The sequence below is a fragment of the Juglans regia genome, chromosome 10 (assembly GCF_001411555.2).
Source record: "Juglans regia cultivar Chandler chromosome 10, Walnut 2.0, whole genome shotgun sequence".
Taxonomy (NCBI): Eukaryota; Viridiplantae; Streptophyta; class Magnoliopsida; order Fagales; family Juglandaceae; genus Juglans; species Juglans regia.
Genome location: NC_049910.1, coordinates 8,224,571 through 8,336,171, shown reverse-complemented (window position 1 = coordinate 8,336,171; position 111,601 = coordinate 8,224,571). Strand labels below are relative to the sequence as shown.

Sequence of the window (111,601 nt, the reverse complement as noted above, 5' to 3'; positions counted from 1 at the left end):
ATTTCCATACCTCTCCACAAGGTCACGACTCATGCATTCTGCCAATATGGGTTTTGATTTGAGCTTTTTATGAAGACTCACTGCAACCATAACTTCCCCATTATGGTTTCTGATAACAATTCACATGCCAATCTTCTTACCCACCTTATCAACTGCAGCATCCCAATTAGACTTCACGAAGCCTTCACCAGGCTTTCTCCATAGATCAGGATGGTTGCTGACTGCCCCGACCTCGAGCTTTTTGTGCCTTGCTACTTTGTTGAGCTTGAGAAAATTATGTCTGTGTCACCTCAGTTGCTTGAATGAGCTGCTTAGGATTGGACAGCTTTCCCTCAAAGATGAATTCATTCCTTCTTAGCCAAAGTCTCCTCATGGTGATCGATACCCACTCCAAATCCTCCTTCTGAAGTTTATGAATGCATTGCTCTCAGACCTGCATCAAATCAACTGCACAAGTACGTAGTCAATTTCTGTACTGGACTGGCAGCATCCGCCCACACATCATTTGCTGCGGTGCACCTCCAAATCACATGAGTGATAGACTTTCTTCCATATGACAGATGGGGCAAAAAGGGTTACCAACAATTTTTCTTTTATAAAGATTTTGTCTTGTGGGAAGGATATTATTAATCTTTTGCCATATCCAATCTTTGATGCCTACGAAAATACTGATCTTTGCTCAACCCACCATTGTTGGGAGCCCGAGATACTTCTCATACCTCCCACACACAACTCCCCATGCTACTTTAACAATCCGTGTTTTCACCCTATCCTTTGTATTAGAGTTGAAAAACAGAGAGGATTTAATCATCAGCAAGCATAACAGTCACTTTGAAAGAGAAACATGGCATTTTTCATATGCATATACTCAATAAAAGAAATGAATGAAAAAATTTCAACTATATATATATGCTTATATAATGTACAGAAAATGATAAACTTACAATTAGTTTTTCACTCTACTTAAAATGAAGGGTAGTTAAATAAAAATAAAATTTTCTTTTAATAAAGTGTCACAATTATATTGATTGATTTAAAATGAATTATAAATTAGGTGTAAAGTAAATATTGCAGGCGTATCGTTATTGTTCATGATGAGAGAATAATAACCATTTATTACCACCGAGGGCTCGAATGACGTACGCGTTATAAAGCCATCGATCGCATGTATCTACAATCTGCTAATTAGGCAAACTAATTGCCTCTTACATATTATACTTTTAACAAAACACAAGAGCTTTATCATATTTCTTATAAACAATTTTTCTAGCTTGAAATAGTAGCCTAAAATTTACGAAGAACATCATGTTGAGTTCATTCTGAACAAACAGTAGTCGCACGAGGTGGGTAAGAGATGTCTTAGTGGCTTGTAGCAAAGTGGAGAGGAAAGTTTCATCTGCAGAATTTATTGAGGTTTAAGGGGTCTTCAATTATGTGCATAATGGAGAGTTTCAAAATTATTGTTAGAAACAGATTGCTTGATACTTGCTAATGCTTTGAATAATTTACCTGAGTTTCTAACAGATTTTGAATTTTTGCTTCAAGATATTCGAAGGATGATGAGAGGTTTTCAAGAAGTTCAAGTCTTGCATGTGAATCGACTGGGTAATATGGCTGCTCATCCCTTGGCAAGACATGCATGGGGTGTCAATGATATTGAGATGTGGTGGAATTTTGGTCCTTCTTTTGTAAGTCAAGCTATTTGACTTGATAAGATCAATATTTGTAAGGAATCTATTTAATTTCAAATAATGATTGTCTGTAAAATTAAAAAAAAAAAGTAGTCGCATGAGGTAGGTTAAAAGTTATTAAAAAAAAAAGATTTTTCTCTAAATTTAAGATCAATATTGATCAAATGAACGACACATAATCTAGTACATAAATTAAGCATGCAATATTAAGTGTATTTTATAGTATTTATTACTAATTTAAGTTTACGTGATTTATATGTGATCTAGTATCTCACTCACTTGATCCGAATAACAATTTGAAAATGTTAAGGGCGTGTTTCGCACTTCACTGTTTTCCGTTGCTCACCTAAGACAATAGAGCTTGATGGTCCGGAGTGTCAGAAAACACCTCTGATACTTAAGTTTTATGCTTCAGGGAAAGGAGTAGTTAGAATCATCCTTAGAATCATCCTAGAATTGTATCAATACTAAAGCTTTTATGCTTCCCTTTTTCGGTGGGGGACTATTCTTCCTATGCCTAGAGTGTCTACCTTTGTTTTGAACAACATATCGTTGCATTTAATGCGACAGCCTTTGTCAGGATGTCTCAACCCACGCCGAACCTTTGTGTTTGTGGGTCGCCATCTTGTCGTATTTAATGCAATTACATCTTATAAAATATAATAAATAATTTAATTTTTTTAAATTTTAAAATAATTTTTTTAAATTTTTATATAAAATATAATAAATAATTTAATTTTTATTATACTATTCACAAACTATCTTAAATCATCTCAATCCGTATCCAGTCATTCGATACGGTGTAGCTGGAGACGTGCCCGAGTAGGGGTTGTCTCGTCCTTTCACATGTTGGCCTGGACCCTCTCCTCGTCATTCATCGAGCCTTTTAACACTGAGCTCTTAACTTTGTTAATCGGATCGAGCCCAGCCATGCGAGAGAAGAATGTGTCCTTCCATCTTGATCCGGAAACTAGAACCAAAAACTTACCTATCACACCTAACATTGCCAGTTAGCAATATAGTCATTTCAGAGAGAATTGTGGGGGAAACTGTAATAAACAGTAATGATTACGCTTTACACGTCCAAACGACAAGTTTATCCAATTCACACCATGCATATATAAAACATAAAATTAGTCATGATCCAGATAATTAAAGATGGTATTCTTTGACCGGTCAAGGACCAATTACCCCTTACATCAGCACTAAGAAAGAAAGAGATTTGACTCCAATTAATTTCAAAAGCACAACTCGTCAAAATATGGAGTGCTTCTGAGAAATTAACCACCAATTTCATACTGCTAAAAAATGAAACCCCGTTGCTGACCCAAAAAAGAGAAGAAAAAACAAATGATCAATATTCAAACTGTGGAGCTGTTTTCTTCTTCCTATCTTATTATTATAATTAAAACAAATAAAGCATTACTAATTATGAAAGAAAGATCAGTACAAAGTAGCTAGCTAGGTCATGGGTTGCGTGTATATATATATATACATATATTATATATATATATATATGTGTGTGTGTGTGTGTTTCATGTACTGTTGCATGGTCCATACAAAGTCATGATCAGAGAGCTGTGGAGTACTGTGGAGAAAGAGAATTGCTTTTCCACTTTCAGCCAGCGATCGAGGAGGCCGCCAGCGGCCCTTTGACCTAAATTAAATTGATTATATCATATGCCATCAGCGAGTCGGCGCCTCATGGGATTTTTAGGGTTTTTTCTTCCAAAAAGGACGATAGGTTCAGACTTTGAGTGTAATTTGCTGTGGAGCGTGCAGAGCTAGGTAGTTGTTTCTTCTTCGAATGAATGATCGATACTGCAATATCTCGTAATTATCTGTCGTCCAGTGGAATCGTACAAATTAAAATATAGGAACAAAAAAGTGTGGCTATAATATAATAGGAATGGTACGTTCTACATGATCTGACACATGATGTAAGGGAATAAAATGAGGATCATGTATTCTAATTAGGCTGACATGAGAAGTAGTCATGTGGTGGTGCATGGTATGATATTAGGTATCATGGAGACATAATTAATTGCATTGATGACCAAAGTTTACAATATCCCAATTGCATGCATGATATCTCTTATGAAATTAAAACGTGTCTTCGATCATGACCCTTGTCAAAGAAGGATGATCATGATCTCTTGCCAATAATCAGTAGTAGTTTCGTAACTCGCAATATTATTAAAATTTGGATTGTGAGATAAGAAACGATAATTTTATATAAAAATTAAAAATTGAATAAAATATTATTAAAATATTAATTTTTAATATTATTATTTAAAATTTTAAAAAAATTAAATTATTTATTATATTTTATATAAAAATTTAAAAAAATTATAATAATAAAATGGGAAATACTTTTATAATTCTTCACGTCTCCAAAGATCAAAACTTTTCCAAAAGCCGACATTTTAAAGCAATTTCACAATAAAATATTACTTTTTAATGTGCAGTAGTACTGGTAATGATAGATATTTTGACATGTTGTGTAATTAATGGTAAAACAACTTTGAAAATAAAAACTTTATTTTGAAGTTTTTCATCACTTAATGCGCTGATCCCCATCCACACAAAGCATGCATGAGACTAATTCGATAGATATGAATGTTAAAATATATACATGGCCCTGTAACAAAAGTTAAACTTTTGCTAATTTGCTTTAATAACCCGTTCATTTAAGTAGAGATGTGCGTATATATATAAGATGTTCATTAAAACTTTTTAACGTGCGTACGTAGGAAATAATTTTTTTTTTTTTTGAATAAAGGAAAGAAAATTTTATACACTATACTATCATCTAATTTTTATTATATACTATATAAGATGTGTTATATATATTTATCACTATCGAATGATCTTTTGTTGAATAATTTTTTATCATCTAATGATAATAAATATGACACATGATCTTATATAATAAAATAAAAATAAAATAAGAATATGAAGTATGGCATTACTCGTATAAGAATACAACTTCCAACTTATTGCTGCTAGTCTTGCTTGAGTATATATGATACTACACCCATTTTGAAAAAAAAGGAAAAATATATATACGTAAGCATTTTTATAAGCATGAATACAAAACAGTTGTTTGCTTACGCTCTTAATTAATGACCCTCTTGAGAATTACAAAGATTGCCTCATGTCATGAGTATGGGCTCCATCTCTCTCTCTCTCTCTCTCTCTCTAAGCATGAAATCCCCACTTTGCTGGCTGAAGTCTTAGATGGTATTACATTATAGATGTTACCATGCATATTAAACTATGAAAAATCTACTGAATTGAAAGCTTAATTTGTTATAGTTAACAGGCAGTAAACTAAAATAAAGAAAAAAACAATATCCCTAAAGGAGAGGGAAATTATATCCCATTCTCTAGTTTAAGTTAAACTTGGCTGGTTACAGTGCTCACACCCTCTCATTAATTCCATAGAAAGCTTAAAATTCTAAATCCATTCCTGCGTGATGATATTAAATCATCATTCACCAAACTAATCATGTCAGGAAAAATTCTATAAAGTCTGGTCTATACTGAAGAGAAAAAAAGATCAGCTGAAGCTTATCTTATCATGATGATCAATAATATCCCACACAATGCAACAACATAAGATTATAATACGGCCTCAACTATTATTAATAAGGAAAACCTAGAAATACAGTCTCCATTTCCAGTTTTCCTAGAAAAAGCAAATCAGTAAAACCCTCTATACACAATTTCATAACTAAATTAATCAAAACTCTCCTAAGCAAATATCCAGACCATTAAGGTCTCTGTAAGATCTCACCTTCTTCCCGTATCATCATCGGTTTTGTCGCCGTGTAAATACTATCAAGAGTCCGATACCTCCTCTTCTTCGGCCGGTACACCCGGTCTTCTTTCCCGAAAATCTCTTCAATCACTGCAGAAGTTATTTCGCTTCGTCGACTCTGATCAACCTCTTCTTCATCATCATCTGCGTCCTTCTTCTTGTTGTTAGTAATAATATTGTTGCTATCTTCGTCGCTAAGCTGCATGAGCTGCTGAGCCGCGGCCATGTCCGACTCAGTTAGGAACTTCTTGGGATTTCTTTTACGTGCAGAAGATAACACTTCTGCCATTGAAAGTGCTGACGGTTTGGACGCAAGAAAGGGGAAAGAGGATTGAATCGATCAACTCTTCTCTGTTGTTTCTATCTCTTTATAAGGTTCTGGACAGCTTATATCCTTCCGGTACTCCTTCCTTCAAAGGGGGCTTTGCGTAGCTAGAGCGCGTTTTGAGGGTACGTGTTGTTGGAGTTTTGAGAGAGAGAGAGAAACTGCGACGTTGGTTCTATGAAGACGGCTGGAAGATGTATAATATGCTTTATTATTTTATCTCATTAAATCACCTATAGTTTAGGTCACAAGTCGCAAGTATTATGGTCCGTTGGATTCATTCATCTTCAAAAAACTCCAACGGCTCGAGGGTTGGGACTAGTTTTTTTAAGGAATTCATGCTATATCAGAATAATATGATCTTAGTGGTGCATGATGGATATAATTTCCGTCATAACACGCCTTAGAGAAGGGACCCACCTGGTTGACAATGATCCTTAAATCTTACAACTAGGGCCCCACAAATTCATATAATGGATTTTGAGCCGTTGGATATATGTAATCAGTAATATGCATATAATTAATGCATTGTTCTTGATCATGGGACGAATCTGTACGGTCTGCGCGATGTACAAGTTTCAAGACTGCCGTGACTTGGATTTATTAAATTCTGAAATCATGACGGATCAAATTAATTGACCAAGTTTAGGAGAACTAGGTCAACAAAATTAAGGTTGACCCAGCTCATGGAGACGGCTTTTAGAGATGATCAGAGTGTATATATATATATATATAAATGAATATTATATACAGTCGTGAAATATATAAATAATATGTAGTCGATTTGAAAAAGAATGAAATCTATTTATAAAAAATTAATTTCTTATCATGTGGGTGTCATATTTGACACTTATACAATCACGACTGCAAATATCATTTCTTATATATATATATATATATATATGTATATATATTGAAAAATTATACTCTTTTTCAACGAGTCTTGCTTGATTTGTTTTGGTCTTTGGCTGCATTCGTCGTTTTATTTTTTTTTCTTGGTTTCGTTTTCTTTCATTGCAAAGTAGGATAATAAATTTATTGGTCCCTTTATACATAACATCATGAGAAGGAAGCAAGAAATTAAGTTAATAGTGTCATATTCGATATTAATTAACCCTTTATTTTACTTAGTGGGAAAGCATGAAAATTTTTCAGACGAGCCCTTCTTTTGACATTGATATACGTATGGCATACGAAAGAAATCAGTTAAATCTTAAATAGAGACTGCAAATAAAATTTTTTAAAATAAAAATGCATGGAGAAGAAGATCAAAGAAATTATAGTCATTAATTAGTGATCATCAAATCCATGCATTTAGTATGTACAATTAATGGCAAAAACATTTTGGATATTGTCATTTAAAATATTATGCATGAGTATCTTATACGGAATATTTTGGATATTAATTAATGTCATTTAAAATATTATGCATGAGTATATATATATGATACGGGTAAAAAAAATAATTTTATTTAAAAACTTTTACATCACACTTCATCCCGTACGTGGCATAAATATTTAATTTGAAAAATAATATTTTAAAATTTAAATCTTACAAATCAATTTATGTCATGTGAATGGTATATAATGTAAAGGCCTTCAAATAGCAATACTCGGATAAAAAAAAATATAAAAAAAGTTGGAACTCAATAGTAAGAATATTTAAATACATGATGATAGATTTTTGGCCCAGACTTTTGCTCATAATTTGCTTCATATTTGTGTAGGATATATTTTAGCATTTTAATTTTATGAAAACAATCTTTTTGCGAGGGCAAATTAATAAGTTAATTTTTATAAATCTTACCTCAAATGAACATTATAAAAAATAATCTTTGTAATTTGTGTGGGCAAGACAATTAATGGATAGTTCCACACGTTACCCCAGCTATATATATTAGAATATTATTTGATTATTTGTGAGCAATAATAGATTAATGCTACGCATATTCGAAAACTTATATTTCAGTTATTTCTTATATCAATCATTTAAATGACATGTACTTCAAATGTATCGCATCACTAAATGTAATTCATGAGGATGATAAAGATTAGACAGAAGAAGATGATTATTCAAAGAATAATATATATGTCTATATATATATATACAGTAATGATACATACAGTCGTAAAGTGCGGAAGCACTGTATAATCGTTTTAAAAAAGAGTGGGATCCAACATTAAAAAATTAATTTCTTTTCATGTAGGTCCCGTATTCATTCACTTTTTTCAAAATAATTACACGACGCTTCCACATTCACGACTACAACTATCATTTATCATATATATATATATATATATATATATATTCTGTATAGATGCATTGCGTTTTCAAACCATGCATATATACCTTATGCAATTCCCACAAGCTCGAAGGACCTTATTTGTTGACCAGTCAACAGATGATTCTTCCTTTGTTCTCCTAGTCCCCCCCTCCGTGAGCAGTCGAAAAAAATAGAATTGACTTGGGATAACTCGTCAACACTTGGAGTTCAATGTATATTATGTTACAGAACCATAGGTCTTGGAAAATACAAGAATTTTTTTTTTTTTTTTTGAAGAAAAGGATTAAGGGAACCGATTAATCAAACATTAGTGTATGCATGAATTCCATTCCTAGTTTTCTCTCCATTGCTTTGAATTCTCTCCCTCCTTCTAAACAGCTAGCATCATCCTGACTCTAAACTAAGCTGGCCCTTATAATAAGCAGATGCTCAAATTCCTCATACCTGCTCCAGCCAAACACTGCCAGATATGTCACCAATCTGAGACAACATGCCAGGCTCAAGGCTGCAAGGTCATACATTAAACTTTTAAATCCCAAGTTTCATGGAATTTGTTCGATTGCCAGATGTGTCTATTATCCATTGATTTGAAAGGGGCTAGGCGTGGCTCTCCAATGAGAGGAAATTAGCAAAGTGGAAGTCTAGCTTCATATATATGAAATGAAAGACAGAAATCCACAGTACTTGAAACTCCAGCATACAATTTATGTCGTCCAGGGAGATGAGAACCAATACAGACAATTGCGAGACCTATAAGAGACATCTCCCCCACTTCAAAGGGATAAGTTATAATACAGACACTTAGCAAAACAGATGCTGAAACATATACCCTAAAGGAAGCTACGGGAATGCAATAGAAAAATTGATGAAACCCGATAAAACAAATAATAATGTGCCAGTCCCGACTCCGAGCCCTTTTGTATCTACATCGCATCCCCCAAAACCAAAACTTTCTACCAACATATTCGTGCAACAACATAACCATATCCTAAAGAACAAATCTCTCTTGTGCAACACCATAACCATCCTGGAAAATTGTAGCAACTGAGAAGCAACTAAAGCTTTTATTCACGTATCCTAATCGTCGCAATTCAACCCGCAAACTTCTAATACAGGACCATCTCTTGACACAAATGGGTTGATTCGAACCCACATGAGCGTTAGGATTGAGGAAAGGAGAATAGACCAGACCAAAACAATGGTTGGCATCCTGTCTTGTTTGCCCAGTAATCCCTTTAGGAAGGGGTAGAGGTGTACAATGACCCAGAAGGCAAAAAATAGCCTACCAAAAAGTGGACCCCAAGAATCATACCCGTTATTGATGGCATCCGAAATCCCAACCACCACCCCAACTATATTTATAATCAACAAAGTTGTGGGAGGGATAAGCAATGATGTCCACTTGAAGATGTAGAGCTCCGAAAATTCTCCATCATCTGCTGCTTTAGAGGTAACTGTGAAGTTTGTGCTGACACCAGCCAACACCTTGAGTAGACCCTGAACGAGGGCAAAAAGATGTGATGAAACACCCCCAATCACCCAGAACTGCTCATTTCTCCACCAGTCATCTATCCCAACGCCACCCCACTGCATCTCAAGGATACCGGTTGCAGCTATAGATACGAAGAGAGCCATGAATACTAGACTTGCATAATTGCTTATCTGTACAAATAAGTCAAGGGGCCTGGGTTAGCAAAAAGTAAGTAGTAAACAAGTATTTAAATCGGCAGTGTGAGACTTGATGTTCGATTGAAGTACGTGCTTACAGGGCTCAAATGACATGGCAAACAAATGTAGTCAGCAGTCAGTCACCTTATTCAAACCATTGAGGCACTTTCCAATCATGTTACTCATGTATAATGAGAAGCAGCCATGGGAACTAAATTTAAAAATCACAGCGATGCTCACAAGCAATTGTAATGACAAACTGATACACTGCAAAATTATTGCAAGCACATTGATCTTCCAGAGCCATGTGCATAGTGTGCTTATGCCTGCCAGGCAAAAGTTGATTATTATCTAAGCAGTTTAGTTTTTGCAGACAAAAATAAGATTAGAAAATTTTGAAAAGTTCACAAGTCAGTCTAAAGTGAGGATGAATTCTTAAAACACCAGATTTAAGTACCAAAATTTGACAGTTACACCACCTGGCTCAGAAAATCACGAGGCATAGATGCTACCTATAAAATAAAAAATCCATTGCTATAGGTTCATGTATGCTGCTTGAAAAACCTTAAGTTTTGTCTTCAGACTTGGGCTCCATTTGTTTCCCATCTTTTCAGGAATTTTCTCGATAGAAAATATTCTCTGAAACCAATTATTTGCTTTCTACTGTTTGGTTTGAGACCCCAAAAATGATTTCCTAGGCTTATTTGCTCCCAACAAAAAGATTCAAAAGCCAAGATACCAAAGCCCAAAAGCTGAAAATATAGCAGGTCTGGAGCCAAGGATGGAAGACTGGGGAAGAGGGGAGCAGAAAATGGTGTTAGCAATGGGGAAGATGGCGAAGACTGAGGAGAGTGAAGGGAGGATGGTGATGGTGAAGGTACAGAGAAGTGAAGGGGATGGAGGTGGTGGTGGCATTGTGGAGCCAGAAGGGGTGAAAGGAGTGGAGGTGGTGGCAGCAATAAAGAGTGAGGAAGAGAGGTGACGGTGGAGCAAAGGGGTGAGAACGGGGAGGGGAAGAGATGGTAGTACCAGTGTAGAGGAAAGAGGCAGATATCTTGTAGATAGAAGAGAGAGAGTAGAAGGCCATGTTTCAGAAAAATAACTGACGCTCGGCCACTTTGGGTGCATTTTTCAGTTAATCAATAAAAGACTTTCCATTGATCAGTATTTTTCAGTAGCACCAAACATTAGAAAAAAATGAAAAATATTTTCCAAAAAAGAAAATAAATAGAACTCTACAATGGGCTGAGCCATGATGTCACCCAAACTCCACGCCACATATTCCATATTTGCACACATTTTAAACATGCTTTCAACAGTTCGGTTAAAAAAATGGGCTGAGAAAAGTGAAGATAATAAGTTCATGCAGAGGGGTGTTACCTCAGGAACAATGAATTTTCCCGTGAGAAGACAGATTGCTGGTAGAGTACAGTAAACGATCAAGGGAACCGATGTCCAAGGATACACGACAGAGTTTATATAGGAAAATCGTTCCAACCAATTCAACCCACCGCCGTAGCCATACCAGATAGGACAATGCCTGCTCAAGAAAATTTCAACAGATCCAAGGGCCCACCGAAGAACCTGGTGTAAACGATCTGAGAGGTTAATAGGAGCTGATCCCTTGAATGCTGGCCTCTTAGGTATGCAGTACACGGACCGCCAGCCATGGCAGTGCATCTTAAATCCAGTCAATATATCCTCAGTTACAGAACCATATATCCAGCCAACCTGGTTAAATGTTCAAAAATTTAGAGGGCAATATTGTGACAAGGAAGAATCCAGAGAAGATGAGTTCTGAAAAACTTCTGGAGTTCTTCAATTTTGCTTACCTCCTTTCCCCATTCTGATTTATCCTCAAATCCACAGCTGATGACTTGGATGGCTTCTTTCAAGAGTGATGCAGGACTGACATTCTGAGGAACTCCACCATTTTCCAGATGCGTGGAGGCTATAAACACTGGAGATTGCCCGAACTTCTTCTCCAATTTCATTTGTAACATATTGGATGATTTCACGATGTTTGATTCTGAATCTGCAACAGGGTTGTCTTAATTTTCAAAGATTTTTAATATTACAAAACAAATGTCAATTAAGTTGGCAACTGGGTCAATTAATGAATCCTTACCATTCATTCCCTCTTCAATATTTTCAAGTGCATGTATCTGCTTTGATGCTTCTCTGTGCTTGGGTTTCTTCCTCTTCTCCTTCTTTGTCTTCCCATTCTTGTTTTTTCTAGAGCCAAAGCACAGGCAGCACCATTTTGGCCAACAGTTGCAGGTTTTGCTAGGTGGCTTCTTCTTGGCAGGTGCATCATATCCATAAAGTGCTTGCCTTCTGAAAACACATCCAGTTCCAACATATATGGGTCCTTGTAAACCATCTAAGCCTTTCATGTTGATCTGTTTTCAATTGGGAAATTTGGGCTTTGCAATAAGAAAATAAGTACATATAATATGTTACCAACCAGAAAGACAGACAGATAGATATAACATGGCAACAAGAAGACTACATACATCAAAGAATACGACATTTCGGTTCGAATATCTATCATGACGATCAATCCCATCAAATCTTTGAGGAAACTGCACGTAGCAAACCTTCTTCCCCAGTGTGGGGTCCATCATGAAACACATGGCTTCTCTAAGTGCCTTGCTATTGTTAATATAATGATCACAGTCAACGTTCAGAAGATAAGGAGCATTTGAGATAATTGCTGAGACCCGTACCTTCAAAAATTATTGTGCATCCACTAACATCAAAATTGTGGACCATGCATTAATTATTAAAAAGTGCATGGAGGAAAAACCAGAAGAGTGATCTAGAAGGATTATCATAGAGACAGGCTTTAGCCTTACCAGAGCATTCATGGCCCCAGCCTTCTTATGGTGTTCAAACCCTGGTCTCTTTTCACGAGAAACATAAATCAAACGAGGCAACTCGTTTCCTTCCACGTCACAAACACTACTATGGCCAAGGAAGACCTGCCAACATCAGAATTTGGTTTAAGTGGAATATATACACATCAGAACCCTGTACGACGCCTTGTCCTATCCCTTTACCCAGGCAACTTGGGAATTGCTTGAAGTCCCCCCCCCAAAAACCCCCAACTTATAATGGTGTTTTTACTTGGGATGCCCACAAGTACCATTAGACCAAGAAGTCATCGGTCCATGAAAACATTAACAAAAAAAATTTTGATTGGCACCGGGTGTCCAGGACAAAGGTCTGACTAATTTTGGGGGTGCACAAGCCCTAAGCAAGGACTGTCCCATAAGTGCTCCTCAAATAATTCAAGGGAAAATACCCCCCTGTCCGATTAAGAAACATTAACTAACAAAAATAAGAAACACTGCAATGTGGCGCAAGAGTATCTTCAATATTTGTAGACTGATTACCTGAATCATGCCAGGATGGTCCCGTACATTGTTTCCAGGCCATGGAGTCCCATCCTGCATTGTCCAGCCATCCTCGGGAACCCTTTGCGCTGTGGCTACCAACGCATTTATTTTAACTTTAAATTCTTCATATTCTCTCTGCACCAACAGGAAAAATCAAATGCCATCATTCATGACAACTGAATTGTATCTTATATTTAAACCAGAAAATTAAGACAAGCAATTTTAGAATAATTTGGTATGCTCAGCATTATTGTGAAATTACAAATACTTCCATATTCGCAACTGTAGTCAGGGAAGTTAGTACCTTCATTGCCCGTCTTTCTCTGACAATTGTTGGGTGAACTTTATTCTTCAGATAGTCAATCTTCTGTGAAAAATACCACTCTGGAGCCCTTGGCTCAATATTAAATTTTTTACAGAAAGGAACCCATTTCCTTGCAAATTCTGATGTCTCAGAAAGAGCTTCAAAAGTAAGCATGGCAGCACCGTCATCCGATACATAGCAAGCAACCTTATCTACTGGATAATCAACCGCAAGAATGGAAAGAACTGTATTTGCAGTAATTAAAGGAGGCTCTTTCATAGGATCAACTGTACTCACAAAGACGTCTACACTGGCCAGCTCAGATGGCTGCCCTTCTTTTTCATACCTAAGAGCATAAGAAGCAAATGTTAGTCAACAATTCAATATGATAAGTTGAAACCCAAAAACCATGCTAGTCCCATTTACCTCAACGATAGCCTATCAAGGTAAGTTTCTCGTTCTATTGGGTACCATTTTGGGAACTGATCCAGAATCCATGATACGGCAAACCAAATTTCGCATATGACCGATGTCAACCACAAGCCATATGCATCATTAACTGGATGGAGAAGTCTATAATGAAAAAATAAGCCAAGGATTACAAGACGGAGTATGATAATCATTCTGTATGGATTTATCTTGCTTGAAGGGATGGGCAACTTCCTGGAAAGCGGCTGCCTGCCTTCATCCATCCTATTATTTATATAAATCAAGAAATCTTGTAAGTAAACAGATATGAAGAAAGGCATACTACAGAAGTTAGGAAACATACAAGTGACACTTCCAAATTAAATTCAGACAGCCATATTTTTTATGCATGGTTTCAGGCAACCATATTGTAGCGTATTTTTTTACAAGCAAACGAAAACTTTATGAAGAGCAAAAGGATTAGCCCAAGGACACAGGAATATACAATGGAAAGACCTAATTAGGAACAAAAGAGGATACAAGAAAATCATGAAACCTCAGCCCATTAAAATATATAGCAGCTGCCGAAGGAAATAAAGTATTTAAGAAAAAGGTTTTAATATGTTTTAGTATAGAAAACTACTACAGACACAAATGGATCCCACAAGTTGACGTGCCACGTCATCAATTAAAAAAAAATTTTTACTGCTATCCCCAAACCCCAAACACCCCCACATTTGTTCCCAAAGCTAGCCCATTTGTGCACACAGCCAACTCCCCGTCGACGTCGTTGAACATCCTCAACGCCAGGTACCTCTCTCTCTCTCTCTCTCTCTCTCTCTCTCTCTCTCCACTATCAATTTTAGCCCTAAATGTTGAAATTTTTTCATCCAGCCAGCCTTTCGACAGTTGCCTAAACAAACCCCGGAAACTCTCATCATCCAATCCATCATTTAATGGGGGACATTCAAGGCATAATTCTTCCCAGGTCCCCACCCTTTATCCTTGATGTGCCTGGTATCCTGAAAAAAATCTATAAATTAATGGAATGACACGGTCATGACTCTGTAAGTGGCATAAAATGACTCCTCAACTCCATCTCCATGTTGGACATCATAATCAACATAAAGTACATGCTGCCTAGGGACAAATAAAGTGTACAGAAAAATGTATCAACATGTCAGCCCATAATCATTCAGCTATAATAACCAAACACCAATTAAGTTCAAGAATACTGAGCAAAATATCATTGACATAGCAGAAGCCAAAGGCCTCGGACTTCTTGGGGGTGGTGCCACCGTCCCAATTAACAGTGATATTGACATCGCCACGGTTGAGCTTGACGGCAGGCACCAATGGAGCCACAGGCGGAGGATTGGCAAAAGCCAAAGTGACCGTTGAAGACAAGAAGATCCTCGCCCACATCAAGGCGCTTAGTGTGGTAGGAGAAGGCATTGTTTGAGAGGTTATCAGGAAGATTGAGGCAAGGAAGCCCACATTACTCCTTGAAGTGAAAGCGGCAGATGTTAGCAGGACCAACAGGGAAAGGGTGGTTGATCTCCATGTGACGGTGGACGACGTAGCGAACAATGAGGTATGATGGCCTATGGGCCATGCAGATCCTATGGGGCTTCATTGGGTGGCCTTGACTGCAGTAGTAGTCACCGATGCAAAGCTTGTACAAGTAGCTCACTTGCCGCTTCGTGGCATCCAATGCCGCTGTGGCAAGGAGCGAGGCGCCTTCTCTGCTATCACCCATAAACCCACATATGAATGAACCCCTACAATCTCGCAATGTCGTCCACGGCTGGCCAGATGAAAAAATTCCAACGTTTAGGGCTGAAATCGATAGTGGAGAGAGAGAGGTACCTAACAGTGAGGATGTTTGGCAGTGTTGATGTCAATGGGACTTGGCAGCGAAGAGGGAGAGGGCTACGCAGATGGGGCTAGGGAGGTTTGGACAGGGGGTTGGGGGGCCTGGGCAAGGGGTTTTGGGAACAAATGGAGGGGGTCGAGGTTCTAGGGGGTTGGTTTGATTTGGTTTCACTTGATGACATATGTCAGTGCCACGTCAGTTTGTGGGATCCCTTTTGTGAGATCCCTTTGTATCTGTAGTAGCTCTTTAGAATATTAAGAGTACTAAGAATATCAAGAAATGGATTTCACTGAATACTACATATCAAGTTTTGAAGTTAATTCACATACTGATAGTTACCAAAGAAACAAGATAACACCCCAAATTGTTGTTTATATAAACCTAGGGACTTTGATATCACAAGAGTGTGGATTAAACATGATCACAACTCATATAGTTACGTACGACTCTAAGATAAATGTAATAAATACGTCTCAATCATAACCACAGGTCCAGCCTCAAAGCCAAGGAACATAGAGAACAAAAGCTTTAAGACCATACGCAACCGCACATAAGCATTGAGGTAGTCCAAAGGCCCACACCTACCTAGGCACTGAGGTAAATATATCAATGTTCAATGGTAGCAATTTTGTAAGGACAATGTAAAGAATGTACCTAGCTTTAAATACAATCGGCTGCTACTAAGGCATCCTAAATCTTGACTAGGTATGACTAAATGTAAGCAACTTAGTTCACAGAAATATTTTGTATCTCCCTTTTGTTACTTTCTCCGCTTGGCAAGGAATGAAGGGTCTCAAGAAGGTTTGAGTACACCTTAATGTTTCAAAATCGAAATCTGCAGTACATTGACCAAATTCATATCAAGGGCTTTGGTATGAAGGAAGTTTTAGCAAGATCCTTTCCACCTTATCAAGCAACATGTTTATAGGCATTTCAGATAAGAGGATGTTTCTTCTCACCAATTTTGATCAACTTTTTCCTAGAGGAAAAATGATTATTATTTAATAAAACATTTTTGGTTTTTGGTAAAGGATGGCAAAACCGGCATCAAAGGTGGAAAAATAGAGAAGAATTGCTTACATGGGTAATTCAGGATAATCATCTAGTTCATTTCCACCAGAGGTTCCCCCATCGTTGTCTCCTTGGTGCTTTACCACCTGAAGCTTATCATTCTGCCTTCTCTTCCAGTCTTCCATCCGATCCTTCCAAGCCACACTCCCATACCCATATACTGCAAGATCTTTCTTAGGAACCATTGGTCGAGGTTGCACTGTGACACAGACATTAAAAAACTCTTAAGTTCACCGTCTATGCAAAAAATAAATCTAAACAGTCACTGGACAAGAAATATGCAACTACTTAAGGAAACGAACTTACAAGGTACAGATGGATCAGAAAAAGGCACCGGACGGATTCTGTTTCCATGACTCGTAAATTGGGGTACAATAAGAGCATGATGATCAGGAGAAATCTCAGAATCCTAAAACAGCAAAGCGCCATTGTGAGGTGTTCAACACATATGCACATGCAAAGAAACGAATACACAAATACAAGATATAGGAATAAGATTAAAATCTCAAAATCATTTACCTCATTGCCATAGGTCAATAGAGGCATCTCAGAACTAAGGGCAGAGGTCTCACATTCTGAGAGAGGGGGGATTCCAGATGCACCGGAGTGGTAACCATGGCCAGTGAGGCGTTCAGAGAGCATTGCCTCTGCAACTTCTCGTGAACCTAGACCATTGAGGTTTCCATAATCAAACTCATTGTCCAGATCATCAATATCATCTTCTTCCTCGTCACCTTCAACCCTAGGGCTACCTGCAATTCACATCCCTAGTAAGAGAACTTCAAGAAGTGTTCAATAGATGTGTAAGCAAAAGAATACAGAAACAAACTCACCTTTAATGCGTTTGTATCTGGTTTTACACTGAGGGCAAGCCTGATTGCCCTCTCTTCTCTCATATTCATAGCAAGGCCTGCACACAGGGAAAGCACATTCGTTGCATGCAACAAAGAGCTCTCCGTCCACAGTAAGTTCCACCTCATCCCCACAAATCTGACATATTTGTCCACTCAATTCCTTCACAGAATTGATCTGCAAGGATCCAGCAACCATAAAATAAGTTTTGAATTCAAAGGATAGAAAGCTTTGAATGCACAGGTTCTTTCTAGCTCAGGTCCAGAAAACCAACCGATTTAACAACAGAAAGCCGTTAACACTTCAAAATAAGGACTCCCTTCGGGATGTAAACAAGAAATCAACATCATAGCCCAAGAAAGCCATCTAAACTAAATATTATTTTAAGAATTGTCTCTATCAGACACAAACATACACTAAAATAAGCATAACTAACCCGATCAAAATGTGAGCAAGAAAACCAAAAGCCACAAAAGCAATAATCAATTTCCTAGCACGTTACGCAAATCGGAAGAAAGGGTACCCAAATTGCATCAAAATACTATCGAAAGACCCAATGTTTTTTCACGTCTAGTAATCCCCCCCGTATGGAGAACTAACAAAATGTACCAGTGGGTACTCCGTAAATTAAAAAGAGAACCAAGATAAGGGATACTCTTAGAATCTTACCCTTCCACTCTCATCTGCATTGATGAGTATGAACTCATTCCTATTGTGAGACCCAGCAACGAGCCGACCTCTCGTGTCCATCAAACACAACACAAAGTCCAGCAAATCTGAGACACTTCAAACCCACAAAACCCGGCTTCTTGAACTGAAATCCTCAAACGGGAAACCGATCTGGCACCGTGTAAAAAGATCCGACTTTGCGCTCCACACCTTTCAGGTGAGCACCCATCACAACAAACCAAGGTCCCGCATGCACAGAGAGAGAGAGAGAGAGAGAGAAACGAAATTGTATATAGGTGGTTTTATAAAAAGAGTGGGGGGGAAAATGAAAACGAAGAAGTCTTTGATGTTGATTCCTTAGCAAGCCAAGTCTGCTCCGTAACCTGGCCGGCCTTAATCTTGAAACTCAATGCAGATTTTAGAGAGAGAAACAGAGTATAGTATATGTGGTGGGGAATGCGGGTGCGTAAAAGTGAAGGAGATGTAAGAGGGAGAGACAGAGTTAGAGAGAGATCACGAAAATGTGATGTAAAGGGTATATAGAAAACAAAGGAAGAGGGAGAGAGAGAGAGAGAGAGATGTGGGGGGGGTCCGGGTGGTGGCGGTGGCGGTGGCGGTGGCGGCGGCGGCTCTGAGTTGTCCCCCACCGGAGGATTTGGTGTATGGAGAAAATTGGGAAAAAACGAGAGAGGGAGAGAGAGAGAATTTAAATGAATAATTTTTCTTGTGTAGGATTTTGTTTTTTTCTTTTTGTAATCGTGATCTGTGTCTTTACGGGTTTTTCTTTGGTTTTTTTTTTTGGTTGTGCAGTGTTGGATTTGGTGTTCCTGTTGGCTAATTTCCTGTCTCTTAACTCACGGTTTTGTTGTGCAAGCAAAAAAGTGAGTTGTGCGAGTGAGAGAGACTTTAGGCAGCAGAGACAGAGGGACAGAGAAAATTTAAGAAGTGGGATCTGCTCACGCGGCGTAGTTCGTGTCTTTACTTTTGGTCTCTGCTTAGTTGCTAACGCGTTTTTCTGAACTTTTACTGTAATCTCTCTCTCTCTCTCTCTCTGCGCCTGTGGGATTGGCATTTTTCTATTTTAATTTCTCGCAAGAAAATATGATCGGAAGCGGAGCGTTTTCTTTACGTACGTTGTTGACTATTAAGAGTGCTGACCAGTAAGTATTTGGGGTAATGACTCTCGTGCCCTCCTTCCGGTTTGTAATGACAAGTAAGCCTGTGTTATCAACCGCCTCATAGTCGTAGCTATACATTTTCATTCACTGGTTGAACAAAAAAATAGTGTACGTAGCTCATGTATCAACTCCTCGTACGATTACTTCAAAAGACAACTCCTCATAAGATATGTTTTCTCGACAAATTCTCATATTTATAATAAGGGTTCCTCTATGAGAATCATTAATGGTGTACACCGACTCTGTATTTTGTGTTTTTTTTTAAATATTAAAAAAAAAACACACAAAATACACCACACTTAGCATTTCCCTCAAAATAAATGAAATACTATTAATGGGGATGAGCATGAAAACCAGATGCAATCAACCATTGATGATACATTGTGTTATATTCTAAATTGTCCTAATAATTTAAGCTATTTGATATGAGCCAAGAGGCAAAATAAAAACTCTTGAGCAATTGCTAGTTTGGACAGTGAGATGAGATGATATGAGATGTTTTAAATAGAATATTATTTTTTAATATTATTATTATTATTTTAAAATTTAAAAAAATTGTAATGATAAGATGAATTGAGATGGTTTATATATTCAAATGAGTCTTGAATGAGAATAATATATAATTACATTTACAATGTCAGTATGGAGAGTAAGAATTACATGTGTGCTGAATTGCAATCCAACATAACTAAACATTTAGATTGTTGGTTGTCGATGAACATCAAGGAATGTGTGAAAAAATTATGGATACGCGAGAAGTTGTCACGTGAGGACCATGCATGGATGCACGGCGGGTGAAGGCGTGTGGCCCCATGCCTAGCTAGCTAACAGTACTTTGGCTGCAAAATTAATGCACTATTGGTGGAGTTTGGATTGTTCTGATCACGAGTCCACAAGTCCAAAAATAAATCATAAACAAAGAACAATTAAAGATAAACAAAGGAGCATTTTCATCAACATCATCTAAAAGTCTCAACGGCCTCCATCGTTTAGCCTCGTGTCGTATGTACGTAATTGCTAATTAAAAAATATAAAATCACCAAAACTCTCCATTATAAACCCTACTCATTACCATGACCAGCATGCATGTCAGCTGATATCTAGTACTGATTTAGCATTCACGATCAATTTAACTCGATAACTAACAATTTACAATCCAAGATCCAACTTACACTGTCTGCTGACATGCCAATAGAGTGGTTCTTCTTGTGTCGAATAATTGTTAAGTTATCTCGCTTCCCAGATTCTAAGAGTACTAGGAGTTTTATGAAAAATATCTAACTATGCATAAAATATCGAATCACGACATGTTTTATATATGAATTAGTCTACTTATAATCTTTAAATGGAGAGTACTGTTCATGTAAGATCACACTCAAGACTGTAAATAGAATCTCTCTTTACATATCCTCTTCAAAAGACCGAACACTACTGCTTTGTCATCAACATTGATGAAATAATTTCTTTGGGTTTGATAAGAAAAATATTTATATTTTGTATTTTAATTATTATATTTATCAAAATATTAAGAGATTAATTATTAAAAGGGTGACGAGCGATGGTCTTTGGTGGGGATGACAAAGTTATTCACATTCGATAATCTTATATATGATCTCAAGCCCTACGAAGTCACGTGATTTTTCATTATTATAATATTTGTTTCTTTACATACTGCCAAGCTGTGCCAAGGTTATTTTATATGTATGGTCGGCCCTCTTTTGCCATCATTCTCCCTTGCTGCCGGTTGGTGGATCAAACGAGTGCTTGAATATAAAATAGAAGTTTCTTTGCCTTAACTAAATATGATCAGATAAATTAAAAAATTTATTAAAAATTACTTTAAAGTTGTAGACTTCCATGATTTCGATGAGAATGGAATACACATTGCCATAATCGGATTAATTGCTTTTTACTTTTGCACTAATTTGCAATCACTCGTGATCATCAAACTTGGATAAATATTAACGTCCGTGTCGCGGGATTTCTGAATCAATCATTCATTTATTAATATTTGTTTAGATAGTAAAATTATTTTATTTTGTTTTATTATTATAATTTTATTAAAATTTAATATAAAATATAATAAATAATTTTTTTTAATTTTAAAATAATAATAATATTAAAAATAATATTTTAATAATATTTATTTAATTTTTAATTTTTATTTAAAATCACTTGTAAATCGACCTAACACTAATTAAATCCCGCTTTATGTGAAACGTATCCTAGAAAGTAGAATCCACTTTATGCTAGACCTACTACACTTTTAAAATTAATTTAAAGTGAAAAACTGATCAGGTTTTAGACGAAAAATATTATATATATATATATATATATATTTGAGAAATTTCTAAGAGAGAATTTTTTTTTTTTTTTTAGAATTTTGTGAAATATGGTGAGATGAGATCTTTACGTGTTTGAAACGATAAGGTTTTTAAAATATATATTTATTGGAGTTTGAAAAAATAATGAAATCTATAAAAAAATATATATATATTAATTCTAGTAATTGTTTAACGACGATGATTATTACCAAAAATAGGACCTAATTATTGCTCAGAAAGGTTACCTAGTGGAAAACAGGCCACGTGGTGAATCTTGTGATGTGGGGTCCACAGACAATTGAGAGGGAATTCGAATCAGTGTGGGGCCCTTTTGAAGGTAAACCCATTGACAGAGACTTTTCGGAAACAGAGGGCACATCTGGCTTGCTTGGCTGGAAAGTGAAGTGTGGTTTTTTTAAGGCTTGTATGTTGAACCAGAGAACAAAATCTTAAGATAGGTTTGGAATGGAGTGAGATTTGAAATTTTTATCTTATTTTATTATTATATATTTTTAAATTTTTTATATAAAATATAATAAATAATTTATTTTTTTTTTAAATTTCAATTCATCTTTTTTAAATTTTAAAATAATAATATTATTAAAATATAATATTTTAAACTCTTAAACAAAATATAAAATTTTCATCTCACTCCCAAACATGTTCTTAGTATTTTAAAAGAATAATGTTGTTCATCATTTTAATTTTTATAATTTTCTTATCATTTCATAATATGATATTAGATGATTAGAAATTATTTATTATATTTTATTTATAAATCTATTATCTAATATCACATCATAAGATGATGAAAAAATGATAAAAAAAATAATGATAAATAGATTTTGGCTTCGTTTGGAACTTAAACTCATCTAAACTTATTATTATAATTTTTTCAAATCTCAACACAAAATATAATAAACAATTCAACTTTTTTAAATTCTAAAATAATAATAATAATAAATAATATTATAACAATATTTTATCATTTTAATTCAATTCAACTTAACTCAGTTCATCCAAACGCACCCTTACTCATTTTAAAAACAATAGTATTGTGATACATAGTCAAATCAATTACATGTTTTACGCGAAAAATCTCTATATTTTTTTGACAATGTTAGGATTGCAATTAAAATTACATTTGAATAGTAAGATATTTTGTAAAAAAAAAAATAATAATGAAAATATTAAATAATAATAAATAGTAATACGGTAACTTCAGTACTCAAATTAGGCCTAAATGTACCCATCAAATGTGCATATTAATACAAATTAATGAGTTTTTATTTTTATTTTTATTTTCTTTATTCATTTTTTAAACATCTATAACTATTAAAAAAGAAAAAAATATATAAATTTACAAATAGTCACTTTCTTAACTAATTGCAAATGGTTTTTGCTTTGAAGAATAATAGTGACAATATATGACACAATTCGTGAATCTAATATAAACACGATACGAAATTAAGAGATTTTAATTTGATGTTAATGGGTTCATATCAAAATGAGTTTTCCTGTTAAAACACGATTTATAAACGTGGGTCAATCTGCTTAAAACAATTAAATCAACCCGTTTTGATTTGTTTATAATTTATTTCAAAATTAAAATTTTATTATTGTTAAGTCGTAATATTAATATTTCTCAGTATATATGCTTATGTTTTTATTATTTTTATTGTTGGGATTGTAATTTTAGACCTATGCTCATATTTGTAATTGTATAGTTTGTAATATTAATTTTATTATATGTTAAAATTTGCAAAATATTGATAAATATATATTTTAAGATATTATGGTTATTAATAAATATAGATTTTAACTTTGATGTGAAATTATGTTAATCAGATCAAATAAGTTATGCGTTTTAATTCAACTCATTTACACGAAACAAATGGATTTAAATAAGTCGTGTCGTGTTAATTTATTTCTAATTCATTATTAAACGAGTCAAAATGGGTGATACGACACAACCCGTTATCTATATGGGTTGGGTTAGAGTTCGGAAGTTTGACACGTTTAGCTTAATAGGTTGGGTTCGAAATGACCTATATAGTCGAATATTATGACTTGACACGACTCAAAAACACGATTTACCACCCCTAATATTGATGAATCCCTCATTGTATGACTTGGCTAAACTTTCTCTGCTATTTTTTTTTTTTTAATTTAGTGTATATGTAGAAAAAACTTTGGTCTCAAAATATAACATGATTGATTAATTGGTGAATTGTGACAAAAATATATGATATAGACGTGTGTCTCCGATCGATTGCCTATTTTTTGAACCCATGTTTATATATATATGTCTGCTATATTTATAAAGAAATTATACAAAAATAATCCAACAAACTGATATGGATTTATCTGATCCGTTAGATCTATTTTATAATAAAAACAATTTTATAATATTACGAATCACATCAAGTCATATCAGTTTATAAAATTACTTTTGTATAATTACTTTATAGTTATAGTATTTTCGTTATAGATTATATATGCAGAAAACCTACCAAAAACCTAGAGTCCTAGACTGCAACTCTTATCAAATACAAGTAATTATTTATATCATTTCTCACAATGCCGACATCCTAGTAATTGTTTATTAAGAACGCTGATTGCACGTTATATGCATGCTTGTGCCATATTAAATTTATTTGCGTCCACTGATTTATGGAGGGGTGGCCGATTTTGTTCGAACCCGATCGACTATTAGTGAATTTGTATTTTTTTAATGGTTAATGATGTTTAAAAAATTTTTAAAAGAAAAAAATCATTTGCACTGTGTGTATATTTGAGATACACATTTGATATTTACCCTACCATTGTCCATATATATATATATATATAAAGAAATACTCTAATGATGCATAAAGTGATTATACAAAAGTAATCTTCTATAATATGATCAGCAGATTGATCTATCATTTCACTCATCATGGAAATTAATTGTTTATAATTTTTTTTTCAGTGGATGATTTATAATGCATGTCATGCTATGGTTTTGGAGTACTTTGGAGAGACTCTATCCTGTTTATAATAACGTACAGCTTTGGTACATATATATAACATATAATAGAAGGCCGCGCGCGTTACGATCAGTACTCGATCGTTTCGATCAATTGAATCCAAACTTTTCATGTGTTTCTATTGAAATACAGTAAATTTCATTGAAATACAGTAAATCTCATTTATATATATATGCTTGATGGTAATGCATGCCCATGTACGTACATGGAACCAAGGCCGAGAGACGTGATCACCATGCATGACTTGGAACGCTTGTTCAAATATAAGTAATGTTAAGCAGTCCAAAGGATGTTTTGAGCTAGAGATGTCTAATCATGTTAAGAAATAAAGGGAATAATAATTTCCGTACATTTTTCATTGATCTCATACACATATATATACATGAATAGATGATTTATACATGGAAAGAAAGATAATGTAGATTTACAAAAATTATGTAACTGTCAAATTGCTGATTTGGTGGGATTGCTGAAATTGTGGGATGTGGTATCTTGGTGCTGTAATAATTCAGTTGATCCAAACAGTCTCTGAGCAGTCTCCATGATCAATCAGTTGATCGACTTCCCAAATTCTCGCAGTTAGAGAAGCCCATGATCTTCTGCTATTAATCCTTTTGGTTTACTCAGTAAATTAAACCTCATAAATCACAATATGCAGCCGTTGGAATTTGCTTTCGAGAGTCTTCTCCTCTCTCTGATCATTTCACCTGCTCGATCTATAAGTAGAGACGCATACCCGATCATTCCCATATCCCTGCAGACCCAGATAATTAATTTCCATGGCTGGCCGAAGTGTGTTTGTGTTGCTACCCCTTGGCATTGGAATATGCCTATTGGCGATGACCCTCGTAACTGCAGCAAGGGAAGTCCCCATTAAGCCTGGACACATGCTCGCAGCGAGGCTTGAAACAAGCGAAGGCCTAATCCCTTGCTGGAAAGCGGTCACGGAGGTCAAATCCTGCTCAAACGAGATCATCATCTTCTTCCTCACTGGCAAGGCCACAATCAGTCCAGACTGTTGCCGTGCCATTTCTATCATAACCCATAATTGTTGGCCTGCCATTTTTACTTCCATCGGTTTCACAGCCGAGGAAGGCAATATTCTACGAGGCTATTGTGATGCAGCTGCAGCTGAAGCTGCAGCGCCCTCAGCTGCTGCTGCCGCCGCTCCTTCCTGATCTGGGACACAAGTAGTACTACTGCGTCGGGCCTAGTCCTCCAGCTATTTGTCCGATTTTATTTTACACTAGTTATGTCTGGTATTTCCAAGTGTGTCTTGCTTTGTGTTGGTTTGTTTTCCATGTAATCACTTGCTAGCTCGATCGGGGAAATAAGAGTGTTTGCATGTCTGGTCTACTTCCAATATGGGTGTCATGCACGGTTTTGATATCTAGTAATTGGCCGATATGTAATGATCGATGACCCTTACAATTAAAAAGTTTGTCCATGGTTTTTTTTTGTGTCAGTTGGTTGATCTACAATATCTCATGATAATTTTGATATATATTTTAGTAGTAAAATTCTATATATATCTATAAAAATATAATTTGGGAAGTAAAGTTTGATTTAAAATCGTACTTCTATATCTATATCTATAAAATCCTTAATACATGATGTGAAATAAAATCGTACTTCTCTCCCAAAAGCGAGGGTTATAATAATAAAATTTGGGAACTCACTCGTAATTAATTTCATTCATTCATTCATTTATAGGCACAGATCATGGCCTTTACATGATGATCTACTCATGTAACGGCTTAGCTATAAAATATTATAATTCCTACTGATGGGTGTCATGCACGGTTTTCCAATTCCTTTCATCTCTAAATGCAAGCAAAAATTCTTTCGACTGTGAAGCACCTACATTGATGAACATGATCTAGTTGAGGCACAAAGGCCTATCATTGATGAAGCACCTGCATTATGCAATAAGATGAACATCAATTACCCTGCATTTTGCAATAAGATGAAGTCCAAGAGAGAACGTCGTCTCTAAAAGAGAGAGAAAGAACTCCAAACTGTGTAATGTTGTTTGGAGGACATCCAAGATAATCGAGATGAGCTTTTTGATGTACCAAACTGTGTAATGTTGTTGGATAGGTTGTAATAGGTTTAGACTCTTTATCAATATTGTAATATTTAAGAACAACGCAGTTTGATTATTATGTTAATATATTGCAATGTTGTCATGTTTTCAATACTCAGAATATCAATTCCCTATTGTCATGTTGATTTGTACCCACTATTCATTGATAAGGAAATTAAATTTTCTAAATAAGAAATTTATTTCCAAGCATTCATTTCAGGTTGTTTCCCCATGCATTTGAAATTTTAAAAAAGTGAATTCTCCATGATAACCTCGTAAACAATACATCAAGTTAAATACTACAATGATATTAGAAGTCAAAATGCAGTCTTCAATGTCTCTCATCTCTTAACATCATCAAAATGCAATAGTCCATAACGCCTTCTCATCAATCCTCAAGAGGGCCATGATGTTGAAAGTCCACCTACAAGTAGTATGAAACATTGGGTAAAACTCATTAGGCTAAAAAAACAGATGAATAAGATTGGGCTATTTGCCCATCAAGTATAGGGTTTGACCGAATAGGACCGACTGGACCAGACCGGATCAGTCTTTCTGCCTATTCGGTCCGGTCCAAGGTGAGGAAACCCTGGACCGAATTGGTCCGATCCGGTCCACAAAACCTCCTTCGGACTGACCGGACCGAACCGAATTCACCCCTAATCTCGTGCATGTCGACCAGATTCTGTGCAAAACATTCTTTAAAAAATAATGTTAGAGCTCCCGCTGAGCATGTGTTTTATTATGTATTTTTTTTAGTTTTTTTTTATATAAATTTTTTTAACAATTTTAAATAATTTTAAAAATTAAAAAAATTCATAATATTATTAAATAATACTTTCTTAATCACGAAGTAAAATAAAAAATATTTTTTTATGATTTTTTATTTTACTTCGTGGTTAATGAAGTATTTTTTAATACTTTTTTTTACTTTCTAATTAAGGAGGAAGTGTTTTAATGATGTTTTTAATTTATTTTATTTTTTAAAAATTATTAAAGAAATCTATATAAAAAATAACTTAAAAAAAATATATGACAATACGTGTTAAAGCTCCAACGGGAGCCCCAGCAGGAGCCGTAGCATTGTCATTCTTTAGACCGTCTATCCATCTTATCTGCCCCTCAATTCTCACCCTGATCATGGCGGTCTACTCTTCAATGCTCGTTCTCGTAACAGTACTGATCATAGCATGGACAGTGATCACCACGACGGCGACAGCATGAGTACCAGTACTCTTGAACTTCAGCTCGATACTAGCAGCTCGCTTGCAGTTGGACAACGACGACAGCCAGTACAACTGCTGGGGCTCCCTCGGCTTCACCGAACAAGAAGGCGATATATCTCCGTGACTACTGTGATTCTTCTGGTGCCACGGCCCACAAAACACCCACACAGCTACCACCAAAATCAAACGATCAGGGTGCTATGCATGGCGGCGGCAACCATTTCTAGGAAATTAGTTCTAGTTCCACTATCTTAATTAGCTTGACACGTCGGATAAAATTAAAGAAACAAAAGCTAGATATCTCGTACTACGTACGTACAAGGTGCATTATTGTTAATTAATATGTTATGTGAATTTTTGAAGATGACGTCGATTGTAAAATTAGTTTATCTATTATATTGCATTAAGATTGTCGTCAACTGGCCTATTAGCTCAGCTGGTTAGAGCGTCGTGCTAATAACGCGAAGGTCGCAGGTTCGAGACCTGCATGGGCCAATGTTCTTTTTTATTTTTCTGCTGAATCACACTCTAAAATGGGCTGAACGGGCCCGTGTCCGAGGGCGAGGAGACATTTACATTTGCACCTATTTAGCACAGTAGTAATTAATTTAAGCATGATCTAACCAGCTATATCAGTACCTAACGGCCCCTAGCTAGCTATTTTTTTTATTTATTTTTATCTATCATTCGCTTGGTCACACTCCTTATTTCTCAAATGTAGTTTCTTGGATCATTTAAGGTCACGGAGTTTTGTCCTTTGCCATGACTAAATCTATAAATATATAGTCTTCAAATCTATATTCAATTCAATGATGAGGGGGTGGGGAGAGACCTTAATTTTAGACATATACGACATGTTGATTTTCGGCACTTACGTAAATTAAAAAGATTGATTCCCTTTGGGTACTATGAAACAAGAATCCAGCATTAATTAATAACATTTTCTTTAGAATTACTAGCTTGCATATATGTCCAAAATCAATCCCATATTGTTCCTTTTAATTGGGTGCATGCATGCACATGCAACTACCAATTAGATCCATGCATCATAATTCTATCCGTGCATATATAAAGTAGTACTCCACACAATTTAAGCAATGAGGAACCCCCGGCCCGATGCCCATAATTTGCTTCATTGATGATCTATTAAGAACCCTCACGGCCACTTGGTGATTTTGATCTTATATAGTTCATCTGTTCACGACCGACCAAAGAATATATAATAGAATCATATATATATGTGTGTGTATATATATTTATATATATATATATATAAGCAGATTAAAGATCAAGAAGAGAATGAGACAAATTAAGGGTAGGTACGTACGTACAAAACACACTACAAGAGAAAGCAATTTTTGCTGCCAAAACCTGAAGGGGCGAATAAGTTTTGGCCGCAACAGACCATGTTTTACTGTAGCCGCGTTTTTATAGTGGCGGCAATGAATTTCGCCATAATACATACTTTTTGCGGCGACATGATCTCATTTGCGGCGACTGTTTCTCTTCGCAAATAATATTACCATGTAAGTTGCAAAAACCGCAAGTTATTTCTTAATGCGGCGACATGTTTATCACCGCATTAACTTAGAAGCGTGCATAGGTTGGCTTTCTCCGCAAACATAACTACGGAAACCCATTTTACAGAAATTGATTTTCGCCGATACCGATCTCCGTCCGAAAACCCAAATTTTCTGCAGCCATCGTGAACCTCCACCACCACCAAAACAGAGCAAAACCCCTCCATCAGTCCATCCCAGCCTTCATGTTGAACAAGGTCTGAGGAAACAACATCGATTCTTCTCTCTGTGATCAGATCGCCTTCCCTGCTGCACGCCGTCGCCTCATTGCCTAGCCGCGGGTAAGTCTCCTCCGTCTCTTTGGGTACTGACTTCACCGTCCGTCTCTCTCTCTCTCTCTAACTTTCACTCAGTCCCTCTCTCTCTATAGGCTGCCCAATCGTGTCCCACTGTCGCGCACGGCTTCTCCACTCGGTCCCTATTTCAGCAAGGTATCTCATCTCCTTTCAATCTGTGTGGTATTTCTCTCCTTCATTCTGTGACTATCTCTCTGTTTCGCATACATGTATTTAGCTAGTTTTATTTTTGGGCTCATTTGCAAGAGAAGGGTAAAGCCATTTGCATAAAAATATTCAGATACTAGTTTAAATTGATTGTGAATTTATTATAAATTGCAGTGACAACTTTTGGAAACAACAGGTCCAAATATTTCTCTGTTATATTGTAGTTTTAGCATATAAGTGTAAATATATCTTTTCATTTTTTTTTCCTGAACCCCAGTTCAAAGACTACAGAAAAATCTGAAGGTTATGAATCCTTCCATCTACTTACTATCAACAAAGTACATAATATAAGAGATAAGGGTCTTTATACATGTATATTTTGCCTCAGCATTAATCTTTGCCACCTATACCAAAAAATTGGAGCTATGTTTCAACGATTTTGTATGCTGTTTCTTCTGTAAAGTAAAGAAGAAACTGATCATCTATATAATATGATACATATAAATATATGTGTATATATATATATATATATATATAATATCTCCATCGATTGGCCATGTGTAGCCATGTTAACAACAATTGTTGAGAACAATGGTAATAAATATTGAGTTACCTGAAATTACCTGAGTCATCATAGATTTTTTATGGCAATAAATGAAAGGCCTTCTTGCAATAAAAAAAAATTGTTGTAGTGGAATATTTGAGAACACATATAATGCATTTCCTGGTATGGTATGGGCTTGGAATATCTTCATCTCTGTCAAACATGTTTTCTTGTTTCTCTGATGTTTATTATGTACAGCCCAATGGGCATGTTGAATGTAAACCCATTGTAAATGGTGTGGTGGTATAATCTACTTCTTTATTCTTCTAACTGTACATGCTCTGCCAAATACCTTCAAGAAATTCCAACATGTAATATGGGGGAAGCACTGGTATATATATGGGGGAAGTATTAATGGAAATTAATGTGCAGGTTATATATATATATATATATATATAACCCACAGTTTGGTAATGGAGGCTCCCATAGTCCAACACAAATGACACTAGCTAAGTAGTCTATAGCAGAATGGGACATTTGGTGGCTTCCACCCATTGATGGATCATCTATTCTAGTATACTTTCTTCTCTCCTTCAAAGCTTTTTTTTTAGGCCATAATCCAGCAATTTCTGTGTAAAAGCTGCGATTCTCTTGTCATCATGACTGAATGCTTGGAGATGTGGTACTTGGTGAGCACAGGACCATGCATCCATCATTATTCTAAATGCTTGCAAGTTGTCCATACTGTGGGTTTCTCTCCCACATCTCCTTTAGCTCCGATATATTCATGTGAACCAAAAATATGTTGAGTCCAACTTATACGCGGGCTTTTCTACCTGTTGGAGATTTTGTGTGCATAGTGATTGGTTTGTGATAAGAAAATTAGTTGTTTATGTCAAAACATATATGATTTATACTCCATTTATTATATTTAGTTATTATTTATTTCTATTCCATTTATTTATTTGCTCACACATTGAATTTGTCTTTTTCCACAGATGTACTGAGTTTATTCTATATAAGCTAAAACTGGTCGGGAAGATTACTGAAGTCCACAGTGTTGGCGAGTTTATGGCTTAGTACAAGCTTAAATTGATAGAGAATAGTATACGATATTTCACTTGTGAATTTGTAATGGAAGACTTTGAATATCTGGATAATGATAAGTCTGTCACTTTTTTTGTGTCTGATATAATACATGCTCAATTATCTACTCTGGTCAGGTGATCATACCATGGAAACAAATGTTATTGTTTTGTATGTGTGTGAAATACTTCTTGTAAAATCAACTTTTTTGCATGGATATATACTTGATCTTGGGATTCTTGGAAATAAAATCAGCCCTAAGTCTATTATGTTTGTTGATCATTAATTTGCACTGTTTGTTGATCATTAATTACATTCAAATTTGAGGCTGGACTTACTTCTAACCTCTTGAGATGATTGATGAACAATACGAGTTGTTATGTGGTGATACCCAGGTTCATTCATCTATATATGCTAATTTAACACTTACCAGATATAATAACAACTATTCTGGATATCAGTTTTAATAGAGAATTTTTTTAAAGAGTACAAGAGAATCATCTAAAAACATAGAAATGTTCAAATCAAAATTATCAAATCCAAGAATGTAAAAAATCAGCCCACAAGCCGGGTCATTAACTACAAATCAATAAGATAAATTTTTTTTTATCCAAAAGTAGCAAAATTATAATAATCATGCCAAAATTAAATAGTAAGGGAAGAAGTAATCAGCACAAAAATCTGGCGAGTGGACATCTTAGCTTCATCTGACTAGGATACTCCTGCATCAAATGTATAGACGTTAATTCACTTTTATTATGAAAATGTATGGAAATCTATGAAAATGTATAGACAATTAGTATACAAAATTTATGGGGGCTTGGGTCAATGAATAACATATATAGTGAAATATAAAAATCATCTTGATATTTGTCCAAATGTAATTTAATATTTTGTTGTATTAAATTATAGGAATTAAACACTAGAGAATCTAGCATAGTTATATGTATTTTTTATATATATCTAATTTAATGCTCAACGTTGTATCCATGAGGTTACGTTTGAAGGCCCAGTTTCAATATAATTATGTTTTTTATATAGTCTTACAAGGGGTTCTTATTTGTTGGTTTTTGAGAAAATGGTGGATGTACCGTGTCAATGGAGGGTCCCACCGTCAGACTTATAATAGTGAAAGATCTCTTTTTGATGGGAAGTTAAGTAAAAAGCGGGATAACCAAATATCTAGTAGCTAAAATTGGAGGGAAATTAGCCAAACTTTTAAAACACTATACCAGATGCAAGTTACTGCATGACTTTCAGTCTACTACACGAAAGCAGTACACAGAAAGTTCAGAGTTGTTTACTTTAAAAAAATCTGTTTAGACAAGTTTGGGAAAGGCGCAGATGAATGTGGAGGCCATTGGAGACATTCTTCTCTTTCAGACTCACCTTTAAACACTAAGAGATCCCGGTATGTATATTCCTACCATCTCTTAATGGGTAAAAAATAAAAATCTCCACTACTTATTATAACTTTTAGTCCACTAAATGATGCAACTACTTATTCTCTTTTACCGGCATAGTCTTTCCCTCTTCAACCTTTAAAGGAATTAATATGCGAGATGGCAGAGAAATTATATCCAAATGCAGAGCATAAGAGAACTGATTGAAGTGTTTTTTTTTTTTTGTGTGGGTTTGGAGTGGGTGTGGAGGAGGTTATTTATAGGCTGATGTGCATAGGTTCCACAGAACTAACCAGTTTCTCAAAAGTTTGCTAAGGTTTGAAACTTCTAAGGCTTCATATGACGTGGGTACAACAACTCCAGGTTTTACAAGTTCTTGATTTTTGACTTGAGCAGACTCCTTCTCACCACTACTTTTAGCTCCCTCATTAGACAATACCAAGATATAGTAAGCATTATTGGTATACTCATCTCACCCACCAAGTTCCCCAAGCATATGATTTATTTTAACATGAGGATTTAATATATATATATATATATATATATATATATATATATATATATATATGAGTATGAGTGTAAAGAACAAATGCATAGAGTCCAATGCAAGAATGCTCAGTGAACGTTTTTAAAAAAATGTCAGATTTCATGCTACTCAAAGTATAGGAGCTTTGCAACTTAACCCACCAAAATTCTGCAGGTATGTATTAAGAAGCGCTATTTTGGGTCCATGGCAAAAATAGCTATTAAATCTGGTATAGTGTTTTAACTGTAGACATATTGCAATTATCATGATGATCACCCTATTTAAACTGTATTTTGACATGACAGTTCCAATTTTCGTTAGTTGCATATAGAATCGATTTCCAATCAATTGGAAGTTTGATTTGCCATGAGAGGAACAAGAAGAGGACTGTATGGACATGCCCTCATGACAGAAACTCGCATATGCGCAAGTGAAGGGAGCACATGGAGTGGTCCAACACCTCAGTCGCAACCTAGTAGGTGGACACGAAGGGTTGAGCAAAGGTCATCATCGGATGACTCAACAGAGCCCCCAGAGATGGTTTTGGGTACTGAGTTACCTAAAATTAGCAATGGTCCAAATACAAGTGTTGAGAACAATGGTAATAAATATTGTTTTGGTGGAAATGGCCAGTAATACTTAATTAATTGCTCTCAGATTTTTTTACAATATTTAGTAAGACTTACCAGGTGGTTGGACAATGAACAATGTTGGTATGCATGCTTCTTTATTATTGTTAGTTCTATTCAATATTTATTGTTATGAGGTGGTTGGACAATTTGTGTCTGTTTTGTTTCAAAGCTGAGAACATTCTGCATGAAAATTAATTGTTTGTTTAGTTAGAAATAGCTATTAAAAAAAAGTTTATTATACGTTCAATATGCTTGTTTGTTTGGTGGGATTACTTTGTTAAAGGTTATCCTCAAACTTTGTAAGTATGCTTTAAAACCTCTTCCAACTGCATATCTTGTCTGGAATGGTTAAGAGAGTTGCTCATTGTATTGTATAAGATTAGTTATGATGCTGGTGATATTAAAACCCAACAACTTGAGACACCATGTATACTAGGTACAATGAAATGTTTGATAATTTTTTCTGGCATATTGATAGGTAGAGATTTAACTATCAATATGCATGTAAAGATAAAGAGATTTAATCCCAAGTTGTCATTTAAATAACTTGCCTAGTATTGGAAGAGACAAGTTTTGCATTATATTAAGAAAACTAATTGGGTAGCACAATTTCCATATTTGGTGGTGTGGAAGAAACAAAAATGGCATGAGGATTTAGTTTCCAGGGATTTTGTGCTTAGGTGGTAATTTCCACCATTTATTCCCCTGTTTTTTGACAACCTATATACTTGCATATGATATCATATATACTTGCATATACTTGGACAGGTCATCCATTTTGTGCTTAGGTATGTGCTTGAAAATGTAGTTTTCATATCATAGAGCTGAAAATAATTGTTTGAAGCATGTGTATTTTGCAGGTAGACATAAGCTGTCAAATGTTGATATCAGCCATTAGGAATTTTTTGATGCACCAATGAGCTTGCTGGATGCTAATATGGATTCACTCCCAGGTTTAAATTAATGTATAGCCATGTTAACAACAATTCCAATCAAATGCACATATTTTGAATGTGTTTAGTGCCAATAGATGTTTTTAGGAATTTTTGCAATTGCATGACAATTAGAAACCAGTTATAATGTATGATGTGAAAGTAAATGAAATGTTCACATTCTAGCTTATTTGTATGAAACTGGATGGCAATGTACATGTTGGTTATTGGTAAAATATATGGTGTTTGATTTATATTAAATCTAAAACAAAAGTCCTCAAATACAGGTTTGGCAGAGTAAAAAAATGAGAGGAATTTCAAAGATAAGTCTAATTTGATATTGGGAAAGCTGGAGATATATTCCTTGGTCTCGTACGTACATATTGATATTTAGAGTTCTTTCTTCTTGATATTCTTTATTTTTTCCTGGGTTAGTGCAGTGTAATTCAAGCTTAATCTAATTAGATCTTCTTACCACCAAGATGTTAAGAAATTAATAAACACTGCAAAGTATTGCAAAAATTAGTTGTAAAGGTCCTTTTTGCATCTATGTTTCTATAATTCCATGATTTATACAAAGAATCATCGATATGTATGAGAACCTCATCTTATATTTCTAAATAGACTTGAAGTACTGCTATATGCTAATATATGCTATTTCCCTAGCTCTTATTATATATAATATTGCTCCAAGCTTGTAATTTATTTTTGGCAAATTCATGAGTCACATAGATCAGTACGCACTGAGCTATTGGGTTCAATTAAATTAGATGCATCTACATCTATCTAATTTTCTGATCATGATCTTTAAATTAAAGAGGAATTTTTTATGATTGGTGATCATTATAAATTCATGAAACATATACTGGGGCAAAGAATCAATATAAATAAAATATAATTTATGATTGGTGGAGAATCAATATGCATAAGACAAATGATATACAGGGGAATTGCGGTAGAGGTTGTTTCAATTTAGAGTACCTATTGAATGATTTGCAAACGTACGTACCTGGGTGAAGAAAATGAATTGAAGCCAGCCAATCCAAATAAAAACCAATAAATTGTTGCAACGTTGCTGCATCAGTTAATCCAAAAACCCAATAATTTGCTCTCAGCGTTTGGAAAACCCATCGATCTAATTCTGCGAGTGGGTTCCTCTAATTTATTCACCGCATATCCATTAACCCACACAGCTGTAAATTTTAGCAAGCCGCGATGATATTTGGCATTTCCTGCGCCATACATGCTCACCGCATGTAAAACCCATATGAGATTAATTGCGGCATGGGAATCGAATTCACCGCATGTAGAATCAAAACAATTTGCGGGGATCTCGCTCTTTCACCGTATGGATCAGCACCAGCAATTGCGGTGAGGTAATTGAATTCACCGCATGTAGAAAAAAAAACAAATTGCGGGGATCTTGTTCTTTCACCGTATGTAAAATACCAGAAATTTCGACGTCTACAAATTCACCGCAAATGAGAACAAAACTTCTTACCGCCAGCCCCAAAATCGCCGAATTTTGGATTTTACAGCCCTGCAAAATCGCCGTAAATGACCCCAAATTTGCGACGCCTCTCACCGTAATTGCCCTTCTCCCAATTTGGCAAGGTGATTTTGCTGCGAGAAATGTTGGCCGAGTTAGGTGCAGCAATTGCGGCCGCCCAAGATTTATCACCGAAACTCCACTGAGCAGACGCTTTACTTTCGACCGATTAGCGAAGAGTGATTCTCGCAGTTTCTGAAAATTTGCTGCGAGAAAACATGGGAAATGCGGGGATTTCGCTCCCCGCGAGAAGGGAAAATTCCTGTAGTGACACAGCTTGCATGCATGCGCGCAGGAAAAGCAAGAGGATAATTTTATTAATGAAGGGAATATAACAATGATCATGATCATCTTCCAAGCTAGGCCCCGTAATAATTAAACATAGTACCCTTACAAACGTACTCGATCGAGAATTATATATTATTAAAAGGATGATCAGTCAAAAATACGCATGTCATTTTTTAAGAACTTTGATTCCCTTCCAACGGGACTCCATATAGAAAGAATCATCATTCTGTGCATAGACTCCACATTTGAAGTAATGAGATTTCCCCCCACGGCCACTTGCCTCGTACTTGAGAATTCCATCTATATACACCTTTACATTCGAGGCTTCAACGTCATGGATTACGTTTAGCCGAAACCATGTGTCGTAAATCTTGGGGACGAGGACCGGAGCCCTATAGTAAGAGAGCGAATCATTATATACTCTAAGCATTAGGGTTGTGGCATGGGGAGGGCTTGATCCAAACACTTGCATGACGCAGACGCCGGATGTACCACATGGCACGTACCCATATGCTTCGAATTGCCAAACACCAGAAGAATAATCATACCCCTGAAAGATAGTCATGATTAGTGACGACAACATTCATATATATATATATATATATATATCTCGGAGGAAACTAACTATGGATGGAAGATTGAACTTCGTACTTAAATTAAGTTATGTTTGTGCATGGGCGCCTAAATTTTAACCCCAATATTGCAGAAAGATAAAAGAAAATTAATTAGATTTTATGAGGAAAATCAAACTTCATGCCGGAAATATATAAGTGACTGTGATTGAGCCAGGAGATCATGAAAGGAAGGAACAGTACTACCGAGCAATTATATATAAAGAGAGTATAAATACAAAATGTTTACGCTTATGAGGATCTCTGTACGAGGTTTGGTGGGACTGTTTTTAGAGAGAGGTTTGTCTGAGGAGTACACCCATAGTTTGTGGACTCCATCCACAAAGCTGTACCGCTCTGTTACCGGCAAGTCATATGGCTTCTGGATATGAAAGTTGGATGTGTTCAGAGGGAGCTCCACGAAACCATGGGTTGGATCCGTTGGCCTCCCGGTTGCGGCCTTATCCGTGAATATCAGAAAAGTTAAAACTACAAGGGCAATGTAATGGAAATCTACACCCATGTTTTTTGTCTCTGAGAATTAAAGAGGGAGGTGTAGTACAATCTGATGAGCGAAATGATACAGATAGACAAGGGTATTTATAATTGATTTGGATCGATGTTGTTGTGGATGCATAGCAAATAGGTAACATGCAGCTTGTTATAATTTAGTTTTGTTTTATCTTCTGGCCTGGCCTCATGTGCATGTTGAGTAAGTCCTTTTGTTATATATACAGTGATAACAATAGCAAACAAGTTATATTTAAGTAGTTTTAAAAGTTCTAGAGGAGCATGGTTCTAGCGATCGAAGCCTAATCTTGAGCTTAATTCAAGCTGCATGCAGGCTCCTAATAATTAATGACAGGAGTTACATAGAATTCTTCTCAATTACCTTTTGGATATTTTCTTTCGTTTTCAAGGAAATTAAGAACACATGATGCAGTCCTAAGATTTCAGTATATATAAAGCAACATAATTAAATAATGCTTCCAACTTAATATATAAACTATATATATATATATATATATCTATATTATATATACACTTAATTATGGTTATCGATCGATCCTTATATATTTTTCTTTCCCCACTAGGAGTGCTTACTTGTACGCGGATCTCAGTGCGGGGATTCGTTTTGCTGGCAGGAGAGTGAGGCTTGTCTGTAGAATATACCCACAGTTTGTGAACTCCATTGGTGAAACTGTATCGATGATTTTCAGGTACGTCGTAGGGTTTTTGTACGACTAAATTTGATCGATTAAGCGGGAGGGAGATGAACCCTTTTGTGAGATCAATGGGTTTCGAGGCACAAGTATGGAAACTGATCATCAACTGAAAAAGGCAGCTGAATGGCAAAAGCATTAACAGAACCATCAAGGTCATTTTGGGGCCGGAGAGAAAATGTGTGCATGGAAAAGAATGGAGGAACGTGGTTGGTCTTTATAGTATTTTGGTTGGGAAGATGATTGGAATATTAATTAATATTGGTAGCTAGCTAGCTGGAAGGTGCTTGCTGAATAAATTTTGCATCTTCTGCATGGAAACGACAAGCATAATACCTACAAAAGATCACTAGAAGTTGTTACATTTTGTGGGTAAAACCAAAAAGATCGCTGCCATGATTTGTAACCCTTTAAGGGTAAAACCTAGAAGGTCACTAGCAACATATATAATTGTATCGTTATGAAGGGAAAACCTACATTATAGATCATCATCACTTGTACTATTTGTAACCTCTTGAAGTTACCCCCATATATATATATATATATATATATATATATATAGATATATAATTGGCCTGCTATAATTAGACTAGTCATTTAATGATTATTTCATGTTAAAATGAATCTGTTTTTATTACAAATAGTCGTTATCGTCATAAATAATCCGTCACAAATACTTGATTATCTTATAATTATATATATATATATATATTTGTTTCTGTTGGCCCCCAGGAAAATGCATGTGCTTCTTGTAATCGTATCGACTTTCCAAGGCTATACATCATTAATTATATATCTGTTTATCTTTATATATATAAAAAGTCTATAAAACAGAATTTTCTTGTTTTCTTGTTTCCATTTAACTTTCCGTTAAGCCTCCGTTTGTAATAATTTGTAAAGCCATTATGATAACTTTAAATAAGCAATAAAAACAGTGCACAAGAATAAATTAGCAATGAAATACAAACCGACACAAACAACTCTCCAAAAACCAAAATCTTTTCCTTCTTTATCTCTTCATCTTCTCTTTTTCTCTTTGTCTTTGTGAATCGTATCTGCAATCCCCTGATCTGCTGAACAGGTCCATGAACCTCACAAAAAACGCAATCTTGATAATAAGATCTTATAGCATGATAAGGCATGATAGTAGCAGAAAAGGCCTCTTTTCAAGAATTAGTCCATTGGGCGACCCTTCACTCAACGTAGTGCCAGTTCTTGATCAGTGGGTGGAAGAAGGCAATAAGGTCAAGGAGCTCGAGTTCCAGCGCATCGTCCGTGATCTCCAAGCTCACAGGCGGTACAAGCAAGCTCTCGAGGTGAGTTTTTTTTTTTTTTTTACAATGCTCTACATGTTTGGTTGAGAGAAAATGTAAGAAACAGATTCTGGGTCTGTGCCATTTCCCGATGGTAAATTCTCAGGATTTTCTCTGGCCGATGAGAAATTGTTGCAAAAGGAAAGAGAATCTGCGTGTTCTATGATATGTTGGTTTGATTTCATTAAATGGTGAAATGCTATTTTAATTAAGGCAAAGACTTGCATTACTCAAAGTTGAGAAGGCTCTCTATTTGGTTGTTGAGCAAAGGTGGGAAAAGAGAGGAATAGAAAAGGAACAAATGAGTTTCATATATTATGTGGGTTGGGTTTTGGCCTTTTGGGGCAACTGGGGAACTTCCCTATTGAGCTAATCAGTGGGTCTAGGTCAGACTAATTGACAAATATTGTTTTCTATGATATTTCTTTAAGCCACTGGACTGCTTTTTGGATGATGGGTTCATGAGTTGTAGTTGGGTTTTTAACTTGATAATTCGTGTTTGGGATTTAGAGAAGCAAGTGTTCATGAACTTGTTAAAAGGCAAGGCATAAAAAAATTGTATGGTGTTGGCTTGAACATCATTGAAAAGTCATTCTTGTGATTGGCATATCAGAATATAGTTCCTTCTGAAGTCAAATTAAGGCAAGAAATAACTTTTGCCCTCTCTAAGGTCTATTAGGGAAAGCTCATTTCTCTTTTTTTATCCCCATTCATGTCTGATTAGGAAATTCACTCACGACAGTATGATTTTCTATATAAACATATTTATTTAAGCTTGATATTGGTTTGTCAGAATTTATAAATAAAAATTAAAATAATATAGTTTAAACACTCATAGTAAAAAGAACTGTAGTTGATGATATTGTACAATTTTTGTAATGAAATTAGAAAAGTAGGAAAAAAACCAACAAAATAGATGTTTTTTAAATTCCCTTAGTACCTGCATACGACAGCTCTACAGAGCTTTATGGGTCAATAACCTGTTCGACGTCACTGTGTGCAAGGCGCTGTAAGTAATGTCGCTTCAGGGGAAAAAGAGATAGTATAAAAATAAACACCAATCATCAAATAAATCAGAAAATGTTACGAGATTTAGATTAACCGCATTTAGTATAAGCTCAAGATGCAAAAGTGCTCTAGCATCATTTACCAAACATCTCTCTTGTAGTTCGAGAGTTTCTTTAAAATCACTATAATTCTCCCACAATTGCTCTATCATTGGTGTGTTTGAAAATTTAACGTTCTTTTCGTATCTTTGGATGTCCATTATCATTGGAGATTCAATTTGACATGGTTTTTTCCAATTTCAATTTTCACGGCTCGCTCTTTCAACAGTCTAAGCCAATTTAAAGTGCAGACAGTCTTTTAAAGCCTCTGTGGTGGTTGAAGGTTATAATCCCCCAGCATTTCAGCTTGGGGGAAGTCTTGAAAGTAGATGTAGGGATACTTTTTCTTGTGATCAAAGCTTCAGAAAGTGGTAACTTGTCAACGTTCAAATGGAAGGTGACTGCCTTATTTTCATTGAAAGGGATTTGAGTGGACTCAGGAGCCCATGTGCATTAATGGGAATCTTGTATATTTTTTGGAAATGGGTTGTAAATACTTGTTACCTTGATGTGCAGAAGAGAATCAATTAAACTTTAGTTATTGGAAAATTGAGGGAACTGCATTTATCACTCATTTTCATGGATTTTTGTTTTTCTTTTCTATAATGCTTTCAAATAACATTTCTAATTTGTTTAAAAGTGTGCACCCATAAATGTAGGACACTGACAACTCCGGTGGAACTTATTGAATGCCTTAAATCCATTAGAGAGCATGCATTTTCTTCATCACCATTCCCTGTCATAATACTCTTGAGGACCACCTTACAGCAGATCTTCAGGCTAAAGTAGCCCAAGTAGTTTTTAGTTCCTTCTATTAGTTAGGACCACCTTTCCTTTTTGGAGTTATAGTCTAATGGTTACATTGTTATTTTTAAGTTGATCACTCAAACATTTGAAGATATGTTGTTGTATCTCGAATCTGAATGTTTAAAAGAGCTCCCTTCACCAGAAGAATTGAAGTATCGGTTTATTATCTCAACCAAACCTCCAAAAGAGTTTCTTCAAGCTAAGAGTAGCATGGAAAATATGGAGAAGTCACTCAAGGGAAAGGATTCTGATGAACAAGATGATGATACGGTGTGCCGAGAAAGAAAATTCACCACATAAGAACTTCATTCCTATCTGGTTTCCTGCCTATTAGGCTTTTAGTTATATAAATCTTGCTCAATTCAATTGCAGAGTGATAGTGATTCAAGTTAGCACAATTAGGATGATGAGGATCATGATGACTCTGATCTTGAGTCACATCCACCAGGTCGATGTTCATACAAGTGTCTAATTGCTATTAACGTTGGAAAACCAAAGGGTGGTCTAAAGGAGGCGTTAAAAGTTGAACTCAACATGTATTGGATTAAATGATATTTTATTTTGAACTAATGTTTTTATATTCTGCATTATGCCTTAAATTACTATGTAAAATTAATCATTTTTATAAAATATATATTATTTTTTTATAAATAATCATTTCATAAAATTAGACAAACGTTTACACGTTATTCTCGCCTAGTATAATATATATATATATATATATATATCGCTAGCAATATTTATTAGCGGCGGCGGAAAGCTAGCTGTACATGATATTATATATATATATATATATATGTATATATATATATATATGTATATGCCTAAAGCTAGCATGCATGCATTGGAATCTTCGGGTTAGGTAGAGACATGCATGGAGATTAGCTAGCAAATTAAGCAGCTAATTTATAATTAAGTAGAGATCACAAGCAAGCACGCTTCATTTTCCGTTGTGATAATATATAATATTTATAACTAGCGTCATGATCCATTATAACAAATATTCTGTACTATTCATACATGTTAATGCTGTGTTGATGATCTAATTAATTAATTAATTAATTGCTTAAGCCAATTAACCGCTATAAGTAGTTCACGTCTTTGATATAATATCCCTTATAGGTTGGCACTACTAATTGCATTGTGTGTTGATCCCTAGCTATGATGAGACATTTCAAAATGAAAAATATCGACTTACATGAATTCTTTTATAAGTACTTTATTTTAAATGGAGATCATCAGTTATATATGTAAATTAAAATCCATTTTTAATGCATTAATTGGGATTAATATATATTATGCTGGTGATTGTAATTAAAATGGATTGTGAAATATTATAAAAGAGTTGTAAGTCATGTATTATATATTCTCCTTTTAAAATAGACTGATAAGAGATGATCATGACTTATATAAGAGATCAGTGTTTGGGCATGATCATCAATGATGATCGAATTGATGATCGATATATTGAAGAAAAGATCGATGTGATCCTTTTGCGGAGAACTAGCTAGTTATTTGGTGCGTACGTAGGTAGTTATACTGCAAAGAAACATTATCGAATATGCTAATTTGTGGTCCTGAAACCATGGAGCGATTAATTAATTAATTATATATATATATATACACACACATAAATATATAAATTAAGAAAAGGTTGCTTGCAATTGTTTCATTTTGTGTGTCTGTCCCGTCACACTTTCCTTCGTCTTGTTGTGCGATTGTGCGATCAAGGTTTAAGCATGTTATACCTACTTATAAATTACTTATAAGATGTTGGTATAAGCATCTTATACCCACAAAAATAACCACGTCGTTGTCATTCATTCATGTAGGTCACACCACCGTCATAAACTCAATTATACTTACCCAAAAAATTTAGTCTGCGTTTGGTCGCAAGATTCAGTTGAGTACTTCAGTCTAATTTTAAGCTGACTCTAACATCCAAACATCCAAACATCCAACTTTCAAATTACTAAATTCATCTCAAATCAAAATCTCTTCACACATGGAATATATAACCTTTTTCAATTTAATACATTTTTATACATAAGACCCACAACCATTTTCAACTTCTCATAAAAAATACAGAACTCATCTTAACATTTAAACATACTTTAAATTCAGTTTAGATGGACCATACATAACTTTCTTTACTATTCAATTCACTACTATTCATAAAAAACTGAGCTCAACTTAACTTAACTAAACATTCAAATGCAGCGTACCCTAATTACCATCTAACCATTTGGATCTCAAAGATAGCAAGCAATTAATTATAAGGACGCGGTAATTGGGTTAAAACTTAAAAGTCATGATCCGTCGTCCCAGTGTCCTGCCTCTAATAATGAGCAAAATTAACATGATATAATTAATAATTAATGTGATGTCCGAGAGAACATATATATTCTAGCTAGCATTTTTATATCAGATCATCATGAGAGCCACAAAAGAAATGATCTGCAAAGTGATTATCAACATGCATGCATGCATGCCAATTAATGTGTTCATGATCGATTGATCATCGATGATTATCACGACAAACATTTTCGTGGGCATGAAGTAAAGCATCAGTTTCATGATCTGCACGCATTGCTAGCTTTTAACAGTACTGCTAGCTCTTTAATTTTTCCATCTTCATGATCAGTATAAACGAAATCGTTCTTTCAATATATATTCTTCATGATATATAATTTATTAATCTCTTTAATTTATTCCACAATCCGTATTAAATTATTTAGAAAATTTTTATTCATCATTCCAACACACCACACGTCATATTTTTTTTTTCTCTTATTAAATGTGTTGTATATAGATAATGAGTTGAATAATTTAATAAATTTAAAAAGAATAAATTCAAAAAAAATAAAAAAAAAATATAATGTGTGATGTGTTAGAATGATGAACAATAAAGTTCAATTATTTAATCCTTTTTAAAGAGTGCTTATCATGTATTCTCAAATTTAGGTGCTTAATAATTTCCAATCCAGGACCGCTTAATTTATCGATCTCCTTTTTTATCAGCTTAACAATAATTTTCTTTTCTTTTTCATAATTTTCTTCCTTGGAATCTTCTTTTCTTATTCCTTTGCCTAGAAGCAAGCTGCCTAGCTATATGTATGGTGGAGTAATTAATCCAGATCACTACGTACGTCAGGAACCCTAAATTGCATTGCTCTCACTGCATGCCATTAATACAACCCTAAGTTCCTAACTTTCTTGAAGTTTGGAATATTATTTAATTTGTTGGAATGGGACTTAAGTTAGTATGCTTAAGTTGCGTTTAGATGTTGAGCTGAGTAGAGATAAGTTGAATTTTTATGAATAGTAGTGAGTTAAGAATGTGTAGTGAATTTTATGAAGTTTACCTACGATAAATTTATATGTGTTTGGATGTTAAGATGAATTTAGATGTATTTATATAAAGTTGAAAAAAGTTATAGATCTCGCGTATAGATAGGTCTTGAGTTAAAAAATGTTATTGGTCCCACGTGTAAAGAGATATTGGGTTGAGTGATGTTTAATGATTTGAGAATTATGTGTTTAGAGGTTGCAATTGGGTTAGACTTAAATTTAAATTTAACTCAGATGAGCTCAACTGCTTCGGTGTTGGAAACGTAGACTTATGTGCAGTTTGAATAGTGAGATAAGATGAGATAATTTTAGATAAAATTTGAATAAAATATTATTATAATATTATTTTTTAATAATATTATTATTTCGAAATTAAAAAAATTGAGTTGTTTATTATATTTTATATACAAATTTTAAAAAAATTATAATAATTAAATAAGATAAGATAAGATAAAATAAAATGAGATAAAATATTTTCATTATTCAAACTGCTCTTAATCCCATCTCAATAATAATGCAATTACATCTTTCCAAAGTACCAAACGACATCAAAATCTTTAAGGATTAAGGTTGCGCTGGGATAGTTAAGATATTTTTAAATATTTTATGAATATTAATAATAAAATATTAAATAATAAATAATATCTGCGAATATCTCATAACATAAATCATATCGCTACCATATCATGTCCATATGCCTCTTCTTCTAGGTGGCCCGCTCAACACAAATGGCGGCGCCTATAAGTTGCTGCTAGAGCTAAAATTGGTCTCCTTCCATCAAATCAAGTTGCCATCTTTTTTGGGGTTTCGTGATTTTATTGTAAATTTCCTTTTACGCTTTCTTTTTTAACAAAAATATTTATAAATAAATTAATAGAGTATATTATACAAGTTTTAATAAGATGAGAATATCTTACAATCTTTCTAAAATTAACAGATGTATCATAAAAAAAATATATATATATATATAGAGTCAAAAGTTTGGCTCTCACACATTTACTATCAGAAAAGACTGCTTGAAGTGATTTTAATATAGTCTGATAAATAGATTATAAAGCTATGGCTAAAAGCTACACTAAGGGTTGTGTACTGCATCTTGTTGGTTTTGATTGGCTGGAAGAGACTTTCACGCTCACTTTCACTTGATTATTGGTTAGGAAAAGCAAGAACATATAGTAGCAACCGAAAATATTGTTGATTTGTCGGTGAAGGGCTGTCATTGGTGGTGGTGGTGCATACAAGACACTTGATCACACTTGGAGTGGAATGGTAATTATGATTTGGAAGATCTAATGCCTCTGATCCCGACGATGCCGCGCGTGGCAGCAGGAAGCTCTCCAAGGAGCAACAGCGTGTGAATTTCATGCTCGGCATAACCCGTGCGTGAGACGTACGCGCCACACTATTGGATGGATTTCTTCTACCTTTTGGTAGATCGGCATTTGGAGAGGTTGATGGTAGGGTGCGTGTCGATCCTAGATCGCCAAAAAGCAACAAATCGACATGTTTCGGTGCTAACGAGTTAAAACTAAAAAGTAAAACGGGAATAAACAAAGCTAAATGGAAGCTGGCGAGGGGAGGAGGTGGGTGGAGCCGAAGCTCCAACCCTCGCCCCTGGTGAGCAGAGGAGGCTCCGTGGTGAAGCGATGGAAGAGCTTTCGGCTAGAGAGAGAGCTTTCGGCCGGAGAGAGACCTCCTTATGGGCCTTTTGGTTGTGTTTTCTCTTCTTTTTCGTCTTATCAATATGCAAATTCAACTTCTCTATCCAACATTTATTGCGAGGGAAAGGTGAAGAAGTATGAAGTACTGAAATTGAATAAGAAACTAGAAAAGAGTATAGAATTAAATGTATCCTAGCTTCTAATACAATTCTCACTTTATTTTACGTGATAGTTCCAAGAACATTTCTAACAACTAAGTACTCACATTTCTCCATTCAAACTGTATGGAAATAATCTCTAGGTTGGCATAGTCTTCTACATGTCAACTGAAAATGTAAGTCCGCATTTGTGCATCATGACAAAATACCAATATATGCCCTCCAAAAAATGCAGTACTTCAATGACATTAGTACAAATCACGGCTCTATATTTTATTATTGAAGTAGTAGTTCGGCTTGCAGTCGATCTCCATATATATAGAGGTGGGTCATGTTGCATGAATGATGAAGGGAGGTCCCTCCACCACTGCCCTATAGTCTATGGCTCTTCAGGACTGTTATCATTCCCTGAATCCCTTTCTCAAGGAACCCTACTCCTTCATGCACCATTCTCTATCTTTAATTTGGGTTTGAACCCTTTTTATCTGCTTAGATTTTAATGTTATTTGTTTATATAAAATTTTTAAAGATTTAATCACACGTAATAGAGATGTCAACAAAAACATGTAACACCAAAGAAAAATAAAACATATGATTGAAATTTCTCATTGCAATATGTCCTAAAATTAGGCATGGACAGTGGAGGTGCCTGCTGGCTGCTACCCAACCCATCTCATGTTGGGCTAGACTAGATGATTGGGGAAGATTAGAAGTTTTATTTGGACTGCAACAGGCAGTAACATTCTTTGCCCACTAGCTTGATAATAACTTGTCTGCCTAGACTGCATTGTTTTTCTTTTTCTCTCTTCCTCTCTCATTTCTAGTTAGTTGTGATCACTGATCTAATTTTTCACTTCTTTTCTTTATGAGTATTGCTACATGTAGTCGTAGAATGCGCAAACGTCGTGCAGTCGTTTTGAAAAATAGTGAGGTCCATTATTAAAAAATAATTTTTTTTATGTGGATCCCGTATATATTCAATTTTTTTAAAGTGATTGCATGATGCTTGCTGTAATGTAACTTATAGTAATAGAGGAAGACAAATGGAAAAGACTGTTTGTTAATGGATATTGGAATAGATGAACATTGTAGAAGATGATAGAAATGGATAGTTGATAAAAGTAGAATCACGGTGCTGTTCTAGGTACACCATCCTCCAGATAATTTCCCTCAGGACAATTGTTCAAAATATTCATGTCCTCACACACATTCCAGACCTTCCCTAGATTCTCTGCCAGTAACTAACTTGGTTCACGTATGCCTTACATGTGTCCAGCTACAACTGTAAATAAAATGACAAACTAGTAAAATGATAAAATGCATAACAATGGACTATTATGCAAACATTGTGTTTCATTACTTCATTTTTTCAGATACCGTGGCCCATGATCTCCTCCAAACTTCAGCCCAATTTTCTTCTTTTTGGTTCATTTCCATGGGTTTCATAACATTTACGCACTTACGACTGCAACTATAATTTTTCATTCTTTCTATCCACTCGGGTAGCCACCTAGAGTCGTAGAACCATGCACCAACATTAATTGTGACACACGTACAATACATCTCGATGTAACACATTAACGTGATGAAAATAGGGAACTACGTTAGTCTTATATAGATCCACGACTACTCCAAGCTTGTAGGTCTCAAATCTGATATGATCAAATATGAGAATAACCTTGCATGTCAAAGAGATTAGATATGATCAATGACCAATTAAAATATCTGATCTTGATCATATCTAATCTTGTCAAAGATCAAATCTACTACTTGAGGTTTTGTGAGTAAGATTGTTGTAGGGTCTTGATATGGGCAATATGGCTCCAGACGATGGGTTGGGCAGTCTGCCCACCCATTAGGTACAGGTAGAGTCGAGTTAGAGATAGCTATAAATTCAGTATTTCATCTCATCTATTATTATAATTTTTTTAAATTTTTACATAAAATATAATAAATAATTCAATTTTTTAAAGTTTAATCGATTAAAACCATCTTATCTCATCTCTAAATGCAAGTCAACTCTTAAAACTACCAACAACCTCATTAATTAAATCCATTTCTCATTAAATATTGTGTAGTTGTTTATTATATTAGATTTAACAACTTATAATGGACAAAGTCATTTTTTATTTTTTATTTTATTTTTGCTATACCCGATATGTTTAACATGTTTATTATAATTTAAAAAAAATTAAAATACTAATTATTTTTTAACATATAAAAGACTTCCATATTAATGATGTATTAAGTATATAAAAAACGAGACTTTTAATTAAATTTTTTTAATAGATAGATATCGTAATAGAAAATATTTAAAACTTTATAAGATTACGCATGCATTGTATTGAGATCCCTTCTAAATTGGATCGTTCAATTTAAATGTGGGAAAATACGAAAATAAAAGCTAGTGGAATTAGGTATACATTACCTAAAGGTTTATACAACACCACCAAACAATGTAATTAATTGTAAAGAGGAAGATGAATGATTAGTTTGGATTTTATAGATGAGATGGAATGGTTTTAAATAAAAAATAAAGTTAAAAGAAATATTATTTGAATATTATTATTTTAAAATTTAAAAAAATTAAATTAAGATTTAAAAAAGTTAATTTAAGATTTGAAAAAATTGAATAATTATTATATTTTATATAAAAATTTTAAAAAATTATAATTATAAGATAAGTACTTTCAAACCGAAATGAAATCGGAATATTTACAGGCGAGAAATCCGGACCGATCACCGAGTCCCTGACATTGGATATTGGACAGTCGGAGCACACATTCACATTCACATTCACATCAATATTCCAGCAACGATGCTAAAGTAAAACCCCCATAATTCATTCCCCTACCTCTCCCTCCCTCCTTTTCCCAACCACTGCATCTTCTAAGAAGATGACGCACAGAGAGACAGAGCCACAAACCCACGGGTTCATGGCTGCTTCGCCGGTCAACGCGAACTAAAACAATTCATAAAAACAAAACGAAAAGATAAAAACTTTAGTCTTGAAATATACCCCCACTAGTCTTTAAAGAAAATCCTTGAACAGTTCGATCCGAAAACCAAAGGAAACCGAGAAAGAGAAAAAAAAATAGGGATAATAAAAGGAACAGAGATCACTTTGTTCTGCCATCCCTTACCCATCCCCAAAATTCCAGTTCTGCTTTTTCCTTCTTCTCAGATCTGTGTGTTCCTTTCGTTTTGTCCGAATGGGGATTTCGATGATTCGTCTCTCGGATGTATGTACGCACGTTTTCTTACGTTAGCTCCTTTGTCAGGCACGGTTTATTGTCTTCGAGGTACGACCTCGTCTTAGTCCAGATCCGGTGGTGCAAACGCTCACGATTCCGATCTCCGAAACCGCTCAGAAAATACGATAGATTACCCATTTGGAGCTGAACCTTGTTTTCTTTTCTATCGAATATAACTCATCGGCATCGCGACTACGATGGCGACGATGGATTTAGATGATTTCCGGGAAGTTCTGGAGAGCTGTGGGGTTGACGTGTGGACGTTCATAGACACTGCCATAACGGTGGCGTCTTCGGACTACGGCGACGAGCTCAAGCACCGTAGGGACGGGATCGTGGAACGGCTTTACGCGGCGACCTCGCCGGGGCAGCCTCGGTGCCGAAACTGCGACGACGTAGACAACCTGCGGCCTAATAATCGTCGCGAGGCGAAGGCTCCGGCGGGGAAGGATAGTAGCGGCCACGAAGGGAAAGGAGGGTCACCGATGACGCCGCAGTCCGTAGAAGGCGAGGACGTCGGAGATTTGGATCCCTACGGTGGTTTGTTCGATGACGAGCAGACAAAAATTCTGGAAATTAAGGAGCACCTCGAAGATCCTGACCAGGTTTTTTCCCTTTCTTTCTATTAAGTGTTTCGTTTATATTTCAGTTTTACCTTTCTGAGTTTGATTTTCTCTTTGGTTTGGATTCGCTTCCGTGAGTCAGTCTGATGATTCTTTGGTTGAATTGCTTCAAAGTCTAGCAGATATGGATATAACATTTCAGGCACTCAAGGTAAATTATGCTACCAGATTTTTCTTGGTATTTTTAAATTAATCTCTTCGAATTATAACATTTATCTAATATTTATTCATCTGTTGTTATTTTGAATTATAGGAGACTGATATAGGAAGGCATGTGAATCGATTGCGAAAGCATTCATCAAGCGATGTCCGGAGATTGGTGAAGCTTTTAGTCAGGTTTTGAACGACCAAAATTTAAGAGAAATATGTACAAATGTTCTTATTTTTTTCGTTTCTAATCTTGCACATGATAGTGCAAGTGTTGGAGAAAGTTGCTCAAGATTTATTGCGATGATTTTGTTTTGGTCAGGAAGTGGAAGGATATTGTGGATGAATGGGTGAAGTTGAATCAACCTGGGGAACAGACTTCCTCTGCTCTAATGGGTAACATTTTACTCTTCACCTAGTTTTATTTAATTTTCCCTTCTTGGAAAAGATTTGGGGGTCCTTGAAATGCAAATTGTGCTTTACAAATTATGTTAAAAATGGTAATCGATGTTGTTGGCAGAGGATGGTGAATCGCCCCCGAGGAAAATTCCCCAAAATGGTCATCACCAGGTGGAAGAAACCATTTTTTGCTTTCATTTCTAGCTAACTTTCTTTGCCTGGGAAAAAAATACAGTTATAATTTTCTGTCGTGTTTTAACTTTCTGATATTCTCTTCCTTTGTAGGTTCCTGATTTTGGATACTCTCCCAATCCACACAGTGAGTCATAGAATCAGATTCAAAGTTCCAACTTTTGGTCTTTGTTGTGTGTTCTTGATTGGATTTTGTTAATCTGTCTTGCCTGAACAGATGGGAGTTCTGGGTCGGACAAGAATAACTCAGAATCAGAGCCTAAGCCGAAAGTGATTCCTCGGAAGGAAGCTCCTCTTAGACCAGCCCAATCCACAACTCTATCTGCGTCTGCACATCAAAATGTATGGATACCAACTTAGAGTTTCTAGCTCTATGTTTGGTTGATGAAAAGTGGGAGATAGAGAATAATTTTTCGAAGCATTTATGCTTCCAGAATATGAGAAACCAAACTCAATTGTATCAAATTTTGGTTCAATTGAGTGGGAGGTGTAAGTTTTCTCATCATGCCCCATTAACAATATGGAGTTTGGAGATAATACTCCTGCTATTCTCTTTCGGGCCAATCAAATGTATTATAAGAAGATTTAACTCAATTCAAATCACTTCATTGATTGATGCAGAGACAAAGGGAGGAAAAGGATTTTGACTCAGAAAGACTGGCTTCCGCAAGAAAACGGCTTCAAGAGAATTACAAAGAAGCTCAAAATGGTTTTGATTATTGCCTTTTGTTTCTATAATTTTGCTGCATTCCATGTTTTTTGTAGTTCTTATTTTTGGCTTATGCTGATGCTGTGACTGCTGTCTGTGCTTGTGTGTTCTACTTATTGTGAAGCCAAAAAGCAAAGAACGATTCAGGTGATGGACATCCATGACATTCCAAAACCCAAGAATACCTTCTTTGCAAAGAACAGAGGTGGAGGTGGTGGTTCTCACGGGAGGCGCTGGTGACTGGATATGTCATACTTGTATTTACAATGGAGTACCTGAGGCAGAGGCCAGGAAGTTCCAAAACTGGTGTTGGTCTCTCGTCTGTTTTTTGAACTTAAAGAAACAAAAGCAAGAACACTTTTCTTCAATTACTTAATCCATGACAAAAGAACAAATTGCATATTTGGGAAGTAGAAAATGTCTCCCCCCCCCCCCCGGTTTCCCTTTAATTTGGGTTGGGGAAGAGGATGTGAACAGAGTGAAAAATGAATCAACTTTTGTTATGGTGGTGTTCATGTGGAGTGCTACAGTGATGCCAATCTTGTGAGCCAATTGCCCTCTAAAAGTTATGGCGGTGGGGCTGCTGGCCTTGTTAATGGCGGTTTGTGTTGGAGGTGCTTTTTCATCAATTATACTCTTTAGCATCCAAGTTAGAAAATAAGGCTCCGTCGGATTAGGAAAGGAGTATTTTATCTCATTATTATAATTTTATTAAATTTTTATATAAAATATAATTTCATTTTTTTAAATCTCAATTAAATTTTTTTAAATTTTAAAATAATAATAATATTAAAAAATTATATTTAAATAATTTTTTTTTTATTTTTATCTTTAATTTAAAATTATCTCATCTACCAGCCCTAAATCATCGTCTAGGATTGGAGCTTCCGAGAAATTGAAATTTAAGGGTGAGTTTGGATCTTAAATTCATCTCAATTTATCTCAACTCATTATTACAATTTTTTCAAATTTCAACACAAAATATAATAAATAATTCAACTTTTTCAAATTCTAAAATAATAATAATATTAAAAAATAATATTTTAACAATATTTTATCATCTCAACTCAACTCAACTCAATTCAACTTAACTCTCTTTAACATCCAAACACAACCTAAAAGTCAAAATGAAAAAGGATTGCTGGCTTAGGTGGGGATGGTTGAAAATTGAATTGTGTAAATTAATGTCTTTATTTTCAGGCTTTGATCTCTTAGCATTTTATGTGGAAGAGGAACCGATTAAATTTTTTAAAAATAAATTATAGGTTATCTTTAAAATATAAATGAAGCGATACTTTTATCTATCATGAAATAAGTGTTTTTCACGTGACAATAGATGTCCATTTGGCAGGTTGCTACAATCTTTGGGATGTTAACTTTTATTAAGGAATAGAAACGGTAAACAATTAAGCTTAATGCATGACAAAACAAGTTTAGAGTAGACGAAAAAATAAATTTAATCATCTACGTTCAATACTAGAACAAGGATATATATATATATTTATCACAAATTTTGCTTATAAAACACCAATAAGATGCCATAGAAATAGTGAGATGAACTTTGCTTCGCAATGGATGCAATCCAAATTGCTAATCAGCATAAAATATAAATATAATGTTAGCATGTTCTGTGCCTTGGTAATAATATACTTTCTCTAATATCACTGTCACCCGTAACCATCAGTTGGATTTAAGCCAAAACATACATTATTGGTAGTGCCAATGATCTCGTATCCTACCTCTGAGGCTCTAACCTCAATACAATAGTATTTTTTTCCTTTAAAAAAAAATCTACAAAAAATGAATGATGCATGATTATAACTCATTACCACCTGTTTCTAATAAAGCTTTCTCACTAGCCCGGAAGTCCCATTTCCAGCATTCAACCTGAGATCCCCCGGATGCATCACATCTTGTTTTTGAACCCTTCAGCCCCGCACCCTTGATTCATCTGATTTCTTCAGGCTACCCAATATTCCATCAATCAGCTTGTCCTTGTTAGCCTCAACTGGGTCAGCAACAAATGAAAAAGTCTTTTGAGCTCTTTGCCTCCGTACAGAGTTTCCTGTACAAGTTTCACTGCCGGTTCCAATAGCGGATGAACCAGATGGCTTTGAACCGTTTGTTGAACAATCAACAATGCCATCAACATTTTCTAACTCGTTCTTTCTATTGTCACCTTCCTTAGTGCTGTACCAGGAATCTAGAATTCGCACTAGGGAGCTATCTTCCTCGTTCATTCTCTTCCCATGCTTTTCACCTCCAGCTAATAAAGAGGTCTCCCCTTCTGAATCAGAAAAGTCATCATCAGAGATGGAAGGTTCATAATCAGGATATTTTTGCCTCTCTGTTTGTTCTATAGTTTTCTTCCTTGACACTGATTCCATTTCATTTTGTGTAGAACTTGTATCAGCAACAGGCCCTAATTCTTCCCATGGAGGGTCAAAATCATCATTCTTCTTTGTTGAATCAGACAATTCACTATCTGAATTAGCAACTGAATGACTAGCACTATTTTCTTGACTATCAGGAAGGGCAATTTCTAGGCCTGAACTACTTGAGGCTTCACTAGAGGGAAAAATCTGAGTGGAGACTATTTTCACCCCAGGTATTATCTGTAACAGGGATACCAAACTTTGATGCCCAAGCTTCTGTAAATCAAGAGGATAACCATGCCTCTCAAGGAAAGTTTTTCTGAAGGAGCGCATATTAAACCCATTTGGATAATTCTTTAATATCTCATTCACGAGCTTCTGACAATCAGCTAACATATCACTTCTAGATCTGATTGATTCCATTTCATTTTTTGTAGAACTTGAATCAGCAACAGGCCCGAATTCTTCCCATGGAGACTCAAAATCATCATTCTTCTTTGTTGAATCAGACAATTCACTATCTGAATTGGACTCTGAATGACTAGCACTATTTTCTTGACTATCAGGAAGGGCAATTTCTAGGCCTGAACTACTTGAGGCTTCACTAGAGGGAAAAATCTGAGTGGAGACTATTTTCACCCCAGGCATTATCTGTAACAGGGATACCAAACTTTGATGCCCAAGCTTCTGTAAATCAAGAGGATAACCATGCCTCTCAAGGAAAGTTTTTCTGAAGGAGCCCATATTAAACCCATTTGGATAATTCTTTAATATCTCATTCACGAGCTTCTGACAATCAGCTAATATATCACTTCTAGATCTGACTGATTCCATTTCATTTTTAGTAGAACTTGTATCAGCAACAGGCCCTAATTCTTCCCATGGAGACTCAAAATCATCATTCTTCTTTGTTGAATCAGACAAGTCACTATCTGAATTGGCAACTGAAGGACTAGCACTACTTTCTTGACTATCAGGAAGGGCAATTTCTAGGCCTGAACTACTTAAGGCTTCACTAGAGGGAAAAATCTGAGTGGAGACTATTTTCACCCCAGGCATTATCTGTAACAGGGATACCAAACTTTGATGCCCAAGCTTCTGTAAATCAAGAGGATAACCATGCCTCTCAAGGAAAGTTTTTCTAAAGGAGCCCATATTAAACCCATTTGGATAATTCTTTAATATCTCATTCACGAGCTTCTGACAATCAGCTAATATATCACTTCTAGATCTGACTGAAGGTTTCTTGTGAACAGCAGGTGGAGAAACTCCAGTATGAGGAATATTTTGATATTTTATTTCTCCATGTTCTGCTGTCGGTAATGTTGTGCCCAGAAAGATAGAGCTCAACCCATTTGAACCGCGAGCTTGAACCAAAGAGCCAACCGGCCGAGTGAGTTTGAAAGGTGATGTCTGTGAGGGGCATTCTTCCATCCATTTCATTTCTGATATTAATAAATCTACCAAATGGAGGACGTCACTTTCACTCAGAGATCTAAGAGCTGGAGGCCCTTCCTTTCTCAGATTTTGTGCCATCTGTTCCCTGAAAAGAATTGCACATAGCAGAATAATATTAGCATATGCTTCTGATTCCAAGTGCTAAGTTTAAGACAATCACTCAGCTTAAACATCAGCAAAAGTTGTCAGATCACAGCAATAAAGGCATCAACAGGGTTAGAGAGATTTCAGGTTTAAAAAGTTTTTCTTTTAATGACGTGGAACTTTACCAATGTAGGGACCTTTGGACCCACCCCTAAGAAGTAAATCCTGGTACAAGATCACATCTGCCAGAACCGTATATCAGGTAATTTGGGGGAAACCCTAGTGTGGAAACGAACCCAAGATTTCTGAGTCTACAACTCATCCCAAGCCCGCCTTTTGACCATAAGGCTGCAGCCTGATGGGTATATCAATTAGTTTTTATTTGCATTTGAATCATGAAGTGGAAGAACTGCAGAAAAGTTGCAGATGTTCTCTTAATAAAAAGCCAGAAAATGATCAATGAAAACTCTCCCAACCTTGTGGTACTCAGACTGGAGTTATAAACCTTCTGCTAAATTTCATTCCATCTAATGTAGTTCACAAAACATGTGTATGCAAGATTTGACGTGGTTCCTCTCCATGATAAATTCTGATGACCAAAAGCAAAAAAAAAAAATTATTAAGAGCTGTTTGGATAGTGAGATGAGATGAGATGGTTTTAGATGAAAGTCGAAAATTGAATAAAATATTGTTATAATATTATTTTATTATTTTTTTGGGATTTGAAAAAGTTGAATTGTTTATTATATTTTGTGTGAGAATTTGAAAAAGTTGTAATGATGAGTTGAGATGGGAAGGGATGGGTTGAGAGTGTTTCTCAATCCAAATGACTCAGACAAAAACCTATCCGACAAGTTTCCAACCACTAAACTTGAAATCTAAGCTTAAAAAACATCGAAAAGCCATAGCATAAAATAAGTTGCAAATAATTCTCACAGAACCCAGTATCCGATATGTTTAGTCAGATATTACATCAATGATAAGAAAATAAGGAACAGAACCAAGTATTTACACCACACGAGCATAAGCCAGATAAAAGGATATCACCAGCAGCATCAGAAAGAAAACAGCATAAAAGATAGAAAATCAAGAAAATGCATAAAACCTGTTCCTTGACTGGGAGACAATAACTGAACCATTGACTGTGCCCAGAAAAGATTCCATGTCACTCCAAAAAGAATCCATAGAAAATAAGCTATGCTTTTCAGAACAACTATTTATCTGCTCCAGTTTATTTTTTGATAAGTTCTGCTCCACTTTATTTTTTGATAAGTTCTGCTCCAGTTTATCTCTGGGTTGATCATTTAATATATCAGAATTTGGGTTACTTCTCCAAAATTTACACCAATATACCATCTGGTTGAAGAAACCTGGACCTGTGCTTGAGTTATTACCATAAGCTTCAGAAACTGTAGCAGTTTTGCTGTCTATAGCCGACCCATTGTTGGCAGAAGAATATGGCACCTGACATATTGGTTTAGCATCCAGGCTTGTTGAGTTCACACATTTGTCCTCAGCTTTTGCCATTTTTGAGCCATTAACAGTGGAACCATATTCAGCAGTTTCATGACCTTTTTTCTCAGACATAACACCAGAAGTAGAACATTTTTCTAGATTGCTTTGAATTTTATTCATGGGACCACCATCAATTCTGCCAAAACATTTTCTCCAAACTCTCTTTAAAAAACCCACTGCAGATGCAGAATCTAGTTCCACCACTGGAGGCAAATGATGGTTCTTCACCTGTTCAACACCCTTCTCCTCATGTGGAGAGTGCTGTTGCACCTCCTCAACATTTAATTCAGGGGATGAAGGCACTGCTGACTTCTCATCCATCACTCCTGTAACAGATCTGCCAAGTGCAGAAGGTCCTTGAATTTTTTTAGGAGGCCCCTTCACATTCAACTCGGGGGATGGAGACAATGATGGCTTCCCATTTACACCTCCAGCAACAGATCCTAGCTCACCATTTGACTTTGAAGTTGCAGAGAAGTCTTGGACTGCGTTATTACTTGCAAGTTCTGGGAACAAAGCTGGATTGGACTGAAATGGTTCAGGGGTTTTAGAGGTGATACCACGTACAACAAATTGACCATCACGTTCAGACTGAAGCTTTAAAATGTGTGGCATTGATAGAAGAAAGACGGAAAACTTTTTATACCCATAAAAGTCTCTGTCTATGTTCAAAGTATTTCCCAACTTGGAACGAAGTTCTGTAATGGAAATTCCTTCAGGATGACTATTCAATATACAGCGAATCAGCTTTGTCATTATCTTTGGAACAGGACGAGGCTTAGAATCAGGACTAGGTTCAGGCAAGTCCTCAGCTCGTGAGGCTGGTTGCTCAGTAACTGAGAAGGGATCTTCAAGAGGCACCTTAGAGTGGCCATACCAAGAACCATAGGGACCATCTGGGGGTTGATTAAAATGCTTCCCAGTCGGGGTTTCCCCTCTAATCAATGAAGGCCAATGCCACATGATACTTGCAGCACTACAAAGAACACCAGGTGTACTTTCAGGACTTGCAAGCAATATATTGTAGTTGTTCATTCTTAACCTGTGTAAAATGCTAGCAAAGTCCCTGTCACCAGAAATTAAAAAGAGATGTGCTGGTGGAGGATTTTGAGAAACCCAATACATAAGATCTACAAGAAGAGACCTATCAGCACTGTTCTTTCCACCTGCAACCAAGTATATAATGATATCCAAAAAACGTTAAAATTGAACTGAAACTTATGATCGAACAACAGTGTATCATCTGCTCATCTACTAAACAATGTACATGAAATGTTAAAACTTAACTGAGAGAAAAGATTTGGAAAGAACAATCAGTTGTAAGGGAAATTGAATGATTTGAATATACGTAAGCTTTTCAATTGTTGACCAGAAGAAATGAGTGTATAATTACAGAGTCCTAAATATATTATACCGCTATAATATTACAGTAAGTGATGTATTGAATATCATTCAGATTTCAAGATCCAACATACAAATTGATGTTAGTGAATATTCATGTTCTTGGTGAAGTCTCCATGTCCAGATAAATATAGAGAAAATAGAAAGGAAAAATGAAGTTCATTTCAGTTCATGTAGAGAGAGAGAAAAAAATCTGAGAACATCATGCTCTCATTCAGATCTTATCTTTTGATAAGTATTAACAAATGCTGCTTAAAATTCTGAAGGAAACTTAGCTTCCAATTAGGGCAGCAGCAACAAAACCTTCAAAAATTTGCCGCTGAAGAGAAAAACCTTAAGACTCATTATATGTTTGTTCATTCTTCAACGGTTTCACAAACACTTCTACAGTACCCACAGGAGTGTAGGCGTGACAGAATTCACGGAAGCCAAGTAGCGTCAACACGAGTTTGTTTATGACTTTATCGCCATATGGATAAATCTGGAACTCTAATGTGAGCAAGAGTTCTTCGAAGCGCAACAACTTAAGATGTGCATCAATTGCTTCAGATATGAGTTGTCTCACATCTTGGCTTCTCAAACAATCAAAACTTTTGAAGAACTATGTTCAAAAGCACATGATCTAGAAGCCCAGATTTTTAGAAAGAAAGGGAAGAAGGAAGAGGGTAAGGCTGGAACGTTTGCTACGATTGCAATGGTGGAGACAAACAAAGCCAATGAAGCACATGTATTGCTGAAACTGAAAGCGCAGGCAAAAGGAAAAGAGAAGGAAAAAGTTGAATAAAAATATTATAAAATTAAAATATTGTTAGAATATTATTTTTGTTTTGGGATTTGAAAAAGTTAAATTGTTTTTTGTGTTTTGTTTAGAAGTTTTACTTCTTATAAGTAAGAAAAATTTATTAATCCTCATAATTATGCAAAGCCCAAGTACAGAGGTAGTATACAAAAGAAATATACCTAATTATAGCCTACTAGCAAAGAAAGAAGCATACAAGTCCTTAAATTTGTTTGGAAGTTTAGAAAAGTTATAATGATTAGGTAATGATAGATGAAAACGTTGAAGATCTGAAATTGAAAAGTAACTGTGTTTCATTGGTGTTTGGATGTTGAGATGAGATGCTCTCATCTTATCTCAACATCCAAATGGCGCCTAAACCTTTGAAAAAAAATCTATTGGTTCTTTGTTCAGTCAGTGAACTACTATTTCATGCAATCTTGATAAGACAAATCTTAAAAGCATATACTGCTCAATCAAGTTTTACGAATTTGGAAATTGCAGCCCTCTGCCTCACAAACAAATTGAAGACTTTTACCATCAAACTCAATCTCACGGTCAATGGATCAGCAATGACAGCATTGTCAGCACCACCGAGATCATAAATAAAATCCTTCATCCCAATGCACCAACCAAAATTGATCAATTTATCATTTAAGAGATTAACTCAGCCACCTACAATATCTGATATTTTTGGGATAAAAAAACAGCATACTTCACTTCAGCATTTCTTTTCCTAAATAAAATAACTTCAACGGGTTAGCCATTTAACTGATAAAAAATTCAATATTATTCCACACAATTCAACTTAATTACTTCAAAGTTCAAACAACAATCACTAACAGTCCATATTATTAAACTTAAATATGTTCACTAGCTACCGATCCAAAATGTGTAAAAACATCCCCTATGCCAGATAATTAAGGCCTTGTTTGGTTGTTAAACTCTTCTGAATTCAACTTAGTTCACTCTAATTTTAAGTCTAACATTCAAATACTCAATTCTTAAATTACTAAACTCATCTCAACTTAAAACCCCTTTACACTTGGTACCGCAACCTTTTTCATCTTCCAATAAATACATCTAAATTCATCTTAACATCCAAATACATTTAAACTCATCTTAAGTAAATCTCACCAAACTCGCTCTACCATCTCAACTCACTACTATTAATAAAAAACTAAACTCAGCTCAACATCGAAAAGCAGCCTAAATGAAAAGCACGAACCGTTAGGGATGTGAGTGATATTGATCCCAGTCGAGGACAACGCCTCCTGCTTCGCTCTCGAGAGCTGGAAAACGTCACCAAACGCCGTGATGGTAACGGGCCCCTTTATCCCACTGGCCCGAACCGCCGCGGTTATGGAGTGGGCGACCTTGAAGACGTTCACACCACTGGGCAAATTGCAATTCTCGAAGTCCCACCACACCGAAACTCTCACATTCCGGGACTCCTCGTCGTGGCGTCTCCCCGGATGTATGGAATGGGACGCGTAATGCGAAGAGGATGAGAAATGAGAGATTTTGACAAGTAGTGGAGAAGAATAAGAGGTGAAGAAGAGGAGGGTTCTTGGAGAGAGTGGGGGTCTCATGGTGGTGGGAGGGATGGGAGTAACGGCAAGAGGTAGGGCTGGGGCTTATAATTGGGGTTTCGGGTGTTGGTTGAGGAAGAAAGTCTGTCATTGCATGGTGGCTTCGGAGATTCGAGGAGGGAATTAGGGTTTAAGACGGGGCGCGTGCGGAGAAGCAGGAGATGCCAGTGCCAGATAGAGGTCTCCCTAAAACCCTAGCCCACGTGAGAATCAGGTGCGGTGTCTGTGAATTTTGGGTCCTAATTGGGCCCAAGGACAAAATGGTTTAGAACGGGATTGGCCCAGCCTTCAATGATTTATTTTTCGGGTGACATCAGAATCTCAGATATACAGTCTATTTAACAATAAATATTAAATAAGTTTTCTTATAAAAGAATATTTTTTTAAAAAATATATTTTTTTAAATAATTATACGAGACTTGCACAATTTAAATTTGTGTAAATTATTTTTTATTTTTTATTTATTTATACGGGACTCAAAGCTCATTTGATAGAGATTTTAGACCACCTAACCGGAAATGCATATTTGTAGAGTATAATACTATGAGAAATTATGAATTTATAAATTATTTTATAAGTCTAGATGAAATAAATTGTAGATGTGTAAAACTGAAATTTATTTCTAATGAAATGGATTATGGGATGAATAGATTAGTTAACGTTAAATTGAAGATCAGATTGCAATTCCAAATGGGTTATAATCTGAAGCAAGCCTGTTAGCTACGACGATTAGGCACATGATATCCAAGTAAGCAATTGAGAGTGGTTGATATGTGACAAATATGGTAGATACTTGGTATTAGATTAGCAAAATGTCAAGTTTAACAAAAATATAAGTAATATCAACATAAAACTTATTTTAAAAAGTAAGATTCAGTAAATTTATTTTAATTTCATTTTTTACATTACATTCTTATTTAAAAACTATTCCTATCATTTTGTAAAATAAAATCACTAATTAAGATTTAATACCACCTTCCCAATTAAATTATTATTTTTAATTTTAGATAAAGTTTAAAATATTATTATTATTTGGAGATTTGAAAAAGAATTGTTTATTGTATTTTGTATGAGAGTTTGAGAAAATTATAATGATGAAATGAGATTAGATGAGAATTTTTTTATCTCATCTCATGCCCCAAATATGTTTGCATCCTCAACTCCTATTAACTTATCTCAACTCATCATTATAATTTTTTTAAATTCCAATACAAAATATAATAAATAATTCAACTTTTTTAAATACCAAAATAATAATAATATTAAAAAATAATATTTTAACAATATTTTATCATCTCAACTCAACATAGTTTAACATCCAAACACAACTTTATTATTTTTTTAATATTTTATAAAAAATCTAAACTCGTCTTAATAAGACCCACAAAATAATACTATTAACAATTTAACTTAACTCATCTCAACATCTAAACTTACCCTTTTAATGAAATAGTGAAGCCACGAAACCATTCCCAATTTCACTCAAATCTCGATCTTAATTCCCATTTAGATCCACTTTCCTTATGCGACATTTGCTTGTTGAGAAAGCAGAAACCTTCACTATTATAATTGATTTAAAAAAAAAAAATTGTTAGAAGAATGTATGGGATGTTAAAAGACCCCTAATTTTTATTATTATTCAATTTAGTTGAGTTGAGTTGTGAATAATATTATTTTATAGGTTCTATTGAGATGAATTTAATTTTTTTAAATTTTAACTTTTTAGGTTGAAATATATGAAATAGGTTGAGATGTGTTTAACTTTTTTATGAAAGTTTAAAAAAATATTTGGTCCCATTAATTATTAGTTTGAGATCAATTAATTTAGTTCAACAATTAAACACAACCTTATCGACACTGTCAAATGGAACTATTCATTTGGTAAAAAAAAAAAAAGGCTTTTAAATTGGAATATAGAAATAGGGAAATCAGAATTGTGGTATTCAAAGTTTAATTAATTGTCCTTGGTGACAAAAACAGTGAACATGTTTACGTATTTGCTGAGAAAGCTGCATTTTTTTGGGTATTGTAAATGGAGTACTGTGATTATAATTTATAACGCATATACACAGTATATATGTTTTTTTATGAATATCAAAAGGTAATTCAATTAACTCACTTATTCCTAGTAACTAATGATTTCATTTCATTTTGGACCCTCATCATCATAATCCTTCCTGCTTGAAAGGATTTGGTTCGGTCCATTTTCTTATTGTTTTGTGAGAAATACATGTTGTGATCAGGATGGAAAATAATACTTGCAGTCGTAAGTGTGCAAATGCCGTGCATGTATTTTAAAAAATATGAATAAATATGAGACACACATGAAAAGAAATTAATTTTTTAATTATAAATTTTATTTTTTTTAAAGTGACTGCACGACGTTTGTACATTCCACGACTATATATAGCATTACTCGATCAAAATATACATTTTTTGCAATGATATATATATATATATATTCGTTGTGAGGATATATTATATATATATATATATATATATGTTTTTACAACGAATTTGATTCGTCGGTAACGATGATACATGTTTTTGCAATAAAATTACATCGTTATTAATCAGGATGCATGTTTTGTTGTTAATGAGCATACATATTTTTGCAACAAAATTAAACCGTTGCTAATGGATACAAGCTTTTTGCACCGGGATAATGTCGTTGTTATTGTCTTAGTTAAACCGTTGCTAACTAAATTGCGCAATTGATGGCCATTTGCAAAAGAGAAATAGACTTTCATTGCAAAAAGGGTATACATTATTAGTAAGGAAAAAAAAATCGTTTTAAGATAATGATTTTTAGCATAAAATAGCACATGAATATATATATGTACCAAAATAGCATGCAGATGAAATGCACACACTATAAGAAAACTACTTAATTGTGATTAATTATTTTCTATGAAAATTATTATTTTTTGTTAAAATGAGTTTATTTTCGTCTTAAATAATTATTTTTGTTTCAAATAATCTGTCATAAATATATATTTTTTTTATAATAACAAAATATATACAAATCTCTCCATTAACCATTATTGTATCTAGGAGGGAGGCATGATAAAAACAACCACCAATTACGAGAAACATAATATCCCAGCAATTAAATCCGTGACATTAATTCATTAATTCAGTGCATAAAATCGTCGCAAATATTATCAATAATCGCTGCATTTGAGCATATGCAGCGATTTTTAAGCATTTTGGACGAAATGAAAATGCCATTTTTGACCAATTTCAGCAATTAGAGAAAATCGTTGCAAAAATTACTATTTTCAGAGATTTTTTTTCGTCGCAACTGTGTAAAAAAATCGACGAAAATGACATTTCCATTTCCCATCAAAATCGCTGCAATAAGTCAGTTCCGGCAAAATACTTTGTCGCAAAAGGTAAAAAAAGTGCCGCAATTAGTTCATTATTTTTTGCAGTGATTTTTAATTATCAATGCAATTATTTATTTCCAGCAAGTACTTTCTTAGAAAATATTATTTTCCAGCGATATTATATCGCCGCAAATATATTTATGAGACAACAAATTATTTCCGGCGAATTTTAGTCGCCGGAAAAGGTGTTTAAGGAAATTAAAAAAAATTGCACAACAGAAAAAATATGCACATCTAAATTATATGTTCTTGCTCAAAAAACAAAATTGCACAAGTGGGAAGTTCAAAACCAGACTTACAAATAATCTAAAAACCAATGACTCTTCTACAACTTGGGAAAATCATGTGAACAAAGATAAAAATTAAAAGAATATGTCAAAGTAGCAAAATAAACAAAAGAAAACAATGAATTTCGTAGCAGATAACGGCCTTGTTGAACACCACATTAGATAACAGAATTTTTTTTTTATATGAGTGAAAAAAAAAGAGGCAGAAAACTAACCTCAATTTCAGATAAGGAAGCTCCATATTCTTCATTTTTGGATTTTAGAACATCACTTAGCCTAGAGGTATTCCTGAACAAAGATGCAAACAATATACACTTGGTAAGAACTTTTACGCCATTATCAAGTTTAAACAATCACCACCTAATGCTTCAATATCAGCCTACAGGTTAATATAAAGCACCATAGATCATAATGATGCTAAATGATAAAACAAAACAAAAAAAAATTCATCAAGTCTTCACACAGAATACCAACCAGGCTTAGTAAACTTAGAAATATACAGGAGAACTAAACTCAACAAGAGAATGGGAAAACTCCTAAATCTAGTCCCCAAAAAGTAGATGAAAAATATGCTTGATATATCTTGGATTCCAATTATGTACTTTGAATTAATTAGTTTTACAACCGGATTAGATATGCATTATTTTATATCAATTTTCATTGTCTGGGATTATGGATTTTGTTGATCTGTCTTGCCTGAACAGATGGGAGTTCTGGGTCAGAAAAGAATAACTCAGAATCAGAGCCTAAGCCGAAAGTGATTCCTCGGAAGGAAGCTCCTCTTAGACCAGCCCAATCCACAACTCTATCTGCGTCTGCACATCAAAATGTATGCATGGATACCAACTTAGAGTTTCTTGATCTATGTTTGGTTGATGTAAAGTGGGAGATAGAGAATAATTTTTCGAAGCATTTATGCTTCCAGAATATGAGAAACCAAACTCAATTGTATCAAATGGTTTATTTTGGTTCAATTGAGTGGGAGGTACTGTAAGTTTTCTGATCATGCCCCCTTAACAATATGGAGTTTGGAGATATACTCCTGCTATTCTCTTTCAGGCCAATCACATGTATTATAAGAAGATTTAACTCAACTCAAATCACTTCCATTGATCGATGCAGAGACAAAGGGAGCAAAAGGATTTTGACTCAGAAAGACTGGCTTCAGCAAGAAAACGGCTTCAAGGGAACTACAAAGAAGCTCAAAATGGTTTGATTATTGCCTTTTGTTTCTACTTAAAGAAACAAAAGCAAGAACACTTTTCTTCAATTACTTAATCCATGAACAAAGAACAAATTGCATGTTTGGGAAGTAGAAAACATAGAGCTCGAGACTTCCATTGAAATGTTTCCCCCGCCCCCCCCCTTTTTCTCTTTAATTTGGATTGGGGAAGAGGGTGTGAACAGAGTGAAAAATGAAGCAGCTTTTGTTATGGTGGTGGGGCTGCTGGCCTTGTTAATGGCGGTTTCTGTTAGGAGGTGTTTTTTCATCAATTACCTTCTTTAGCATCCAAGTTAGAAAATAAGTTCCGTTTGGATTCGAAAAGTATTTTATCTCATCATTATAATTTTATCAAATTCACACACAAAATATAATAAATAATTGAGTTTTTTTAAATCTCAATTAAAATTTTTTCAAATCCTAAAATAATAATAATATTAAAAAATTATATTCTGATAATAATTTTTTAAAATTTCATCTTTAATTTTAAAAAAAATTCTATATCACACGACAACTATAAAACACGAAATGCACGAAATAGGAAATGTCCAATTTAATCTTCTTTAAAACAAAACCTTAGTCTGCTCGTTTTTCACTTGAGATCTGGTTTTTAGCCTTTCTTCCAATTTTATATCAAACCTACGCAACTAAAAACCTTCAAGTCAACTTTAAAATTCGAGAATGTACATAAAAATAATTTTTTTAATAAAAAAACAGTATATTTACAGAGAGTAATCTAAATACACATACAAATGAAGATAAAATAGATGCTATTAATTTAGTTAAAAATCACTAAATACACATACAAATGGAGATAAAATGTATAGAGAGTAATCTCAGATTATCCAAAAATTTACAGATCATTTACACGTATTTTATTCAAAAAAATATGTTTATTAATTCCTTCCCTTACACACATATAACACAGACCAGGGAGAGGTGATTACCTTCTCTTGGATGCGTGAAATGCCGCGGAGCGGAAGATGAGTGATTCGTCAGTGTAGAGAAAAATATTTCCTTTGTTTTCGATGTTTTTGGACGGAAGGATGAGAGACTATACATACGAGGGAGAAAAAGTAAAAAGTAAAATGAGGCTTTGATTTGATTTTTTGTTATTTTGTTATATTTTTTTTATTTATCTACATCAGCAAATTCGTGCGTTTCGTGTAAAAAAATGAGCTTTCCTGTAACAATTCTCTAATTTATAATTATTTCATCTCATCTACCGGCCTAAATCATTGTCTAGGAACTTCCGAGAAATTGAAATTTAAAAGTCAAAATGAAAAAGGACTGCTGGGCTTGGGTTGGGATGGTTGAAAATTGAATTATATTAATGTCTTTATTTTCGGGCTTTGATCTCTTCGCATTTTATGTGGAAGAGGAACCGATTAAATTTAAAAATAAAAAATAAACATTGTAGGGTATCTTTAAAATATAAATGAAGCGATACTTTTATCTATAATGAAATAAGTGTTTTTCACGTGACAAACTACAAAGGATGTCCATTTGACAGGATGCTACAATCACCCCTTTGGGGAAGTTAACTTTTATTAAGGAATAAAAACAATAAACAATTAGGCTTAATGCATGACAAAACAAGTTTAGAGTAGACAAAAAATGAAATTTAATCATCCTCGTTCAATACTTGAACAGGGATATATATATATATTTTTATCACAGATTTTACTTATAATCAGTATGAAATATAAATATAATATTAACATGTTCTGTGCCTTGGTAATGATACACTTTCTCTGATATCGCTGTCACCCCTAACCATCAGGTGGATTTAAGCAATAACTTACATTCTTGGTAGTGCCAATGATCTCGTATCCCACCTCTGAGGCTCTAACCTCAATACAATAGTATTTTTTTCCTTTAAAAAAAAATCTGCAAAAAATGAATGATGCATGATTATAACTCATTACCACCTGTTTCTAATAAAGCTTTCTCACTAGCCCGGAAGTCCCATTTCCAGCATTCAACCTGAGATCCCCCGGATGCATCACATCTTGTTTTTGAACCCTTCAGCCCTGCACCCTTGATTCATCTGATTTCTTCAGGCTACCCAATATTCCATCAATCAGCTTGTCCTTGTTAGCCTCAACTGGTCCAGCAACAAATGAAAAAGTCTTTTGAGCTCTTTGCCTCCGTACAAGTTTCCTGTACACCTTTTCTCTCTGTTTGTCATCATCAGAGATGGAAGGTTCATAATCAGGATATTTTTGCCTCTCTATTTGTTCTATAGTTTTCTTTCTTGACACTGATTCCATTTCATTTTTTGTAGAACTTGTATCAGCAACAGGCCCTAATTCCTCCCATGGAGGGTCAAAATCATCATTCTTCTTTGTTGAATCAGACAATTCACAATCTGAATTAGCAACTGAATGACTAGCACTATTTTCTTGACTATCAGGAAGGGCAATTTCACTTCTAGATCTGACTGACGGTTTCTTGTGAACAGCAGGTGGAGAAACTCCAGTACGAGGAATATTTTGATATTTTCTTTCTCCATGTTCTGGTGACTGTAATGTTGTGCCCAGAAAGATTGAGCTCAACACTTTTGAACCGCGAGCTTGAACCAAAGAGGTCTTTCCAACCGGCCGAGTGAGTTTGAAAGTTGATGTCTGAGAGGGGTGTTCTTCCATCCATTTCATTTCTGATATTAATAAATCTACCAAATGGAGGACGTCACTTTCACTCAGAGATCTAAGAGCTGGAGGCCCTTCCTTTCGCAGATTTTGTGCCATCTGTTCCCTGAAAAGAATCACATATAGCAGAATAATATTAGCATATGCTTCTGATTCCAAGTGCTAAGTTTAAGAAAATCACCCAGCTTAAACATCAGCAAAAGTTGTCAGATCACAGCAATAAAGGCATCAACAGGGTTAGAGAGCTTTCAGGATTAAAAAGTTTTTTTTTTCTTTTAATGACGTGGAACTTTACCAATGTAGGGACCTTTGGACCCACCCCTAAGAAGTAAATCCTGGTACAAAGATTTCTAAGTCTACAACTCATCCCAAGCCTGCCTTTTGACCATTAGGCTGCAGTCTGACGGGTTTATCAATCAGTTAATATTTACATTTGAATCATGAAGTGGAAGAACTGCAGAAAAGTTGCAGAAGTTCTCAATAAAAAGCCAGAAAATGATCAATGAAAACTATCCCAACCTTGTGGTACTCAGACTGGAGTTATAAGCCTTCCGCTAAATTTCATTCCATCTAATGAAGTTCAATACAAAACATGTGGATGCAAGATTTGAAGTAGATCCTCCCCATGATAAATTCTGATGACCAAAAGCAAAAAAAATATTATTAAGAGCTGTTTGGATAGTGAGATGAGCTGAGATGGTTTTAGATGAAAGTTGAAAATTGAATAAAATATTGTTAAAATATTTTTTTTTTTAATATTATTATTGTTTTGGATTTGAAAAAGTTGAATTGTTTATTATATTTTGTGTGGGAATTTGAAAACGTTGTAATGATGAGATGAGATGGATTGAGTGTTTTTTAATCCAAATGACTCAGACAAAAACCTATCCGACAAGTTTCCAACCACTAAACTTGAAATCTATGCTTAAAAAATATCAAAAAGCCATAGCATAAAATAAGTTGCAAATAATTCCCAGAGAACCCAGTATCTAACACGTTTAGTCAGATATATGTACTACAATTTGAGATACTTCATTTTTTCTTCCCTCTGATAGTTGATATTACATCAATGATAAGAAAATAAGGAACAGAACCAAGTATTTACACTACACAAGAACATAAGCCGGATAAAAGGATATCATCAGCAGCATCGGAAAGAAAACAGCATAAAAGATAGAAAATAAAAAAATGCATAAAACCTGGTCCTTGACTGGGAGACAATAACTGAACCATTGACTGTGCCCAGAAAAGATTCCATGTCACTCCAAAAAGAATCCATAGAAAATAAGATATGCTTTTCAGAACGACTATTTTTCTGCTCCAGTTTATTTTTTGATAAGTTCTGCTCCAGTTTATCTCTGGGTTGATCATTTAATATATCAGAATTTGGGTTACTTCTCCAAAATTTACACCAATATACCATCTGGTTGAAGAAACCTGGACCTGTGCTTGAGTTATTACCATAAGCTTCAGAAACTGTAGCAGTTTTGCTGTCTATAGCTGATCCATTATTGGCAGAAGAATATGGCACCTGACATATTGGTTTAGCATCCAGGTTTGTTGAGTTCACACATTTGTCCTTAACTTTTGCCATTTTTGAGCCATTAACAGTGGAACCATACTCAGCAGTTTCATGACCTTTTTTCTCAGACATAACAACAGAAGTAGAACATTTTTCTGGAATGCTTTGAATTTTATTTATGGGACCACCATCAATTCTGCCAAAACATTTTCTCCAAACTCTCTTTAAAAAACCCACTGCAGATGCAGAATCTTGTTCCACCACTGGAGGCATATGACGGTTCTTCACCTGTTCAACACCCTTCTGGAGAGTGCTGTTGCACCTCCTCAACGTTTAATTCAGGGGATGAAGGCACTGCTGACTTCTCATCCATCACCCCTGTAACAGATCTGCCAAGTGCAGAAGGTTCTTGAATATTTTTAAGAGGCCCCTTCACATTTGACTTGGGGGATGGAGACATGGATGGCTTCCCATTTACACCTCCAGCAACAGATCCCAGCTCACCATTTGACTTTGAAGTTGGAGAGAAGTCCAGGACTCCGTTATCACATGCAGGTTCTGCGAACAAGGCTGGATCGGACTGAAATGGTTCAGGGGTTTTAGAGGTGATACCATGTACAACAAATTGACCATCACGTTCAGACTGAAGCTTTAAAATGTGTGGCATTGATAGAAGAAAGAGGGAAAACTTTTTATACCCATAAAAGTCTGTGTCTATGTTCAAACTATTTCCCAACTTGGAACGAAGTTCTGTAATGGAAATTCCTTCAGGATGACTATTCAATATACAGCGAATCAGCTTTGTCATTATCTCTGGAACAGGACGAGGCTTAGAATCTGGACTAGGTTCAGGAAAGTCCTCAGCTTGTGAGGCTGGTTGGTCAGTAACTGAGAAGGGATCTTCAAGAGGCACCTTAGAGTGGCCATACCAAGAACCATAGAGACCATCTGGGGGTTGATTAATATGCTTCCCAGTCGGGGTTTCCCCTCTAATCAAGGAAGGCCAATGCCACATGATACTTGCAGCACTACAAAGAACACCAGGTGTACTTTCAGGACTTGCAAGCAATATATTGTAGTTGTTCATTCTTAACCTGTGTAAAATGCTAGCAAAGTCCCTGTCACCAGAAATTAAAAAGAGATGTGCTGGTGGAGGATTTTGAGAAACCCAATACATAAGATCTACAAGAAGAGACCTATCAGCGCTGTTCTTTCCACCTGCAACCAAGTAGATAATGATATCCACAAATCGTTAAAATTGAACTGATACATATGATCAAACAACAGTATATCATCTGCTCATCTACTAAACAATGTACATGAAATGTTAAAACTTAACTAAGAGAAAAGATTTGGAAACAACAATCAGTTGTAAGGAAAATTGAATGATTTGAATATATGTAAGCTTTTCAGTTGTTGACCAGAAGAAATGAGTGTGTAATTACAGAGTGCTAAATATATTATACCGCTATAATATAACAGTAAGTGATGTATTGAATATCATTCAGATTTCAAGATCCAACATACAAATTGTTGTTTGTGAATATTCATGTTCATGGCGAAGTCTCTATGTCCAGATAAATATAGAGAAAATAGAAAGGAAAAATGAAGTTCATTTCAGTTCATTTAGAGAGAGTAAAAAAAAATCTGAGAACATCATGCTCTCATTCAGATCTTATCTTTTGATATAAGTATTAACAAATGCTGCTTAAAATCCTGAAGGTAACTTAGCTTCCAATTAGGGCAGCAACAATTTACCGCTGAAGAGAAAACCTTAAGACTCATTATAGTATCAACACAAGTCTGTTGATGACTTCATCGCCATATGGATAAATCTGGAACTCTCCTGTGAGCAAGAGTTCTTCGAAGCGCAACAACTTAAGATGTGCATCAATTGCTTCAGATGTCTCACATCTTGGCTTCTCAAACAATCAATCCTTTTGTAGAACTATGTTCAAAAGCACATGACCTGGAAGCCCAGATTTTTAGAAAGAAAGGGAAGAAGGAAGAGGGTAAGGTTCGAATGTCTGCTACGATTGTAATGGTGGAGACAAACAAAGCCAATGAAGCACATGTATTGCTGAAACTGAAAGCGCAGGCAAAAGGAAAAGAAAAGGAAAAAGTTTAAAAAATATATTATAAAATTAAAATATTGTTAGAATATTATTTTTGTTTTGGGATTTGAAAAAGTTAAATTGTTTTTTGTGTTTTGTTTGGAAGTTTTATTTTTTATAAGTAAGAAAAATTTATTAATCCTCATAATTATGCAAAGCCCAAGTACAGAGTATACAGGAGAAATATACCTAATTACAGCCTACTAGCAAAGAAAGAATCTTGCAAGTCATTAAATTTGTTTGGAAGTTTGGGAAAGTTATAATGATTAGGTAATGATAGATTAAAACGTTGAAGATTTTAAATTGAAAAGTGACTATGTTTCAGTGGTGTTTGGATGTTGAGATGAGATGAGACCATCTCGACATCCAAACGGGGCCTAAACCTTTCAAAAAAAATCTATTGGTTTTTTGTTCAGTCAGTGAACTACTATTTCATGCAACCTTGATAAGACAAATCATAAAAAGCATATACTGCTCAATCAAGTTTTAGGAATTAGGAAATTGCAGCCCTCTGCCTCACTAACAAATTGAAAACTTTTACAATCAAACTCAATCTCACGGTCGATGGCTCAGCAATGACAGCATTGTCAGCACCACTAAGATCATAAATAAAATCCTTCATCCCAATACACCAACCAAAATTGATCAATTTATCATTTAAGAGATTAACTCAGCCACCTACAATATCTGATATTTTTGGGATAAAAAAACAGCATACTTCACTTCAGCAATTATTTTCCTAAATAAATTAACTTCAACGGGTTAGCCATCTAACTGATAAAAAATTCAATATTATTCCACACAATTCAACTTAATTACTTCAAAGTTCAAACAACAATCACTAACAGTCCATATTATCAAACTTAAATATGCTCACTAACTACCGATCCGAAACGTGTGAAAACACCCCCTATGCCAGAGAATTAAATAAAAAGAAGCACGAACCGTTAGGGATGTGAGTGATATTGATCCCAGTCGAGGACAACGCCTCCTGCTTCACCCTCGAGAGCTGGAAAACGTCACCAAACGCCGTGATGGTAACGGGACCCTTTATCCCACTGGCCCGAACCGCCGCGGTTATGGAGTGGGCGACCTTGAAGACGTTGACACCATTGGGCAAATTGCAATTCTCGAAGTCCCACCACACCGAAACTCTCACATTCCGGGACTCCTCGTCGTGGCGTCTCCCCGGATGTAAGGAATAGGACGCGTAATGCGAAGAGGATGAGAAATGAGAGATTTTGACAAGTAGTGGAGAAGAATAAGAGGTGAAGAAGAGGAGGGTTCTTGGAGAGAGTGGGGGTCTCATGGTGGTGGGAGGGATGGGAGTAACGGCAAGAGGTAAGGCTAGGGCTTATAATTGGGGTTTCGGGTGTTGGTTGAGGAAGAAAGTCTGTCATTGCATGGTGGCTTCGGAGATTCGAGGAGGGAATTAGGGTTTAAGACGGGTCGTGTGCGGAGAAGCAGGAGATGCCAGTGCCAGATAGAGGTCTCCCTAAAACCCTAGCGCACGTGAGAATCAGGTGCGGTGTCTGTGAATTTTGGGTTTTATTCACGTTGAATTACGTATGTTTAAATCAAATAATAATAAAATATTTTTATTTTTAATTTTTTTTAAATTATTAATTTTTATATATTTTACAATTAGCACCATGTACTCAAAAATACAAATTCTATATATCTAAATAGAATAAATATAGATAGAAGTTACTATTAGGAGCATCCATTTTGCACACATGATGTGACATCATTTAGACCAAATATCTCTCCAAGTGAGTATTGGGAATAATGTTTTGAATACCGTACTGGACGCTGTACCGGTCAAAGTACTGGAACGAAATATTTTGGTACCGGTACCGTTTCGGGATAACATTTCGAGATAGTCGATATATAAATAAATTATATTCTAAAATTATATTCCAAAATAATAGTATATATATAAATAAATTATATATAAATACATATATATAAATTATAAATAGTTTAGTCTGAATTGGAGGTAAAAAATTGAACTTGTAGTTTGAAAAAATTAAAAAAAAAAATGAAGGTCGAAATATCGACCGGTACAGGCCGAAACGGTTGGTACGGCCAGTATTTAGGCCTGTACGAAATACAGGTAGTACCTGTACCGGCTCAGTGGCCGGTACGACAAATATCGGCCGTACCGGCCAGTACGGTACGATTTTCAAAACTTTGGTTGAAAACAATCAACTAGAAGCAGTCACACAGTGAGTGTAAAGTGTGCACTGCTATAGTGACTTCTCTATAACATTACTCATATAAATATTACCAATTTCATATATCAAAATGACTAATTTTATCAATAAATATTAATATGTACTAAAAAACACTTTGTATCATTAACTTAATACAAATTTCATATATCAAAATCATCTTAATTCAAATTCCACAAAATTGATTTTAATGGGTAGGAGAGAGAAAAAATATTAAAAATAATACTTTGAGAGAGAATAATGCTTCTTCCATAGTTATGTAAAAATTTAGAGATGCATAAATTAATATAGATAAATTTAAAGACATATTACACAAATATGAAGATGAAGATAAATATGAATAAGTCATTGCTAGTACACTTAGACTTGAACAAATTATTTTTTATTTATTTATGCAGGGCTCAAAGCTCATTTGATAGATATTTTAGATCACTTGGCCGGAAATGCATATTTGTGGAGTATAATACTACGAGAAATTATGAATATATAAATTATTTTATAAGTTTAGATGAAATAAATTGTAGTTTTGTAAAACTGAAATTTATTTCTAATGAAATGGGATAAATAGATTAGTTAATGTGTGTGTGTGTGTGTTTTTTCTTCTTTTTTTTTTTTTTTTTTTTTTTGGTGGGGGATTCTAACATGTGAGGGAGGGCCCATCTCAAAAGGGTCCGGGTCCAAGAAGGCCGAGCTATGGAATCCCAGGCCCAAGGAAGGAAGCTGGAGATCCCGGGCCAGAAGATCGGGTACCGAGCGCAAACCAACCCGGGAGGGCCTATCAACACCAAGTCCATAAGTGCCAAGAAGAACGTCCTGGGGGCTCGACAACTTGCTGAGCCCTATCATAGAGCACCGAACAAGATGCCCAACTACATGCAGATGGCTGAATGTGCATGTTCATGGATTCGACAGACTCAAGACACGTCGCGTTCAATGCCTATGTTAGGAGATCCGGCACGCAACGGTATGCCCTATGTACAAAAGGCGGCTTGCCCACAATCTGACACATTATCCTGGCAGGAAGGTGGCTGCAGGACATACCTAGCACGGCTGACACGACACGATCGTTCTCAGTCGCCTAGGCCGTTAACTGACACACTGTGGTAATAGGAAAATGAGTGGTAGCAGATTTGACACTTGACACACCACGATCCCCCTCAGTAGCGGAACTTTGATCAGGTATAAATAAGGGCCATCCCTTCTGAGTAAGCAATTGAGAGTGGTTGATATGTGACAAGTATGGGTCACTTGATTAAACTTGATAGAGAATTTGTATTAGATTAGCCAAATGTCAAGTTTAGCAAAAATATAAGCAATATCAAGATAAAACTTCTTGCATTGGATTAGGCATTCATGTATAAGTATGGCTTTGAGGTAGCTCAATATGAACTTTGATTTATCTATTGAATTTTATATTATTTCTTACTTCAAATTCTCCACACAAAAGATAACAAACTCTCACGCCGTCTCAATAGGTTGAAGGGCTTACGGCGAAAATTTTGAGTGAGACCTTTTTTATTTTTTAAAAGTAAGATTAGAAAATTTATTTTGATTTCATTTTTTACATTACATTCTTATTTAAAAACTATTCCCATCATTTTGCAAAATAAAATTACTATTTAAGATTTAATACCACCTTTCCAATTAATAACATACTTAATCTTTGTTAGAAAAATACTGGTTTAGAGAAGATTTTATTAAATTTAGTTTTAGAAGACGCGCTTCATACTCAAACAATTATAACCATTATTGTCAATAAAGTTTATAAATAACCTATGCATTTGGAAAAAGTTGAGGCTTTAGCTCTTCAAAAGACTATATAAAGAGAAATGATATTTACAATTATAGAATGCTCAAGCGCTGGATACTCATTTTGAAAATTTGAGTAAATATGAGACACGCATGAAAAAAATAATTTTTTTAATGATGAACCATATTCTTTTTCAAAAGAAGTGCACGACACTTGCACAACTTATGATTGTATATAATATTACTCTTATACAAAATCCTTTTATGAACACTAAAAAATTAGATTTTGCTATTTATAATTTTTATATTATATATTAAAATAATAATGACAAAGGAAAATGATAGTATACCCTCTCATTTTGCTTTCTCTTTTTACTGTGCATGTATTTAATTTGTTTTTTTAATTTGTTTTTTTGCTTTTTTTTTCTTAAGAAAATCATAGATTAAACTACGTGGTTATAAAGATACAAGATTCCATTGAGTGTGAGTCTCAAATAATCGTGCCAAAACAAGCAAAAGCAACAATAGCAAATAAAAATAAAAAAATGGATTCTCGAATCAAAAGATTGACTATAACTCATGTCCCGCAAAGGGGATGCCGCGTAAAAGCGGTTACAATGTCTAATAAACAAACTAAAAAACGACAACTAAAAGTTGTAGTCGAAATGAGTGTGCTACATTTTTTGATCTGGTTCGGTTGAGGGAGACTATCACCAACATTTTATCTTGATCAGTGGTTAGAGAAAACAAGAACATAAGGGAATAACAATTTGTAGATAAATTGATTCAACGGCGTAGGACCACCACAGGCTGTGGTGGCGTGTGCAGATCACGCGCCACACTAGGAAAAAGAAGAACAGTCGGATCTGAGAGAGCCGAAGTCGCTGACCCCGGTGGTGTTGCGCATGGCGGCAGAGGACTACACCTGGCATGGCAGTGCGTGGAACTCACGTGCATTGTAGGCCGAGTGTAAGACACACGCGCCACACGTTTGGACGATATTCTCCTATCGTTTGACAAATTGGCGATTGGAAAGTTCGATGGTGGGGCGCGTGGCAGTCTTGGAGGTCAGAAAGCAGCAGATCAGAGTATTTAGGTGCTATTGCTTGAGAAAAAATTATAAAAGAAACCTACAGACAATGCCAACATGGCTGATTGAGCGGAGGGAGGGAGGAGCCGAAACTCCAACACTGCTGGGTGGCGAGACTATGATCGCTGGCTGTTTGGATAGAGAGAAACAGGCTAGAGAGAGAAAAATAAGTTATTTTTCCCAATAGCTTTTTTCTAATTTTTTTTACTTAATAGTTAAAGAAGTAATTATTAGTGTATTGATATATATTTTTTTATTTTTTAAAAATATTTAAAAGATGAAAAAAAAGTGGGATTTAGCCTAAGGGCACACCTAGCTCTCTATGCTGGGCGGCACCCTAGCGGTATCACAAATGACAAAAGATAAATGTATTCTTAAAAAAAATAATATGTGAAATAATTATTTCGTGAAGATTTTTTAAAAATTATTAATTACAAGAGATCTATTTGATATCTCACTGAGATAATCAATTTCTATTTTCTAAATATTGATTGTTTTTGGGGGCATTCTTCCACGAGGCGCCTTGTGGAAGAGCCAGTCTATACTCTCATGAAAAAGCCCGCTACAAGTCCCTTACTTAGGTTTTGTTTGGATGTTGAGAGTTGAGATGATAGAATGAATTATGTGGAATTTACTTAAAATGAGATTAGATGTGTTTGAATTATGTTAAAATAAGTAGAGATATATTCATGAGAAGATGTAATCTTTCTGCTCTGAATACCTCATGTTTTGTTCTCTGCATCTTACCTATTAGCTGTCACCGTAAGCCTTTCAATGAAATAGTGAAGTCACGAAACCATTCCCAGTGGTAGGGTTTTAAGGGGATTTTGACTTTTTCAATCAAATCTCGATCTCAATTCCAAGTTCATTTCTAATCTCATTCTGTTCCACTTTCCTTATGCGACGTTTGCTTGTTGAGAAAGTTGAAATCTTCACTATTAGAATTGATTTTTTACTTGGAAGAACGGATGGGGGAGTACTTAAGGACCCCTAATTTGCTTTATTATTTTATTTTCTTCTATCTGTTCTATCGGTTACCAAACATGGGATTCCTTGATCTTGGTTTTCTATCGACACTGTCAAATGGAACTATTCATTTAGTTGGTAAAAAAAATGGAGGGGCTATTAAATTGGAAAATAGAAATATCAGAATTGTGGGATTCAAAGTTTAATTAATTCAAACAAGAAGTTTAATTAATTTTCCTGGGTGACAATTTAAAGGGTGAACACGAGGAAATATTCCAGCAATTAAATCCGTGAGATTAATGAAGCAAGAGACAGCAGCAGCAATTAAATCCGTGTATATAGCTCTCTCACTGCTTTTTATATATGGTAAGTAATAAATTCTTGAGGAAATATTGATTTACCGATCCTGTTTCTTGATGGCCAATGCAGCTCGTGCGTATCCCTAGCCTCCTGGAATCTTCCTTGATGTGTGATCTTCAGACCGGCCAAGCTTTTCTCTATAAAACTACTTCGGTGCGTGTAAGATCTTAATTAGTTTCAGTTTTTCACACCACCAAAATTAAAGATGGGGCGCAGAAGAAGAAGCATGGAATTCATAAGCAACGACAAGTCTCGAATGATAACCTATCATAAGAGAAAAAAAGGTTTGGAGAAGAAGCTTTACGAGATCTCCACTCTCTGTGGCATCAAGGCCTGCATGATCATCTACGGTCCCAGATCACAAAATGGCCATCCCTGCGATATGGCAACCTGGCCTGAAAACGATGAAGATTGCGTCAGAACCTTGGTCAACAAATTCAAGTCCAACACAATTAGCAGCGCACGTAAGAGAGGAACTCGGGATTTATCCGACTACTTCATTGACCGCAAGAAGAATATTGAAAAAGAGATCTCGAGAAAGCGCACGGAAAATTGCAGGAGTAACATCATGTTCCGGACGTGGGATGAACGTATGGATTATTTCTCTTATGAACAACTAAGGGTAGTTCAAGGGTTTCTGGATACGAAGATCGAAGCAGTGCAGAGAAAAATCGACATGTTAAAGGCCGCTGATAACAAATCCTATGCGATGAATATTGATGCAGCATTAGAAATAACGGGCAACTCCAACGACGTCTTTGGATCAATCCCAAGCGATTTTCCTAACTACACACAGGGCATGCTTCATAGGATTAACGTTGGACTAGATCTGCAGGCTAGTAATAATTACCAGCTGCCTCTGCCTAAATCTTGTGTAAAATCACTGGATGATCTTAACGGCCTGCAGTGGCCCGATTTCTATTCATCTTATGACCAGGGTGATCATTCCTCTTTGCTTCCGTTTTGTGTTAATCCTTTAGCCGATCCGATGAAGGTCAAGGTCGACGAGGCTTGTTCTTCTCATGGAAACATGTCTATTAGTACTGGGATACAGTATTCTCCACCGAACTACCCGATCTATTATGATCTGAACGTTGGATTGATGGAAAATATGACAGTGATGAACAACTCCATGTTGCCTCCAATGTTCAATTACAATCCCAGGATGCAGCTGATTCCGCCTATTAATGTACGGAACCCCATGATGCAGACTTTACCAGATGATCAAATGCACGGTCCTCCTGCGGATATGAACTCACTCTATACGTATATAGGTGCACACGGCATCAACGAGTTTGAGATCGACGAAGATGCAGCAGCATAGAAATTGAAGATCATAGGCATGATCGTGAAAATTTGGACATGGTCAGATTAAGTACTTTAACTAATTTAGGGTTCGAATATTAGGGTTTCAGAATTATCTCGGATTCCAATTATGTACTTTGAATTTAGTTTTACAATCGGATTAGATATGCATGATTTTATATCAATTTTCATTGTCTGGGATTACGAATTAATATTGTCTGTCTCGCATGCATCTAATTGTTTGTTTTATTTTTTTTGGGTATTTATTATTATTATTATGTATTACACTTCTATATATGTATATATCTGATGATTGATTGAGCAATATCGTCCATTAATGAAAGGCAATACTTAGTAAACTGAAATATTTGTCGGAACTCGGTTTAATATTATAGTATTTACCAGCATCAGCCATACAAGACTCTTGATCTGTACATTGCGCTTTAAACTGGAAGCTTTGGCTGCAAACAGAGTTGCTGATCCTCTGTTTAATGGTTCATTTCTTTAGCCATCATAAATCCATTTTCTTGAACACAACACAAGGGATAAACTGAACAAAAACTTGACACCGGATAGCGCCTTTCCATAGGTAGACTGGGGATATTACAAGAAGGTGGCATATTGACAGATTCTTCAATCAAACGCAAAATCAGCAGCAAATTGGCATCAATTACTTGATTTTAGGAATTAGCATATATACTTACCATATACATTTGTTGCCATACATGATAGCATAGTCAATTGTAATCTATTTATTTGTAATCTTCTCCAAACGTATGTAAATGTAGCAATGCCAGATCAGTCAATGAAAAAGTTTCACACTCTGCAATCTTAACTAGGCAGAACATTCTCAGATGCAAAGGGATACTTGTTAGACGCACGCATAATCGATGTTTTGAATAAAAGTGCTCGGACCTGTTGTAATCATCTTCAGAATTATCTTGGCTTAACAAATTAAGACTGGTCTAAATGCATGGGTTATCTTGGCATGGCTGAACAGGGAACACACATATATAATGTGCATAACAAAACATTTCAGAGTTCAAGAAGACATTAGATTGAGGGTCTACTTTGTCGTTGGTGGTGACCCGTGACATGGTTTTGGAAGCTGCCAAACGAGGCCATAATTATTTGCAAACTACATATAACCGTGAAGTGTGTAAACGCCGCGTAATCGCTTTGAAAAAAAGTAGGGTCTACTATTACAAAATTAATTTTTTTTCACGTGGATCTCATGTTTTTTTTTTTTTTTCAAATATATTACATGGCAGTTGCACGATTCAGGAAAAGATAAAATTAAGTATAGGAGCCGTATATATATAAGAAAGAAAAGGCACTCTCACATACAATTTTTGCTTAATTCCATTCAACTTGATTGTTCTCTAAAATGGGTTCTTCCGCTAGTGATCTCTCTTTTCTAACATGTATTTTTCACCGACCATACATTTTTGTGACTGGGGATGCCAATATGATCCAAGAGACTTGCAAAAGCACCAAATATTACGAACTTTGTCTGTCGTCTCTCAAATCTGATCCCACCAGCCTGAATGCTGATACCAAGGGATTGGCAGTCATCATGGTCGGGATTGGAATGGCAAATGCCACCGCCGCTTCCTCTTTCCTCTCATCTCAGTTGCTTAGCACTACAAACGACACGATCTTGAAGAAGGTCCTCAAGGAGTGCGTTGCCAAGTACGCCTATGCGGGTGATGCTCTCCAAGCTTTTGCGCAGGATTTGATTGCTGAGTCCAATGACTATGCCTACATGCACGCTTCTGCAGCGGCGGATTATTTAGGACCATATTGCTAGAAACCCTGGGGCGACTGTAGTTAGGACCATATTCCTAAATAATTTCTTAAGATATAACCATCAACTCAAGGCAGAAAACTATCAATTATTTGACATAGAATGTTGTGCTAGTCTCCCTGGGAGCTTAGGTTCTATAGGTGAGTCCTAAGGACTATGCCGTGGGATGGTTCCCCGTAAATAAAAAATACAAAGATTATGATGACACTTTGCAAACACAGGAATCTTTCTTTCAATCAGATGTCTCAGGTGAGCCCCGTAGTATAAATATTCAGACCGATGAAATTAGGAAGTAGCACACATTCGTAACCCATATTTGATGACGGCATTACGTTCTTGTTAATATTTCATTGCTTTTTAGTTATCTAAGCTTTAAAACTGATATTTTGTATAAGACTTCTATGCATATTAAATTATTGTTGAAACTTCTACAAGTTAGTTTTGTAGTTAACTGCATGTCTTATTTTGATGATGTTTTTTATGCTGGAATGTTGATATTGCTCGTTTATATAATGCAGGGGAACAACTTGCATCTGGTGCTGACGGTATGACTTCAGTCATTGCAGCAGTTTTTTGCCAATATGCTATCGACCCCGGTCTTATCATTGCTCAGCAAGGTGATTTAGCAAGGAAATTCTTAAATTGAGTCTTCCTGTTTTAGGAGGTGAACTGGTCATTTGGAAGTTACACTCTTCAGACACAGGTCAAACGTGGAAGGTTTTCAAACTCCATCGTAAGGCCTTTCATCGGAGTTTTGGATTAATCTTTTGCATGAGTTACAGTGGTTCTAAATTAAACACACCAGGTTGTCACTCTGGATTAGACTGAACATTGCCAACTTGCAGCCAATTGATCTATATGTTGAACCCAACCAGGAGAAGAAATCAATAAAATATTTTCCAGGAAGGGCATCATCGAATCACTCATTCTAGGGGTCCAACTTAAAACTAATAAGCTAATCCGAACATATTTATAAAAACACAATGTCAATGAGATAAAGTAAATCACGTTTAAACATATATGAGTTGATCTTCAATGGTAAATGAAATGATGGTTATTTTGTGGTAAATTTGAACATAATCTGCTTATCATTGGGTCAGCCTGTGGTGCTTGAGTTAAACCTTACATATAGACAGGAAAAATTAAACTCACTTATTTTATGGACTCGGAAAGTTTGTTTCTGATTTTGTAAGATAAACTCTATGCTTATTAATAGACTTATCCTTGACTAGGTTTCACCACAAGGATGTCTTGGACCTGTAGTGGTCTGCGGATAGTGCATTTCTTGTTTCTGGATCAGTCGATAATTCTTGCATTATATGGGATATGAGCAAAGGTAAGAAAGACACTAGAAAATCAAATTTGTATCATTTAGTATCTTTAGAAAATCATTGAATAATAGGATTAAAGGGGTTTCAAACTGTCTATTGCACATCCTTTATGGCCAGTATTGGGCAGGTCAGTTAAAATGCTTTGTTAATTCGTATCTTTTTTTTTGTCAATGTTTATGTTCTTCAGGTTCTGTCCATCAGATTTTGGATGGCCACTTCCATTATGTTCAAGGTGTAGCGTGGGATCCACTGGCCAAGTATGTTGCTTCGCTTAGTTCTGATAGAACTTGCAGTATTTACGTCAATAAGCCTCAAACAAAAACAAAAGGCATGAGAAAGATGAATTACGTTTGTCAGAATGTCATTACAAAGGCAGAACATTCATCAGTAGATGACTCCAAAGTAAGGACATAATAGGACATTCTTTTGTTTTTTTCCTGAGTTGTACAACAGGGCATCCCATGCTGTAAGTCTCATGAATGGTTTCTGGTGTAGTTTGCATTAAATCATCTTTTCCATGATGAAACATTGCCATCTTTCTTCCGAAGATTAGCCTGGTCACCCGATAGATCATTTTTACTTGTGCCTGCAGGTACTGATTTCATTTATAATATACAATCCAATCTACTGTGGACTTATGTAGACTAGTATTTTTTCTTTGAATGTTGGTTTAAGAATCCTTGATGATATTATAAAGTTGCTGCTTAATGGGATTGTCATTAGCACCTTAGAGTCCCCGATCACTCGCATGAGTATTGTCGCAAAAAATCTACCATATAAGGCCGTTCATTTGATGTCTTATTTAGGAGATGGTTGTGATATTCTTTTTATTAAAAACGTGGTTTTACTTTTCTTGGTCGGCAAAGGTGTTATTGTGGTTGAGGAGTAAACATATTACGCAGACACTCATGTGCCGTTGGTGTCAAAATTTTTAGCCTACATTAGAAATGGAGGATTAATCTGGTCTTGTTAACAATTAGGTTGTATTTTTGTTCTCGTAACTGCAGACTTTTAGGACACTAACTGGTAGGACTCTTGAATTTGGTTCGAATGGACAATAATGGTTGATCAACATCTGAAAAACCTAGATGGTACCTTCTTCTACTTTACTAGTACATGGAACATGTGAGCCTGTGACGCCGTATTGACAGGAACATGGATATCAAAATTCCCATATATTGTGGCCTTTTATAATTTTTACCCATATATTTCTTAATCTATGCCAATGCGCGAGACATAGGGAACAAAAGATGAACCATCTTATAAACAGTGTGGTGTGAAGCCATGCCTTAATATTTTATTTTCTTCTAAATGATCTCACCATTTTCTGATTGTGCTCCATTTTAACTTTTTTTATAACCCTTGACAAAGAGCTGTGCTAGCTTTATGACGCTTCCAGAACTTCTGACTCCCTTCACTGAAGTAAAACATTTTTTTTCATATTTCTTTGTTTGAATTTGTGTTGATGAGCCCACTTTTCCTTTCAGGTTCTTGTAAGATTTCATCTTCATCTGAAACACTAAATACAGCTTACATATTTTCCAGAAATGATCTTTCAAGGTAAGATTTTTGCTGCACATTTGTATATTGTCTCTTTTGGTACTGCACCTTTGTTGCTTTTTTGAGAGCTATTTTTGCCAAATATTGAGCATGATCTCTTAATGAAGCATGCTGAATTAATAGCAATCTATGTTTTTCAGCAAGTGATAATTAACTCCTTTAAATAATAAAGTAACTTTAAAAGGAGACCTTAGATTTTGCAGTCATGAACATAAAAGTTTCTCACATGCAGGTCTGCTCTACAGCTCCCAGGTGCTAGTAAGCCAGTTGTAGTGGTCCGTTTCTGTCCGGTAGTTTTTAGCCTTCGAGGGTCAACTCCTGGTACTTTTATGATAGTTAACTTCTTGTTCAGAAATGATTGCAGCTAGGCCAATACATGATAGTAATCTAAATCATCTTCCGTAAGTTGTGCAGCTGCGCTCTTTAAGCTCCCATATCGCCTCATTTTTGCGGTGGCCACTTTGAATCCTTTATACATATATGATACAGAGGGCATTCCTCCTATAACAATCTTGGCTGGTCTTCACTATGCAGCCATAACAGACATTACATGGTATGTTTTGTACTATTTCCCATGTAATATGCTCCTAGTGTGTAAATGTTGACAATTCTTCTTTATACTTATAGTTGATATTTTCTGGACATTGAAAGCCTACCCTTACTTTGTGTTCAAAGGTCACCTGATGGCCGGTACTTGGCATTATCCTCCCAAGACGGTTATTGTACTATACTAGAATTTGAACATGATGAACTAGGATTGCCCATCTCTTTATCAGGTCTGTTGTCCATGGTTTTTATTTTTGAATCACTCGTTTGCCAATCCTTTGTTTCCCCTCAACTGCTTAGTTCCTTTCATGAAGTTCTTGTTTGATCTGCTTTAGAAGGAAAGAAAGTCATGGTTGATGAGAACCAGGGGCCTGTTCAGAAGCTAGAGGATATGGTAATCGATGAAACTAGGAGAGAATTTGTTGTTGCAGCAGATAGCACGAAATCAGAATCAGGAGAGAATGAAAGGAAACTGGCATCACCAAGCTCAACAACTATTCCTATCTCAAATAAACCAGCTAAGAGGCGCGTTACTCCCTTGGCAATTGATCCTTGATACCAATGCAGGGTCTACATGATATATGAAACAATGATCTTGTTTATAAATGTCTAAAAATGACCCATTCCCTTTCCATTTTATTTTTTAGGGGCTAGGGTTTTGTGGATTACTGTATTTTATGGAGCCCCAATAGCACACGCAACACAAACTGCAGGACTGCCTATCACATGTAAAAGTGTATAAAGCATGCATTAACGAATAGTATTTACAAAGATGATTAAACTAAATGTTATCTTATAGGACAATTTTTTTTCTCAATTCCTCTTTGCAATAGTTAAGTTTTGCTCCATTCATTCTAGTTTCATGAACCCCATGTACAAATGGGTTACCGAAGACACATTGTTAGATCCCATATTGAGTATTAATCATAACGATGAATGATTCAATTGATTCCATACAATTGAATAGGGAGGTTTTTACAACATCATCAAAGAAGCGTAGAGCAAAAATTATCAGGGTAACCCAGCCTACATCCTATGTAGGAAAATTAAATCCACAAAAGAAGCCCTCAAATCATGGAACAAAAAGCATTTTGGGAGAATTCAGACCTATGGTCAAAGAATTGAAGAAGAGCTACTAAACCCAATGAACTTCTATAGCCGGGAACAAGAAAGATTTCTACAACAAAACCTCCAAAAACAAAGGGAATATGAAGAAATATTATGGCAGCAAAAATCAACAAATATTGCTTGGCTCACTTCAACATACCTCAACACAAAATTCTATCATCTTTCAACAACAATCAAGAAAAGAACTAACATGATAGACTCCATCAAACTAGGAGCAGGTAATTGGTCAATGAACCCTCTTGTTATTGAATCATCATTCATTAATCATTTTAGAGCAATATACACTTCATCAAATCCGCAAATTTCGGACCAGTTAGAAAATCTATTCGAAAAGCAAATTTCAGATCAAGAAAACGCATCACTTAGTGCAGTGCCAAATGAAGAAGAAATATTTGGAGTCCTGAAACAAATTTCTAATCACAAAGCACTAGGTCTAGATGGAATGACAGTGCTCTTCTATAGACATTATTGGTGCATCATACAAAAAGAGGTCATTGAAGTAGTGCAAATTTTTTTCCGGAATGGGAAACTCTTGAAACAGATGAATCATACCAATATAGCTCTCATCCCCAAAACTCAAAACCTAAGTGTCTCAAGCTAATACTGACCAATCAGTCTAACAAATGTAATCTACAAAGCCACTCTAGCCAATATAATTTTCCATCTTCAAACAACATTCATCCCAGGCCACAACATTAAAGAAAACACCATCATTGCCCATGAATTGTTTCACTATCTAAAGAAGAAAACAAGAAAAAAAGGACTAATGGCTATCAAGCTTGATATGGAAAAAACTTTTGATTTTGTGGAATGAGATTTTCTTTTCAAAGTAATGAAGGCTTTGGGTTACAGTCAAGGATGGATAAATTTGATAAAAAATGTATCACTACTGCAACATTCTCCATCCTAATAAATGGATCGCCAAGGGGTTTTTTTAAAGCACAAAGATGATTAAGACAAAGAGATCCTATCTCACCATTTCTCTTCATACTGGTCATAGAAGCACTATTAAGAATTTTGTTAAGAGCAGAGGCACAAGGGTCCCTTGAAGGAATAAAAATTAGCAGAAATAGCCCCTCAATTTCTCACCTACTCTTTGTTGATGATACTATAATTTTTGCCAAAGCAACAAAAAATAATGCCAAAGAGATTTTTACAAGTCTAGAAAATATCAACAATGGTTAGGGAAAAAAATAAATATGACAAAATCCTCCATCATCACAAGGAACACATGTTCTACGACCAAAACAATCATTACTCAATGGCTTCCTTATCAGATTTCTTCGGCAAAAATAAAATACTTGGATCTTCCAACTACCTTTAGCAAGAATAGGAAAACTAACTACAAGGAGATACTGGCCAAAGTGAAGAAGAAATTGGAATGATGGAAATTAAAACTTCTCTCACAAGCAGGTAAGATAATGTTAATCAGAACAGTAGTAAGCACCATTCCTTCTTATTATATGAACTTGTTCTGTCTCCTAAAATCAATTTGCAAGGCCCTCGACACTAGCTTCAAAAACTTCTGGTGGAGATTTCCAAAAGACGAAACTCATAATTTGGGAAGTCAATTTGTCAACCAACAAAATTGGGAGGTCTTGGACTTAGACTGATGGAAAATATGAACAAAGCTCTTTTAGCAATGACGGGATGAGAAATGAGTGAAGGGCAGAATAGAAGGAATGGATTATGGCAAATAGTCCTCTCGACAAAATATCTAAAGAATTCAATTTTTTGAAATGCAACTCCGAAATCATCAGATTCCAGCTTATGGAAAGGAATTCTTCAAACAAGAAGTCTCCTCACAAAAGGAGGATGCTATCAAATTAATAATGGGTAGTTAGTAAATGCTTGGTTAGAATCGTGGATTCCTTCCATAGAAAATTTCAAACCAAAACCAGTCCAAGAGATGAATTAGATGCTCCCATTCCTAAAGGTCTCAGACATAATTATAGATAACCCAAGATCCTGGGATCTACCAAAAAAGCAAGGCCTTTTTGATTCAGAAAGCATTCAGGAAATCCAAAAAATACCATTGCCGTCAATCTCCCAGCGACAAGACAAAATAATATGGTCTCCGAATCACAATGGTAAATTCTCAGTCAAAACAGCATACCACATAGTTGTTAAAAATCAAACTGCAACCCAGCAAGTCCCCTTGCAGAATTTATCAAGACCTCTTTGGAGCTTAAAAGTCCATGATCGACATAAATTATTGTTATGGAAACTACTTTGGAACATGGTCCCTACAAAATCAAGAGTGGGCGAAGTTATTTCTCAAACTAAAGATAAAGAATGCCCAATGTGCAATCAAGCGGAAGAAACTTCTCTGCATTTATTCATAAAGTACCCAGTAAATCGAATATTATGGCAACAAAGCTCATGGCCACTGAATTTAGAAATGCTGCCAATACAATCCATCTCAGATTGGATCAAAATGATATTGTATCCAAAGAAGGAGCTAGGATTATAGGAGAAGGAAAAACACTCATTCCAATTATTTGCGGCTATCATCATAGATTTTATTTGGAGGCAAAGAAATAAAATAGTTCATAACCACATCTCCTTATCTTTAGAGATGGCAAATATCAGACTGAACCATATTTATTAAGATTACAAGAATGCATGGGGAAAAAAAAGGAAAAAAAGAGATGAACTATGGAAACCTCTGCCAAAAAATTCCAAAAGCTTCTCATTTGATGTAGCAGTAAGCGACTAATTCTCAACAGTAGCAGTGGTATTAAAAGATCATAATGAGGAAATCTTAGAGATCGAAACAGAAAAAATTCAGACAATAAATCTATTGATAGCTGAAGCCTTAGTAGCGCTCCTAGCTTAAAAAATGGCATCCAAAAAATATCAATTCCAAGCACTAATTGAAGGCGATGCTCAATCTACCATTGATGCCATTGAAAACACAAATTAGAAAAAAAAAATCGATGTGCACATTCAGTAGTGCAATAGATAGCAACCAACTTAGTTTTTGGAAGCATACCCCTTGATAATCTTATTAGATGCTTTATTTTTATTGACAGTAGAAATGATCCAACTTGAACTCTCTTGTATTCCAGTATTTCTTTTTATAATATAATGCATGCCTGATTAGAAAGAAAAAAAGGAAAGAATAGGGAGGTTTTTATTGTAGCACAGTAATTGAGGGTTGTGGGAGCTTAATGTCTTATTGTGAAAGACTCGTCAGGATAAATATGATTAGTGGAGGCAATTACTTGATTTAGAAAGGTGGTTTTATTTGCAAAAATTATTCTATTTTCAAGTTGATATCTCACGTAAATGGTAATATTTTATTCGTAAAATTGATTTTTAAATTTTTTTTTTTAAATTAAATTATGTCATATAAGTATTTTATTAGATATACAACGTCTTATAAATAAATGAATGACTCGAGATCAACTCACCTGTGAATGCTAAATTTTGAAATCTATACATAACAATGATGCCACGATGTGAGGGTATTGGAAATAAATACAATTTATGTGCTTCCAAAATACAGTAGCTGAACTTTCTTAGGCAAGAGAATGGGCAATGATGGATGACCAAAGGTTGTGCTTTTATTCTAGACATAATCATTGTAACATCCTATTCATGAAATCTCTTATACATTTTATTTATAATAAGATTTTACAACAAAATATTCTATCTAAAATAACGCTACACTTCATTTTAAAATTTAGACAATATGGTATGTTTTAAGTGGCTTTATATGTCTATTATTTAAATAATAAATGACTTAAAATATGATACATTAGCCATAGTGAAGTGAGAGGTTTGGATAGGAAATTGAGTTGAAATGATATAAAATGAGATGAAAGATGAGATGTTAAATAAAATATTGTTAGAATATTATTTTTTAATATTATTTTTGTTTTGAAATTTGAAAAAATTGAATTATTTATTATATTTTGTTTAAAAATTTAAAAAATTTGTAATGATTAGATGAGATAAAATGAAATAAGTTAAGATAATTTTTTAATTCAAACAAGACTCTACAAATCCAAAGCCAAGAAAAATAACATCATTTCTTCTCGAGTTTTGCTACTCATAATCTCCAAATACTACACACCACACACTATATTTAAAAAAAAAATTTAAAATTGTTTTTGGTTTTATTCTTCTTAAATTTATTAAATTCTTCTACTTATTATCAATATACTACACATTTGATAAGAGAAAAAAATATATATTGTGTGATATGTGCGAATGATGAATATAATTAGAGTTTTATTATATACAAACAAGTTTACGTACTAATTTACGTATTAATATTATTGTCTTCATATTTTAAATTTAAATTAGCATTATTTTCTTTTTTCTTTTTTCTATATAATTTTTCTCTCCCTCCTCTGCCATGCTTGCCATTATTTTTACTTCCGAGTGGAACCAGCCTGTTATTGACATGGCATGATTTTTGTCGACTGTGGAAGAGGAAGATAGAAGCAGGAAATCACAGGCTAGCGCGCTTCTCTTCCCGCCAAATCTTCGTGTGACCGTTCGAATTTAACAGCTTGAAAAATGTCTAACATGACTGTGTTTTCCTTGTCTTCCCTTGTGAGAAAATCTGCTCTACTACCTGCAATTTCCCAAGCTAAGCAAACCCATGCCCAAATACTCTTTCATGGCTTCCTTACCAACGTGACCCTTCAAACCGATCTCTTACTGGCCTATTCTAAATGCGGCTTTCTCCAAGACGCTCGCCGAGTCTTCGACAATATGTCTGAGAGGAATATGCATTCTTGGAACATCTTGCTCGCTTCATATGCTAATAATTTTCTTTATTCGGATGCTATTCATGTTTTCCTTGAGTTTCTTAAAATGGATATTCGACCTGATCATTATACGTTTCCTCCTGTATTTAAGGCATGTGCTGGAATCGGAGATGCTTATCTGGGTAAGATGCTTCATGGTTGGGTGGTTAGGCTTGGATTTGAGCAATACATTGTTGTGGGAAGTTCAATTTTGGATTTTCATTTAAAATGTGGGAATTTAGTTGATGCAAGGTGTGTATTTTCAAATATGTCGTCTAAAGATTCTGCTGTTTGGAATTCGATGATTTCTGGTTCTGGTAGGGCTGGCTTTTATGCGGATGCTTTAAATTATTTCAGAGGCATGCTTAATGAAGGGAAGAAGATGGACTCTATGACGATTCCTAGCATTTTGAATGCTTGCGGAGGGGAAGGAGACTTGATAAAAGGGAAGGAAATTCATGGGCAAGTAGTTAAAAGTTTCATATTTGATGGAGATGTTGCAATTGGTAATTCATTGATTGATATGTATGCAAAGTGTGGATGCTTGCATGACTCAGAAAAGGTTTTCAGGAACGTGCGTGAGCTGAATTTGATAACTTGGACCACAATGATATCTTGTTGTGGTGTTCATGGGAAAGGAGAGGACTCGCTGGCTTTGTTTAAGAAAATGAGAGATTGTGGGTTTAAACCTAACTGTGTCACACTAACAGCAGTTCTGTCTAGTTGCAGCCACTCAGGTCTTATTGATCAAGGTCGGAGGATTTTTGACTCAATAAGTTTTGATTATGGATTGGAACCCAGTGTAGAGCACTATGCTTGTATGGTAGATCTTTTAGGTCGTTTTGGCTATCTAGAGGAGGCGCTTGCATTGGTTAAAAATATGAAGCCGGCGCCAACAGCAAGTGTTTGGGGTGCCCTACTTGCAGGTTGCATGATGCACAAGAATGTTGAAATTGGAGAAATTGCAGCTCTTCAGCTCTTTGAATTGGAGCCTACAAACTGTAGCAACTACATAGCTTTGTGCAGTATCTATGATTCTCTTAGCATACGGGATGGTGTGTCACTAATCAGAGCAAAGATGAGGAAATTAGGTTTGGTTAAAACTCCTGGTTGTAGCTGGATAACCATTCAAGGAACAATCCGTAAGTTCTATCAAGGGGACCATTCTCATCCTCAAAGTCTGGAGTTACACGAAATTTTCAATAAGATAATACAGGCATCAGTATGACCTGGTGATTGTGGACTGGGAAACTGCCTCTAAGTACAACCGTAGGTTGCTAATTCAATGTTCTTTGCAACATGACTATTACCATATTTAATGTCTCTACCTGTTATCGGGGTTGGGAATACTGCCAAATCTCTTTAGTTGCATAATGCACTGCTGGAGGCTTCTTTCAATTTATGCAAACACAATTTGCACGTCAGCATGATGCATGAATACAAATATACAAGCTATCAGACGATCTATACATTGAAAGTCGGCTAGGCTCTGGACTTTCAGACCCCTCCTTTCATGGCAAACTCCTTAACCTGCCCAGAGATACCATATTATTATTATTATTTTAAGAAGAATCCTTTACCTTTTAGGGCATTCATTCGTTCACAGCTTATTTGCTTGAATGCCAGGTCTTGTCCTGCCAATTTCTTACCTTCTGGCAAGTGGCTTGTACTACTTCGCATTCCTGATGGTATGCTTCCCCATCATTTAAGTAAATGTTTCATTTGAACTTGGACAACTCATTCTGCTACCTGATTCAGTATTATAATGCAAATCTCCATTAAACATGAATCTGGCTGAATGGTGTCATCCCAATATGAATTTCTAGGGAAAATTTTCCTTTAGATGGCAAATTTGGCACATCTTATCCGGTTTTCAAACTAATAGTATGCCACCACATTTGGGAAATCTTAAATCAGGGAAGCTTATATTTGACTGCTAATTGCTAAATTCATTATATGGTTCGTTATTCATGCCAGAATATGCTCACAGATTGATTGCTACATGACAACACACTGGTTTATGATACACACACACACATATAATTTTTTGTATTTTCACCTATCTTAATTATATAGGTGAGCTGTTGTGGAGGACATCACTAAATTCATCCTATAGATACCAGACACGCTGTGAAATTGAACATAGTAATGCATATAGATATTCTATACATGCTTGGAGTTTGCAAGGGAAACCCCCACCATAAATACTACCAACCTTACGTTGCCTTGTGCGCTTTGTTTATCTTGTAGATCTATCATTTTTCTATTTTCATGAAATATTACTCAATGTAGAAAGGTAAACTCGCTACCCACCATACTTACAGCCAAGCAGTATTCCTTACATATAAATCTATATACATACATACATATATATATATACACACACACACATGGATCTATAGTTGGACAACCTTAACACCTTTTATTCCAACAAAAAACATACAAATTTGGGTAAGAATGATAAATTTCCGATTATTATCTTATGAAAAAATGATTGTATAGAAGGGATTATTAATCAATTTGTTGCTTCTCCGGTTCATTTGTGTGGCATTGATTCAGGCCTTTTGCTCAAGATGGTAATGAATAGACCCAGAAGAGGATGCTGCCGCTTTAATAGCTTGAAGATGATCCTCTGCAGATTTAAAATGCAGACCATCCCTCATTTTTCATGATCTCTTCCTCAATGGGCATGTCCTCTTTGATCAATTAAACCTTAACTCACTTGCCATTTGGGCCTCGTATGATGGCTTCCTGGACCTTTCTATGTTCTTCAATAATTATTATCTCAGTTTTCCAAACGGTTCCTTTCTTTCTGTTCTTAATGAAGCAGCACAGAACAACTAAAAGGAATGCAAGAAAGAATGGACCACCAAGTGAGACGAAGACAACTACAATAAAATTTGAATGGCGTCCTGGTGGAGGTGGAACAAGATCGAGGTGGTGATGGAGAGATATGATGAGGTGATGGTGTCACAGTTGGTGAAGGAGGCGAGATTGAATGACGGGGTGGTTTTGCTTCTGGAGGTTGGTGGGTAGAAAGAATGATGGGGTGGTGTTGCCCATTGTGGTGCAATGGGTCCGCGGGATGGGGTTGCCTTTGGAGGGGATGGATTACCATGAGATGGTGCTGCCTTTGGAGTAGAGGGAAAGTTAGGGGGTGGGGCCACTTTTGGAGGTGTTGGAGAATTATGAAGAGCCGGTACTTTGGGAGGGAATGGAGGGTATTGGTGGGGAAATGGTGAGGAAAAAACGGAAATAAGTACTCTTCAAATTTGTAAGAGCCATTTCAATGTTTATGTAAGTATAGAATTGTGCTAGTATTGGGGAATGGGCAACTTGGCATGTATTCTACCTATTCTCAGGCCTGATTAACTGTTTTGAATACTTCTAATTTCTCATTAATTTTGACTCCATGCAAGGATTTTGCAGAAGTGTCATTGAATGTATCGAGAAATACTTCTTAGTTTAATTTATTTACTTTTCCCTTTCCATAGATTTGAAAACCCATTTGTAAGCCTCTTGGTAAGAAACCATACAGTTGGATCGACTCCTTGTTTTTTTCCCCTATATTTCCCGTTATAAATTATTTATTATTTATTTTCTAACAGTATGTTTATTGGTTTGAAGTGTTTTTAATGGTTCTCCACCCTCTCTTCCCCTTGTATCTTGGTTGAATTGACTTTGTATAAAGGGAAAATTACTCAATGAGGCGTCATAGCAGCAAGTAAAACTAAAACTTTTATACCTCAACAATCAAGTACTGGTGCATTCTTGCCGAACAGTTGGTTCAATTCCCAAGATTTATGAGATTCCAGTGATACAAAAATTCAAGAAAAATGATAGAGAGCCTGGGCTTCCGTTTATTTTGTCCAATTTATGATAGAGTGCATTCTTCCGCTTAAAGGTGTTTGGATTCGAAGATGACTTGAGATGAGTTGAGATGAGCTGAGATGACTTGTAAATCCAAACAAGCACTAATGATTAAGCAGTCGGGCAAAATAAACGGGCGGCTCCCTGGCATTTCCCTCGGATAAATTGTACAAAATACTCCATTTGACAACTTATATTCCTTACATATTGCAGGTGGCCTTTGAGTAAAAGACTTGATCGTCGATCGGTACTCTAATTTGCGTCGCCCCAGTGCTTCAACATGTTCTTCCAGTTGCAATAATTGTCTATGCATTTCTTTACACGTTGATCCCTTACTTTAATCCTCCAATGCCCGTCCGTGTAGTTTGCTTTCTCGGCTTGCCTACGGTCCCATTCTAGCTGTGCCTTTTGCGGCGATCTCAACAGACAAAACTGCTGCAACAGAACTGGCATTGCATCATGCACTTTCCACCATTTTTGGTGAGCGACATCGCTTGCGAACTCTTGTAATATATCAACATTCCAATTACAATCGTAGTCACGGAAGCACATCCATGGCTTCACCCCCAGATAGTGAAGAACATAGAGAATTGGAGGCTCAGCGCCGAAGAGCCTAGTTTTCATTTGCTTAACTTCTTCCTCGTCACCAGCCCAGAAATTCTTCAAGAAATTCATGTGTCTTGGAATCCTATGCCACCATGTGAAGATCTCGTTTAAGTATCCTTGGTCACCCCCATTATAGGACACAATCTCGTTGATGTGATCCATCAAAAGCTGGAAAGTGCAATTTGAAGGCTCAACTACCATTACACCAGAGTTAAAAAGTGTGCCATTGTTCCCCGTTGCAGATATTTCTGGCATCCCAAATAAGAAATCGATGTTTCTGAGCATAAGCAAATCAGCATCGATGAATATGATCTTGTCATAATCTGTTAACTGCCATAACCGGAACTTGCTGTAATTCCATTCGTTATAGGCATCTTTCGCAGCTTTTGGGTTCCTGATCCTCTGGATTGTCTTAATCTTCCAGCCTGCAGCTTCAAGTCCACTCCTGTGGTATGCACTGATTGTCTCGTCCACAAGGATAACAAGGTCTCTTGTGGAGCCAGACATGCGGATGCTCTGGGCAGCAGCAATGGCTCCACAAACATAAACATCAGCTGAATGCAGAATCGTTGCATATGCTTCTCGGTGCATGTTTTTTGAGTAAACCAGATCTGCATTTCTAAGTGTTATATCTATACAGAGATTTTACAAAACAAATCTATGAATTGATTGATGTATATTTATAAATTTGCTTTCGTAACATCGTTTAAGAAAAAAATTAATATTTTTAGATTAGCACTTACCACTGCCCCTGAAAGGAAGTGCAAGTTCGCAAGAGCCAACTGGGAGCTGGACTTTTTGTCTTAGCGCATTCAAGTCTGGTTTGTATAACCATAAATTCCCTTCAAGTGAAACAAGTTCCTTGCAAGAAAACAGACTTGGTTGTGGGAAGCACTTGGTAATAAAGAGCAAATGCACAGGATACAAGCCTTTGAAAGAGGCTGCTAGATCAGCAGCTGCAAGCTGCAAATGCAAACGAGCCACATCTCTGGACCAATTCCCCTCGTTCCGACATGGAAGCTTAACAGCTATAAGATCGAGTCGTATTCCGGGGGGTTTAAGCTTTGGTAGAGATGGACAAATTGGAGCTTCAGTTTCTTCTTCCTCGTCTATCCACTCTGGGTATAAGGACTCCCATGTCACATTTTTTGCTGCATGGTCCAGTTGCAGATCAACGCTTTTGGCATCAGGAATGAGCTGCTTCCAATGATTGACTTCACGCTCATTGAAGTTCAAAAGACCAATTCCCCAATTTTCACTATTCTCAGTCACCTTCTCAAGAACTTTCGTGATGTCATCCCAAGCAATGTCTAGATTTGATAGATAACGAGGATCTGGACCGCCCCATATCCACCTGTCAACAAAACTTGGCTTGGATTAATTCATTTTTTGCTATACTCGGTGAATAACTCCACCAGTAATGCAAGATATAGTAATGTGTTGTGTAAGTAATGCACATTCTTTTTGAAAAAAAATAATTTTTTTTATGTGGATTCCTTAATTACTTCCTTCTTTTTAAAAGAAGTGTACAACGCTTGTACACTCTATAACTGTAAATATCATTTCTCTTCTATTCTAGGCAATTACTGGAATTGAAAATTGCTGTTTTTAAGTTAATCATTACTTTTTTGTCATCTGATGATGTGGAATCAAATGATTGTAAATTTTTTTTTAAAATTTTTTTTTCATTTACTTACCAATCATTTTACGCCGCATCAAAAAAATGATAAAAGAATGATGGTCAAAGGCTTACAAATATTATTTTTTATTTTGTTTTCGTGTGCATACCTTGGCTCTTATCCTTTGCCAAGGGGAAAAAAACTGGAAAAGTTATCACACAGCAAAACATCAGATATCAGTAACAGCACATTGACCAGGAGTAGAACATTACATACCCAGAGCCAGAATGTGGTAGTTGATTGCTATTGTAAGCCTCTGGAGAGTATAGGAAAGCTACAAGTGTTCCAGATACGATAATTAGGAGCACAAGCTTAAGCAGAGCAAACTTGCATCTTGAATTTCTATCTTGAATGGATATTTGGAAAGGCCTAGCTTTGCTTTTGTGAAATCTTCTCTTATAAACTTCTTCACTGTTCCAAGTTAGAAATTTAATTACAAATCTAGTAAACAAAACGGAAAGATTAGTTCATAAAGAAGAATGAAAAAAATATTTTGATGAAAAGCAAACTTTATTTGTTGTATTCATGATTTACTTGCTTGTATTGTATGTACTACTTTTGTGCTCATCATCTAATGTATCATTTCTGCAAAATGTTACTTTCTGGAAGAAAGCACAAATGTCATGTTTCTAGATAATTTTTAGATTCTTGAAATGAGATGTGATGAACAGTGCATCTGTTATTACACAACTTTTCAGATGCATTCCCAGCCTAATATTTGGAACCTGATCTTCAAAGGAGAGAAGAGAGTACTTGGATCCAAAGAAAGAAAAATGTTTCCAAGCTTATAATGCGATTGTACATAGTGTCCTGCATCGGCCACATCAAGGTTTATGTAATCATTGAATCAAACTCGTGTTCACGAACCTAATGAAGTGATTTAAGAAGAAAATAATGACATAAAACTGGAAGTTCCATGCTTACAGTAGCCAACTTTCTTATATCAATGTAAATAATGCATATTTAAAGCTAATAAAAAACTTACACTGATGAAGATAAACGATGTCGAGCCTCAAAAGCACCATCGGAAGCACCCTTTGCTCCTCTCATACTGATCTATTGCAAAAAGAACATTGCAACATCTGTGCATGAATAATTGGAAGAAAACTGTGAACTTCAAAAAATGATAAATCAAGAAATGATTAATGGTTTTACAAGGAGTTGCTTGTTAACACTTGGTTGTTCATAATAGCATGCAAACAGCGATCATACTTGAGACCAAGAAACCCAGAAACCAAATCCTTCCATTCAGATATCAGAGCTATGAATCAATTTATGCAACCAAGAGGCACAATGCATTTGAGAGAGAGAGAGAGAGAGAGCATGTATACCAGACCGTATTAGGAACTTTGCAGAATAAGATGATAGTTGAGGGAGGTTGAGAGCGTAGCAAGGCAGCAGAACAATATAGACAGACTAACGACCAATTGAATTTTCTATCCATTATAGAATTTTGGTTTTCTTAGATATAAATTTATATTTTTGTTTCTCAGCTACTTTTTCCATGTCTTTTTTTCTTCTCTCAGTTTTTTTTGCTCGATATTTCTTCATTTTGTTACATACTTAAGCCCTGTTTGGACCGTGGGAATTCAAGGTCTTCACTTTGTTTTGCAAGTTTCCTTGAGATAAAGATCCACTATTTTCACTGAAGTCAGTATAGCACATTGCCATAGATGGAGTGCATCATTATATATAAAAGAAATGACAAGATCCTTTAGGCACAAAGATCTGTCTCTCTTGCTGCTCGCTCATATTAATTAATTATGACAAATACTTCTGGATTGGATTTGGTAATACAATGTTATTTTCTTTAATCTATTATTTCTTTAATTTTTGTGACAGATCAGTAAATATCAATGCTTTTGTAGTGCCAAGAAATGAATTAGAACTTGTACTCAACGTCACAATTTAGACCTCATGTTGGTATCACTGATGGGTACCCTTAAACAAAGAAAACGTCTTTTACAGATCAAACTCTTCAAGGATATTGATCAGCCAGATGTTTTATCTGCCTCTGAATATGAGAGACAGAGAGAGAGAGAGAGAGAACTTGAAAAACCAGTCTCTTTGTTTCTACGTTATTAATCGAGATAAGCCGTAAGTAGTAGGTATTGCCCTTTTTCTTTTGTTTTCTGTTCCTAATTGTGTTGATCTTAATGAAGAAGCAGATGCTGCTATTTCAAGAATTCATGAGCACCTAATTCTAAGCCCAATTAAAGACGATTGATTAATTCTATTCGTTTTTGTGCTTTCATTATAGTTTCAATTTTCTTAATGCATAAGGAACACTAATTATCAATAAGTGATATAGGTTTAACGTCCCTTTCAACGACCATGCCTGCCACCAGACTCCTCAAAACCCCAATAAGAAGGTAACTGAAACAAGGGTTTATCAAATAATGACTGAATTAGTAATGAAATAGCATGCCAAAATGGACCCCCACTTCATGTATTTGGTCCTACGTACTATTTTCCTCCAATTCAAGTAAAAGATTCAAAGAATGATATTGCAGTGTTGTAAAATGCTGCACCTAATCATGATGATGCCAACAAGTATAAACCTTACAGTATCGCCAAAAAATCTGGAGAAATCAAAGGCAATACATATATAGAGACGCGAGGAGGTTGTTTCCATATTGTATTAGAAGCAAAGCAACCGAAAGGGCAGCGGCTACATTAATCAACTAGCTAGGAAAGTTGTTTAGTTAACTAACATTAATCAACTAAGAAAGCTCACCATTTGATCGAGCTTGAGTATTGAAGAAGAAGAAGAAGAAGAGGAGGAACTTGAGTACTCTATCCGCCTTCTAATTTAAAATTGGTGTATGAGTATCCATTCTTTGCCCGATACTATCGGATGGGTCGGGCAAACCGGGTACAAGGGACCACCTAGTAGTTCTAGAGATGACCCATTGCAATCACTTCCACTCTATGTTGTTATATTTTCATCCCGCTTGCCTTTTAATCTAAGATTGGCGTATCCATCAATCTGTCAAGCACAGGATAAATATTTTAGTCACCAAAAGATTTTATAAAGTAAATCTATAAATTTAGATAGTTTGATATTGGACATTAGATTGCAAAATTATTTTTATTATAAAAAAAATTTAATGTATCTTATGAAACTATGTGAATTTATAAATTTATTTTTATAAAATTTATTTATCGTTGTAACATTTCTCTTAATGCAAACGGATAGACCAAGCAGGCCTGGTACAAAGGCCAATCTAGTAGCTCTAGCTATGATCAATAGTAGTAATTTAGGGCCCATTTAGATACTTAGAATATTTAAGTACATCTGTGAATAATAGTAAAATAGATTAAGTTGAGATGTTGTTGGGTTTTGAGAAATGTAAGAGAAAAAGTTGAATAAAAATATTATAAGTTAAAAAATTATTTGAATATAATTTTTATTTTAAAATTTAAAAAAGTAGTATTTTGTTTAGGAGTTTGAGAAAGTTATAAAAATTAGATAAAAAATAGATGAAAAAGTTTAAAATATGAAATGTGTTTTAAGAGATGTTTGGGATGAAAATATTTGAAAATAATTGTATTGCTAAATGGACGTAGCTTAAGTTAATGGATGGGCCAGGCAGGTTGGGCACATGGACCGACCCAGTAGCTCTAGTTATGATCAATAGCAGTCATTAACATTAATGTATCTGATCAATAACAGTCATTACAAATTAGGCACTGACATAAAAGAAGTTACATTGTTTTTCAGTTGATTTTCTTTTGATGTGGTCGTGGCTATAGCCTATTTGGTAGGTCGACCATTTCAAGCCATTTAATTTCCCCACGTGGGAATAACAAATTGGGACCCATCTTTTTATTTTTATTTGAATAATAATAATAATAATAATAATAATAATAAAAAAGAGACACAGAGAAGAAACCGTATGTTTACAATGTCCAATGATTTCTTTAAAGGGAAATGCTATGTATCTGTCCCACACCGGCACACATTTTACATCATTTTTTTTTTTTTTACACTCAATAAGTTGAGTGTGTGTCGGTGTGGGACAGATGCATATATTTTTCTTTCTTTAAATATGTTTGACTAGGGATCGAGGCAAACACGTGGAAGACACGGGTTTTGAAGAGGATAAAAAAAAAATAATAAAATAAAAAATAATATTTGTACTCATATAATAGATAACCATCGCGAACTCATTTTAAAAAATAAATAAATATAAAATTTATATAAAAAATTAATATTTTAAAATAAATTTTATTTTTTGAAAAAATATATATATAATATTTATATGACTTATAATTATGTCTAACATCCTTCAAATAAAAGAATGCATCAACACCCATCCAAATTTTTTTTTTTTTTTTTGGTATCGATAACAATATCCGCCCAAATATTAAGTAGCTAGGGGTCTCTTTGTATGCACCATCCATGCATGCCACATGGCATCCAGCTGGACGAATAAAATCTAGTTCTCTTGTTAACTGCAGCAGTAGAGACATTCAGCCACTGTTTTGCGCCACTTGTTTTCGAAATGCCTCTGATTTTTCAGAGTCTGGCCTGCTCCTATGTATAATGTAAGTTGTCTTTCAAATGTTCTGATCTAATTTTTTTATGCATGTGGGCCGACGTCAGGTTTTGGATATGCTTGAAACATAAACCATATAACGATTCATTCTTGGATCACACAACTAATCTACGAACCTTGAAAACAGAAAACAGTCTTCATGAAGAGTGTTTTTTTATTATTATTTATGAACCCCTCAAATTGTAGATAAATAATTATTAAATTGTTTCAAAAATATGAATGTATCTATATATATATATATACATATTCTAATTCGTTAAAAATTGATATTCAGTAAATAATATTAATAATATATTTTGCGATATAACGTGATTATGAAGGAAAATGCTAAATGTACTTAAGAAAATTTTTTACTTTTCCACGTGTTAGTTATTGATACATTTTAAATTTTAAATTTTTAAAAAAACTAACAAAATAAATCTTATAAGTAAAAATATAAATAAAAATATAAATACATCATGTAGCACTACTCGATGGTCCCCAATAGTCAGATGGTCCGGCCATGGGTTTGTGTCCCAATGGTCACTAGTTCAAATCTCCTTAAGAATACTAGAAGTTTACCTAGTCGTTAATTTCAGGGTCCTATGAGATTAGTCGAGGTGCGTGTAAGCTCGCTCAGACACCTACTGTTAAAAAAAAAAAAAAAGTACTACTCGACGAATACTACAAAATCTACACATCTCTTATAAGAAGTGTTTTTTCAAATTTGAGACCCCACCTAAAAGCTCCACTAGGGAGGAAGAAATAAGTGGAAGATAATATAAGAAATTGAAAGCAAATAATTTACAGTAGCCTCAAAAGATGTGTTGGTTGAAATAATCAAAGATAGGGAGTAGGGTTGAAAATCGAGTAGGGATGAAAATAGAAGGTGTCGGTATGGTTTTGGTTTAAAATTAAAACCACACTAACAAGTTGAAAATGTGTTAATCTCGATCGAAACCGGGTGATGAAGGGGAAGAACATCATTGATGTAGGTCTCGATTTCTTCCGATTGGTTTGTTGGCATCATCGGTGGCGCAAACAAACTTACAAACACTCGAACGCTCATCACATATTCACAAAAAATATAAAATATCATAAAAAATATGAAATATCACAATAAATATCAAAGATTCAAACACTTGAAACGACACAAATGAATGAATCATGAAATGACGCAAATGGATGGAGCTAAGAAGAACCCAATGAAATCGGCAATGAATCGATGACATCGGAAAGTCTCAGAGAGAGAGAGAGAGAGATTCTTTTTATTTTCCATCACTGGCCGATCGGTTCCGTGCTCCGATGACCGGTCTGATAAGTTTTCGACCGATTTACTCGATTCCTGTACACCCCTAATAGGGAGTGGTAGAATATCAAAGAATAGGTTGGTGAAAAATATGAGAGGGGGCCTCAAGGCTTAACATTTAAAAAAGAATATGATACTAATGTTTTCACTATATATTATTTTTATATAACTAAAAAGAGTAAGATGACCTAGACAACAAGACATAGTACCACCTTACCCACTACGGATGGGACAAGAGGAACCCAGACGACGAGAAGCTGCAGATGCTTTCTCAAGTTGGGTTTAAGTTAATAAATCATTATATAGCTAATATCAATATTTTAAGGTAAATCTATATTCAAGTTTGAGTACTTGAGACTAACTTAAAAGACTGTTGATCAATTGCCACCCTTTGGGTTGAAACTATATATTAAGTGCAAGTACAAAGTTTTTCTAATGATAGTGATTAATTCACTGTAAATATCATTTTTTTATTTATAAATTTCATGCCGCTCCAAGTAATAATCAATTAAAACAAAAGTGGTTGGTTTTTATTATACTGTTACTATGTTATCTTGTTGTTAACATAGATCTCATGCAATTCATGAAATGTGTAGAGCTTTCCTGTACTCTATTCTTTATATTTCAGAAAAGTATTTAATTTCATTCGATTTTTATCCTATATATTGTGTTGATATGTCATTATGCACCAACTCTTTTAACATAACTCTCACTACAAGAAATATGGAATTTTTCCACGATTTCTTCCTCCATGACTACCGATGGTGGGAAATAGTGGACTTATGGCACAAAACGTTGCTGTCGCAATAAATTTGGCCATATATGACGAATTTTCGTGCATCGAGTGAAAAACGGTGGACAAAAATGATATTTAGTGACGACATTTCGTTCATGTTAAAAGGTTTTGGGAATTACTACTTTTGTACCCCAATACAAGAGCTTTTTCCATGGAAGGTGTGTATTGCTTCGTTGGATATACTCGCCGAGCCCTCAATTAGCAAGTACTAGCGATTTTGCCTTCACCTTGCAACCTCACTGTCGACGATGGTTTCCTTGCGTCGCCGCCCTTCAACATCCACTCACTGTCGACAATTGTTGCCCCTTTCAACCTCATTGCCGCCAGTTGCCGCCACTCAGTTTGCTGGGCATTGATTACTGTCAACTCTACTAAAGGTGCATCCCTCTCTCAAATCTTTGCCTAATGATAATTTCTCTTCTCAAATCTCTGTATCTCCCTCTCTCCTTGGTAAATCTCTCACCTATTGCTGCCTCTTCTATGTGTGTGCATCTCTGGTTCATGAGCCTGATTTATTCTTCACAGTTTTTCATTTTTAGCCATGAATATACATAATATTTCTTGAATACTTGTGTCCCATTAATTAGGTTCTGATCTCTTGTGAATCCAACTCTTTTAACTCATACATTCAGATTAATCGCCTTTAAATTCAGATTAATCGCCTTTAAATTTAGAATGTTATGTGCTAAAGATTATTGAGTTATGAAATTTTACCCCTTCAAAGTATGCTCATTTGTTGTTTGTAAAATAGCTTGAATTGATTGGATGCACATATATATATATATATATATATAACCTAATGTGCGAGTATGATAGGAATTTGAATGTGTGCTCCCAAATTTCATTTTAACAAAAAAAAGGAAAATATGTTGGTGGTCAAAGGCCAAACCATAGCTCTAGCTAGGATGATGATCTGCATGATAGTTATTATGAATCACAAACATAATTATGCACTAGAACTTGAAGCCTCGTTTGTTTTTAGAAAATATATCATCTCATTTTATCTAATTATTACAACTTTCTCAACTTCCAATACAAAATAAAATAAATAATTTAATTTTTTTAAATTTCAAAACAAAAATAATATTAAAAAATATATTTTAATAATATTTTATTCAACTTTTTAACTTTAATATCATCTTATCTCATCTCATCTCTGAAAACAAACGAACTCATCTCATGCATCATAATAATTATTAGCGTTGCTACTGATCAGGTTAATTCGCACTTACGCGTGTTCTCATCAAGTAGCTATATAAACATACAAAAGAAAGCAGAGCAGAGCTGATCTAAAGTCTTTTTAGAAATTATTAATCATACGAGGATGTCGTTATATATTGAATAATGGAAACTGGTTGATAGACAATATGATATTACTTATTAGCACATAATAATGAGAGTAGATTATATAACTTTATATTTTATAATTTGTTTAATTTCTAGAAGATCATTTTCTTACTCAATAATTTATTATTATATTAAAAAATCAATGAGAGTGACAAAAGGATGAGACAAGTCTCGTCAACTTTCTTGACATCAAATACAATTTATCATTATATAATTTTACTGATCCTAGTAAAGTTTGACTATTCTTTGGGGGTAATCATCCTGCAGGAAGAACTAATTTGTAATATATAATGATCACACCATTTCCCTATTCTTATTTTGTCAAAAACGTACGTGACTATGATCACGACCTAACTATGGATGCACTACCACGGATAAGAAATCTCAAAGAGCCCATGCATTGATGCACACATGACATGATCCATGCATAAATTAATTTTGTCAAAATAAAAATAAAATTTATTAATACACTTGCCACAAAGCTTATTTTTCTAAGAAACTTCACAAAACAAGTATAGAGTAAAAAACAATAAAAGAATAAAAGTTGCGTTTGGATAAAATAAAATAAAATGGATTTGGATTTCAAATCAATTACCATATATGATTTCAAATTCAAAATTTCGAGAAGTTTAAAAGCTTATTTGGCTTTAATGTAAATCTAACTCTGAAATCTAAGATCATCTCATCAAAATAAGAGATTAGATTTTAAATATCCAAATTTAAATCTTCAAAATAAGATAATATTTTACGAAACTCCATCGAAACGATCAATAATTCATTTCCAAAGAAATTAAGAGATATTTGAAAAATAATTTGTACAATTTTAAAATATATAAATTTTGTGCATACTTTTTAAAAAAATGGGAGCCATATAAAAAGTTTGCTTTCTCGTTGTTTTCCCACTTTTTTTTTTTAAAAAAAAAAAAAATGAGTCGTATGTGCTACACCCACCGATGTGTAGTCCGACAAATTGTACCTAGAAATCTTAATGCTTTTGTTTATTTATTTTTTTCATACATTTTTTTATATCCTTAATTTAAAAAAAATTATAATATTATTAAAAAATAATTCTTTAATCATTAAGTAAAAAATAATAATAGTCGGGACTCATACGGAGACCCATCATCGGGAGAATTAGTAGCATTAATATTAAAAAAAATAGCTCTACAAAACTTACACATCTAAATTTTATCTAGACATTACTCAAAGTATTCACGAGTAAGAAATATATGACTGTAGGTCCGTAACAAAATGATTTGATCTATTTGTAGAAACATCAGTTAAAGGATGATTTTAAATGTTGAGATGAGTTAAATTGTGAGTAATAATATTTTGTAGATCTCATTGAGATAAGTTGAACTTTTTAAATCGAGAGAATTTAACTAATTTTTAGGTTAAAATGTATCAAATTCTTCAAATAGCATAACTATTTAATATTTACAGAAGGATTACACGTTTATTAGATGCAAACATGGCCACAGTTGTGCACATTAATTAACATGATATTCCGTCTCCGTACTTCAACATATATTAAGGTAATAAGAGTCATAGAGAGAAGCACATGCACGTAGTGCACGTTAACATACCTAAAGTTGAACATCTAAGGAAATAACAGAAAAAAAAGAAAAGAAAAAATTGCTATTGGTGCCATTATTACATCCCACGCCTCGGTACAAAAAGGACCTAAATAACCAAATACTTCGACAAAATTGAGCAGCCTCTCTGCCATTATTATTAGAACTCGGCAACCAAAATTTCAGCAACAATTTATGCTCATCCCAGAAAACTGAATAGACAAGGCCGAACCGCCACCCAAATTTCTCCTCTTAGGCTTGGCCCTTGGAGGTGAGGGTGTCCAGTTGCTATAATCATCTGTAACACTAACACCTTTTGCTTTGCTCTTGTCTGCGGAGACTTTGTGAGTGCAGCCTGAAAGCCATTTGGACTGCATGTAAGCTGTAGTCCTCCATGGGGGGATGTGGAGGCCCCTCTCTTTAAGGGACTGTTTGGCAGCTGAGCATAGAAGAGAGATTATATTGTTAAGCTTGTCCTCAGTCCCAACAAAGATTTGTGGTAGTGTTTCTGTTAGCTCCTTGTATGTTGGTGTAGGCCTAGCTAACTCAAACTGTGACTTGAAATCCATGTCCACAAAAAACTTCATTGAATTACCACTCTCATCATCTTCCATTCCAATATCGATGTATTCATAATCACCTGTTAAAACCCAAAAAAAAAAAAATTAGAGTTTTAACTCATGCTCGCAACTTGGGGATTTCCATTATAGCATAATTAAGGAAATCGGAAGATATATATGAGCATTTGGAGGGATAATTCGATGAATAAATAATATTCTTTATTTTTCCTTAGAGTTCTTGAAACAGTAGCCAATTCCTCCGTGTACTTCAAAATGACTCCTGGCAGATGCATTTTCATCAGTCATAGACTCGTATGTGTATACTCATAACAACAAAACTTGTCAAAACAATAATCAAACACGCCTTTAAATTCTTGTGACTAAAAAGTGGATGGATCAGAGTTGGCAGGGAGTACCGGAAGTAGGGAATTTGAGGCAAATAATAATAAATTGGGAGAGAGACCCACCAGCAGGGCATCCCAAGGAAGTGATCCAAGAAGTTTGACAAAGAGAAGCCTCATAACCATCCATTTTTAGCCTCATGACTAGCCACTTTTTCAGACTGCTGTTTTTATCAGCATCTCTTTTGCTTCTCATATGCCTCAACACACTCTCAAGGATCTCAACCTCGGCTTGTGTCCCACTCCCAAGAATCTCCTGAAACCAGACAAAATAAAAAAATCATACAATATCTCGATCTCCATAACTTACACACGCACACAAAAGAAAACCGAAAGCAAGACCAAAAGATCATATATTCAAGAATAACAGATTATAAACTTGTTGGGCTGGAACCCTGGAAGCATCATGTATATATATATATATGGGGAAAAAAAAAACATACCTGTAAAGCGAGATATTGGGTGCGATGGTTTAGAGGACGACACTTCGAGGAAGCAGAAAAGATAATAGGTGATGGCGATTCTGATTCTATAAACTCCTCTACCATTTGAACCAGTCTTTCATCTTCGAAGCTACTCATCTCTCTCCCACTACTCTTGTCTCTAGAAATGGAGCCTAAGATTTTATTTATTGGGAGTAGTAAACAAGCTAGATAAGTATGAGTTTGGGGATGGAGAACATGGTTTATTGGGTCCTTGGTGGGTCTTCTATATATGGCAGACTGTGCTATGGCGGTGGGAATTACAGCTATATGGTGACAGATGAGGTCATGAATAGAGCTAAGTAGTCTGATATACATGCATACATGGGCATGGTAAATAAGATTAATGGAGAATATACTTATTTCTGTACTGTGAAAATGATACTATTCTTCGCACCAAAAGGTCGTTTCATGAGTTCCAGAAGCCACTTCAAAGATCCAGGTTAATGTTCGGTGACACGATGATATCCAAGGGCTGGAAATCTGGCCTGCTTGTGCCTAGTCTTTACAAAATCTAATCCAGTAGGGACCGACTCGGAGGTCCTCGATCCATTGACTACTGATGTGTAATAATGTTGGATTAGAGAGTTTAATTAATTTCTAACAGTGTCGAACGTACGTATAATTTTGTTTTTATTTTTCTTATTACAGTATTTTATATCATTATAAAAATAATATCCGTTTATATAAATATCGATCTTTATTTTAAAATAGAATTATCTAAATAATTATAAAAATGAATGTGCATGTATAATTGAGAGTTTGGTCCAATGCTAATGATCGGAAAAAAAGATTTCTTCAAGTTCTTGTTTGAATTAGGTTCTACAATATTTATTGTCAATTTAGTGTTACTAAAAATAATTATACAGACAATAATAAATATTATATGATCCACCATATGTATCTATCACTCTCCTACTTCAAGCCCTCAAATTTATGGCTCATTTTAGATCTTAAATAATTTTAAATCTCTCCCAATTATTAAAACCTTGATCGATCCTTAAATGGATTTATTTAGATCTCTGGATCATTTTTGTATGTAAAATAATAGTATTTAATATCTTTCGTTAGCAATATTATAATAAGTTTTATAATATTTTAGATCTTTTGATAATTTTTGTATGTAAAATAATAGTATTTAATATCTGTTAGCATTATATATAATAAGTTTATAAGATTTTTATATGGATTTAAATCTTAATCCTCATACTAAATAGGAAGTTAGAGAAATAATTTTAGATGTCTTTCTAATTTCATTATATTTCGACATCTAGATTTTATTATCCATATATATAATTAAAAGTTACTGTACCAATATTTGTGTAATGACATGGTACTATGCTACAATTTTACTTAAATCCGAATATAAAAATAAAGAAAAATACATTATTCACGCATTAAAGTCATGTTGGATAAAGGCATTCTTTTATGATTTAAAATGGCAATTGAGATATAAACATATATATATATATATATACACTCAAACAAAACCTATGCATAGCTTAATGGCATGAAAAGAGTGAATTTCTTCTCATTATACATGGGCACTTTCCTCTAAGCAGAAGTGAAATGAAAAAATAAAATGAAGAATGTGACGATCGAGACTTTGTTCATTTGGCGTCGACTTTGGTTAGTGGAACTGGTCGTATTCAACCATCATTGAATTTCCAGGAAGTCTTGCGATACAAATAGTGTCGACATACCGCGTACCGATGCCCATGGAATGTTCTACTTGTCTCGTCATGTAGATTAATCATAAGTAAAATGAGGCATTCTTTTGGATTGCAAGCAAGCAAAGATCTATTTATTTTTAATGCAAGTTTGCATTGAAATTGAGTAAAAATCTCAGGCAATTCTTGAAATAAAAAATAAATAAAACATGGCAATTGACTAAAAATTTGGCTAGACCATCGTTAGTTTTGCCAAGAAAGGAGTTGTCTGAAGAATGAAGAATTGCCATGGTAATAAAGTGATTAGTGTTGAGTTTATGGAGCCTGATTTATTTATGTGTCGGTCTCTTTTAATGATATGACCTGACACTGATGTGTTATGACTTTTTGGTAGATTTTTAAGGATGCTTGGCCATGTTAGCTTCAGCAATGGTCGTTGCTCTCGAAAAATTTTTTGGCACTGTTTGCGATTAGTGGAAACGCCAACAGAAAATCCGCTCAATGTTTGCGCAACAAGTCGCTCTAGCGAAGCTCATGCAGAGAGTTCGCTTGACTCTCGCTTGACAGGTCGCTCAAGTTAATGTCGGATAAAAAGTTCACTCAACATGTGCTCGATACTTTGCTTGAGCAAATAATTCAAAAAATTGATAGTTAGGGTTTCTGCCATGTGATATTATAAATATGTACTTAATGAATAATATATGCATTCTAAGTGTTTTGACTAGTGAGATATCACCCCCAAAGTGTATTTTGTGATTCATCAATACAATAAAATCCTTTGTAACT

The 111,601-nt window shown here is 35.1% G+C and overlaps 10 protein-coding genes, 1 non-coding gene and 2 pseudogenes across 17 annotated transcripts; 7 read left to right on the top strand and 6 right to left on the bottom strand.

The window, feature by feature from the left end:
* Window positions 1-8,739: 8,739 nt before the first annotated feature.
* Window positions 8,740-19,309, bottom strand: LOC109009990 (cellulose synthase A catalytic subunit 6 [UDP-forming]-like). 2 transcript variants are annotated; one of them, XM_035694667.1, is made up of 14 exons: window positions 18,374-19,309; window positions 17,686-17,881; window positions 17,372-17,604; window positions 17,159-17,261; window positions 16,862-17,051; window positions 13,924-14,190; window positions 13,498-13,843; window positions 13,191-13,328; window positions 12,651-12,776; window positions 12,309-12,521; window positions 11,921-12,194; window positions 11,625-11,842; window positions 11,173-11,523; window positions 8,740-9,786 (listed from the first exon to the last, which is right to left on the bottom strand). In XM_035694667.1, exons 1-14 carry the CDS (start codon window positions 18,452-18,454, stop codon window positions 9,202-9,204), a joined length of 3,321 nt encoding a protein of 1,106 aa, XP_035550560.1. In that variant the 5' UTR covers window positions 18,455-19,309; the 3' UTR covers window positions 8,740-9,201. The 2 variants fall into 2 exon arrangements, with proteins under 2 accessions (XP_035550560.1, XP_035550561.1); XM_035694668.1 differs by having other exon boundaries at window positions 11,625-11,827; window positions 18,374-19,308.
* A 6,434-nt stretch (window positions 19,310-25,743) lies between these two features.
* LOC109009977 (egg cell-secreted protein 1.4-like) lies at window positions 25,744-26,082 on the top strand. Its single transcript, XM_018990662.2, has one exon. The coding sequence runs from the start codon at window positions 25,744-25,746 to the stop codon at window positions 26,080-26,082; it is 339 nt and encodes a 112-aa protein (XP_018846207.2).
* Window positions 26,083-28,637: 2,555 nt separating this feature from the next.
* TRNAI-AAU lies at window positions 28,638-28,711 on the top strand. Its single transcript has one exon. It is a non-coding gene; the product is annotated as a tRNA-Ile (tRNA).
* Window positions 28,712-37,365: 8,654 nt separating this feature from the next.
* LOC108985188 (citrate-binding protein-like) lies at window positions 37,366-39,189 on the bottom strand. The gene is made up of 2 exons (XM_018957380.2): window positions 38,915-39,189; window positions 37,366-37,749 (listed from the first exon to the last, which is right to left on the bottom strand). Exons 1-2 carry the CDS (start codon window positions 39,182-39,184, stop codon window positions 37,366-37,368), a joined length of 654 nt encoding a protein of 217 aa, XP_018812925.1. The 5' UTR covers window positions 39,185-39,189.
* Window positions 39,190-50,165: 10,976 nt separating this feature from the next.
* On the top strand, window positions 50,166-53,268 carry LOC108987818 (probable mediator of RNA polymerase II transcription subunit 26c). The gene is made up of 9 exons (XM_018960842.2): window positions 50,166-51,288; window positions 51,389-51,457; window positions 51,560-51,642; window positions 51,776-51,849; window positions 51,974-52,023; window positions 52,138-52,171; window positions 52,262-52,386; window positions 52,666-52,753; window positions 52,878-53,268. Exons 1-9 carry the CDS (start codon window positions 50,881-50,883, stop codon window positions 52,991-52,993), a joined length of 1,047 nt encoding a protein of 348 aa, XP_018816387.1. The 5' UTR covers window positions 50,166-50,880; the 3' UTR covers window positions 52,994-53,268.
* Window positions 53,269-54,327: 1,059 nt separating this feature from the next.
* On the bottom strand, window positions 54,328-62,118 carry LOC108987817. Its single transcript, XM_018960837.2, has 3 exons — window positions 61,593-62,118; window positions 57,776-59,351; window positions 54,328-56,671 (listed from the first exon to the last, which is right to left on the bottom strand). Exons 1-3 carry the CDS (start codon window positions 61,954-61,956, stop codon window positions 54,682-54,684), a joined length of 3,930 nt encoding a protein of 1,309 aa, XP_018816382.2. The 5' UTR covers window positions 61,957-62,118; the 3' UTR covers window positions 54,328-54,681.
* A 6,416-nt stretch (window positions 62,119-68,534) lies between these two features.
* LOC108987820 lies at window positions 68,535-74,637 on the bottom strand (annotated as a pseudogene).
* A 4,967-nt stretch (window positions 74,638-79,604) lies between these two features.
* Window positions 79,605-81,042, top strand: LOC108980493 (agamous-like MADS-box protein AGL8). Its single transcript, XM_018951430.2, has one exon. It carries the CDS (start codon window positions 79,746-79,748, stop codon window positions 80,862-80,864), a length of 1,119 nt encoding a protein of 372 aa, XP_018806975.2. The 5' UTR covers window positions 79,605-79,745; the 3' UTR covers window positions 80,865-81,042.
* Window positions 81,043-82,232: 1,190 nt separating this feature from the next.
* On the top strand, window positions 82,233-82,655 carry LOC108987815 (cell wall / vacuolar inhibitor of fructosidase 2-like). Its single transcript, XM_035695118.1, has one exon. The coding sequence runs from the start codon at window positions 82,233-82,235 to the stop codon at window positions 82,653-82,655; it is 423 nt and encodes a 140-aa protein (XP_035551011.1).
* A 153-nt stretch (window positions 82,656-82,808) lies between these two features.
* Window positions 82,809-86,645, top strand: LOC109021421 (annotated as a pseudogene).
* Window positions 86,646-91,615: 4,970 nt separating this feature from the next.
* Window positions 91,616-95,427, top strand: LOC108987811 (pentatricopeptide repeat-containing protein At5g04780, mitochondrial-like). Its single transcript, XM_018960828.2, has 2 exons — window positions 91,616-93,668; window positions 94,540-95,427. The coding sequence occupies exon 1, from the start codon at window positions 91,748-91,750 to the stop codon at window positions 93,206-93,208; it is 1,461 nt and encodes a 486-aa protein (XP_018816373.1). The 5' UTR covers window positions 91,616-91,747; the 3' UTR covers window positions 93,209-93,668; window positions 94,540-95,427.
* Window positions 95,428-95,974: 547 nt separating this feature from the next.
* Window positions 95,975-99,756, bottom strand: LOC108987821 (UDP-glucuronate:xylan alpha-glucuronosyltransferase 1-like). 5 transcript variants are annotated; one of them, XM_035694448.1, is made up of 5 exons: window positions 99,467-99,756; window positions 99,121-99,186; window positions 98,352-98,546; window positions 97,200-97,810; window positions 95,975-97,067 (listed from the first exon to the last, which is right to left on the bottom strand). In XM_035694448.1, the coding sequence occupies exons 1-5, from the start codon at window positions 99,577-99,579 to the stop codon at window positions 96,103-96,105; spliced, it is 1,950 nt and encodes a 649-aa protein (XP_035550341.1). In that variant the 5' UTR covers window positions 99,580-99,756; the 3' UTR covers window positions 95,975-96,102. The 5 variants fall into 5 exon arrangements, with proteins under 5 accessions (XP_035550341.1, XP_018816396.2, XP_018816390.2 ...); XM_018960851.2 differs by having other exon boundaries at window positions 99,121-99,191; window positions 99,467-99,551; XM_018960845.2 differs by having other exon boundaries at window positions 99,121-99,217; window positions 99,467-99,539.
* A 7,796-nt stretch (window positions 99,757-107,552) lies between these two features.
* On the bottom strand, window positions 107,553-109,378 carry LOC108987813. Of its 2 annotated transcripts, none has more exons than XM_018960832.2 (3): window positions 109,107-109,378; window positions 108,730-108,919; window positions 107,553-108,342 (listed from the first exon to the last, which is right to left on the bottom strand). In XM_018960832.2, the coding sequence occupies exons 1-3, from the start codon at window positions 109,242-109,244 to the stop codon at window positions 107,885-107,887; spliced, it is 786 nt and encodes a 261-aa protein (XP_018816377.1). In that variant the 5' UTR covers window positions 109,245-109,378; the 3' UTR covers window positions 107,553-107,884. The 2 variants fall into 2 exon arrangements, with proteins under 2 accessions (XP_018816377.1, XP_018816376.1); XM_018960831.2 differs by having other exon boundaries at window positions 107,588-108,342; window positions 108,679-108,919.
* Window positions 109,379-111,601: the final 2,223 nt, after the last annotated feature.

Bases quoted from the DNA above. Each gene is read 5' to 3' on its own strand.
- LOC109009990 (XM_035694667.1), bottom strand. From the start codon at position 18,454: ATGGACACGAGAGGTCGGCTCGTTGCTGGGTCTCACAATAGGAATGAG. The intron at 14,191-16,861 runs GTAAGCAATTCT...TATAAATAATAG, and splicing joins GATTATCCTGAATTACCCAT to GATGGATGAAGGCAGGCAGC. The intron at 11,843-11,920 runs GTAAGGATTCAT...TTGAAAATTAAG, and splicing joins TATTGAAGAGGGAATGAATG to ACAACCCTGTTGCAGATTCA.
- LOC109009977 (XM_018990662.2), top strand. From the start codon at position 25,744: ATGACCCTCGTAACTGCAGCAAGGGAAGTCCCCATTAAGCCTGGACAC.
- LOC108985188 (XM_018957380.2), bottom strand. From the start codon at position 39,184: ATGGTTCTGTTAATGCTTTTGCCATTCAGCTGCCTTTTTCAGTTGATG. The intron at 37,750-38,914 runs GTAAGCACTCCT...ACTATCTTTCAG, and splicing joins GCACTGAGATCCGCGTACAA to GGGTATGATTATTCTTCTGG.
- LOC108987818 (XM_018960842.2), top strand. From the start codon at position 50,881: ATGGCGACGATGGATTTAGATGATTTCCGGGAAGTTCTGGAGAGCTGT. The intron at 51,643-51,775 runs GTTTTGAACGAC...TGTTTTGGTCAG, and splicing joins TTGGTGAAGCTTTTAGTCAG to GAAGTGGAAGGATATTGTGG. The intron at 52,754-52,877 runs GTTTTGATTATT...CTTATTGTGAAG, and splicing joins TTACAAAGAAGCTCAAAATG to CCAAAAAGCAAAGAACGATT.
- LOC108987817 (XM_018960837.2), bottom strand. From the start codon at position 61,956: ATGAGACCCCCACTCTCTCCAAGAACCCTCCTCTTCTTCACCTCTTAT. The intron at 59,352-61,592 runs GTTCGTGCTTTT...ACTTGGTTGCAG, and splicing joins TATCACTCACATCCCTAACG to GTGGAAAGAACAGTGCTGAT. The intron at 56,672-57,775 runs GTTTTATGCATT...AATTCTTTTCAG, and splicing joins GTCTCCCAGTCAAGGAACAG to GGAACAGATGGCACAAAATC.
- LOC108980493 (XM_018951430.2), top strand. From the start codon at position 79,746: ATGGGGCGCAGAAGAAGAAGCATGGAATTCATAAGCAACGACAAGTCT.
- LOC108987815 (XM_035695118.1), top strand. From the start codon at position 82,233: ATGGGTTCTTCCGCTAGTGATCTCTCTTTTCTAACATGTATTTTTCAC.
- LOC108987811 (XM_018960828.2), top strand. From the start codon at position 91,748: ATGTCTAACATGACTGTGTTTTCCTTGTCTTCCCTTGTGAGAAAATCT.
- LOC108987821 (XM_035694448.1), bottom strand. From the start codon at position 99,579: ATGGATAGAAAATTCAATTGGTCGTTAGTCTGTCTATATTGTTCTGCT. The intron at 97,811-98,351 runs GTATGTAATGTT...TTTTGTTGACAG, and splicing joins CTACCACATTCTGGCTCTGG to GTGGATATGGGGCGGTCCAG. The intron at 97,068-97,199 runs GTAAGTGCTAAT...TTAGAAATGCAG, and splicing joins ACTTCCTTTCAGGGGCAGTG to ATCTGGTTTACTCAAAAAAC.
- LOC108987813 (XM_018960831.2), bottom strand. From the start codon at position 109,244: ATGAGTAGCTTCGAAGATGAAAGACTGGTTCAAATGGTAGAGGAGTTT. The intron at 108,920-109,106 runs GTATGTTTTTTT...GTCTGGTTTCAG, and splicing joins CCCAATATCTCGCTTTACAG to GAGATTCTTGGGAGTGGGAC. The intron at 108,343-108,678 runs GTACTCCCTGCC...GGGTTTTAACAG, and splicing joins CCTCAAATTCCCTACTTCCG to GTGATTATGAATACATCGAT.